The following is a 142,887-nucleotide window of genomic DNA, read 5'->3' as shown; positions in this document are numbered from 1 at the left end:
ATAGGCACACAGACCTCTTACCTGATGTCAACCTAGCCAGCCCTGGGGCTTTTTTCAAATAAGTCTTTCTCCAGATGAGGAACAGGGAGGGACCATTCTCTGAGTTCCTGCTACAGGTAGACGCTGGGTTCGGCATGTAACCCACATACTCACTGATCCCTACAGCTGCTCTGGCAAGCCTGGCACACCCTTTGGCTCCAACGCTACCTCCATGGGATGCCAGGACCTTGGCCTCCTCTGCTGGTTTTTGCTGGGTAGCTGAGCCCAGGCTTTATGGCATCACCAGGCCACCTACAGCAGAGTCCATCTTCCCAGTGATGTCTCCACCTCAAGCCAACCTCTTTCCCTAAGGGGCATGATTTGAGAGAAAGTCTGAATGTTACTCAAGGACAGACACCAAAGGTTGAACTAGTACCTGTATCAGGAACCAGAAGAGTGGGAGAGTGTCAAGGGACCCTGGAGCCCACAGGACCTCACTGCCCTTGTCAGTGGTTTGCTGGAGGAAAGAAAGTCAGCTACAGGGGATATTTCAAATTCATGAACCGCAACCACTTCCCAAACCCACGGAGGGGCAGCAGTTGAGTGGAAATGCTGAGAGGGTGGGTGGGATCAGACACGGCTGGAGCTGTGGGGTACAGACTGGGGTCCTCAGGGATCTTTTCTGTCAGCTCCGGCTCCTCTACAGTGTGAAGGGACAGCGTGAGAAGCGGTCAGGGCCTGAGAAACAATCGGGACAGAGATGGGGGTGGGGGGCGGTGCGGGGCAACAGCAACCAAGCCGAGGAGTTTCCTCTGGGGGTGGGAGACTTGGAGGGTGGGGTTGAGAGTCCAGCCAGGAAGGTGTGGGGTCACCAGGGCCATCTCTGGAAATGTATTAGTCCTGGTATTAATGGGAAGGAGAAGCCAATTCTGGTCTTGACAGGAAAAGGAAGTTTGTTCATCGGAACAGTTTCTAGAGACAATCTTATAAAGGTGTGGAGAAGATTCAGGAAAATGAATGAGGGATGGTAAAGCACCAACTGGCATGTCAACATCCCAGTGACCAGGGGGCTTAAGCAGCAGGAATTGATTTTCTCATCGAGCTGAAGGCTAGCAATCCAAGGTCTAAGGGTCAGCAGGGCTGTTTCTTCCCCTTGGCCTGTAGGTGACTCTGTTCTCCTGTGTCTTTAGGCAGTCTTCCCCCAGTGTGTCTATGTCCCAATCCCTAAAAGGACTCCAGTCCTGTTGGACACAGTTCAGTTCAGGTGCTCAGTCGTGTCCGACTCTGTGCAACCCCATGGACTGCAGCACGCCAGGCCTCCCTGTCCATCACCAACTCCTGGAGCTTACTCAGACTCATGTCCATTGAGTCAGTGATGCCATCCAACCATCTCATCCTCTGTCGTCCCCTTCTCCTCCCACCTTCAATCTTTCCCAGCATCAGGGTCTTTTCAAATGAGTCAGCTCTTCATATCAGGTGGCCAAAGTATTGGAGTTTCAACTTTAGCATCAGTCCTTCCAATGAACACTCAGGACTGATCTCCTTTAGGATGGACTGGTTGGATCTCCTTGCAGTCCAAAGGGCTCTCAGGAGTCTTCTCCAACACCACGGTTCAAAAGCATCAGTTCTTCAGTGCTCAGCTTTCTTTATAGTCCAACTCTCACATCCATACATGACCACTGGAAAAACCACAGCTTTGACTAAGATGAACCTTTGGTGGCAAAGTAATGTCTCTGCTTTTTAATATGCTATCTAGGTTGGTCATAACTTTTCTTCCAAGGAGTAAGCGTCTTTTAATTTCATGGCTGCAGTCACCATCTGCAGTGATTTTGGAGCCCCTCAAAATAAAGTCTGACACTGTTTCCACTGTTTCCCTATTTATTTGCCATGAAGTGATGGGACCAGATGCGTGATCTTAGTTTTCTGAATGTTGACCTTTAAGCCAACTTTTTCACTCTCCTCTTTCACTTTCAGCATGAGGCTCTTTAGTTTTTCTTCACTTTCTGCGATAAGGGTGGTGTCATCTGCACATCTGAGGTTATTGATATTTCTCCTGGCAATCTTGATTCCAGCTTGTGCTTCCTCCAGCCCAGCGTTTCTCATGAGGTACTCTGCATATAAGTTAAATAAGCAGGGTGACAATATACAGCCTTGCCGTACTCCTTTTCCTATATGAAACCAGTCTGTTGTTCCATGTCCAGTTCTAACTGTTGCTTCCTGACCTGCATACAGATTTCTCAAGAGGCAGGTCAGGTGGTCTGATATTCCCATCTCTTTAAGAATTTTCCACAGTTTATTGTGATCCACACAGTCAAAGGCTTTGGCATAGTCAATAAAGCAGAAATAGATGTTTTTCTGGAACTCTTTTGCTTTTTTGATGATCCAGAAGATGTTAGCAGTTTGATCTCTGGTTCCTCTCCCTTTTCTAAAACCAGCTTGAACATCTGGAAGTTCATGGTTCACGCATTGCTGAAGCCTGGCTTGGAGAATTCTGAGCATTACTTTACTAGCGTGTGAGATGAGTGCAATTGTGCGGTAGTTTGAGCATTCTTTGTCATTGCCTTGGGATTGGAATGAAAACTGACTTTTTCCAGTCCTATTGCCACTGCTGAGTTTTCCAAATTTGCTGATATATTGAGTGCAGCACTTTCACAGCATCACAGCTCCTGGCATTAAGATGTTTAATTCTGGCCAAGAAAATGTGGGTAGATGTGACTTGTGCCTTTTCCAGGGCTGGCCCTCAAACTTCTAATGTAACTCTCCACATTCCTGCATTGCACATCAGTGGCCAGATTCAGAATTCAAGAGCCCTAGGGACTCTGGAATCACTGGATACACACAGCCTGATCCCCTAAATGCTTTTGAGAAAGCCACTGAACCAGGCACCTCTGGGTTGGACTTGGTATGAAGCAGAAAGTGACCTTTGCTGGGTTGAGACTGAGTTTTGGAGGTTTTTTATTTTTTTAAAAAAACAATGGCTAGCATATCCAGGTGTCTTGAAGAAAATTAGAGAAACCAAGGGAACATTTCATGCAAAAATGGTCATAATAAAGGACAGAAACAGTATGGACTTAACAGTAGCAGAAGATATTTAGAAGAGGTGGCAAGAATACACAGAATTATACAAAAAAGACCTTCATGACCCAGATAACCACAATGGTGTGATTACTCACCTAGAGCCTGACCTTCCAGAATACAAAGTCTGGTGGGCCTTAGAAAGCATCACTACGAACAAAGCTAGTGGAGGTGATGAAATTCCAGCTGAGCTATTTCAGATCCTAAAAGATGATGCTGTGAAAGTGCTGCACTAATTATGCCAGCAAATTTGGAAAACTCAGCAGTGACCACAGGACTGGAAAAGGTCATTTTTCATTACAGTCTCAAAGAAAGGCAATGAAAAAGAATGCTCAAACTACTGCACAATTGCACTCATCTCACACACTAGCAAAGTAATGCCCAAAATTCTCCAAGCCAGACTTCAACAGTATGTGAACCGTGAACTTCCAGATGTTCAAGATAGATTTGGAAAAGGCAGAGGAACCAGAGATCAAATTGCCAACATCCTATGGATCATTGAAAAAGCAAGAGAGTTCCAGAAAAACATCTATTTCTGCTTTATTGACTATGCCAAAGCCTTTGACTGTGTGGATCACAACAAACTGTGGAAAATTCTTAAAGAGATGGGAATATCAGACCACCTGACCTGCCTCTTGAGAAATCTGTATGCAGGTCAGGAAGCAACAGTTAGAACTGGACATGGAACACAGACTGGTTCCCACAGGAAAAGGAGTACATCAAGGCTGTATATCGTCACCCTGCTTATTTAACTTCTATGCAGAGTACATCATGAGAAACACTGGGCTGGAGGAAGCACAAGCTGAAATCAAGATTGCCAGGAGAAATATCAATAACCTCAGATACACAGATGACACCACCTTTATGCCAGAAAGTGAAGAAGAACTAAAGAGCCTCTTGATGAAAGTGAAAGAGCAGAGTTTAAAAGCTTGCTTAAAACTCAACATTCAAAAATGAAGATCATGGCATCTGGTCCCATCCCTTCATCGCAAATAGATGGGGAAACAATGGAAACAGTGAGAGACTTCATTTTCTTGGGCTCCAGAATCACTGCAGATGGTGACTGCAGCCATGAAATTAAAAGATGCTTGCTCCTTGGAAGAAAAGCTATGCCTAACCTAGACAGCATATTAAAAAGCAGAGACATTACTTTGCCAAGGAAGGTTCACCTCGTCAAAGCTATGATTTTCCCAATAGTCATGTATGGATGTGAGAGTTGGACTATAAAGAAACCTGAGCACCAAAGAATTGATGCTTTTGAACTGTGGTGTTGGAGAAGACTCCTGAGAGTCCCTTGGACTACAAGGAGATCCAACCAGTCCATCCTAAAGAGATCAGTCCTGGTTGTTCATTGGAAGGACTGACGTTGAAGCTGAAACTCCAACACTTTGGCCATCTGATGTGAAGAGCTGACTCACTTGAAAAGACCCTGATGCTCGGAAAGACTGAAGGTGGGAGGAGAAGGGGACGACAGAGGATGATGAGATGGTTAGATGGTATCACCGACTCAGTGGACATGAGTTTGAGTAAGCTCCGGGAGTTGGTGATGGACAGGGAGGCCTGGCGTGCTGCAGTCCGTGGGGTCACAAAGAGTCGGACACGACTGAGCAACTGAACTGAACTGAGCATATAGAGACTATCACAGCCACCAGAGCTACACACAGTCAGGGGGAAGCAATTTTCCAAAAGCAAACCAGGAAGGCATATATGTTTTAAAAAAGAGAGAAATGAGATATTGGTCATGTCTTTTACCTTATAGCAGATAAAATATATTTATTTTGTGTCTTCTGGATTTATTAACATGCTTAGCTACTAATTATCAAAATACTTTTCTATATATTTTCAAGGATTTCGTGTGGTAAGCAGCCTCCAAGACAACCTCTGTGGATCCCTGCTCCTGGCACTCACACCATGGCGTCGCCCCTCCTTCATTGTGCAGAAGTTCACACAATGTAACCAAAAGAATATGAAAAGTGATGGCCTGTCACTTCTGATAGTAGGTTATACATGACTGTACCCTCCATCTTTCTCTCTCAGGTCACTCACTGTGGGGCAAGGCAGCTGCCATATTTTTAGGGCATTCGGATAAACCATGGAGATGCCCCTGGCAAGGAACAAGGTCTCTGGGCAATAACCACTAAGGGATTGAGGCCTGCCAACAACTACCTGAGTGATCTTGGAAGTGGATCCCTCTCCAGTTGAACATTGAGATGACATCTTGACTACAAACTCATGAGGGACCCTGAGCCAGAACCATCCAGCTAAGTTACTCTCAGATTCCTAGCCCACAGAAGCTGAGATAGCAAATGTTTGTCTAAAGCTGCTAAATTTGGGACTAATTTGTTATGTAAATCTAGAGAACAAATCCATTTTGTTGTTTGTTTTGTAAAATGGATAAATCTTGGGTGCATTTGAAACCTATTTTCATTCATAGTATGAGGTGTAGCTCAAGCTGTTTTTTTTTCCAAATAGATAATCAATGGTCTTGACATCATTTATTGAATATTCTATCCTTCCCACTCTGACTTGAAATGCTGCATTTTAATTTATTAACTTACCATATTGTAACGAGGTTCTTGGTGTCTAGAGTCCTTTCACAAGACTGGTACCCCCACCTTCTTGCTGCTGGAGTCCCCGACTGCTAACTGCTCACCCCTGCATTGTTCTTGGGAGGGCTGACCTCGACTGATAGGAGCTGCCTTGCCTAGAGATGCTTGGAAGGTCACACCCCACCCCATGCATGCCACTGACTGATGGATGCAGGGGGTACTAGGTTACTGATGCCTGGGACAACCTCTGTGGTGCCAGTCATGTTCCTGAGTCCCTGAGGGATCAGGCTGAGTCTAGGCTTCTCCTGAGCCCACAGCTTTGCCTCTTCTCACCCATCTGGTCCTGCTTTTTCCTCACTCCCCAAGAGTTCTCCTAAGAGCTGTCCCTCAGCAATTGCTACACAAGGATCCCAGAGTCAGGTTCTGCTACTAGGGACACCCCCCCCCCCCCAAACTCACATGTACCCAGGGCTCTATTTCTGGACTGTTTGCTCTGATCCATTTACCACCTGGTCCCAGTATCACACTGTTTTGATTTGGTTTTGCTTTGGGGTGGTCTGATCCAATAATTATGTTGCCACTCATTATCGTTAATTAACTTTAAAAAACAATTGTCATGGGGACTTCCCTGGTGGTTCAGTGGTTGAGACTTTGTGCTTTCACTGCCGAGGGCGCAGGTTCAATCCCCGCCTGGAGAGTGAAGATCCCGCATGCTATGCAGTGCAGCCAAAAATTAATACAAATTCTTTTAAAAATCATGGTAAAATGCACATAATGTTCATCCTTTTAACCATTTGTAAGTACAATTCAGTGATAGTGAAAACATTCACAATACTGTTTCCATGACCATTATCTATACCAAAAATGTTTCATCCTTCCCCACAAAAATAATACCCATTAAATAATAATATCCACTTCCAGTCATCCTCCAGCCCATGGTACCCTCTACTCTGCTTCCTGCCTCTCTGTGTGCCAATCCAGGTACCTTATATAAATGAAATCATACAATATTTGACTTTCTGTGTCTGGCTTATTTCATTAAGCATAATGCTTTCAAAGTCTACCATGTTGTATATATCAAAATTTCATTCCTTTTAATGGCTGAATAATATTCCACTGCATTTATATATCATATTTAATTTCTCAGTTTACCTGTCGACGGATACTTGGGTTGTTTCTGCTTTTTGGCTGTTGTGAACAGTGCTGCTATGGACACTGGTACACAGATACAGTGGAGTCCCTGGAGGATGTCATATGTAAAAGCAAAGACAATAGTGTAATTATTGCCCACGTACTCATCCACCAGTTAGTAGCTGTAGCTAATCTTGTTTCCTCTTTATTTTCCCCTTGAACACACACACACACATTTCCTCTATCTCCTCCCCAACCTCTGCTGCTGGATTATTTTAAAGTAAATTCTAGACATTATATATCTTTAAGAAAAGGATTCCTTTAACAAAAACACCATACCATTACTTCATCTTTAAAAAAATTATCATTTCTTTGAAACATCTAATATCTAATCAAGGGAAAATTTCCTTGATTATCTCCAAATGTTGGTTTGAGTCACACATTGCATTCTGATGACATGACTTATATTTCCTTTAACCTATTAAAGTTCCTCCTTTTTTTTTTTAAGCTAAGAATTTTTTTTAGATGCTTTCTTCATAACCTAACCTGCTGTGACCATGTCACACGTCCCAGGGTCACTGCTTTTCCCACCCTTCGGTAGACAGTGCTTTGGCTGTCCCCTGGCGTTACACCCGGCTCACACCTCCATGGGGTGGTCAAGTGGCTCCCCATTTCCACCTTTAGTAAGTGTACCATCAGAAAACTTATTTCTTTGAGACCTTTTTGATGGTAAGTGGGGAGTTGGAATTCTCAAGGCCTTTTTGGTTTTCTGCTCTTAAGAAATGACCTTTTTCAAGAAACCTGTTGGATGACTCAACAGGAGGCCCTAGGACTAACAAAGATACCAAGTTGTTTCACAAAATGCGTAATGGAAGAAAGAAACATTTATAGATTGAAACATCACTTTAAACTGTGGTTTAAAATATGAGTAAATTATTAAACTAGATGGACACAGATATAACTATTCCCTTTATATCTCAAAAGTTATATATATATATAGTCTTGATGAACAGAAGTTGGAAAAATAGATATTTTATGAAGATATTTTGAGATATTTTGATGAAGAGTCATCATGCATTGCAATGTATAAGGCGATTTTTCAGTTATAGAAGGACAGACTCATTTCCTAAGAAGTCTCTGCCTCCCCTTGTCTTTATTTTTTTATTTTGCGATGTTTCTCCTTCCACTGCCCTTGATCAGGCGTCGCACTTCCTCCACAGAAGGAACTCTCTGAATATGCTCTGGATTTTGTGCCTGGTTGTTGGCCGTCTTTGGGTACGTACCACCAGCTATGCCCCTAGTCTCTGCCGGGTTCCCGCACACTCATTTCCCCTAGCTGCAGGCACCCTTCATGCTAGCTGGCAGCAATCACTCAGGCACAGGAGAGAAAACAAAAGCAACACAACAGCCTCCCACCACAGGGAGCAAGGAGCTAACTTCTTTTTTGTTTCCTCTTAGGCCAGAAGGGTGGAGAAGGCGATGGCACCCCACTCCAGTGCCCCTGCCTGGAAAATCCCATGGACAGAGGAGCTTGGTGGGCTGCAGTCCATGGGGTCGTGAAGAGTCGGACATGACTGAGCAACTTCACTTTCACGTGTTGGAGAAGGCAATGGCAACCCACTCCAGTGTTCTTGCCTGGAGAATCCCAGGGACGGGGGAGCCTGGTGGGCTGCCGTCTATGGGGTTGCACAGAGTCGGACACGACTGAAGCGACTTAGCAGCAGCAGCAGCAGCAGGCCAGAAAGGATGCTCCAGTGGCTGCTACTTGGCTTTTCCTATTGCAATAGACTTACTCTTCAAGTCAGGGAGCAGTTCCGTGGCAGTCAGGTCACCTGGTCCACCTACACAATCAGAAACTGGGGAAATGACTGTAGATTGCTGCTTCACAGGGCCTGCCGTTGACAGTGGCCGAAGTTTCAGTAATCACCCGAGGCTCTTAACGTCCCGACTGGAGGACCAGGCTGGTGCTCTATATATCAAGAAGCGGTTTTATTGACTCCAGGGTTTATTTTATTTTTTTGAGGTTTTATTGAGCCAGGGTCAGTTGTACCTGAAAGTCTGGGAGGTGGTTCTTTACCTGGCAAAATCACCACAAGTTCTTTGGTGGAAAACTAGAAAAATGGTGCGTAGTATATACTTGTGCTGTTAAAACTGGCTAGTGGTGTCTTAAGTTTGGAAATGGGATTATGAGGGGCTGCAACTCTAGTAAAGCTAGGCCTCTATCCCTAGATCCAGAGAACATTCAGTTATATAGCTCATAAGCAGTTGAATCGTGTTGTTGACCAAAGATTTCCTGCTCTTTGCCTTCGGAACTCCTCGTTGTTTCATTGCCCCCTTGTGGTTGGATGGGGTACTGCATGACTAGTTCCGGCCACTGTTAGCGAATGTATGTCACTTCGGGGCCAGAACAGCTATCTAATTGCTGATTTGTTACCCTCTAGGTCAATACTTTTGCTTTTGAGTTTGGCAGTGTTCATGGCTGTTCATGGCAGTGATCATGACTACTTCATTAGCCTATATCCTGGAGTGAGAAGGTGTGAAGAGGACCCAGCAAGCTGGAGTAGATATATACGGGGTAAACAAGAAATCTTTGTTACTTCATGTCATTCAAATTCTGTCATAACCTAGCATACTTTGATTGGTACAAAAATTGCTGCTGGGAGATGGAGGTTATCTTAACAATCTCACTTTTGTGGCATTGACTTATGGGGCAAGGAAGATGGTTGCGGAAGCTGTTATACACGAGCGTATTTGACAAAACCGTCACCTACAATAAACCGGAAGAAGACGATGAACCTAGTAAGCTTGTAGCTCCAGGAGAGGGAGACTAGAGGACAAAATGTTAATAGCAGGTGTTGGCCAGTGTTGGCTGCAGCCTGACACCCCCACATCCTTGAGGCACAGTGAGAATTTGGATCTTCATAGGAGGGAGTTGCTGAACTGGGCACAGCCTGTGGGTACAGGCCAGGTCTGCCTAGTGACCCCTGCCCAACCACCTGATGCTGGGGCACACCTGGGCATGCTCAGTTACACAGTCACGCCCAATTCCTTGCGACCCTAAGGACTGCAGCCCGCCAGACTCCTCTGTCCATGGAATTCTCCAGGCAAGAACGCTGGAGTGGGTTGCCATTTCACCCTTCAGGGGACCTTCCTGACGCAGGGGTGGAACCCGTGTCTCTTGCGTCTCCTGTATTGGCAGGTGGTTTCTTTATCACTGAGCCACCTGGAAAGCCCTGTGGCACACCTGCCCCCCACCCCAGTTCATGCCGCATGTCTCTTCCTCCTATTGTGAAGCTTGTTCCCATGGAGACACAAGAAGCTGCAGGCCCGCCTGGCATCTCTGCTTGCTTGTTGGCCAGCCCCGGGCAACCTGCAAAGTTGCGGGCTGCAGGAGAGCAGGTGGGGAGTGCCACTGGCTTCTGCTTATTGCCTGGCTTACCCTACAAGCTGTGGCTGTAGACCACCACGGCTGTAGACCACCATGGTCTTGAGACGCAGCTCTCCCAGTGCTTGCTGAGGCCACAGGGGCAGCACGCATAGTGAGGGCTAGCCAGCGCCCGGTAAGGCCACCCAGAAAACAGGCAGCTGGGAGGCGGGGTCCTGCGGATCTATTTTTCTCCCTCCTTCCCCTGAGGCAGACTTCTTGGCATCACAGTGGTCCTACAGCCTCTCTGAAGATGTCTTATGCAGCTGAGCAATTGCTGTGCTTATCACAGAGCTATGGCCGGCTCACTCCTGCCTTCCCTCCTTCTTTGCCTGTCTCACTCCAGCTACCCTGGGATTCACTCCCCCCCCCCCCCCCAAAAGTGTTAACATCTAAACTTTTGCCTCAGACTTTTCCAGGGAATCGAGGCTGAGCCAAAGCTCATTCTTCACACTTCGTTTTACAAAAATCGCCCTGTGACGTCAGTTTTGCTCAACACATAGTCACTTAGCACCTCCTCCTGTTTGCTGGGCACCAGGAGAGACTTTGGAGATGCACCACTGAACACAGCAGGTACAGTCCTTCCCCCAGAGCCTTTGGGGTACAGGCACCAAGGGAGACGTGGGGAACAAATATCCCATTATCTAGAAAGCCAGAAAAGCAAATTCTAGAAGCTTTTATGTCTATGCAGGTCAATTCTAAAACCTGTCAACAAGGAGAAAGGGAACAGTGGCTAGATTTATACGAATTCTGCATGCCAGATAATCTCCTTCCTGAAAGCCGACTAGAGTGGATGGGCAGGGGTGCTGGCGAGGTGAGTACTTGGGTTATCGTAGTCACGCGAGAAAATATTGGCCAAAGACTCTTCTAGCAGCTTATGGGTCAGTCAGCTCTGCAGACTGGAGGACAGGATGCTCTGGTGGACTGAAGAGAAGATGACAAATTTGGAAGGTTAAACCTTCGAGAGGAATGGATTCTCCCTCAGAGAGGGTGGACCAGAAGCTGGGAGTCCACTAACGACCTCTGACCTTCCTTCCCACTCAGGGATCCTGTGCCCCACTGAGCGCCTGTTGTCTTTTGGAGAATTTTATTCCAATTATTTGCTCAGTGTAGCAGGAGTTTTGGGTACTCTGCGCAGGTCCTGTGGCCCCCATTCACCAGGTCTGTGTACTCACCCTCTTCTAAGGGCTGGCATCTGGGTGTCCTTGTTCCTTGGGCTCTGGAGTGAACTGGAAATGCCTATGCCTCTCCAGAGCAGCCTGTAGCCAAGGACTGCTAGTGGAGGAAAGCTAAACTTCCCTTCCTCAAGGTTGGGTCAACTCTCAATGGTAATTTACACACCACACTTTCCCCCAGAATCAGGTGGAGGCCGGGACTTTACCTAAGATGGTCCTTTTGACTGCCTTTCCCCTTTCCTCCTCTGCTCACCTCACTCCCAGGACCAGCTGAGTCCTTTCCACCCAGTGTTCTTGGATCTGAAGTACCAGAAATTTCTAATCAAAAGTGGCAAGAAAAAAAAATGGCAAAGGGGTTGTCTGGGTGGGCCCTCAAGAACTGAATGGTCTGGTTAGGAGCCATCTCTGAGCACAGGAGGGCTGAGACCAGGCCCAAGAGAAGGGTGGAGGGGGAGGCAGAAGGGTGGGGCAAGGAGCTGTTGGGATATCCTGCTGATATGGCTCTCCGTGAGCACCTCCACCCTTCTCAGGGGCACAGGAGGTCTGATGTATGGGGAGGCTTTGTTATTGTGAGGCCAGCTTCCTCCTCAAGGCTTAACTCCTCCCCCACGTCCTGCAAACACCTGTCTTTGTGTGCTCAGCAGGTCTGGACCCAGGATGGAGATTTGCCTATGTCAGGGGGCTCAGGGGTACCAGAAACCTCACACCTCCTGGACGGCAGCCCTTCCGGGGACACTAACCAGAGGCAGGCACAGCAGAACCCGTGATGGAGAGAGATGCAGCTTAGCTTTCTTCAGAGAGTTTGAAAACAATGCTTAGGGATCCCCAAGCCTGCATTCTTTCTCGTGGGGAAACATCATTTTTGTGCAAGAAGTCTAAAGGTCAGAAACTTGAACCCGAGGAAACTAATTCAGGGCTTGGCTACTTGGGGGAGGGGTCTGAAGTTCTGAGTGTGCTTTTTAATTAGACCTAGGATTAGAGGAGGCCCTAGGGAGGGGTGGGGAGAGTGTGGACGTGCTTTAAAAACTTTCAGGCTTTTATGCTCGGGGTTCTGTAAAATCAAGTAATGTTTTTATTTCAAGTCCCCTGATTAAGGTCATTTGTTCTAATTTAGGCTTTTCCAATCCAGAGTAGGATTCTGAGACACTTTTAGATGACTAGGGAAAGGCTGAGGCAGCCTCTGTGAGTGAAAAGAGCAGAGGGGCAGCCTGGCTGGAGGGTCTGAGCTACAGGGGCGTGAGTCTGGGCCTCCTCTGTGTCAAAGGGCAGGGGAGCAGGTACCCCCTTTCCCCACCCCTCCATGCTGGAAGTCAGTCTCGTACTGTTAGCCTGTCTCCACCTCCAGACTCTGTCTAGCCCTCCCCGGAAGGCCCAGCAGCTCCTGTATCTCCAGGGAGGCGTGGTCCCAAGCACAGCTCACCCGCTCAGAGTCCCCTGCTTGGGACGGCACCTCCCATGCTCAGACTCTGTCTTGGGGTAACTGCCACACCCTGGGGTCCTCTCATCTCTGGGTGGCCCAGGCCTCCCCCAGACTCTGCCCTCCCTGTGTCGGTCAGCTCTGCTGGCTGCCAAGCTTGCAGTTTATCCGATGAAAGGGCAAGGCAAGACGTGCAGCCAGGTGTCGGGGCTCAGGGGTTGGGGTGGAGAGTGGGGCCTTGAGGTCAGGAAACTCCTTCCAGACTCTGGCAGGCTCAGGGGACCCAGGCAAACCTGAACAACCGGGCCTGGCACAGATCAAGCCTTCCAGCAGAATGGGTAGCTCTCAGGACTTCCAGGTGGCCCTTGCGGGGGACCCAAGGGAAGCGACCTCTAGTCCCTGGAATCACGGCTGCCACCTCCTGGCCTCATCTTCTACTCCATGTTTCTTCACCCCTATTGTGCCAGGGACCCCTTGAGGGTGCTGTGCAGCCTAAAATGAAGCCCTTTTCCAGAATGTTTTCAACGCATGAAATAAAATACACAGAATTACAAAGGGAACTGATTACAGTGAATCGGTTAATATTAATTAATATTAAATAGTAAATTCACGATGGAGTAATATGTGCGCTGCTTAACAAATCAGAAATAAGACCTAGTGGAGGCTTTAAGCAGGCCCATGGGCTTCCCCGGTGGCTCAGAGGTAAAGAAGCTGCCTGCAATGCAGGAGACATGGGTTTAATTCCAGGGTCCGAAAGATCCGCTGGAGGAGAGCAAGGCAACCCACTCCAGTATGCCTGCCTGGAGAATCCTATGGACAGAGGAGCCTGGTGGGCTACAGTCCATAGGGTTGCACAGAGCCAGACATGACTGAAGTGACTTAGCGTGCACACACAATTCTGAAGTAGTGACGAGCAAAACCATTGTCATAGCAAAGGGGCAGTGATTTCTACCGGTAACAAAGTCACAGGTAAAAAGACATGGGTTTTGTCCACATTTATAATGAATGTAATGCTGACTTTCAGCTAGAGGTTAGTGCAAACAACAGTATCCTTTTTTTTCTCACCCAAGTTCATGGGTGCCTTAAACTCACCCACAAACTCCAGGCTAAGAACCCTGTCTCTTGCCTGGTCCCCTACCTCATAGTATCTGCTTTTCTCACTCCTTGCCCCCAGGCTCCTCTCCTGTGCCCCTCTGGCCCTCAGCAGCAGGTACTGGACCTCCTTCACCACCCCTCTCCCCCACTTTTCAGGGGCTCGAACAGGCTGGTTGAGGTCTGAATCCAGACAGTGCCCTGAGCAAGTCGTGTTGGGCCACACCCCTCAGGAGTCAGCAATAGAGACATCCATGGGTTAATGGGTGGGAGGAGGATCTTACCTGTCTGAAGCTAGGTCCTGGAGGGACACACCATAGTGTGTGGCAGCCGGTGGATAAAACATGGCAGCAGTCTTTGCTCCTGGGGGGTTGGTGGAAGGAGAGATTACCAGTTACAGAAGAACTGACATCCAGTGGGCTCATTAGTTACCAGGGAAACTAATAGGAGGGCACGCCCCTCACCGCCCTCTTGATGAGAACTGTCAACAGCTGGGGCCTGGAGCAAGTACATGGGAAGGTCAATCACATGCCTAAGACCTACGTGAAGTGGGCGCTGGTCCGGCATGGAGTGTACAGAGAGCAAGAGATCCACCATCTTGAGTGGCTTGACCATACAGAGAGTTTGCAAAGCGGTAGCAACAAACGAAGGAGAAGGAGCGAGAGCAGGTGGGAGGGCGGGAGTGTGTCCAGATGTGTGCGTGAGTGGCACCGACGTAAAGGTGGGGGTCGGTGCCTACCACTTTGTGTTCAGCAGCGTTTTTTAAAAATCCCAATGCCTAGGCCACACCCTAGGCCAACTAAAGCCTTCTCTGGGGTTGGGCTCCAGGTGTTTAATTCATTAAACTCCCAAGTGACTTCAGCGTGCCTTGGGGGCTGGGTGTGAAGGCAGAAGACAGAGAACTGGGTGGGGAGAGAGAGAAGAGAGGCCCTGCAGTCTCACAGAGGCACATCTGTGTGCTCAGCCCAGAGCCCGAACCGGACCAAGCAGGGAAGGAAAGACAGGACAGAGGCCGGGGGTACCCTGCAACTTTCTGCTGCGTTTGAGGACCCTAATGTGCAGGGCGCCAGCCAACACCAGCCCCTAACTCTGGCTGCCTGAAACTGCTAGTGTCTCCTGGGATTAGCTGGTTTTGCAAAAGGAGAGAATGAGCACCTTCCCCACCAACACACTCACTGCCTGCAAAGAACTAACCCCCGCGGCTCCCAAAGGTAGGGGAGCTGGGGGCCCTGGGGGCTATGGGGCTGGCGTGCTTGGCTACAAGCTCCTATGCCAGCTCCCATGCCAGCTCCCTTCCCCACTCTGGGAAAAGGGCTGTGGCCCGCATACCTGCCTTTCCTCCTGTTGCTCCTATGCCCGCTCCCGGAGGGTCTGGGTAGGGACTCACTCTGCCACAAAATGGCCTGTGACAAGACCTTCCTGGGCCCCAGAGAAAGAAGGGAAGGCCAGGTAACCAGCCTCAGCCTCAGCAACCAGGTGCAAGACATGGGGGCTGGCACCGCCCAGGCCTGCTGAGCTCCAGGCACTGTGTCAGGTAATTCACTGTGTCACTCTTGTCAATTTAATCATTGGAGCCAATGAGGCTGGCACTGCTGTCTCCATTTTATAGGTAAGAAAGGAGGCTCAGAGGAGAAGAGCTGCCCGAGGTCACAAAGTTCCACACGGCGGTGCAGCTCTAGAGGATCCCCCTGTTCTCCGGTGATGATGCAAATGTTTGTGCTGTCCAAAATTTGCAGCTGCAGGCACGACAGCCCCTGTTAGCCTGGCGCCCTGACTCTGGGGGCAGCTTGCTAGTGTCCTCTATACACTTCCTTATGAATAGAGCAGTTTTAGTGCCTCCCCACACCAGTGTTCTTGCCTGGAGAACCCCAGGGACGGGGGAGCCTGGTGGGCTGCCGTCTATGGGGTCGCACAGAGTCGGACACGACTGAAGCGACTTAGCAGCAGCAGCAGCAGTGCCTCATTCTAGGGCTGAGGAAACTGAGTCTCAGAGATGTTGCTTGTTACTTCCCAGGCCCTTATGGATAGGAGCAGCGCTGGGCAGACGTGAAAGGAAATTCAGTGTTTACAGTTTCAGGATTCTGCTCCCAAAGCTGACCTGTCTACAGTCACATCAAAAGACAAATCCAATGTCAATGCAGGATTTTCATTCAAAAGACCTCCGGTGCCACTCAGGCCATGCTCAGATAAAGGAGGGCTTGTGGGGTGGTCACTGGGAACAGACCCAGACACACCTTATATCCAGAATCACTCTTCAGTAAGAACATCCCTAGATAATTGTAGATTACACCTGTGCGCTCTGAGCAGTCAGAAATCTCTCCGGACTGTCCTAAGTCAAAGTGCGTACCTTCCTCCCTTCCTCTTGCCCTCAGAAAAATGCTCCACTCCACGGGGAACAGCTAAGGATTGTGGTTAAGATCAGCTAAAAAAAAATTTTTTTAATAGTCTTTTTTTCCCTTTTATTTCCTTTTTTATCCCCATTCCCCACTCTCATGACCTTCTTCTCCACAGGAGGCTATTCTAATACATTTAATGTGTATAGCTTTACATGTACGCATTTTTGTAAACATGCACCATTTAGATTTTTCTTAAACAGATACAGAACAAGTTTTTAAAACATCTATTCAGCTGCACTGAGTCTTGGTTGTGACACGCGGGACGTTTGCTGCGGCGTGCATGCTCTTCATTGCGGTGTGCACGCTTTAGTTGTGGCTCACAGGCTTAGTTGCCCTGCGGCGTGTGGGATCTTAATTCCCCAACCAGGGATCGAACCCATGTCCCCTGCATTGGAAGGCAGATTCCTAACCAGTGGACCACCACAGAAGTCCCCAGCTAAAAATTTTGAAGAAGAAAATTGTTTTTCCTGCTGTTCCAGCATATCACCAAAAGATCAGAAAAAGTGTATAGTAATTCCTAGGGTAGATCGAGCCTTTCTGTGTGCCCAATTAGAGTGCTCAACTAGAAAATGTCAAAGGTGCCAAGGAATGAGTTTCATTTTTTTTTTTAATTGAGATACAACAGACATAACATTATTTTCATGACATAACATTATATTATACAACATAATGATTCAATATTTGTATATATTGCAAAATGATCACCACGATCAGTCTAGTTACCATCCATTACCACTGCTGCTGCTGCTGCTGCTAAGTCGCTTCAGTCGTGTCCGACTCTGTGCGACCCCATAGACGGCAGCCCACCAGGCTCCCCCATCCCTGGGATTCTCCAGGCAAGAACACCGGAGCGGGTTGCCATTTCCTTCTCCAATGCATGAAAGTGAAAAGTGAAAGTGAAGTCACTCAGTCATGCCCGACTTTTAGCAACCCCGTGGACTGCAGCCCACCAGGCTCCTCCGTCCATGGGATTTTCCAGGCAAGAGCACTGGAGTGGGTGCCATTGCCTTCTCCGATCCATTACCACACATAGTTACAAATCTTTTTCTTTTTTTTTACGTCATTCCTTTTTATTTTTTTGTTTTTTATTTTTTAAGTTCTTTTTTTAAAATATAAATTTATTTATTTTAATTGGAGGCTAATTACTTTACAATATTGTATTGGTTTTGCCATACATCAACATGTGTCTGCCACAGGTATACACGTGTTCCCCATCCTGAACCCCCCTCCCTCCTCCCTCCCCGTACCATCCCTCTGGGTCATCCCAGTGCACCAGCCCCAAGCATCCTGTATCATGCATCGAACCTGGACTGGTGATTCGTTTCATATATGATATTATACATGTTTCAGTGCCATTCTCCCAAATCATCCCACCCTCTCCCTGTCCCACAGATTTAGAAAGATGGTAATGATAACCCTGTATGAGAGACAGCAAAAAAATCTTTTTCTTGTGATGAGAACTTTTAAGATCTAGTTTCTTAGCAACTTTCAAATATACAATACAGTATTATTAACCATCTGAACCCTACGTTGCAGGTCTTAGCTATTTTACAACTGGAAGTTAGTATTTTTTGACTATGTTCACCCAATTCACTCACTCTAAATTTCGTTAAGTCCAGTAGCAAATTCTTGCTTTTGATGGGCTTCTGTGTGTGCCCAAGCTATGTGAAATACAGGACCACCCACTCGAAGGGTTTTTTTTTTTTTTTTTTTTTTAACACCCACATGGCCTTCTAGAGTATGTAATCAGTTCTCTAGTTAAAGGTTTGTTCTTTCGGCCTTACTTATGTTTTCCCTGGTGGCTCAGACGGTAAAGCGTCTGCCTACAATACGGGAGAACCAGGTTCAATCCCTGGGTCGGGAAGATCCCCTGGAGAAGAAAATGGCAACCCACTCCAGTATTCTTGCCTGGAAAATCCCATGGACGGAGGAGGCTGGTTGGCTACTGTCCATGGGGTCGCAAAGAGTCGGACACGACTGAGTGACTTCACTATTTGCTATGTTTTCCGGGACTTCTTGTTTCCTGAGTCCTCCCTCACACCTATTAACTGGCCCGGACTCCCTCAACAGAAGCCTCCTGCTAAAGCGGGGAAGGGACTGCCTTCTGAGGGTGGCCTTGCCCAGGGCAGCCGCGGTGAGTGGTGCCGGCTCAGGGCTTGGCGCCCCGCTGCAGTTGTTTGATGAAGGCATGGCCCCAGGATGGGGATGAAGCTGAAGACTCCTGGGCCGGACTCACTGAAATGACACGCACGGATCCGCAGAAATGGAATGTGGAGTCAGAGGGGAGAGCCCTGAGCGCCTGGGCCAGCACGACCATGAGGCGTCAGACCCAGGAAGCAGCCACAAAAGACAGCCCCGCAGCGCTGTGTAGACTCTGCCCTGCAGCTCTCCCCCTCCTGCCCTGCCCCGCCCCACTTGGCTAGCACAGGCTGCATAGAAGAGAACTCAGTGGGAGCGGCCAGAAGGGAAATAAGGGTGGAGAGAGCACCAGAGACAGAGGTCGGCCACAGAGACATTATTAGGACCACCAGGTCAACTGATTATCTCCCAGTGGGCAGGTGCAGGCCAGGTTGTGGGGGAATGAATGGCACTCTTAAGCCGAGGGCAGCTAGAAGGGCAGAGCTACACTCCGGCTATATGATGCGAGGCAACATACAAGCAAGGATTTTCTGAGCTTCTGCATTTACAGTCTCTCCCTCAGGCTAAGGGAAGGAAGGAGGGCCCTATCCTATCAGGGTTTGCCTGGAATCCAGCAGGTTCCTGGTGAGGGAGGGTCCAGGTGAGCGGTTGGCCAGGTGCCTGCAGGAACGTGTTCACTAAGACACTTAATATTCCCCTGGAAACAGCTGCAGGGAGTTTCCCAAGAGTCTCTGGGTAACCAGACAGTCCCGGCCAGCATCGGGGTGAGGAAACTGGTCCCCAGGAGTGGACAGGATGGGGATGGCATTACTGTGCTGTGTGCTAGGCCAGGCTGGAGGGCAGGAAGGCCTGCCTCCCTCCCTGGGTGCTGGGTGCTGTGGCCAGAACCACAGAAACGCGGGACCATGAGGCTTTTCCTCCAAGGACTTTTACAGCTTCTCTGCAGAGGACAGGAGTTCTGGAACTCGGGAGACCTGTATCTAAAGTCATCATCAGGGCCCTGTGAGCCGTGTCACGCTGCTGGTTGGCCACCATCCCTCGACAAGCGCAGGTACATGTCTGCTGAGGGCCCACTGTCAGAGACGTTTCTGACTCCTGCGTGATCTAACATCAAACATCATACTCCTGCCTCCCGGGCCCCTGGCTGCGCAGATGCCCAAGCCTTCTTTGTCATCCCAGAGAAGCTCTCAGGCCTCCCCCTTCCTATGTCCCTGGTGCTCCCCCATGAGTGAGGGGCCTGGAAAGCTTTTCCCACCTCCAGCCACACCAGCCAAGTGTGAAGAGCAGAGAGCAAATCAGTGTAGAGCTGTGGGCGAGGGCACACAACACCTTCAGATCTCCCTGGCAGGGCGAGTGGGATGGTGGGGGGAATGGGTGTGATCGTCCATAAACTCCTAGGCCAGGTTAAACAGAAGGGTGGCTTGGGCTGGTCCAGGAGAAACGTGGAGGCTGAATAGGCGGCTGGCACCACAGCCCACTCAGGGCACAGGCCGTGTCTCCGTGAGCAGCCCCTGGGATGGGGGGAGACGTTAAAGACCAACATCTACAGGTGAAGTGAGAGGGGTGATCTCCTGGCCGGTGCTGGGGCTGGAGGGGACAAACACTGTCCACTGGCTACTGTGGCCACTGGGGGTGGTGCGGAGGGATGACTCACGTGGACTCTGTAACCCTTCCCTGCTCTGCTTCGTGGGAGAGAACCTCATCTCTCAGGCCTCCCCTACTTCTGGCTTCCAGGTAGGCTTGGCTGCTGCGAGACACCTGAGAAGGACGGGAGATCAGAGAGGGGAGAGGTGGGCATTTGTACCGTGTTCTCCGTGGCATCTCTGCCGGCAGCCATGTCCCCACGGAGGCTGCAGCTCCCCCGCCCTGCTGTGAGCCCCCTCTCCCTGGGGCACCCTGGGGTCAGCTCCAGCCCCTGGAATCCCTGCCGTCCTCCCAGCCTTGGATGTGGTGCCCCGCTGCTGCTAATCTCTGGATGCCTCGGATAGACTTCCACTACCTGTCACCAGTCCCTATGTCGCTTGCAAAATCTAGGTCAGCATCTTCCCCTTTAATGCGTAAGTAGATCACCTGACTGAGTAGGTCTGGAGCACTTCTAACAGGCTCCAGGTGACCCTGATGTGCTTGGTCCTTGGACCACACTTTGAGGATCGAGGACCAGGGAGGCTTTTGCCTTACTGAAACAGCGTGCCAGCCACTCTGCTGGGCGTTAGGTCACAACAGTGAAACAAATAACCTGTTTGTGGTCTAGAGAGGGAGACAGACACAATCAGATGAAATAAACACCGCTGGTAACGTGCTTCAAGAGATGGACAGGAGGCTGTGAACAACTGGATTCCCAGGATGCCTTCCTTGACACCTTGAAGAGGTGGTTGAGCTGAGACCCAGAGAAGGGGCAGAGGAAGGTTCCAGAGCAGCGCGTGAGCAGGGGCTGGGTGACCGCAGGACCGTGTGTAGTCTGTGGTCTGAGAGGCCAGCCCAGTCCGAGTGCAGGGGCGGTGGGTGGGCCCAGAGGCTCAGGTCACCAGCCACCAAGCTGGCTCCTCCTCACGAGGAGGAGGATCTGCACCTGAACTTGACCGCCTCCCGTGATCAGAACTCCCCGTCCCCCAAGACCTGAGTCTAACTTCCAGGAAAGCCTCCAGGAGCTGGCAGCTGGCACTCTCAGACACTTCCCTGCTCGGCTGGCAGCCACACCCAGACTGCCTGGCGCCTGAGCTTGGCTGCTCTTTCTTGAAGCAAGGTTGTTGTGGAGGTTGCGTTCAAAAGGGACGGTAGCAGGGGAGGCAGGTCTTTGCCTGGGCATACAGTCCCCTGTGAGGACGGCCTGACCTGTGCACACAGACGCTGAGTGGCAGACAGCACACCTCTTCTTGCTGACTCTTGGTGCTTTAGTTTCCCCAATAAAACCCACTTCTTATCCCTATATCCTGGGTGGCGTTTGTAGTATTTTCCTCACCGCCTTGCCACATTCAGTCTTTATCTATGACTTTAGAACAACGGAAGCCATCGAAGGGTTAAGCATAGGATTACCTGGTGGAATCTGTGTTTCCAAACACCTTCAGGGTTGCAGCAGGAAGAATGGGTTGTAAGAAGACGGGCAGGAGAAAGGGGGAGGCCTTGGAGAGAGAGCTGTGTGTGTGTGTCTGTTCTACTGTCAGCTGGGGACCCCGGGGCCACAGAAGCACCAAGAGCCAGTGGGTGTTGCTGAGCCCTGAGTTCAGCCTCAGCACTGGGAGAGGAAGAATGTTAGGTCCGTCTCTGAGGGCGTGTGCACTAACCAGGGTGGGAACTGGTGGGACTGGTCCTTAGAAACCCCACCCTGTTTGACCCTGCCCTGAGCTTCTTCCTCCAGCCACCCCCATCACCATGGTGAACCTGTAGTGAGGGGCCTGGGGGAGGACACGCATCTAAGCCATGAGCTGGCACCTGTTGGTAGGCATCGCCCACCCTGGCTGCCTGAACCTGGGGCTCTTGGAGAGCTGTTCATAAAGACTTGGGGGCAAGGAAGAGGACAGGGCATATCTCTCCACTCCAGGGCTCTTCAAATCTTGGCCCTGTGCCCCAGGACACAGTGACCGCATAGGACGTCCCTGGAGGCAGAGTGCGCAGCCCCCGTCCTCTCCAGCTCCACGGCTCTCACTGTGCTTCAGAGGTGAGTGTGGCCCTCGGCCTCCGACACTCACTCGCTTCAGGCCGGGCCTGCAGGCCTGGGGAAGCTCCCAGGTTTCTACCAGCTTTGTGGGGGTTTGTTTCTTTTTCCTATTTACACTTCAATAAAAAAGTTTATGATCAGAAAGCAACGAACAAAAATTGCCTTATGATCTGATCTCCCCCCAGTTGTGCTATATTCCAGCACATCCTCTTAGCTTCTGCGTCTGTGACCTCGGGTGGCCAGCCTTGGTCCTATGCGGGATGGCTGTGAAGGGGTGATGGGTAATGCGGGCAGATGTGAGAGTAGGGTGCCCAGTGGAAAGGCTGAGTATAAGCTCCACAGACAACCCTGAGCTGGGGGGCCTTAGGGGTGGCAGAAGCTGTACTTGGTGAGCTTGGGGAAAAAGAAATTTGCCCGGAGGGAAGGACGAAGTCCAAGAGTCAGAGTCTGGCGATCTCCTCTGTAATATACACAGACACATACTCACACAGACACACACTCTCAAGCTCCCTGCACACACACACACACACACACTCGCACACATTCACACATGCATACTGTCACCTTCAGGGACCTGTGTCTGAGGGAGCTGAGGCACCGAGTGGATGGGCACGTGCACGCCCAACTCCGCTACTTAAAGGTGGGGACGGACCCTGTGACGGTCAGTCACCATAACTGTGACACTCTCTCCTTTGCGCTTCACTGGACACAGAGCAGCCACCACCCTCAAGAACAGCTTCAGGCTGGGTCCACGCAGGACGCAGGAGCAGACAGCCGGCAGACCAGGAAGGGGTGCTGAGGATGGGGAAAGTTGGAAGGCTGGGCACAGCTAACGTCCTGAGCTCCTGGTGCCCTTGATTTTTCTGTGGGCTTGAGAAAGGACCAGCCCACCTCAGGATGAACCCTCCTTCAGGGCCAAGAGCCCCGCTGGTCCCGATGCAGGAATCCAGCTGCCTGGCCACCCCAGCCTCCTCCAGCAGGTGGGACAGCTCCCGGAGCAGCGCCTCCAGCCTGGGCCACCCTCCGTCCATCAGCCCCACGGTAAGCCTGGGGCAAGTGTGTGCATGTAAAGCCTCCCTCCCCTCCCCTGGTACCCTTCCTAGGGATAACAGGGGCTTTGACCGGGAGATAGAAAGGCCTGAGCTCTGCTCTGGGATGGTGGGCATGTTACTGAACCTCTCTGAACCTGTCCTACGCAAAAAGACCAATAGAGGAGAGTGTGGCAAGTTTTACTTCACCATGGAGAGCATCCGAGGAACAGAAAGGCAGCCTTATGGGACAAAGGGTTGGAATGGCCCATCCATTTCTTTCTGGAGGTGGTAGGATGCCCCCAGAGCCTTCCAGAGAGGAAGGCTTACTCTGGGCCTCAGGATTTGTCCTGGTCCAGAGCGAGGTGTTGGTGCCTTCTCCTGCCTCCATCATCCTAGCCAGGGCCAGGGCCATCCCCTAACATCCCCACCGTTACCTGGGGAGTGATGAGCCTGCCCTCAGGGCTGTGGGATGCTGGCCTGGGTTCTGGACAGGAAGGGAAGACTCCAGTAGCTATGGGAGCCAGGGCAGGACAGAAATGAAGCCACTCCTGTCCCTGGAAAGCAGCTGTTTTTAAGGCCCTTTGTTCTGGCCTACTAGGATGATGACCTCCCTGCAGTGACTTGGGAGGGCTGAATTTTCTTTTTATTTTTTTAACTTTATTTTTAACCACACAGCATGCAAGATCCTAGTTCCTTGACCAAGAATTGAACCTGTGCCCCCTGCAGTGGAAACACAAAGTCCTTAACCATTGGACGGTCAGAGAATTCCCCATAAATTCTCTGTTTTAAAAAACATTATTATTTTTTAAATTCATTCATTAATTTGACTGCGCCTCCACACAGTACAAGGGGACTGGAATACATTTGCTAACTGTCTCAGGCGTTTGAGATGGGGCTCATACAGAGGGGAGGAACCCACCTAGGAGAGGGCTCTGCCTTCTCTAGGAAACATGGAGTCCCTCCAGCCATGTCCCTGCTTGGCAAACATGTGTCTGTCCTGCCAGCCTCCAGCAGGTAATCCGAGCATACTCCGAGAAGACTTTTGCCTCTGGGCCATAGGAGCTTGGGCTCAACTTTAGGGAGACCCATGTTTCCATTCCAGCTGAACTACCTGCAAGCTGTATGAGCAAATGGTTTTGCCGCTCTAAGCCTTCCCCACTGGGGCAGTTTTTATCTGCCCCACTGGGAACCCTAACTCTTCTTCTCAGGACTATTTGGAGGTGATGACATCAAGGGATGCCCTTATTTCTCTGTCTCTTCACAGGCAGTCAGGGCCCAGGCTGCTGCCTGGGTCCCCTTCCCCACGGTTGATGTTCCAGACCACGCCCACTACACCCTGGGCACGGTGATCCTGCTGGTGGGGCTCACGGGGATGCTGGGAAATCTGACGGTCATCTATACCTTCTGCAGGTGCCCGGTTGGCAGGGTGGGAGCCTGGGCACTGAGGGCAGCCAGCCAGGAAGAGATGGGGCAGAACACGGGACTGAAATTCTGGTGCCAACTCTGCCAGGGCACTGTTGAGCCTAGCCTTCAAAGCCAGGAAAGGAGCCCCAAAGTAGTCCAGGGCAACCTGAGTGGCGTATCCGATTGGGCCCCAGGTGCACCCCCTACCCCCTCTGTAGGACACACACCTCTGCCTGTTTGCTCTGACTCGGTTCACCTCCGCCATCACCTGCCCCAGTGGGCATCTTCCCTGGACTCAAAGAGCAGCCCTGGTATAGGGATCCTGAGTCCGCCAGCCCTTCAGCAGCCAGGCCTGCCCACCACCCTTGGCTTCCTTCTCTACCTGCCCCACTCACCAGCTGAATGGGTGAGATGGGCATGTGGAGGCGTGAATACCCCTTAGCTGAATTGACTTTAAGCAGATTACTTATCTCCTTTGAGTCAACTTTTTTTATCTGCAAAATGGAGTTGTCACTTACTTCATAGAGTCAACGTGACGATTAAGTAAGGTTTTATATGTGTGGTGCCCAGCAAATGAGTGAATCCTGCCTGTGCCACTTACTGAGTCTTGTGACCACAAGCTGCTTCACGGGTGGGCGCTTCAGTGTGCTTACCGGAAAATGAAGCAGGGGGATAGACACACAGATGGATGATTATAAGAGACAAGGTTCCTGGAAGTACCTGACCCGTGGACACCATCATCAGCTCCTCTCCCCTTTGCCAGCCCCGAGGGTGAGAACTGCAAAGATGCTGGGAGGGGAGGACGAGAGAGGCATGAGTTGCTGCCTTGCGGGGTCTCACTTCTCTGCCCATGATGCCAGGCTCCAGAGCTGCTTGACTGGTACTTGCTGGGCAGTGGGATGGTCTGTGGCCCAGCAGCTCACGCCTGAGGGCAAGCACATATGTGTGCATGGGTACGCAGGCACGTGCACATGTGTTCGCGGGAAGCTCCTCAGCAGAAGCTCCTCCTGACAGCAGCTGACCCCTCCCAGGAGCAGAGGCCTCCGGACGCCTGCCAACATGTTCATTATCAACCTCGCCGTCAGCGACTTCCTCATGTCCTTCACTCAGGCCCCCGTCTTCTTTGCCAGCAGCCTCTATAAGCAGTGGCTCTTTGGAGAAGCAGGTAGACACTTGGAATTCCCTTCCGCTGGGGGGAGGAGGAGGGTTGGGGCAGGGGATGTCCACAGTGGAGGGTGGCCCAGATAAGACGGTGATATGCTCTTCCTGGGCCATGGGTGGGTACCACCCCCCTCAGACTCATGAGTTGGCAGGAGGCTTCCACAAGCCTCTGTCAGATGCAAGCAGGCAGGGTGAGAGGAACACAGGCCTGTTTTCCTTGCAAGGCCAGTGCTGGAGCTAAGCACACACCATCCACACACCCTCCTTGCCCTCGGGTATCTGATCGGCTCCCCGCCCAGCACTGAGGTCAGGGAGTTTTGCCCACAGGCTGTGAATTCTATGCCTTCTGTGGGGCTCTCTTTGGCATCACCTCCATGATTACCCTGACGGCCATTGCCCTGGACCGCTACCTGGTGATCACGCGCCCACTGGCCACTGTCGGGATGGTGTCCAAGAGGCGGGCGGCGCTCGTCCTGCTGGGCGTCTGGCTCTACGCCCTAGCTTGGAGTCTGCCGCCCTTCTTTGGCTGGAGTAAGTGGGCTCAGGGAATCAGGGGACGGGAAGATAATTTGGGAGGGGCACCCCAAGCTGGCAGGAGGGGCCAGGGGACTGCTGAAGCCTCAGGTAAATGGACATTCAGGGGGGATGACTAGCAGCAGGGGGAACTGAGGCTGCACCATCAGCGATCAGAGGCTAACCTGGGCTCCCTTCCCCAAATACAGAAGGGAAGACCACGTGGTTCCTGACTGGCAGGAAGTGACAGGTGCATCTGATGCTGAGTTTGCGATACATCAGACAGGCAAGGGTTGGGATGTGAGGCTTCAGCAGCTAGAAGGGTTAGCAGCAGGCACCTACCCTTCCAAGGAGGGACCAGAAAGCTGGCTTAAGTCTGAGGGAGTAAGACCCTGGGGCTGTGGTGAGGTCTATCTTCCAAACTGGTAAGATTGGGCAGCAGTGGGCTTCACCAGCTGTCTTCTAATAGCACCAGCTTGGAAAACTCCCAACTGTGCCCAGTTTCTTTGCTCTGCTGCGCAGGGCTGGGGCCAGGGCCGGGGCCGGGGCCAGTGTTTGAGAAGCTCAGACCCCACATCCAAAGCCCCTTCTGGATGAGGAACCTGGGTCAGCACTGCCCTGAAGGCTGAGCACCCTGCCCCTGCGTCCCAGGTGCCTACGTGCCCGAAGGTCTGCTGACCTCGTGCTCCTGGGACTACGTGAGCTTCACGCCGTCGGTCCGCGCCTACACCATGCTGCTCTTCTGCTTCGTCTTCTTCCTCCCCCTGCTTGCCATCGTTTACTGCTACATCTTCATCTTCAAGGCCATCCGAGAGACGGGCCAGTAAGAGCTGCGCACAGGGAGGGGTCCGATGGGAGGAGGACTGTGCCCCTTCACCAGGGCTTCCTGTGGCTCAGTCTGTACCCAGCCCCCCAGGGCACTCCCAGGCTCAGATGGGCAAAGACCAGCTCAGCACAGGTGTTTATGGGGTGGGTTCCTACAGACTGGTGCAAACTCGGTGCTTCAAAAAGTCTCAGGAGATAGGGTCTTCTGAAGAGAGGGCTTCAGACTTGGCCAAGGGGTCTGGGGGAAAGAGAAAACACCGCAGGTAGAAGCACAGGGAGGCGGCTTAGCCTGGATATCATGGGGGACTTTCCGGGTGTCGGGGCCGCCTGCACGGAAAGGACGGCCAGGTCCAGGAAGGCTCCCTGATAGTAGCCGTGGCTCTGGCACTCACTGCAAGCTGAGCGGGGTCAGACCCAGACTCTGCACGCTTCCTAGAGCTCTCCAGACTTTCGGGGCCTGCGAGCGTGGCAGTGAGTGTCCCCGGCAGCGGCAGCGGCTACAGAATGAGTGGAAGATGGCCAAGATCGAGTTGCTGGTCATTCTTCTCTTTGTGCTCTCCTGGGCCCCGTACTCCACCGTCGCCCTGATGGGTTTTGCCGGGTGAGCAGTGGCTGAGGGACTGGGCCGGGGGCTGGAACGGTGGGAGAAGGGCAAAGGGACCCTGGGGCAGCCTCTCCCTCCCCAGTCCAAGCCCAAGCCAGCCATCCTCACACCTTAGGTCCAGCCTCGTAGCCTTATTCTCCCTGCTGCTGTGAGACACCCCACCCGAGCTGGGCCTGCCTCATTCCTGGAGGTGCAAAGAGACATGCTCAGGAGTTCGGGGCCACAGTGGGTTTGGCCTGAGGGCCTACAAGGGCTGTCGGGTCCTTCCAGACCCCTGGGGAACACGCAGCTCTCCCAGAGCTTCTGGTTTCTTGTGGCTAGTGTCTGGAGACTTTGACACCTGCACGGCATAGACACTGGCCAGACGTGGTGAGCGCTGTGAGACAGTGAGAACCATGAACCCTTTCAGGTGTTTGGCTATGAGAGCTTTTCTGTGCAGGAGCGCCCTGGTCCCCTGTCGGGCGGTCCGATGCAATAACTCCCAAAGAGCCAGGGAGCAGCAGGCGTCAGGGTTTAATGGGGTGTGGGGAGGGCTGGTCAGAGGGCGAGTCACTGAGGGTGAGGGGAGGGGGTTACTGGCAGCAGCAGTCTCCAAGGAACTGTGGGACCGGCTGAGACCCCCCCACTCTGGCACATCTTCTCAGCACCCCTCCCTCACCTGCTCCCTGGGTTCCCATTCACCTCAGATCAGAATTCTCCTTGGCATCACAGTGCATCCCCTGGGAATGACTTAGTTGTGCCGCTTTGGACCAGGCCGGGCTGTGCCCTGGCAAGGCTTGGTTGGCCTAAGAAGAAGGTGCCTGAGAGGACGGGTGGGTTGTGGAGTCTCCAGGGAGGGTCAGCTGGCAAGGGGACCTCAGCTTCTCTGTCCTAGGTACGCACATATCCTGACGCCCTACATGAACTCGGTGCCAGCTGTCATTGCCAAGGCCTCTGCCATCTACAACCCCATCATTTACGCCATCACCCACCCCAAGTACAGGTGGGACCCTCCACCAGGACCCAGGCCCAGATCCCCAGGCCCACCCTCAGGGGCATGGAGGGCCTGGGCCTATAAATGGGGGCGGAGGCTAGCCATCTTTCCTGTCCTTTGTATCTGCATTGGGAATACAAACAGCTCATGACCTTGGGTGGGATCTGGAGCTGCTGTGACCCACTCTACTGCCTCAGCTTCCTAGGGGGCTCAGCTTGGGGGACATCAGAGCTCCCTGGGCAGTGTCCAGTACTAACTGGGATTTTCAGAACTGAGACCAAGAGGCGACCAGGATGGCTGATCGGCAGTGCTGCCTACCGCAAAGAGAGGCCCCAGACAGTGACAGCCTGGAGAGATAGCAGCAGGGAGAGCTCTATTCTGCTCTGAGAGCTGTGGTAGCGGCCTGGGACTGGTTCTGACCCGGAGCACTCTCTGCTGATAGAATCCCCACAGGGCTGGCCTCTTCCACGAGGGGGCCTTCAGTGCTTCCTTTTGCCTGGTGGTGTCAGTAACTCAGCGGCCCTGCAGAGGCCAGCTGCAGGCCTTAGTCCATAAGCTCAGAGGCAGCTCAGGGGTGTTCTTGGTCCCCGTTCGCAGAGCTGTGGCTTGGGCCAGCCACTTGAGGGCTAAAACCAAGCCTCTGGCTGAATCTGCCGCCCTAAGGCTCTGCCTCCACATCCATGGACCCAGTGTCTGTCTGTCCATCTTCATAACCCCAATGTCTGAATATCCCCGACTCCCCAGTGGCTCTTGGCCCACTTCCATTTGCCCAGTGTCAGTCTGTCCACCCACCCCATCTCCTCGAATCTGTCTGTCCATCCCCCTAACCTGACATGTTGTCCTTCCAGACTGGCCATCGCCCAGCACCTGCCCTGCCTGGGGGTGCTGCTGGGCGTGTCGGGCCAGCGCACTGGCCTGTACACCAGTTACCGCTCCACCCATCGTTCCACGCTGAGCAGCCAGGCCTCGGACCCTCAGCTGGATCTCTGGACGGAGGCGCCAGGCATCCCTGGGCTCTGAGAGTGAGGTGGTAAGGAGGCGGGCCCTCACTGACTTGGCACCATCTTTCCTCAATTAGTCCAGCCTCAGGCCTCCAGGCAGGCCTGCCTCTGAGAGTCAGGAACCCTCAGGAACCTGGGACGCTGGCAGGAAGAGCCCCTCAGCACCTCCACATGGCCTTCCCACATACAATCCTCCTTGCCAGGCAGGGGCACTAGAGTCAGGGAGGCAACATGTTGGCCCCAGGTCACTCAGCAGCAGGGCCTGGACTGAACATGGGTCTTCCCACTCCAGGCCAGCTCTTTTCCCTACCAGCCCTATCCCAGGGCCTTAGAGTCTCAGATCGAAAAGATGAGCATTTTCTTCCCTAGATGGGCTTCTAGAGAGACAGGTAGGTGTGAGCTCAAGCCCATCATCCTCATTGTTAAGGCAGCTCCTCCTTGAGGAGCTCAGAGGATACAGAGGAAGGAACACTGTCCCCTGGAGCCAGGGTACCTGTGTTCAAGTCTCACTGTGTGAGCTTATGCAGGCCACTCACCCTCTCTGAGGCTCTGTGTCCTCTCCCAAAGGGAAAGCCATCATCTCTGCATACGAGATGGGGTGCCCGTGAATGACCCTCCACGTTGTGGTCAGCCATAGGAGCTACCAGCCTGCCAGCACCTACTCGGGGCCTGGGACTGTGATGCCCCCCGAGGTCCCCAAGAGAGTTCCCTGTGCCGTGGGCTCCTGTCCCAGCTCCTCCATCATTGTGCCTGCCTCACCAAGAGCTTCCGCTGACCTCTTCCCACAGCCCCCATCCCTGGGGGTCTCAGTTGAAGGGGCTGAGGGAGGAGCTGTCAGAATCCCTGAACTGCTGTAGGGCACAGCAAGGAGTGAATCTTATCCGTTCAGAGAGGCCTAGAACCTCATGAAGACACACTCAGCCCATGTGTTAAGAAATCACAAAAACATGTACACACACACACACCGTAGCACATGCACTCACAGTTTGCAAGGGTTTGGTGACCAGCAGCCCTGCAAACAGTGTCACGGTCTTCACCCCAGTGAACGATTATAGGGAGAATGGAGAAAGGCCTGGCCAGGAAGGGGGCAGAAGCGATGCTGCAAACGCCCCCTCACCTCACAGTGACTCTCCCCTTCCCCAGGGCTGGATGGACACAGAAGCAACAGCTGCTTGGGGGGCTGGCCAGCAAGTGAGCGGATGGTCCCCCTGCAGTCAGGGCCTGGACGATGTGGAAGCCAAGGCCCTTCCCAGGCCCCAGGGACGGGACTCAGAGGCTCCCGGGAAGGTAACTGGGTCCCAATCTGTAAAACGGTGGGACAGGAGCAAGTGCCCCAGGGAGTTGTCAGGAAAGGGGGGCAGGCCCAATGACCTCTGGGAATCACCCCCTCCCTGCACCTCCCAGCTTTCCCTTGCCCACCTGGGGGTCTTGGGGAGAATCTGTGACTCCAAGATGTTCTGAGCAAGCCTGAGTGTGACTGCACCCGAGCACATGTGTGTTGCGTGACCTTGTCTGCCTGTACACAGCAGGTGGCAGTGTCTATATTGCGATGAATGTAAATCGCATGTGTGTGAACGTGTGTGACTGTGTGCCCGGCACGTGCTTTCTGTCCTTCTGACGCCACAGGGCTTGGGTTTGAGTGCTGCCCTAATGTGTCTGCTCTAAGCTGAGAATGTGACCAAGTGTGAGCGGCATGTACCTCTCTGCGATTGGAAACGGGATGTACCTGAGTGGGGGCGGGGCTGCAAGCTGTGTATGCGCTCGCTATGAATGCCCTGAGATTAGGATGTTGCCCAGAATACTTGTGGCTATTAAAAGAAGGCCAGCTGTCAGCCCAAGTGCCTATGGAACGGAATGTCGATGGCGATTAGAGAAGGCCGAATTCTGGAACGCTGGAAATGCCGTGTGCACAGGCCCCGCGGCTGCTCTTCCCCCTCAGCTGACAGCTCCCACCCTGCCCCTCCACTCACACCCACACAACACCCCCAGTTCCTGGGCTCGCTAGGGCAGCAAGACTAAGACCAGAGGCACTTTCCTGACTTCCTTCCTCAAGGCTGCTCCCCTGCCTGTCCCAGAGAAGGGGAGCCCTGGGCAGCTCCTACAGCTGGGGGGCTTCTGTCTCTTCCAGCGTTGCCACGCCAGGGAACACCACTCCCCAGTGGCTCCAGCCTCAGAGAGGACTCTCTCCCCAGCCCTGAGGCCGGGCATTGTGCACGACCACAGAGGCTGGGGCAAAGGCCGGCAGCATCCCCCAGGCTGGCCAGGCAAGGATGAAAGGCCCTGCACCTCTCCTGGAGGGAAACCTGGCCTGGGGTGGGGCACGGGGCAGAGAGGGACAGTACATCAGCAGTCACCTAACACGTGTGATAAGCACTGCCATCGAGGTATCAGCACAGAGGGCGCTGAAAGCAGAAGCCGAGGGATCCTGGGAACGGTGAAGGCAAACCGGGACTGCCAGGTGGGATGGGGCCGAGGAGCAGGGATCGGGCGGTCCAGGCTGAGGAAACAGCCGGTACAAACGCAGTGGGGCACAGGGTGTCCTGAACAGACAGACACAGAATGTCTCTCTGTGACCCTAGGAGCCGCCAAGGGACTCTAGGAGCTGGAGGTGAGGATGGAGAAGGGGCAGGAGGTGGTAGGAGCCATGGGGAGGCCCAACCAGGTGCTGGAGTGAGGGGTCTCCAGTCAGGACCCTGGAGGACAGGAAGCCCTTGGAGGACTTACTGGGGCACTGAGGTGGGCTTGGTCAGCTTGGCAGAGTAGACTGGGCCTCTCCACAGTAGCTGCGGAAGGACAGGTTGTGTGGAGTGATCCAGCAGAGAGAAGATGGGAGGAAGTCGGTAGATAGGCAAGAAATGAGGCTTTTAAGACGACAGGGAGAGAGGAGACACCCAAGCCTGGGAAAGTGGAGAATTGGATGGTGGGGGTGAGGAGAGCTCAGTCTGGACCCCAGGAGTCCAGACCCTAGGACAGGCCAGCCTGGGGGACCGCCTGGAGGCAACCTTGGCCATTACCAGCTCCATTTTCTAGCCACATGGCCTGGAGAAGGCCCAACCCCCAGCCGGGACAAAACCTTCCCCCCTGCCCCGGCCCGCAAGCAACCTCCCTTCATCATGAGGTGCCCCTAAACAGAGAGGGTCCCTGAGCCGCCACTTCCAGTGGGACACTCTGGGCTAAACTGATATCTGCTGCTTGCTTTCAGGCCAAGGGGCTGCTCCCCAACCTGGATGCCAGGATGTAGGTTGACCATCATTCCTGCCTTCCTTCTGGGACACGTCCAGCTCCTTCACGTCTCCCTCACACACACAGACCCAGCATCACCTGTGGGCCTGCAGGCTCTGGAAGCGGCCCTGTCACCCCTGCTGGTCTAGATTCACGGCCCCGTACCACGCAGCTCCTGCTCTGCAATGCGGTCTGCACCCACTTCTCAACCCAACAGCCTGCACCTCAGGCTCAGACGGAAGAGTGGACGCCCAGGCCCTCCCGCTGCCTGGAGTCGTCCGCCTCTCCTTGGATGCTGTGTGCTGTGATTGTCCAGGCGATGACAATAGCGATGGCTCTGTCAGACACCCCAGCTATTTATGAGCTGCCTCTGCACCTGGGCTGGGCATTTCACTGGCACAGAAAGGACAGCGCTGAGTCTCCCGCGGCCAGCAGTCAAAGCCGCACACAGACCTTGGCTCGCCGGAAACTGTTACTCACCTCTGGCTCTCCCCACAGAGTGCTATTTCCACCATGACCCACCCTCTGTGCACATGCTCATTTTCCAGCACACGCTCCTGCGTGGACGTATTTGCATGTACACCAAGCACACACGTACACACATCGCGCCTACGTTTGTTTTTAATCAGTAGTCCAAGTTCATCCCAGGGCTGTGTGTGCCTGGAGGGATGTAGAAAAATAAAAACCAGAGAAGGTCTCTGACAAGCACAGTCTCTACCTACTGGGGCCGCCATGGGAGAGAGAGACCCAGGCCCCTGGCCCCTGAAGCCCACAGCAGCCTCTCTCTTCCTGTTCTCCTTCTGTCCTCCACCTTGTGATTTTCACGCCTACAACCCCATGCCAAACTGCAGGGAGGAGCGTGGAGGAGGGGAAAGACCAGGCTTGCCCCCATCCCTACTCCCCAGTGAGCTGCTGTTATTGGAAAGCAGCTCACGCCCAGCTTGTGAGTACCAGCTGCTCTCCGGCTGCTTCAGATCTCCCAGGGGAGGCAGATGGAGGGAGGCTGGCCTTTGCCTTTAAGAGCATCCTTTCCCTTACACCTCCCTTTCCCCAGAGGCGGCATGGCGGGTGCCTGAGTCCAGAGGAAGAGCCTGCAACTCCAGGTACAGCCTAGCTTGGGGCTCCCTCTCTCTGTGCCGGTTCGGCTCCTTCCTCTCCCCACACTGGTCATGCCCTGCCGCTGGGTCCTCTCTGGCCTGACCACACAGATGCACCTCCCCCCACTCAGGAAACGAGATAAAGCTGGAATCAGGGATGGATGGGCTGGGACCTGGGGGAGGGGCAGGGGATGGGCGCGCTGGCCATGAGCTGCTGGACTCCTGGGCCAGGCCTGGGCAGGGAGGACAGCTGGGCAGCATGACACGGAGCAGAAGGGGTGGTGAAATGGGGGAAAGAACACAGGTCCCTCACTGGCTTCTTCCACTTGATATTTCTGTGACCTTGGGCAAGTTACCAAATGCCCCTGTGAAGCGGGGACTCCTTGCCATTCATGTCATATGTGCTAGGCCCAGAGTGTGAGGCTGGCTGCAGGCAGCTGGGAAATTACCCACACCCAGCCCTCTGAGTCCTCAGGGCCCAGCTCAGGCTAGAGCTCTCCAGGAGGGCAGAAAACAGCCAGCCCAGTTGCCTTCCCTGAGCTTTGCTTTCCAGAGCAGGGAACTAGCGGGGGCCTTGATCTACCTCCAGACTATGTCGAGCCTGAGGTCTCTTCTGAGGAAGGGCTTCTAGAGGTATCTTGGCTCAAAGACCACACTGGCAGGAGTCCTGAGGGGTCTAGGCCCCCACCTAGAACACGCTGTCTCTGGGTTACGGGCTGACCACATCACACACATTTTCCCCTTCCTGCCCCTTCTGGCCCCTTGTCCCAGCAGCTGAGCACATGGCCTCTCCTCCTCTCCTCCCTGGCCCCTGCCACTCCGGCTCAAAGGGCACGGGGGCCTGGCGTGCGACACTGGCAGCTGGAGCTTTCCACGCTGCTGTCAACTTTTCCAGGGCACAAATGAGACAGGAGAGCCAAGAATAACTGTTGGCCCCCCAGAGGGCCTGGAGGGTGTGGGGCCTGTCCCAGATCTGCTTCCAGACCCCATGCTAAGGGTACCTTTCAGCAAGCAGGGCCTCCCCAATTCCAGGCTTGAGCATCAAGAGGTACTGTCACTACTGGGCAGAACCTGTTATCTGGCACAAATCCCCATAGGGATGAGCTCAGGCTCCAGTATGGCCTGGGTCTACCTGTGTGACCTTGGGGAAGTTAGTTAACCTCTCTCTCAGCCTTGGTTCCTGCAGGACAAGCGGCAGCCTCTCAGGATCTGAGGGGATAAAGCTGTGGAGGGCCCAGAGCTGAGCTTGGCTGTGCTTAGAGTTGCTGCTATTACTATTACTGTTTTGATGGGGTTGGACAGTTCTGGGCCCTGAAGTTGTCGTTTCTCTTGGGGATAAGAGGATAAGTGGACAACTTCAGGGTTTTCTCCAGGGATCACAGGGCTGCAAACACCCAAGTCACAAAGCCCTGGGCCAAGGGAGCTTAGCCATGGTCTTCTGGGCAAGAGAGTGGGTACAGCAGGTAAAGAGTGTGGCTGGGCAGACCAGGCTCTCCAGAGGGCAGTGGGAGCATGGAGAGGAGAGCAGGGCGGCAGAGCATTATCACTAACCCCCCCCCAGGCCCCTCTCCTGCCCCCTGGGGGGTACTGGGAGCTGGACAACCCTCCCCAGGGGCTATATTAGCCGCGTGAGTCACGGTGGACCCGCTGGGAGGCTGAGGGCGGGCGGGCACAGTATAGGGTTACAGTCCATTTATGGGCGCAGCGGAGGGCAGATATCAGTGTCGATGGCATTCGTTCCCAGCTATTCTTAGGAGCCTCTCAGGAGCTCCACACAGCCCGGCTGGGCAGCAAGGCACGGAGCAGGCAAGGCCGGGGGTCGGGGACTGGGGCTGAGGTCTGGACTGGGGAAGCAGGGGGCACGAGGGTCCTCTCACTCCGCTCTTCTCCCTTCGTCCGCAGGGGCCGCCGGTGTCAGCACCAGCATGTCTTACAGCGTGACCCTGACGGGGCCTGGGCCCTGGGGCTTCCGCCTGCAGGGGGGCAAGGACTTCAACATGCCGCTCACCATCTCCCGGGTGAGTGTGCAGGGCCCGCAGCCTACCGCCCGGGGGGCGGGGCATGTTAGAAGGAGGATGTGTGCGTCCATCCGTCCATCTGTCTGTCCTCCCTGAGGCTCTTGGAAAGCAGAGCAGACTTTCCTGGTCTGGGGGCTGGGACTGGACCTAGCCTGATCCTGCCCACCCCAGGCCCCTGGTCTCTGCCACAGCTGTTACCCACCTGGGTTTGCTAGCCTATTAAGACAATGAAACATAGGTAAGCGGCTGATGTTTTCAGTAGAGCAGGAAATGCTAAGTTTGCAAGCAGACAGGTAAACAGAAAGTACAGGGCCTTCCTAAGCCCTTCTCCAGGTGGGCGGGGGTACACCCAAGCCTGGAGCATCTGCCCGGAAGGAGGCCGCTGCTTTGGGAGAGAGCGCTCCTAGCGTGGAGAGGGCAGGTGACAGACTGCTGACCTTGGCTGTCCTGCGGTCAGAGCTGGGCTGGGCTGATAACTGGGCTCCCACAGCCACTCCCTCCCAGACCTGAGATAACAGCCCTCTTCCCCTGCCTCCCCGGGCCTGCTGGGGGAACAGGCACTGGTTGGCTTCATGGGGCTGGGCCTTGCTCACCCACTGCAGCACCTAGCCATTCACTTGCAGCTGCTCCGCCTGCTTGTCTCACGTCTGGTTCCCCAGGCTCGTCTGGGGAAATGGGCTGTGTGCCCTGTGACCAGGCGACAGCACTGCCTGATGGGGAAGTCAGAGATCTTTGGAGACTGTCTGAGAAATCTTATTGCCCAGCTGGAGACACTGAAGTCCAGAGAAGCAAGAAGCTAGATCTGCTTGAGACAAAGCTGTCTGCAAGACGGGACTTTGTTTTAACCACTGCTGTGTCCCTGGTACCTAGACCAGTACCTAGGTGCTCAGACAACACTTGTCAAGTAAAGGGAAGTCCGGCAGAGCGGGGCTGAAGCAGAGCTAAGCTCGCAGTGAACTGTGAAATGTGCCAGGGCAAAGATAACCCCTGCCTGGTGGGGTAGGGCCAAGGCCGAGCCCCAGCAGTGCTGGTGTGGGCACAAGGGGGCAGGCTGAGGCCCCAGGCTGTCACTGGAGGGTGATGGATGGGCAGGGGTGTCTGGGTCACTGCCCACCTGGAGACAGGGAGACTTCTCCAGGGCAGAGGAAACTTGCCTTGGGCCTGGGGATGGGGTGGGGAGGTTAGGGGGGAAGCACTGAAGTGGGTAGCCAGGAGAGGACTGAAAGGAGCTTGGCAGAGGGGCAGGGAGCCAGTGTCCCCACTGCAGGCACAATCCTGGCAGTAGAACCTATTGTGGACACTTGGAGGGACCCTGCAATGGAAACCCCACTCGGGGGTGCTACGGGAGACTCTCAGGAGCAAAAGAGGCCATACTTCTCTGGGGTGCTGGCCTGGCTCTATTGCAGGGAAAAGGCACTGTCTCCATCCTTCTGCTGGAGGTCTGGCTTATTCTCACCTGAGTCTCCAGGCCCCCTGCCCTGGAGATGGCACGGCCCCATGTACTAAGGAGCACCCAGAGACGCACACACTCTGTCTGATGATATGGTGACACATGGCAGTTGAGCCCCAGTGGACACGCCCCCCTTCTCCCCCAGAAGCCTGCACAGCTCCCCACCCCCTGGTTGCATGTCTCCTCCCTGTACAAGGCAGGACCGTGTCCTCTCATGGGTCTGCCAGCTTCCCACACCTGAGACAGCCCAGCTCTCTCTCAGTGCTACCATGCCCAAGGCCTTCGAGTGCAGGTCCCGACCCCATCCGTGCGAGTGGATGTTAGCTCTCCCAGCTAGATCAGTGGCACCCAGGATAGCCAATGACTTCACCCGGGGTCTATGAGCCACCTGGCCCCAGCCAGCCCAGGGCTTAAATTGCAGCACAGAGGCCTTAAGCTAGACAGCAGGAAGAATGTCCTCACTGTAGGCAGGGGATGTATTGGGATGTACTAGGGCCAATGATTAGGCGGTACTTTTAAAAATAGAACCCGCAGCTCAGGCAGGCCATCAGAGGATGGGCCTCTCAGCTCCCTTCAGGGGCATGCCCCAAATCACCAAGGTCATGAAACATGCAGGGCTGGGTGCTGGGGCCTTCCCAGGGCTTGGAGCCTTTTGATAAACCTTCTGGTGAGCCGCTGATACCCTGGGCTTGGGCATCCCGGTCTCAGTGCAGGCCTTGGAATACAAAGTAAAGCGTCTGCCTGCAATGCAGGAGACCCAGGTTCGATCCCTGGGTTGGGAAGATCCCCTGGAGAAGGAAATGGCAATCCACTCCAGTATTCTTGCCTGGAGAATCCCATGGAGAGAGGAGCCTGGCAGGCTACAGTCCACAGGGTCGCAAAGAGTCGGACACGACTGAGCGACTTCACACACAAACACACACCTTCCCAACAGGGCTCTGGTATTTCCTGATGGGGCACTTAAGGTCCTTCTGCAGCAGAAACTTCTTCCCTGAGGGAACAAGGCCAGAGCTCTCTGGAAGAATCCTCTTCCCATAGAGGGGCAATGGATGTCCTGGCCTGAGTCTTTGCAGAAAACAAGGCATTAGTGGAGTATGGCAGTGGGGGGATATAGGCAAAGGCAGGGCCGGCTCATTCTCAGCAGGGGCACACACACCATACCCCTGAGGCCTGTGGGCCCCCAGACAGGGCCAGGATGGGCATCTCACTTCAGAGCCAGACGAACAGGTTCAAACTTGCCCACCCGCTCCTGTATCCTTGGTAACCCCTAACTCCCACGGCTGCAGCCTCATCCTCTGGCTAGGGACTAGTAATAAAGCCCTGAGTGGGGCTGCATCTCCTCCTGTAAGAAGGCTGGCCACCTGCAGCCTGAGTAGTAGCTCCCGTACCCACCCCATTTTGCCCACCAGTCCCACAGAATCAACCTTGAAGCAGTAACAGCCCCTCAAGTTCTCCCTTCAGAGAGAGTCTCAGCCTGAGGACCCACAGAGAAACGGGCTCAGGAGAGAGGCTCAGAGGGTGGAGGGGAAATGCCTTTATTTATCCTGGACAGGTGCGGCTGGGCCTGCAACATGAGCTGCCCTCTCACCCCCACCCTCCCCCCACCCCAGCCAGTTCTCCGGGAAGTGGGGGAGGGGTGGGAGCAGAGAGGGAGAAATTCCAAAGACCCAGCCCCACTACCTGAGCAGCTAGGCCACGGTTTGGGACTTGCCTCTTGGTGCGTGTTGCAGTCCTTGACTTTATGGCAGAGACGTTAAGATTTTGTTTGGCTCTGCTACTCACAGCTGGGTCACCTTAGAAAAGTCAGTTCACCTGCTCAGCCTCAGTCTTCTCATCTGTAACATGGGGATAATGAATCGGGGAAAGCACACATGTGAGCGTGCTGTCTAATATACACCTATGAAAATACACCTGTTTTTCCTCATGGGCTGCTTATGAGGATGGGGGAGCTGAGCCTGGGCCCAGGGAGGTCCTGTCTCTGCTCCAAGGCTGCCACTCCTTACAGCCTCGCCCACCCACCCAGCAGGCTCACCTGGGGCACCAGCCCGGTGGCCTCTGCCCCTAGCTGAGCTCCGGTATTCGCCAGCCTCTCTTGGCTGTGGTGGGGTGGACAGAGGGTCCCCGGAGACGGGAAGGAGGACAGGCTGAGGCTATTCTGGGGCAGCCACGCCGACGATTCCTGGAATTTTAAGGTCGTGGTGCTGCTTCTTGGGCAGCACCTAGCTGTGCTGACAGCCGTGCTGTTTATAGCTGCGCTGAAGGTCAGGCAAGCCTCCGGAGGGCTGCTGCGGGGCTGGCAGGGGCTTCCCAAAGCAACGAACGGGACTGGGGGCGATAAACGGACAGAGGCCCACCGCAGGGAAACGCATGCTTAGAGGTCGCCAGGCCAGACCCTCTCCCAGCATGCTTCCTCTCCCTGGGGCTCAGAGCTGTTCCTGACCCCGGGAGGGCCCCGGGGAAAGTGGGTATGCGGCTGGCTAGGCCCTGGGGAGTGGGCCTTCTGAGGTCCTGGGCTAGGACCAAGGACAGGGGCAGCTTCCCTGGCAGCCCCCAGGGCTCCTTGGGCTGAAGGCGTGGGAGAGGAGCGAGAGTGAAGAGCAGGGCTTCCTGGGTGAGGTCTGCTGGGTTTGCTGGGCTTGCCTCCTGCCTGAGAGACGTCCCCCCAGCTCCTGAACCTTCCTCTCATCCAGGGGCTAGCCATGATTGCCAAGGCCCCCACCCAGGGCCCTCTTGTTCCCAAATACAGCGTCTCTGTGCCTTTGAAGCCCGGATCCACCTCTTCCCAGGAACCATCCTGAGTGGCATGAAGCAGACTTCACCATGTCCAAGGGCTCTTGGGGACCCACTGCATAACATTCTTGACATAGAACTGTGGGATAAGAGGAGACTCAGAAGGCCAGTAAAGTGTGTGGCCAGCTGGAAAAGGGACCAGTGACCCCTGACTTTGCCACAGGGAGGTCACTGGTATGCGTGGAGTGGCGGGGGCCAAAGTCAGATGGCTGCCGTGAGAGGGATGGGAGATAGCAGAGGCCTGCGGGTCGCTCTTTGGAGAAGCCTGGCAGTGAAGAAAGGGAGGCACACACGGCAGGGACTGACTGAGGCAGCTAAGGCATGAACAGGGAGAGGCTGGTTTTTTTTAAGCCTTAAGTTTTTTAGAGCAGCTTTAAGTTCATAGCAACATTGAGAGGAAGATATGGGGATTTTCCCTATCCCACGCCCTGCCCCCCACACATACATGCACAGCCTCTCTCATTACCAACATCCCCCACCAGATTGTACATATATTATAACCAATGAAGCTACAATGACATGTCATTTTTACAGAGAACAAATAGTTTACATTAGAGTTCATGCTTGGTGTGTACATTTTATGGTTTTGGACCAATGTATTCTGACATGTATCCAGCATTATAGTATCTTAGAAAATATGTTCACTTCCCTAAAAATCCTCTGTGTAAGGAGAGGCTTTTTGAGCATAGATAAGACTCTGGTGCTCGTTTTTTTTTTTTTTTTTTAAATCAGCCAGGGTGGAGTTGGAGAGCAGGACCATGGGAAGACAGAAGTGAGAGAGTGAGGGATGGAGCAAGGCCCCGGGGGAAGCCAGATGGAAAGGGAGCAGAGCGTGGCACGACAGTAATTTCATCACGCAATGAAAAATGCACTTAGGGCTCCATGGAAATCCCCTGGGCGTCAGCCTTAGTGGGGGTGTCAGGAGGAGACGCTGGAAGTTGCACAGCCCACAGCACCCACTGCCTGCCCTGGCCCCCCATTCCTTGCCACACCTACACTGGTAGGTCTAGATGGAAAAGAAGGCACTGCCTATCTGGCTTTTAACACTGGGAGTGACGGCCAGGAACCTCTGTGGAGCCCAGGGGCTCCCTCTGATACCAGGAAGCTGGGGAAATAGGAGCCGGGCTCAGGGTTAGGTCAGAGCCTCAGCCGGCATCTTGCTTCCCTGGGGCCCTGGAGGGGACTCCTCTCTCCTCCAGCTCCTCAGCTCCATGCTCAGGCCCTTCTAAGGATAGAAGGCTGGCTCAGAACTGATCAGGGCTGGGCCCTCACATACCACTTTCTGCCAGCTCCAGATCTTGTTTCCTGTGGAGCCGGAGGCTGCAGCCTCCCAGACTCCCACTCCTGCACACCCCAGGGCAAGGGGCCGGGGGCAGCACCTGCATCTCCTCCTTTAGGAGCTTCCCTGAAACTTCCTCAGCTCTGCACTGTCCTTGTATAATATCCCATTTAGTGATGAAATCCTCACCAGAATTCTGGGAGAACAGAACCGTTGCTGTCTTTACACAAAGGGCATGGAGGTGGGCGCTGCAACCTCAGGTCTGGCTCAGACCAAAGCCCGTGCTCTTTGCCCTGCTGCTTCCCCCAGGCACCCGAAGGTCACGGGCACCACAGTTGCTCCCTGGCACCAGCTGTCCCTGTGCCCACTCTGGGATGCCCTAAACTATGGCCCAGCAAGGAGGAAACACTCCTGTGGGCTAGGTGGCAATCTTGGCCTCTAAACACCTAGCGCCTATCCTAGAGGCTTCTGAGACAGAACCCTCATCCTGGAGCTCTGCCTGTGGCTGGGTTCCCCACTGAGAGCTGGCTGGTGACTGGAGAAGTTGAAAAGTAAAATGAGGATGAAATAATCGTTACAAAGAACTTTTCAAATTCTCCAAAGGGGTTAGAAAAACTTTAAAGAAAAAAAATATATCCTTCAAGGATTTAGCAGCTTTGGGTCTTTTCTGGGACAAGGAAAGTAGAGGGAGGGGGTTACGGAGTCAGACAAGAGATACATGGGTACCTCGTGCCTGGCCTGTACTCTCCATACGCCTTAGGTTCTGTGCGATGATTCAAGGGTGGCCCTGCCCTTCTGCTGGGCAGGATGCTCCCTGGGCAGAGCTGAGGGACAGCTTCCTCAGGGTCCCTGTCTCCATACTGCCTTCTTCTCTAAGGAGACCTGGACAGAACTAGCAGAGCACCTCCCTAAAAGAGGATTACAGTATCCTCCACCCGCCAGCCCAAGGGGGTCTTGAACCGTGCTCAGGGCAGCTGAAGGTCAGGCCAACTGAGCCCTGATGAGCAGACACAGGTGCAGAGAGAGAGGCGCCAGGGGCCGGCCGGAGCCAGCTAGGCGGCTCTCCGCAGGGAGTTTGGCTCTTGACCAGGTCCAGGGGAGGCTGGGCTCTTCCCTGGGAATCACTTCAGTCCATTTCCTGAGGATGGGGGGGAGCCAGGCAAGGGGAAGGTGGGAGCCCTTTGGGAAGGTATTGTGTTAGTGACCCAGGCTTGAGGGAGAAAGATGTCCTCAAGGCATCTTGGAAGGGAGGGCATTCCAGATGGCTGTGGTTTGTTCCAGCTGATCTGGCCCCAGCATCTCTTGGATGTCATTCTGGTGTCCTTGTTCACACTTATCCATGATCTCCTGGACACAGATCTGGTCCTGCCTGGCAGGCATCACTTCTGTAGGCATGCGGCCCTCTCCTCTGGGGTCTGTGCCTACCCTGCCTGGGAGCTCCCTGTTGCAGGACTATGGCCCCCTTCTCTGTAGATTCACAGAAGCATCTTGGGGAGTCCCAGCTTGGGAAGCCTCAGCACAGGGGTGCCCTGCTGTGGGGGAGCTCTGTGGGCAGTCCACTGGGACAGCAGAGGCACTGCAGTCTGCCCTGAACAGGAGCATGCTGGTGGCTGCTACTGTCTCTGAAGTGCGCCAAATATGACATGGACTGATGGATGGTGAGAGGGACGGACACATGACCAGCAGGTTGAGTGAAATGCTACAGTAGAACCGCAGCGGCGGGCATTTGACTTTTCACTGTAGAATTAATTCCGCCTTTCTGTGTTCAAAGTGAAGAAAGTGAAGTTGCTCAGTCGTGTCCGACTCTGAGACACCATGGACAGTAGCCTACCAGGCTCCTCCATCCATTGGATTTTCCAGGCAAGAGTATTGGAGTGGGTTGCCATTTCCTTCTCCAGAGGATCTTCCTGACCCAGGGATCGAACCCAGGTCTCCCACATTGCAGGCAGACGCTTTACTGTCTGAGCCACCAGGGAAGCCCTTCTGTGTTCAAAGGTGTCTATAATAAAATGCCAGGAAGAGCAGAGGTCTGAACGCGAAGCTAAAAGGTATAGGGGAAGGTAACTTTCTTGCAAGATAGGCCTGGCTGGGCAACTCAGCTTGCCCTCAGGAGTCCCCTCTCAGTCTAGAAAGTGTTTTGCTTTTCTTTGTTATCTTTTTTTGCCCTTTGTTCAATCATTTAACAGAGAAGGCAATGGCAACCCATTCCAGTACTCTTGCTTGGAAAATCCCATGGATGGAGAAGCCTGGTAGGCTGCAGTACATGGGGTCGCTAAGAGTTGGACACGACTGAGTGACTTCACTTTCACTTTTCACTTTCATGCATTGGAAAAGGAAATGGCAACCCACTCCAGTGTTCTTGCCTGGAGAATCCCAGGGACGGGGGAGCCTGGTGGGCTGCCGTCTATGGGATCGCACAGAGTCAGACAAGACTGAAGTGACTTAGCAGCAGCAGCCATTTCAATCAAAGGAAATAATAAACTCCTGTCACTAGGAGAGGCTCTGCATGGCCATTAATTTGGGACTAAAGGCAACACATGTTTCGAGACAGTCCAAGTGGTTCAAGACCCCCCTATGGGAGCCTGGAGAGCAGGTGGGACTTGGCAAACTGGATAACGTGGCTTCCTGACAATTAAGGCATTTGTTTTTCTGTTGTCCTTGCCTCCTCTCAGCAGATTCTGGGAGTGGTGGGGAGGTTGCTCTGGGCACAAGGTGGCCAGTGTTTAAGAAGTTACCACAGTTCTTGTGTCTGAAATGGCAAGACAACAGCAATTAGCAAGAACTCGCCTAGAATTGCTATAATCCCTGGGTTAGCACACATGGTTCCTGGCCTACCCTAGCCCATCTAGGGATGGGCTGAGGGCCCCTCACAGGGGCTTAGCAGAAGGTTTCCATCCATGTCTGAAGTCCAGAATCTGGCCAGAGTTCCATGAGGCCTGGTATCCAGGGACAGTCCCCAGGTCCTCTTAGAGCTTCTTCTAGGATGGTCCCCAAGCCTTGGCCAGATAACGGCTTCTGCCAGTGTTAGAAGCCAGCCTTGTCCTTGGGGTATAGCCAGAAAGGTGACTGGAATGTGCCCAGAGAAGCCAGGAGGCCTGGCTGGTGGGCATGTCGGGGAAGAAGAGCCAAGGGACACCCTCCAGGCACAGCTCATTGTGGGGGGTGGTGACTCCCAGGGTCTCCTCTTTCCTATGATGTCACTGGAGGCAAGGCCTGCCTGGCATCCCATGTGATGTCTCAGGGGGCTTCCTGATGATGTCATGGGGGGTCAGGTTACAAAGTCATTCTTTGTGATGTCAGCAGGGGGTGGAGTCAGAGTCTCCATGACATCCCATGAGACACTTTTGGAAGTGAAGCTTCATGACACTGTATATAATGTCACTAGGGGCTGGCCACAAAACTATTTTAGGTGATGTCACCAGGCCCTCCAGAATTTCACATTTCATGTGATGTTACTGTAGGGGAGGCCATTGTGACATTCAGGGTGGTATTACTGGGGGGCTGGACATGCAGAATTTGGCATGATGTGTTTGGGAGTAAAGTCTCAGCCATTTCAGCATCACAAGTCATGTCTCTGGGAGTGCAACCTTCCTGACATTACATGTGATGTTCATGGGATGGTGTACCCATGGCATTCTGCGTGATCACCCTGGAGTGGGGCCCCCAGACTCTAATATTCTGTGATGTCACTAGAGTGCAAGATTTGGGAACTGGCCTCCACATTTGTACCCCTGGGAAATATGAAGCCAACCACAGAGCACCGAGCTCCATGTCCCAGCTGACCTTGCTCCCCGAGGCAGGCTGACACTCTGCCAGCCCTCTCTGCACACCTGTCATGGCAGAGCGCTAGGCACTCACACTAGGGTGCTACTGTGAGGCTGCATCTGGCCTGCCTGCTGGCCTGGCAGCATCTGAGTTCTGCAGCCCGGAAGTATGCCATGGGTTTTCAGGGTGCAGATGCTATAGTAGGCTAATTGGTGTAACAAAAAAACCCCAGATCTCTTGCAAAAGTTTATTTCTCATTCATGCAACATCCAATTCAGTGCTCCTTAGTCATCTTTCCTCCAAGAAGTGACTCCAGGATCCAGGTCCCTTTCAGTCAGCGGCTTGACTGGTCTCCTCCGGGTCCTGTATATCCAGTCAGCTGACAAGCAGGGAGAATGGAGGATGGCAAGATGACTGCTAGGGGCAGGCCTGGAAGTGATGTGCGTTGCTTTAAACTACATTCCACCAGCCAGAGCTAGTCTCATGACCACGCTCAGATACAAAGCACCGAGAAATATGTCAGTTTTGCAGCAAGAAGAGGAAGCAGGCTTGGTGGCTACAGTGAATGAAAGACAAAATGGCCAGCCTCTCCTGGATGATTCCCTGGTGGTTCTTCTCTGAGGACTGTCCCATCCTCAGGTCCCCCTTCGCTTACCCTCCATTTGCTGTCCTCTCAGATCACACCGGGCAGCAAGGCCGCGCAGTCCCAGCTCAGTCAGGGTGACCTTGTGGTGGCCATTGACGGCGTCAACACAGACACCATGACCCACCTGGAGGCCCAGAACAAGATCAAGTCTGCCAGCTACAACCTGAGTCTCACCCTGCAGAAGTAGGTGGGCGCTTTCCAGAGGCGGGGGCAGAGGCTGGGTGTGGGCTCCAGGCATCCCGGGGAGAGGAGCTGTCCAGCATGGGCCAAAGCTTGTGCTACCAGACTGCACCGCAAAGTGAGGACAGCCCCTGGGCCAGAGTGAGGACAGGCCCAAGGCATCAAGCACCTCCACGTCTGTGCCTCACTTTGCAGAGGAGCTCAGACAGGGTACGGCACGGCGCTGCCAGGGTGTGGGCAGCTGGGCCTGGAGGCCAGGGTCTTCCTGCTTTCTCTGCGCACAGGCAGCCTCCCTGGGACCTAGCAGAGGCCCATGGCTGCTAAGTACCCAAGAGACATGACTTCTCCCTGTTGGTCAGGCCCAGGGGATGCCCCGTTTCCCTGGGTTTCAGAGGTTCTCCCCTCGCCAACCCTGCCCAGGTGGGTGTCTGGGCCCCAAGAACAACTGTCTTCACCTGCTCCTATTTCTGGCTTTTCCAGGTCGAAGCGTCCCATTCCCATCTCCACGGCAGCACCCCCGATCCAGTCCCCTCTGCCAGTGATCCCCCACCAGAAGGTAGGTGCTGGCTGTGGGTGGCAGGCTCCACTTTCAGCCATGGTTCCTGGAGTGCAGCCCTGGCCTGCCTACCTGAACTTCTGCTGGTCCCACTCAGGCAGAGTGGTGGAGTCAGTGATGCCAGGGGCAGACCTGGGGCAGGTCCCTGGAGAGATGCGTTCGAGCTTGGACGAAATGCTGATTTCGTGACATGTAGGGGTCTCCACCTGGGTGCTTAGCCAATATCTGGGCCTCACGGTTGGTCTGATGGGAAATCGACTTAGTCCACAGTGTTTTCAGGGAAGAGACAAGTCAAGTCGGGACAAGTGTCCAGAAGGCTCTGACCCTCATGCTCCTGAGGGCACTAGCAGGGGGCTGACTCTGGCATGAACGCCAAGGCCCCAGTTTGAGTCAGTCACTCCGGTGAGGGGGAAAGCGCTCAGCCGTGGGTGTTCTACCGCCCCTCAGGGTTTCTCCTCAGTCACAGGCACTCTCCCTCCAGTCTTCCTTTCTCCTCCCAGTTGCCTGCCCCTTGGCTTCCTTCATAGCTCAGTTGGTAAAGAATCTGCCTGCAGTGCAGGAGACCCCAGTTTGATTCCTGGATCAGGAAGATCCCCAGAAGGGACAGGTTACCCACTCCAGGATTCTTGGGCTTTCCTTGTGGCTCAGCCGGTAAAGAATCCGCCTGCCACACGGGAGATCTGGGTTTGATCCCTGGATTGGAAAGATCCCCTGGAGAAGGGAAAGGCTACCCACTCTAGTACTCTGGCCTGGAGAATTCTACGGACTGTGAAGTCCATGGAGTCGCAAAGAGGCAGAGACGGCGGAACCACTTTCACTGTGAGCTACTTTTGCACTCAGGGGTGCCTGGCAGGCTGCAGCCCACAGGGTTGCAAAGAGCTGGACATGACTGAGCGGCTAAGCGTGCACGGCACTCAAGGGCTTCCCGGGTGGTGCCAGAGGCGAAGAGCCTGCCTGCCTTGTCTCCCGCAGGAGACAAGAGATGTGGGTTTGATCCCTGGGTTGGGAAGATCCCCTGGAGAAGTAGTTGGCAGCCCACTCCAGTATTCTTGCCTGGAGAATCCCACGGACAGAGGAGCCTGCTGGGCTACATTCCATGGGGTCACAGAGTCGGACGTGACTGAAGCTACTTGGCACACACACACGTACTGCACTCAGAAGTGCTGGTGAGGCCCAGAGGCAGGCACAGCAGCAGGCACCCGTCACCCGCCCGCCCCAGGCCCCTTCCTGGCTCCCTCTAAGCAGCTCAGTCCTGAGGGACTGAGAGCACAGGAGGCCCAGCCCACCAGGCCTACGGGACCACACACTCCCACCACTCTCCACCCCCCGCCCTGAATGACCTCATACTGACCCTGTCAGTCCACCAGGGAAGAGTGCGTGATGGGCGGGGTGGGGAGAAGAGGCAACAGAAGAGGATAACGGGGGTCTGGGGTGGGCGACAGATTGAGGAAGTGGGCAGAGCGCTTCTCGGGAGAAGCTGCAGAGGCAGACCGAGGGAACCAGATGTCAGCCCCGCTCCTCCCGCAGTTTCCCCCTGCACGTCTGCCCTGCCTGTTCCCCCCAGCCCGGGAGGCTGGACCCGCTGGCCACGTGCAGCGTTGCAGCAGAGCAGGAGGCAGGGCTGCGCTCACCAGTGTCCTCCTACAGGGGGAGGGGGACAGACGCAGGATAGCGGGGTCTCCCCCCAGTTCCCTGAGACCACACCCCCTTACTTCAAGTCCCACAGGCCGGCTGGCTTGGCCTGGCTTTCTGTGTGGGCTTTGCATTTAGTCTAGTTTGATGACAGCATTAGGGCCAGAAGCCAGATGCCTCACCCCGCTTTTTTTTTGAGAAAACTCTTCTTTTCCAGGTGTCCGGGCCGTCTCCCCACCCCGAACTCAGTGCAGGGCTGCAGGCTCAGGTGGTGGGCTGGGCGCTGGCACTAACCCCTCTATTTCAGGTCCACGTGGAAGTGCTGGGGCGGCCGTGGCCTCTAACTGCTCTTTTCTCTCTCCCCTGCATGGCGCTGCCCTGGGCCAGGACCCTGCTCTGGACACGAACAGCAGCCTGGCAGCACCCAGCCCCCACCCCGAGGCGAGGGCCGGCCCGGGCACCCCAGGCACCCTGGAGCTCGGGCAGACCTTTAGCTCTTCCTTCTCTCAGACCTCCGTCTTCTCCTCACACACGGAGGCCTCTGACCCTGGCCCACCCCGGGGCAGCCCCGGGGCCAAGATCAGCCTGGAGGGGGCCCTGGACTCACTCAGCCCGAAAGCCCCGCTGGGCTCGAGCCAGCCAAGGCAGTATAACAACCCCATTGGCCTGTACTCAGCAGAGACCCTGAGGGAGATGGCTCAGATGTATCAGATGAGCCGGCGAGGGAAGGCCTCAGGTGCTGGACTCCTAGGAGGGTAGGTAACGGGCGCACAGCTCTCCACTGGTGGTCAGAGGCCACCTGGGTCCTCAGTGCTCATAGAGGCCTGATCAGGTTGGAGTGGGGGACTGGTCCCATGGCGGCCAGCTCCAAGCCCCAGGGGCAGCACCTGAAAGTAATCAGCCTATCGACACTTGCCCTCATTACTTGACACAAGCCAGCGTGTGTGTCAGATTTTGCAGAGAGGGAAACTGAGGCTCAGAGAAGGTTAGGGTCCAGCTGTCCAACTACTAAGCAGCTGAGCTAGGCCTGAATGCAAGAGCCTCGGACTCCCCAAACTTTGACATCAGGTCACCCACCACGACAGGACAGATCCTGTCCTAATACCTCCAAGAACTCTGCGGCCAGGGGATGCACTGATCCCACCCTTCTGGGAGCCCTGGGGGTTAGGAGGGCACATTTTCTAGGTCTTGTAGTGGTCTGGGAAGGCTGCCTGGAAGAGGAGCACCTGAGCTGGGTACAGAGAGATTGGGCAGTGGGGTGAGGGGAGTGGTTGGCAGGAACAACTCTGACTAGGGTGGGGAAGCAAGGGAGCAGGACTCTGAGGAGAAAGGAGCCATGCAGGAGAGCAGCATGCCGCCCCCTGGCCCCCAAGGTCTAGCAGATGGGACTCTTGGAGCACAGGAATTAAAAGCCCTAGAGCTGAGTGGGCACTGTGGGGAGGTTGAGGGAAGGGAGCTGCCAAGCAGAGCATGCATCAGCTGCCAAGCCCGCCACATTTGTTATCTCATAATTTCTCCCATGGCCCCATGCAACTGGTGTCATCATCTCTGGGCTGGAGGCAGAGCAGGCTGAGTCGAGGCGTATGGCCCAGTGGTCAGGGGTTCAGGGCTCGTCCATGGGACTGTTCATACACCTAGACTGTGGGGAGGACTGAGGGAGACAATACGTGTGTGGTGGCACGCTCTCTACATGCTGCCTGGCATCACCACCTGGAGTCACGCAGCAGGTGACTGATGAGTCAGCATGGCAATCTGGGTCAGTTTGATCCAAGCCCACACCCTTCCTGTGACCTTGCTGTAGACGGTACCTGTACTCCACCCACTTGCTCCTTCCCTGGGGATCTCCAGCTTCCCCAGAGCCCCGAGCTCTTTCTGGGCTTCCGAGTGAAGCTGGGCGATCAATAGTCTGAGCACTTGGATCCTGGCTTCCCTGGACCAAGGTGGCAAAGCCTTCGAACCCCAGGCCTTTTCTAGTAAGGGGCTGCTGCTAGGAAGCTGAGGGAAAGACGAGTAGAAGTGGTGCCCTTCTCCTGCCTTGAGAAGGCTGGTAGGTCTTCCTGGCCCTCTTTGGAACTAGCCCCCAGCGGGGAGGTCAGGCTCTGGTGGATCTAAGCCTCCACTGCCCACCTGCAGTGATGGTAAGGTCTCCGCTCACTGAACCATCCATGGAGGTTGGGGGCTGATTAACAGTCCACATGCTTTGTCTAACACAGCTCTCTCAGCGACTTCAGAGGTGGGCATCATTCCCTCATTTGATAACTGGGAAGTAGAAGCCCAGAGACGGCAAGTCATCTGCCCAAGGTCACACGGCTATTGAGTGGCAGACAGGACGGGCACTCAGGTCGGTCTGACTTCTCCCCGCGTGGAGACAGAACCTGCCTGTCTGCCCCATTCCTGCTTCTCTTGACCCCCAAGGTGCCCTCACATTGGTGTAAAGGCTTCTCAGAACCTGACAACCATCAAATTATTGCTTGACACTCAGAGCAGCAGGGCACAAGAGTTTCTTTGAAGAAAAAATGGGCTAGAGAGGGAGTGTGGTGCATGCCTCAGTTAAAGCAAAAGCTGATGCTATGGCCCCAGCAGGAAGGTTGGAGCCTCTGACCAGTGGTAGCCAAGGGCCGAGGCCAACACTTGTTGCTGTGTCTAACTGCTCACAGGAGACAGGGTTGGCAAATGCTAAGCCCTATGTCTTTTCACTGCATTCTTAACCCATGCTGAGGGTTTTACATTCAGGATTCTGTTCATTCTGCGGTGGGCACCACCCTCTCAGTCTTATGAATAAGGAGACGGAGGCTAAGACAGGTAAGTTCCTTGTTCAGAGTCACAGCACCGGGAAGAGGAAAGGTCAGGATCTGAATTCTATCCTGTCTGGCTCCACAAGGAAGCTCCTTCTCTTGCTCTCTGGGCAACTTGCAAGGTGATTCCTTGGCAACTTGTATCCCCTTAGGAGGAATGGAGAGGAAGAGAGTGGGTACAAGGACAGCGGGGCCTGCAGCCCCTCCGCCTCCTCATCTCTGGGGCTGGAAATTAAGAACAGTGTCCCTCAGGCTAGCAGATGCAAGGGCCCCCTTCCCCAGGGCGGCCTTATAGCTTTGGCTCATTCTCCCAAGACCTGGGTACTCCTTTCTGAGCTATGTCTGCTGCGGGGATCCCAGCCTTCAGGTTCTCAGGCAAAAGTTAAGCAGGGGAGCTAAACAAGGAACTGGCTACATGGGCCGGGAAGGGCAGAAGCCTCCCCTGAGGCCAACACTGCCCTCTACAGGGGACACTGGGCTGGTCAGGGCACAAGCTGACCCTGCAGCTGTCAGCACTGGCCAAAAATGGAGAAGGAATGGGAGATCTGTGCTGGCCCTTTCCTAATATAGCTCCACTGGCAGCTATTTTGAGCCTGGGAGATCTCAGAGGGAATTTTATCAGCTCTGAGACAGGGTTGAGCCTGGGACTGGGGGATCTCCCTGACTTTGATCTGGATCCCCAGGATCCTGGCCAAGAGAGGACCAGGCCAGGCCAGGCCAACGGAAGCCCAGGCTCTCCCAGCCAGAGTCCAGAGTGGTGGCAGAGTGTGGGGGCAGGGACACCACTGTCTGCATTCTTCTCCCCTCAGATTTCTGACCAGCGTCTCTCACTGCAAGGAGTTTGCATCTAAAGAAACAGAAGGCAGGCAAAGCCTCTTTCAAGGAGAGAAGCTCCAGGAGGCTGGCTCTTAGATAAGAGTGAGGGTGGGGTCCTGCTTGTAGTGTCCAAGCTGGCTGTCTTGGATAGGGGCCTTCCTGCAAAACACCAGGGCCCACACTTCTCCCAGGCTACCCCGCTCCTCCATCCTGCACCATTGCCCATCCACAGGCTTTCATGGGTGGTTACTGGAAACCGCACAGATCCCTTACTACTGTGGCCAGGAGGTGGGTCCAGAGCTGCCTGCCCCTCCTCTGGGAAGGAGAACATGTTCCCAGGGCTGCGAGAAACCCCACTGTACACACCCCAGCACCACGGCAGCTCTTGTTCAGGGGGCAGCACTCCCAGAGCCACCCCTCATTCAACAAGGACCAGTCTAGAGTGGCTGTGCGGGGCTGGCCAGGAGCCACCTGGGACCCTGGCCATTCCTGCAGCAGCCAGAGCTGGTCCTGTCTCCATCTTTGGCTTCCTCTCCAGGGTCTAGAGCCAGGTTGTGCGTGGGAGATTCATACACATGGTAAATGAGCACCCGTGAAGATGGACCAAAGAAACCCTTCTCCTAGGCAAAGCTTTAGGCGCTGTGGACCTACGCTGCCATTGGCATCTCTGACCCAAACTGAAAGGCTATGGTCTAGACTCTGAGCTTTGTCCACTCCTCTCTCTGCGCTCTCTTCACCTAGTGCCTGTCTGAGCTGACTCCGCCTCCACAATGGCCAGTTTGAGGCCCATCCCTACGTCCTTATGCTCAAACCCTCTGGCAGGAACCTCACTCTGATAGTCCTGTCTTCTTTGCTCTTTCTCTCCTCCCCAGGTGGTAGCCAACTCTCCAGCCAAGTTAGTATCAAAGGAAAGCACGTGTGTGCGCTTGCCTGCATATCCCAGCATGCGCCCGCGTGTCTGGGGATCTCAACAGCGTGCGCCTGTGTCGGCATGTGTACATGTATGTGCATGCATGAGTGAGGGTGCATTCGTGTCCCTGAGCGAGGCTGCATGTGTGCGAAGCTGCGAGGATGAAGTGGAGGCGTTGGGGAGGGGTGCTGGGGCTCCGCCGGATGCTTGGGGCCATTGTGTTCCCAATTAGTTGCTGCAGCTGCTTAAGAAGGCAGGTTGGCTCTGGTGGGCTGCTGGGTGGAGTGTGTGCTGATGCTGGTTCCAAGTGAGCCTGAAGACATTTCCAGCCTGGCCGGATCCCTCAGAAGGGCTGTGCTTGACCTTGTCCTTGTCTGCGGAGCGCGCTTAACGTTTTGAAGGGAAAAGTCTTGATGGGTAGAAGCTGGTGGGCTGCCCAGCAAGTTGGCCCTGGGGGCCCTGAGCACTCAAGCCCTGCTCTGAGGAAGAAGCACACGCCCCGAAGAGTCTGAAGGACCAGAGCCCAGGGGGACCCAGGACGAGCCCCTTCGTGGAGGATCCAAGCTCAGAATCCCCCTGGGTGCCCAGTGGGGCTGGTTTTTGCCTTTGGGGTGTTCTGGACTCTGCTTCAGCTGCCGCTGCCTTTGACTCGTGACCCAGCTCTTGTCCCCTAATCCCAATCCCCACCCGCTACCCTCTGCAGTCTGTTTCCCTGGGGGTGTGGTGAGAGATCTTTCCATGCCCCCCCAGCTCAGGCTTAGTGGGGGCCTCCAGTGATCTGGGAAAGTGCAGACGGGCAAGAAACACCTTCTGCAAAGGGCTCTGGGGAGGGTGAGGATCTTCCTGACCAGACCCAGCCAGTGCAAGTGGATCTGAGGAACTTGGCTAGCCTTCCTAGGCTCAGGCTTAGGGAGATCTCTCTCCACATCCTCCACCGCCAGCCTTCACCTTCACCGGGGTAACACCACCTGTCGCCCTTCTCTCCTTGCACCTCTCTCCCTCGCTCCCCCCTCTATACTCCCCCAGCGCCGACTACCAGGAACGCTTCAACCCCAGCGCCCTGAAGGACTCGGCCCTGTCGACCCACAAGCCCATCGAGGTGAAGGGGCTGGGCGGCAAGGCCACCATCATCCACGCGCAGTACAACACGCCCATCAGCATGTATTCCCAGGACGCCATCATGGACGCCATCGCCGGGCAGGCGCAGGCCCAGGGCAGTGACTTCAGCGGGTAAGCGCCCCCCCTCCTCCTCGGGCGCTCGCCGACTCCACCGCTGCATCACCGCGGAGGGCACCCGGCCGCTGGGCGCCATCGGGACCAGTCTTCCTCTGCCGCCTTGAGCTTCCCAGGGCACAGCCCTTGGAAGAGAGCCAGCCTTGACCGGGCCTTTCAGACAGAACGTGGTGTTCTCTCTTCAGAGTCAGTTTCACGGTCAACTTTAGGAGAAGGGTAGAGAAACACAGCACGCGGTGGTTCCTCCAAGTGCTTCACACAGCCTCTGCATTTTCCCAGGCTCCCGGAGGGGGCTGGTTTAGAAGGAGACTTCTGGAATCTTGTTCACCGGGGGTCACATTCTGGATACCCCTGGTTCGCACAGCTAAGCCATTCTTTGAGGGGAAGTCGCCGCTTTCTTCTCAGATACATGACCGGGTTTCTTGTTTGGGAAGGGGCCTCCAGACCAGTCACCCACCGTGCTGCTGGCAGTCAGCCCTGCCACGGAGCCTGGGGAGCACCCAGCACCTGCCTCCTCCTGTTTGCCCCAGGGAAGCCCAGGCTCAGGTTGGTGGGACTTAGGACATCCTTGGTTCCTGAATTTGCTTGTTAGCAGTGGTTGAGGAACTTGAGGGCTGAGTAGGGAAAGAGTTGGCTAAAAATCATCTGTGGATGAAACTGGTAATAGTGCAAAGTTTAATGGGGACCTCACTCCGTCTTCCTGAATCTGTCTCTTTTATCTCAATCTCTTTCTTCTCTGCATTTCTTTCTGTGTTTGCCTCTCTCTGCCTCTCTCTCTGCCTGTCTCTATCTCACTATTTTTCTGCCTCTGTTCTTTCTTTCTTCCTTACACATACACACGCAGAACCCATACTGTATCCTACTTGGGAACACCATTAGTGTTGACGTTCAAAACTGATTATCTCTTTGGGTAACATGTTATCCCTGAGTCAAGATCTGCAACAGCTCAAGGCAAGCAATCTTAAAATGATTGCACTTTTTTTCCAAAGCTAGGAAAACCAGATGTTGTAAGAGGGATAAAGGCATTATGAAGTCCCGGATAACTCCGGTAGTGTTTGGCCTGTGCAGAGCCCAGTCCTCGTGGCCATGACGTGTGTGCAGGTTTAAGGTGCAGCCTCCAGAAGCCAATGGATGGAAAATGGTGTGGTCTTCCTGGCTCTCCTGATGCAAGGGAGCCTGGCTCTCTCAGGCACGCAATACTTCCTCTGGGCCACCAGGGGGCGGAGGTTGCTTTCCCTGGAGCTGCTGCTGCTGCTGCTGCTGCTGCTGCTAAGTCGCTTCAGTCGTGTCCGACTCTGTGCGACTCCATAGACGGCAGCCCACCAGGCTCCTCCGTCCATGGGATTTTCCAGGCACGAGTACTGGAGTGGGTTGCCATTGCCTTCCCTGGAGCAGTGAATCTCAAACCCCACGGGCTCAGGGCTTTAGTTCTTTGTGGAACTCTCTGGGTAGTGCTGACTTATCTAACCCCATCTTTCAAAGCAGAAAATATGATCATGGAAGTTTAAAAATGCAACCATTAGCTCCTGGGTGCCCCGGAAAACAAGTCTGACTGATTAAGCCAAAGAGTGAACAGGGATTTCCTGTTAATATTTGCTTGCCGTGTGCGTCCTCAGTGTGATCTTAATATGGTGATATTCGCCAAAGGGAAGCACAGTGGAAGATGAGCAAGAACTGCTGCTCACTGATTTTATGTTTTCTGCACCTTGGGAAAAGACTGCTCTCATTTGGTTTTACCTCTAGGATGGCCATGATGTAATTTTTTTTTAACATGATGCACCATTGATCTAATCTAGGCTTCTCCTTCCTACCACCTTCCCTCCCATCCTTTTCCTTTCCCTTGCGAACCTGGGAAGCGACATGCTCCCTTTTCCTTCTAACTCAGCCCTGCTGGGTTGATGCTGCCGTGGTGCCCCTGTCTGCCATAAGGTGTTCCGTTTCTGCTGTTAATTTCCATGATTCCTTCCTCACTGACAGTTTTCTTTTTGTCTCTCTCTCTTCCTCCTCTATCCACCCGCTCCCATAACTCATTTCTGACCCTAACCCTGCTCCCTTGTGTATGCGCCGCCCCCCGCCCTCCCATGATGGACACGCACTCACTGCTGGGCTTTCCTCTGCTTGGCAGGGCATCACCACTGGCGTAAGTAGACCCCACAGTATTTGTTCCGTCGTCCGTCTGTCTGGTTGCGGGATGGTGTATGGGTTTGGTGGGATGTGCCTGAGGACCGTGGCTCTGTCCACATTCTTCCTCACACCCACCTCACAGGTAAATGACATGCCCTGCAGCCTCTACAGGCAAGTACTTGTCTTTGGGGGTTTTCCCCAAGTAACATCACTACAGACACAGAAATCAGAGCAATGACACCACCCTGGCTGGGGCTCATGTTCTTCTTGCTGTGCTTTGTGGGGGCTCCCCCCAGGCTTTCTGGTCTGCACTGGGACGGTATAGACCGGAACGTCAGAATCCACAGTGGGCCGTTACTCAGGGAGAGCATGATGAGGGGGCCTCTTGGAGGCCACTCCCCAGAATCCTCATGAAAGATGGATCTGAAGGAGCCAGCCCCTGCCAGGACCACCCATAGGAGGTGAAACCTGAGTCAGACTTGGGGGCAGTGTACAGTGGAGTGAATGCCCACAAGTGACCTTAATGTAGTGACTGTGGAGGGTTTTGGGTGGTAAGAAATCCATGCTGGGAGTGGCTCCAGAGAGTGGCCTCCGACCCGGGGTCCTAGAACTGCAGGGCCTGTTCTGTCCCCTCTCTGCATATATTATGTCTGGGCCCCAGACTCTCAAAAGGCACAGCAGTCCCTTCGTCTGGTTCCCAGTGTCTGTTGCGGCAGCGCCACAAGTCTTGGAAGGGAAGCCGACAGCGGGCCTCCTAAGGGACTCACTTCTGGGGCTCTCATGCTTGAGAGCTATGGAAGGAACAGGGAAATATGTTCCCTCAAGGGAACATTCCAGGGAAATAGCAGCAAAAGCCTTCCAGCTGATTCAGGTCCCCTTGAGACTCCTCCCAGTGCTAGAGATGACCTCCCCAGTGAGATCCCAGCCTCTCCTCTGCTCCCAGTCTCCTCCCTGCCTGGGACCCCCTAGGGATCTGCTGGTTTCCCTATCTGATCCCAAACACAGGCTGCCAGGACCTGTAGCTCTCTGGGCCAGGGCAAAGCCTTCAGGAAAGTAGGGTAGCTCCGCCCCGCCTTGGTCAGTTACCTTCTGTCATCTTTCTCCTCCTCTGCTCATGTAGCCCACTCTGAGCTGACACAGGGGACCAATCCCGGGAGACTAGGCCATTTCTTCTGTCCAGCTCCTTGCAGAGAGGGTAGACGACGGAAGCACTGGGGGAGTCGTCTTTGCAGCTAGCCAGCACTCGGGGGTTGGGGGCAAGGCAGCCATAGCAGCAGGCAGTGTGCGCTTAGACAGGGGGAGTGTCTGGGCTGGGCCATGTCTCCAGGTGGTGAGCACCTGGGGTGTGCAGATCTCCAGCGGGCAGAAGTGGCCTTCCTGAGCCTCTTGCTGCAGAGAGTCTGATGGAAAGGAGGCTGAGCTGGGGGCTGGGAAGCCTTGGTTTTAACTTCACGGGGGTCCCTACGTGACATAACCTGGAACTAGTCAGCGGGCCTCTCTGGACCTAGTTTCAGCATCAGTAAGAGGAGAGAGCTGGGCTACAGGTCCTCAGGCTGGGGAAACAGGCTGTTGTTATTCTGAGCTTCTCCTGAACCCACCCTGACTCCTGAGAGAGTGGACGGGGCAGCCTGGCCCCCAGCCCTCTCTGGTTGGGTGAGTGGTCATCTGCAAAGCTTTTAATATATGTTGCCCTGCAGTCTGATCTGGGCTGATAGACCTTGTACTCAAGGGGCTCTAGAGTTCCTTCTGGTTCTGATCAAGGATTTGTTCATTCAACTAAGTTTTGAGCACCTACCATATGCCAGACCGTAGGGGTCTCAGAGAAGGTCACCAGATCCCCCTCAAAAGGCTGTGCTCCCCTGGGGCAAAGGACTGGTGACCCTCCTCCCAGCTCCCTTGGATGAGAAACCCCACTATCCCTGGGTGATGCTAGGCCTCTGGGGCCCAGTTGTCTTGTTTTTCCAACCACATCCTCGCCGAGCTTGCTTATTTCTGCTGAGCAGGAGCCCACAGTCCTCTTCCAGAGAAGTCACGACAGTGGTGGCTCCCAGTTTGGATCCCAAGCTGTGAGGAGGCCAAGGGACTGACCTTGAGGAAGCCTCCGAGTCCCCAGCTAGCCTGTCCTCACCAGCCCCAAACTCAGGAACTGCTTAGCGAGGTCAAAATTACTTCCAGAAGCCCTCTGCTGCCTCTGCTTTCCTTCAAGGAGATCCAGCTCCTGAGGGGGGCGGGTATCTTCAGACCTGTATCTGGAGATAGACTGGGGGGTGGGATGGGTGTTGACAGGAGGGTCTGAGCCTCCTGGCCCTCCATGAGTGGAATTCGCTGACTCACTGTGACCTCCCTGAGCACTGAGGATCCAGGCCAAGCCCTTGTTGCAGCCTCTCAGATGGCAGTGGGGAAAGGCAACGGTGGGCTCAGACAAGTAGGGGGGGCTGCCAACAGGCTTGGGGGGTGTTGTGGGGGGGCGCCAGGGGAATGTGACGTGGGGAAGGTGCAGGGGCCAGGAGCAGGCTCCAGGCCTGCCCTCGCCCACGGCCTCTCTCTGCATTGCAGGAGCCTGCCTATCAAAGACCTCACCGTGGACAGTGCCTCTCCTGTGTATCAGGCTGTGATTAAGAACCAGAACAAGCCGGAAGATGAGGCTGACGAGTGGGCTCGCCGCTCCTCCAACCTACAGTCTCGCTCCTTCCGCATCCTGGCCCAGATGACCGGAACAGAATACAGTAAGGGAGGGTGGTTGGGGGTGGGGCAGGAAGGGGTGACTTTGAAGGGCCACGAGGGTCCTGGGCCCTACGCCATTGTCCCACAGAAGCCAGGGAGTCAAGGCCCCTGTCCTGGAAGATGAGCTGGCCTTGATAGATAGTGGCCTCTTGCGCCCTTTCTGGGCCCCTGGGGCAGGCACGTTGACATCAGCCTTCTGCTCGGCTCCCTGACTCCAGCAGTGCCTGGATTGGTTTAAGAGGGCCTAGCGGAACTTCCCTGGTGGTCCAGTGGCCGGGACTCCACTATTCCAATGCAGGGGACCCAGGTTTGATCCCTGGTCAGGACACTAGATCTCGCGTGCTGTAACTAAGACCTGCCGCGGCCAAATACGTAAATAAATAAATATTTTTTTAAAAAGAGGACCTTACAGGCCACACCTCTGGCCACTCCCTCCCAGCTGCACCACTTCTTTGAAGGCCCCTTTTCTCCCCCTTGCCCTCTGCCCAGCACGCAGCCTTTTCCTCCCAGAGGTCGCAGGTAAGAGGCGATAACTGTCCCATCGTGGGTGGGTTCTCTGCCCACAAGCTCCAGTAGCTTTTGTTCCTGAAGTTCCATGTGATTCCTCCTGACCTGCAACTTCCTACCCACAGTGCAAGACCCTGATGAAGAAGCTTTGCGAAGGTCAAGGTAAGTGCCTGGACTCAGGCTCTGTGGCCTTGCCCCTCCTAACCCCATCCCTCCCAGGGCAGCCCCCAGGTCACACAACTCACAGAAGGAACACCTCAAGTTAATGCATCTGAAAACTCCCAGCCCCTGAGGGGCTCCGGCAGATGCTGGCTTGGAGTGTGTGTGTCCCAGGTCAGTGAGGCAGGTGCCTGGAGCTGAGTCTCTGGCCCCCTGGCCCAGGCTGCACGAGCAAGGACGCTGGGCTCTCCCGGCTCTCTCCCTGGGCAAGGGGCAGGGCTGCTTTGGCCTTTGCTGGGCTGTTGAGAATGAGGGCATCTCTTTCTATGAGGCACCGGGCTGGCTGCCTGGCCTGCCCACTCATCTCAGGGCCTGTCCCCTGTGAGTCTGAAGGGTAGGCACTGGGAAGCTAGCTGGCACGCCGAGGGCTATGCTGGGCTGGGGCACCTGGCCTTTGGACTCACTTGTCCAGACCCACGTTGAGGTATCAGTCCCACAGACTGCTCACAGCACCACAGCTGCTGCAAGGAAGCAAAGCCCTGGGCATGAGGTGGGCACACTGCCCTGGAACCCACTGGAACCCACTCGGGCCTTCCATGGGCAGGCATGGGGCCCAGTGTGACTGTGCTTACACTTCCAGAAGCAAATGTGTTGTCTGCATGTCCTTCCTGGGAGAGTCTGCCTTGGGCCGGCACGTCCCGTGGTGGCCTCCATGTGAGGGGCTGGGGCTCAGAGGTGCCTTTCCACCCTGAGCCAAGCTTTCTATCTTTGCTAAGCAGCGTGTAGTGGCCACGGGACCACGTGGAGAGTGGGACTCTGCGGTCAGCTCGAGTTGATGTGGATTTTCTTTTTGAACCTCTGTTTCTGCCGATTGAAGTTGCTCCACTCTCTGGCTGGGGCGTCTGAGCCTAAAGTGTGGTCCTCCCCGGCCTGCTAACAATGGCATGCGGTTCCAGTGATGGTTCTTAACCTGTCGGTGCCTGCAGTGTGTCTGTAAAGAGCCTGAAATGAGATGGTGTTTGACTTAGCACAAAAGGTATTATCGAGCTATCTGAGGCGTGACTAAGCTGTCAGCTCTGCTCCTGCGTCATTCCTGTGTTTATCCCACCTCCTCTTCTGAGTGCCACTCAGAGATACTCCAGTGAGCAGTGTGGTCTTTACTGAAGATCTGATGGAGGGGCTTTACAGCACACACCGCAAATTGCTCAAAAATCTCCAGGTTCCTTCCATCAAGAAGCCAGGAGGGGCCTGCCCTGCCTTTCCAGCCCCCCGTCACCCCTCCTCAGTGCTTCTGGTTACTTTATGTTTCTGGGGCCAGTCACTCTCAGCTTGCATCTCAGTAACAGACTCCATTTAGAAGGTGGAGTTCTGCACATTTAGTATGGGTAGAGAACCTTTGTCTCACGTGTTCTCCCTGGAATACTTTTGGGCTCTGCGAAGTCACTGAGTGAGAATACAAAAGGCAGTATTCACGGTGGTCCAGTGGGGGCCTTCCCCTCCCCTCCTTTCAGAAGCATCTCTTGGGGCCTGTTCGGCCTGGTTGTCTTTCCCCACCAGGCCCTTTCCCCACCCTGGGGTCTAACTGCCCACAGACTCCATTCAGATCCCTCGAGAAGGCAGGGTGTCTTAAGAACTCTGCTGCAGGTCTTGGAGTCTCTCCCTCAGCCTTGTATGGAAATCTGGAAGAGAGATTCCTGCTTCCTCCCTCAGTCAAGGACCTTGACCCACCCTAAGAAAGCTGCAGCCACCCCCCCCCCCCACACACACACACAGCTCTGCACTGCTGTCAGCCCCTCCCTCTGAGTCTTGGACCCTGCAGTGCAGGCTCTGAGGCCCCCAGGAAGCCTCTGTCGGGGACTGGAGGAGCCTAAGCCTCCTGTCCTCCCTTTTCCTGCCTTTAATTTCTGGAAGGTTGTCCTTACAGCCACCCCACCAAATGCCCCTTCTCCCCATGGCCAAAGGAGGAAAGTAGGCTTTTTCATTTTGCTGAATGCCAAGCAGCTTCTGGCCCGGGGAGTGAGAGATGGGGGCACAACAGGTGCTGTGGTTCAATTCTGTTTGTGATTAACGCCCGAAGTAGTGACTTTGGCCACTGGTCCCAGCTGGGGCCCCAAGCCCAACCGAGAGGCCCTCTGAGCAGTAGGGAACACACTTACCCCTACCCTGAGTCCAAGCTGGTCAGGGATCTAGCTCCCTTGGGGGACTGAACCCCACTTGCATCCGTCCCTCCTCCCAAGTTGGAATCTGTACCCCCAGACCTTGCTGATGCATTGTGTTGGCTGAGGGTAGACACAGCCTCTATCCTTCCCCTCCCAGTTGAGCCTGACTCACAGTGGGGGATCTGAGAGTCTCTCACAAAGGCTGCACTCCCCAGGAAGGCTTCATTGCACCTTGCTTCCAGGGAGCTCATTCCAGCATGGCCTGAGTTTGCTAAATCTGGGGCCCAGCAACCTGGGCACCGTGGCAGCCTATTTAGGCTTGTATGTCTGCTGGGATGCTTTTTCCTTTCTGTTGCTGTGTGCTGGGAAAGCTGGCAGGGACGCCAGTTGTTCTGGACCAGGCAGGGCACTGGGTGGCCTCCTGGACAGGTGTAATCTGCATGTCGGAGGACCTGCACACTTGCCCCTCACCTGTCCCTTCTCCACCTTTGGGACAGCCCCCACCAAGTCCCAGGGCAGCTCAGAGCCCCACCCTACCCCGGCCTCCCCTCCTCTCCTCTTTGGCCCTGGCTCCTGGCACTGAGGCAATGTCTTTGGTATCTTGTAGCAAGTGGGGCTTCCCTGGTGGCTCAGACAGTAGAGAATCTGCCTGTAATGTGGGAGACCTGGACTCAGTCTCTGGGTTGGGAATATCCCCTGGAGGAAGAAATGGAAACCCACACTCAGTCATGTCTGACTCTTTGCGACCGCATGGACTGTAGCCCGCCAGGTTCCACTGTCCATGGAATTCTCCAGGCAAGAAACTGGAGTGGGTAGCCATTCCCTTCCCCAGGGGATCTTCCTGACCCAGGGAATCAAACCCGGGTCTTCCCTTGCCTGGGGCGAATGCCATGGAGAGAGGAGCCTGGTGGACTACAGTCTAAGGGATCGCAAAAAGTCAGACACGACTGACTAACACTTTGAACTTGAACTTGAGCTTTCCTCCAAGGCTCCAGGGCCTAATCTCCAGGGACTCTGTCTTTACAGGGGAAGTAGGGCGAGCCACAGAGCAGTCTGAGTGTCACCTGTGGACATGGTTCCTCTCCCAGGAAAGACCCATCGCCTTAGCAAAGTGTCAAGTGGGCTTAAATAGCAGCCTCCTGCCAGTTTCCACGTGGGTACAGGTAGTATTGTGGCCCCCAGGCTTCATCTGAAGTAGCAGAGCCTATAATCCCAGAAAGGTCACCACACCTTCCATCTGACCTCAGGAACGCATTCCAGCGCCTAGATGGCTCAGCAGGTTGATGGGGGTGGGAGTGCAGGCAAGTGTGGTTTCATCCTAGGCAGGGCTTGAATCCGCCAGGCATCTGGATCCCACCGCATGGACACAACCACCCTGCAGAGCCGCAGTTAGAGCTCAGATCCCACCCCCTGAGCCAGCCCCTGGGTCTGTGCAGCTGTCTCCAAGTTCAGTCTCTGTGCTCACCTAATGCTCACCTCAGTAGAGAACTCTGCGTCTCTTCATGGTCTTCCTGTGTTAAGGAGAAAGTTGATTTTAGTGAAGAGTTCCCCTGGGTGTCACCTGAGCAGCCCTCACGGGTTTCCCGGGACCGCTTTCCTTTTTGCCCTCACCCACTCTGCAGTCTCTTCCCCTTTCTTCTCCTCCATCTTCTTGCTCCTCTCTTGGCTGGCTGTGAATTTCCCAACAGCTCCAAGCAGAGCAGACTCACAAGCCTTGCCAACTCTCTAGGACCATCCCTGACCATGTCACTGAACGCTGATGATAAAGGCTCGGGCCTGGCTGGACAAACTGGCTGCAGCTGTGTCCCGGGGAGGGCTCTGGGTGCTGGTCGATAGTTGCCGCCCCTGGCGCTATCAGCAGGCAGGGCTGTGCCGGCCCCATCACAGGGCCTGGGCTTGTACCATCTTCACCCCCTTCTCCCCGCCCTCGGAGAGGCAATAGCAAGGGATGCCTGGCACTTAGGTCATGGTCCTGCCTCTGAGTTTCCGTGTGACTATAGGCTATTCGTGTGATGTATCTGCACCTTGGCTTCTTTGTGGTATTAGGCAAGTCTGGACCAGGGATTTTCAAATATGTGAGCAGGGGACCCCTCTTGTCAAACAGGATCTTTACACAGGGACCCATTTGCAGGCCTTAAGGTGTCTAGGGGGAGTCTGCCAGGTAGTACAGGTGTGGGGAGGTATGGGGACACAGGATTGTTATCATGCAGAAATGTAAGTCCAGCATCACCCCATCCTTTGACTTTTAAAGACTTAAAGCCAATCTTTCTGATTTTTATATGCTGACAATTCATTTGTTAAACTATTTATTTTGATACAATTGCAGATTGGCATGTGGTTATAAGAAATGATACCGAGAGAGCCTACGTAGCCTTTACCCACAGTGGCAGCATCTTGCAAATCTAGTACCCCACCAGGGTGTTGACACCTATACCCTCCAATGCAGAATACTTCCCTCGTCCTCAGATGCCCCTGTCTTGTTTTTTCAGACCACTCTCAACCTCCCTGTTGTGCACACCCTGTCCTTAACCTGTGGCAACGACTAATCTGTTCTTTTCTCTGTTTGTATAATTTTGTCATTTCAAGGACGTTATGTAAATGGAATCATACAGCTCGAGGCCTTATGGAATGGGCTTTTTCAGTCCTCCTAGTTCTCTGGGAACTCATCCAAGTTGTGGAGTATACCAGTGGTTCATTCATATCTTTTTATTGCTGAGTAGCATTCTATGATCTGGATATAGCAGTTCATTTTTTAAATGAATTTTCAACACTGTCCAGGTTGAACACGCTGTGTTTGTGTCTAGATGAGGCCCCTGGGCCACCAACTTGCACCTCTATTCTGGAAGATGTTAGTGGTCCCTCTGGTCTGGAAGTCTAGGATTTTGGCCTTTCCCAGGCACAGTCTCCCCTCCATATCTATGTTTCTGGCTCTTCCTTGCCTGCTTTGTCCTATGTCCTCAGCTAAGAGGGCTGTGGGCTGAGCAGAGGCCTTGCTGGCAGGAAGTGGCAGGAAGTCTCGGCCCCCAGTATATGTGTGCCAGCAGCCTTGTGAGTATACATGTGCACGCGTGTGCCTGGCTGTTCTCAGGCCTAGGTGGGAGGGGTAGTCAGTGGTGTTTGGAGGCTTCTCTCTGGGGACAGAGAACGGTTGGCAGAGACTGGGGCAGCACAGGGAGGTGGCAGGTCTGCTCATCCAGCCTCGTTGTGGGGATAGGCGTTCTTCCTTCTTGATGCCCAGCTAGGGGACAGAGGCCATGCAACGCTTGCCTGCCTATGGTGCTCAGTCCCGAGAGCCCACAGCCAAAGCAGCCCTGCCCAGCCCTAACCGCACAGGCCAGGGAGAGCCTGGAGACCCCCACCCACCCCGGCGCCCCGCCTGCCTTCAGGTCCGCTAGCCAGGCCCCTTCTCCATGGCTCACTCAAGTCAGGGACAGTAGTCCATCCATCCTGGTCCTCATAACTCTGGTCTTGCCCCAAACCAGGCCTAACCACCTGGAAATTACCCCATGGGTGGCAAAGCCTCTCCACGCTGAACCCTCCCTCCCATGCCCTCTGCCCCAGCTGTCAGCCAGGGTGATGGCGGATACATCCCCTAACCCCTTCTTTCTTGCTTTCTCTCTCTCTGTCTCTGTCTCTCTGTTTCTCTCTGTGCCACAGGGAAAGGTTTGAAACGGAACGTAACAGCCCACGTTTTGCCAAATTACGCAACTGGCACCATGGCCTTTCGGCCCAAATTCTTAATGTTAAAAGCTAAGAGGCTGTCTGGAACCCCCCATTCCCTGCAGGCCTGGCTCCTCCCTCCTTCCCCCCCACACAGATCTGGCATGTGAGCCCCATGGTGATGCTTGAGAATGTATAGCTGTGCTGGGGGGCACCTTCGCTAATCACCCGCAGCAGCTGTGCTCTCTGCCCAGCCCAGCGCTGACGGCCCAGGCCCAGCCCCACGCAGCACTGCACCCACTCTACCCCTGCCCTTCACTGCAACCCTCACCACCCCCCAAAGAGCCCAAGCCTCTGCTCCCCTGTGCAGGGCCTTCCTGTAGATCAGAGAGGACGCGATGGGGTTTGCTGATAGGACATCCCCAAACCAAGGGAAACAGACTGCCACTGGTCCATTCCCCCACCAGCCCCAGCTCCCGGGAGAAGCAGCCCGGCCTAGTGCCATCCTGGAACGAGCAGCCCATAGATCAGGGTCCTGAGAAGAAGCCAGCTCCCCAGCCCCACTTACTCCCTCGTGCCCTCTGCAGCCAGGCAGCCCAGGACAGGGCTCCCTGCAGAGGAAGAGGAGGCCCCAGGGTAGACGAGGGAGAGGCCCCTCCTGGCCGTGGCGAGACTGGAGCGCGTGTTCCCCTCTCTGTGCTGTGTGCGCTGGCTCCCTAGTTCTCTCTCCTGTACATACAAGCATGCTTATTCCGAAATAAAGAGGATTTGAAATGAACCAAACCTGCCCCAGTCCTGCTGTGCCTGTGTGCGTATCACCCCAGGGGGCAGGTCTGAGATGGGGAGAGGACAGGTGCCTGTAGGAGAGGGGCAGGGGCAGTGCCCACTAGGGCTGGGGTTTGTTGTTCAGTCACTCAATGGTGTCCGACTCTTTGCAACCCCGTGGATTGCAGCATGCCAGGGTTCCCTGTCCTTCACCATCTCCCAGAGTTAGCTCAAACTCATGTCCATTGAGTCGGTGATGCCATCCAACCAGCTCGTCCTCTGTCGTCCCCTTCTCCTCCTGCCTTCAATCTTTCCCAACATCAGGGTCTTTTCTAATGAGTCAGCTCTTCACATCAAGTGGCCAAAGTATTGGAGTTGCTTCAGCATCAGTCCTTCCAATGCAAACCACTGTTTCCCTGTCCCTATGGCCCTGCCCAGGGCTCCAGAGAGCAGAGAGGACAGAGCTGTTCTGTGGGCTAGAGGGCAGCCTCCGCCTCCTTCGGGTAGTGTGTGTGAATGCTCCCTGCCTCCCCTCCCACACCAGCCACAGCCGGCAGGCCGAGCCAGCCCTCCTTCCCCATCGGAAAGCGCACCATAAACCCTGGTTCCAGGAAGGCGCTGCACATGCTCAGCCCTGGCCAGGAGGGAGAGAAGTGGCTGAGGCGGACACAGCTGGACTGAGGAGTGGCTCACAGGGAGACTGCAGGGCTCCCTCATAAGCAGGCCATGGCTCAGGAGGGAGGAGCTGGAAGGTGTGCCTGGTGGAGGCTTGCTCACGTGGCAAGATGGCAAGGAAGGTTCTCATTCCTGGCTTCCACACACCTATGGCCTGTCCTAGTCCTGAGCATGTAGGAAGGGCCAGTCTGGCAGGCCCATGTCCTCCCTACGCACCTGCCTACTCATTAGCCTCATCCCTGACCGAGGGAACCCCAAGCTGACAACCTGAGGTCATCAACACTTGACAGATAATGACAGGTGTTGAGGCCCATCCTTCAGGACTCCCCGCCACCCCCAGGACTAGACTGGGCCGGACCCTTGCTCCCACTCCCACTGCCTGGGCACAGGCTTGCTTTCTGCCTCCAGGGACCCTGGCAGTCCCATCTAGAAGGGCTGGTCAGGGAGCATGTTCTATCCTGCCTACCACCCTGAGATGTTCCCCAAAGTGTCCTCCCCACACACACACACCCTCTTGTTCCAACTTGACCTCCCATCTCATGCTGCCTCTAGCAGTCTGACCCCAGGGTCAAGGCAGGGACCAGGCAAGGCAGGCTGGCCAGGGGATCAACAGGGGAAGTGGGGAGAGGTGCACTTTTGCCTGCATTTAGGCATCCTCGGGCATGCTCATATTCAGCTGACCTTTTATTGAGGACTTCCAAGACCAGGGGTAGGCTGGGGGTTGAGGGCTGCCAGGCAGAGCGAGGCCGCGGTAGTGGGTGTCCTAAGACCAGCAGAGGATCTGAGCTAATCCATCAGAGCTGGTGGCCTCCCAGTCCCCTGTCCCTAGCACCCCAGCCTATCAGATGGAACCCTCTTGGATCCACCTAATTGAAGTCCTGGAAGGCTATTTGCTTTCCAGCCCACCTGGTGTCTCCCCAGTGACCCCAGGCCACTGCAGGCAGCACTTTGCGTGGCCCCAGGCCAGGGGTCTGTGTGAAGCACTCTGAGGCAAACAGGAGCGTGTCCTTACTCAGCATTCCATGTCCATGGGCATCAGTCGAGGCACTGGGTTCCTGGCCACTGTGGGTGCCCAAGGAATCAGAAATGGCTGATGTGGTTGTGACTCACCGTGATGAAAGGCTGATTGTGTGAGGTCCAGAGACAGGGACTGCTTTTCCATCTGGAGTATCCAGGAAGGCTTCCTGGAAGAAGGGGTCTGTGTGTTTGATCTTTGGGAACAGACAGGAGTGGGGCATGTACAGTCACGGAAGGCTGCATATGTTATTCTAAGCAGAGAAAACAGAGATGCTGATGAGAAGGAATGTCCCAGAACCCTGAGTTAATTATTTTGACTGGAATGGAAGACAGGCAGAGGATGTTATGGTTAGCAGTGGTCCGGAGCTGGAATGCCAGGCTCTGGATTTTGACTCTGTTCCAAAAGCAGTGTGGAACTAGGGAAGGTTGCAGGGCCTGTGGGGGTTGCTGTGTGCTGAGCAGCTCCGGAGGGCTGTCACTGCATGGACCACAGGTCACAGGGCTCCTGGAGTCACGCAGTGTGGCAACACTGCTGCAGAGTGATGTGATCAGGGCCGCCCTGAGCAACTGCCATCAGGCTGCAAGGTGGAATGCTGACTGGGCGGGTGGCAGCATGAATAGCTTCAAGACCAACCACGTGACTGGCATTCTATCATCACTGAAGCAACAGAGATGTTCATATTCCATTCTTTTAGCTAATACAAATAGCATCATCACCCCAGTAAAGGTAAACACCGCTCAGCACCATCAGTCACGGCATGCCCACAGCATGCAGTGCCAATAGTTCCAGCCTGAGCCTGGTGACCACAGAGCCCTCCTGGCCCAGCACCGCCACTGTCACCAATAGGAGCAACAACCAAAGGCCACTTCAACAGAGCAGGGCACAGGGTTGGCATCCTGCACCCTGATGCCAGCTGGGTGAAAGGAAGAGATGGACTGAAAGGCGGACTGCAGCCAGGGTGTGTTTCTCCTCTGGCTGCACCCTTCCCAGGCAGCCCCCGGCCAGTTGATATAGTTGGGTTGGCTTGGTTTTTGCTTAGATGTTTAAGGTGAATTATGAACCAGGCTAGAGTCCTTGACCAGGCTGGGGTGATCTGCCAGGCACTGTTTTCAGGACTGAAGCCAGGGTCTAGTAAGCTCTTTGCAGTGCTTGATTTCTGAGACCCCCTCCTCAGGGACTTTCAGGCATGAACTGACCTGGACAAGAACCCAAGATCCTTCTGGATGCTCGTCAGTGGTGCTCCTACCTTCCCTAGGCCTGGCTGCTTGGCGTCTGTAGCCAGTAACCCAAGATAGGCGGCTACCCAGTCACAACCCTGAGCAGCAGGCTCATAGTGTGCCCTTTGTCCTGCCCTGTGGTAGATGAGATTTCCCAGGGCCATATCCACTCAAACTTCACCCCCCAAGAAGCCAGGATTCATGTGGAGCTATGCCTGGGGAGAGCAACAGGTAAGCTGGTCTGACAGGGGATTGGAATACAGGAGACAGGTAAAGCCAGTTTCCTACTTGTCCTGCAGAGAAGGGTATTTTTATTACTGCTGTCTGCAGTTCCCAGAAGTCCCCTGGAACCATGTGGCAGGGTTAGGGAGAAACAGCTAAAGGAAATGGGGCATCCTTTGTCAGACAGGCCTTCCCAAACGTGTCCACGCCATGGGGGTCTGAGCAGCCAGCTCAGTGGGGATGTCAGGGCCTGCAGCTGCTTCTCTGAGGCAGCCACTTCATAGGCATGGCTTCCAGAAGCCAAGTTCTTTCTTGAGGGGGGCGTTGAGTGGCCTCACGGTGGGCCAGGACTGGGCACCACCATGAGCCTGGGAGCTGGGGTGCCCATGGCTGCCTCTCTGAACCACTAAGCTGGGAAATGGCCGAGCAGGGCATGGCCAGGGCCCTTGTCCCCTCCAGATGCTTCCTGGGTGGTGATGGAGAAAAACAGTGCTCCCGCCCGTGTGACAGCCAACTCGCAGCCTTGCCTCTTCTCCAGCCGCTTCTTCCTGACCCTCTCCTGCTGTTTCATGCCCTTCTCTACCATACGCCTCCCTGGATGGAGGAGAGCAAGTTGTGATGCCTTGGGCAGCAGCCCGTGGCCCCCTGGCACTGCTGTCTGGGACGGACCTGTGTAGCACCTTGTTACTCGTAGTGTGGTCCACAGGCCAGCGGCATCAGCATCACCCGGGAGCTTGTTAGAAATTGGACTCTCAGCCCCGCCACCCACTTTCTGAGCCAGAAACTGCGTTTTTAACAAGATTTCCAGGCCAATTTGCCCACATATTCAAGCCTGAGAAATGATATAGTAGTTAGGGATCACATCCGTCTCTGGCACTTGGTGACAAAGTGATGTTTTAGTGGAGAGTCAGTCTTTCTGGACCTCAAGTTCCCCATCTGTGAAATGAGGATCTTGATACCAATTGCCCAGCCAGGTTGAAAGGATCAAGTGGAGTAATGGGGTACTGCTTATATAGCTGTTTAGTGCAAGGCCTGGCATGTGATAGGCACTTATGAGGGAAGGGGATTATTCTAATTATTTCAAACAAGAATAGTGCCTTTTGCTTGGGAAAGATTCTACTTGACTGCAGGAAGAAGGTTCTTTCTTCGTGGTTGAGGGGCCACTTGAAGTACTGGGTAAGGCTTCAAATCTATCACCTACCAAGTTCTAGGAGCTCCAGCAATGGAATTCTCTGCCTCCATTTTCTTCTCCTATTAAAAAGAATCTGTAACACCCATATCAGAGGGCTTTTGTGAGGATTTAAGACAGGCCTGGCACATAGTGGGAGGTCAATAATTGAATGTCATCGCGTCAGGAAAATCATTCCCACCTATAGGATTTGCAATATCCTGGGTGACAGAGGATGAAATGGTTGAATGGCGTCACTGATTCAATGGACATGAACTTGGACAGACTCAAGGAGATGGTGAGGGACAAGGAAGCCTGGCGTGCTGCAGTCCATGGGGTCATAAAGAGTGCGACATGACTTAAGCACAAGTTGCCATTATAGAAAGTACAGCTCTTAGTCCAATAACCCAAGTGAGCAAAGAGTGTACATTTCTTTGCTTTCCTATAATTCAATTTTTATTCTCTGCCTCATTTCACAGGGGGCAGAAATCTAATCTCATTGACCCAGGCTCTGATCCTCCTCTTTCGTCCGGGGTGGTTTTGGGGAAGAGGCGCTTGCAGAATGCCAAGGCTGGTGGGGTGGGAAGCCTGGGCACCTGGTCCTTGATCGTGATCTACCCGTGCTGGCATCTGCTGGGACACCCCCTCCCATCTGGTCACAGTGGTCTGTACTGGCAGAGCGGTCAGCTCTCATGGTCCCGATAACAGGGCCTTCCACATGTGCAGGCACTCAGCGCCACGTCCACATTGCTCTCAGGGGTATAGGAAGCCGTCCATAGCCCCCAGGCCACAAGATGGTCCGCAGATCTTTGGGCTGCCTCAGGCCTGCCCGCCCCTTCACCAGGGGCCTGAGCACAGGGGAACCTGTGGTCCTGCTGCTTCCGCAGAATTTGCCCAGAAAACAGGCACAGCTCCCTCTATTGTTGAGTCCCTCACTCCACGTTGCCCCCTTTCTTGTTCAGATGACCTTGGTCTGCCTGGCATGGTAGCTTTTACCCATCTTCCAAATGTACCATCAGTGCTTCGAGTCCTTCACAGCCTAAAGCCTGTGTTCTCACAACTTCAGAACTTAAGCCCTTGACAACAAAATATTTTGCCTCTGTTTTCTTCCTGTATAATCCCTTCTCAAAGGCAATGCTTATCTCTGACTAAACAGGGAACAGCGAAAGAAAGAGGAAAACGGGATGGGGGAGAAAACTTGGTTGATGATTTAGATTCCTTTTGGACCGCACTGGTTTTATAATGCATGTTGAGAAAGGGGAATCATGTAGGGGAATCTCAGTTGGCTTGAGAATATTTTTGATGTTCCTGTGATCCGCCCTGTGGTCTGAGCCCTTCCTTCTGGGAGCCCTGGGTTGTGGGGGTGCTCTTTCCCTCAGCCTGGGAACAGGCCTCCTGGAAGATCCAGCTCTGGTCACAGTAAGGCTGGTAACTTCTGCCCAGCCTGCCTCTGCTGCGGCCACTGCTCCCCCCTGCAGGGTGGCGCCCTTGACCTGTTGTCTTTCTTGGTCGCCTCATCAGCACCCCTATTGAGCATGCTCCAGTGTGCACCAGCCAGGCCGCCACCCCGCTGCTGCCCGCTTCTGCCCCTCCCAGCACAGCCTCGCCACCCCCGGCCGCAGCCGCTGCCCACGCTGCCACCGCCTCTGCCACAGCCCCTGCCTCAAGCCCTGCGGATAGTCCAAGGTAACTGGCCCACGGGTGCCGGCTCTGCCCGTGGGGAAGAGAGGCAGGAAAGGCCTCCCCCCGGGTCCGTCTGTCGGCAGCTGTGTTGGGCCCTCGGAAAGGCCCATCCAAAGTGGTTAGGACCCTTGGACCCTGGGCTGAAGGGGATACTGGAGGTGCATTTCAGGGAGATTCACTGTGTGTGTGGCTGAGGACAGAGCCTGGACGTGTCCCCCTGCCCCAGGGGCACATGCTCTAGGGAAAGAGGTAAAAGTCTCACTCTCTCTCTCTCACACACACACACACGCACACACACGCACACGCACACGCACACGCACATGCACACGCACACGTAAGGTTAAATAACAGAGAGAGACTGTGTGGAAAATCCACGTTCCTGGAACTGGGATTACAGAGAAAGAAAGGAAATCAAGGATGCCCCCGTGGAGGAGGGAGCGTTGACCTGAGCACTGAAGGTGGGTCAGACTATTTACAAACTACCTCGCCCTTGTCCCTTACCCTCTGTTCTCTTGACGGAGAAGCACGCTAGCTCCAGAGACACCTGGTGCAGTGGGACTCACATCTCTGCTCTACCACTGACTGTCTGTAACTTCTGAAAGTGACTCAACTCTGCAGAACCTCAGCTTCCTCATCTCCTAAGGCATTAATGCACATGCATTAATGCATAATGCCAATAATTTTGTAGGGTCAGGATAGAAAAAGTGTGCATAAAACACCCAGCACCCAAAATGCCCTCAAGTATTGCAAGCTACTGCATTCCCGTCTGCCCTCATGGCTACTCAGCAAAGGCAGCGGAGGGGAGGTGTTGAAAAGGATGAGGGGAGGTGTTGAAAAGGATGAGGGGAGGTGTGGGGAGGCAGAGGGGGAGGCTGGACAGGTCATTCTGGAGCGGCCAGGCAATGTAACAGGCCGGGCAGGCCCAGCTCTTTCTGGGCTGTGTAGAGCTGCCAAGTTGGTGTTTGGAGTCAGAGCCAGCTTTCCCAGTCTCCACACTCCCCTCCCAGGGTTTTGCTGAAAAGGACACCTTTTCAGCAGGTCAGGGTGCATGGTTCCCTGCTGCAGCCTGAAGCCAGGATGAAGGATGGGCAGAGTGGCCTGTGTGCCCTGCTTCTACCCCCTGGCTTCACAGTGACCCAGGTAATGCTGAGCCCAGCCTTTCCCCAGCCCAACTCAAGTATCAAGGGTGAGCCTGGACCAGGCTTCCAGGGTCCTCATTTCCCAGCTTCCTGGGGGCACTTAGCAAGCTGCTTCCCTTCTGCACACCAGAGTCTCTTTAAGTAAGGCCTTGCTCCCCACACAAAGAAGAAACTTTGAGGGGGATAAGACATGTCCCTACTGTCTAGTGAGAAGATGCCACCCCAGTTTGAGGGGAAGGTTTTAGATCCCTGGGTCCCATGGACAGTCTAGCCTCAGCCCTGCTGAAAGGCAGGCTCCAGCACCACGTTCCAGGCCTGCTTGTCTGGGGGGACCTCGGGACCCCCTCAACAGAGCAAACCCTCCCTCCACTTTGCCTTACAAAGAGATGTGAAGCCTGGGTGGAGAGTGGAGAAAGCCATGGAGGGCTGCCAGCATCAGTCTGGAGCAGAGGGGGCCAAGGGACCTCACTCCGGGCCCAGCTCTCTGCCCTCCTTGTTGCATGGGCTGGAGTGGTGCCAGTGGGAGACAAATGGACACTCCACATGGCCTCAGAATTCCTGCTGGATATCCTAAGCCTCTGCTTGCTCCCCCAGCACCAATCTCTGACAGATTACCTGTGGCTCCTGGAGCGCTGGGAAAGCATCCTCCACTGGTGGGACCAGCTGACCCTTTGTCTTCTACTACCACAGTGGAAGCTAGGCACCGTTTGGACATGGCCTTTTCCTCTTCCACTGAGGCTCCTACTCCATGGGTCTTAGCAGGGATATATCAGAGAAGGGCAGGCCCGGAGAGGGGAGACAGTGGTCTCACTCAACCAGAAACACGACCACTTGGCAGGACAGGCCCCCAGGTCTGGCACAGTGGCTCTCTGAGACGCGTTCTAACTAATTGTCTGGGGCAGCACCCAGCCCCTTCTGGACCCATTTAGGAGCTTGGTGGTGGATTCTAAGCTCAGAGCAAGCCTCTCCCAGAGCCCCAGAGAGGATGGTACTCCCTTATCCTATGACTCTGCCCAGCAGAGATGGGCAGGCCCTGGGCCCGTGAGAGGGAAGCAGGACAGGAAGCAGGAGGCAGTATAATTCCAGGGGCTCATTTCTCCACTCCCCGGTCAGTGTCCCATTTTCCCTGGGTGTGGGTCATGTCATCCCCATTAGTGCATGAAAGATGCAGAGAGCAACCAGGGACATGTTCTGTAAGGTATTTGTTAGTTTTAAAATGAAGAAAAGATGAGGGATTTCACAGGTAAATGAAATTGGGAAACACTGAATCAGACATTGAACAGGCTGCTTAGCTGCAGGAGCTCTTGGAGTCTTTAGTTCTCCAAGAGCAGAGGCCAAGCACAGCATCTCCTGAGGGCAATGAACTGGTACATTATTTTTTTCCATCTCTTTGGTCCCAGGGTCCCTGGGTCATAAGTGGGAAAAGGCCTGTTTTGGGCCTCTTGGCAGCTAACGCAGTGGGAGGAGGGCAACAGAAATTCTATACAGAAGAAGAGCCTCTGTGTATGTTGGGGGCTGGGGGGGGGGGGGTGCTCTCCTGACAGTCCCTCCCTGGAGCCTGAGACTTTGCTGCTCCTTCCACAACAATAGAAAGGGGGAGGGGGAGGAAGCCAGGTGGTCTGAGGCTGTGAGGGGCCCCAAAGGTTGGGAAGTAGGTTTGCCTGTCTCCATCTTTCCTCTTTCCTGCCTCGACCTCCTTGCCCGCCCCAGCTTCCCACCCCCATCCCTCCGTGTCTCCACAAGGGGTGGAGGGTTTCCCATCACCCTCTGGTCTGACTGGTCCTCTCCTCCCTCTGCTAAGGTGGTAGCAACGGGCTGTAGTGTTCACAGAGTCTCTGCTGCTTTCACCAGACTCGCTAAGACTTAGCACCCAAAGAGCAGCTTCGTCTCCCTAAGACCTCCTGGTCTTTTCTTCGCAGCCTCTGGCAGCTCTAGGCACATCTTTGTCAGGTTTCCTCCTTACAGAGCCTCTTTAAAGATCTGGGAGCCAGCCTGCCGTAGCTTCAGGCTCTAGGGCCTGGCTAGGGTGTCCTTCTGGCTGCTAACTCTTCCCTGCTTGGTTCCAGGCCCCGGGCCTCCACCTACAGTCCCGCTGTGGCCACCTCTCCAGCACCTGCTGCCCAAACACACAGCGAGGCCCCAGCTGCCCCTGCACCCAAGCCCCGGGTTGTCACCACTGCCAGCATCCGGCCTTCTGTCTACCAGCCAGGTGAGAGGCAGGGTGGGGGGAGGCTGTCTAGCCTGGGCATGGGCTCCAGGGGTCAGCTCTAAAGCCACAGCCCCCAGAAGGATGGGGGTTAATGACGTTCATCCTCCCTTCTTCCAATTATGGACCAGAATCCTATGGAAGCTGTCTTTGGCACTGCAGAGACAGATGGGCAGTGCCAGGCAGTAACAGAGCCTCCTAGATCTCAAGACATTTCCTGCCTGGGGAGTTGCAGGCTCCAAGTGAGCAAGAGAGTGTTTAGGGGGGAGGGTCTTGTTCCTCCAGGAGTCTGGGTCTGATTCAAGCCAGTGGATGCGGAGCTATAACAAAAGTGCCATGGGCTTTGGACAGACCTACGGTATAATGTAATGCTGGGCAAGCTGCTCACCTGTCCGGTCTTTGGTTTCTTCAGCTGGGACAGGCTAACTAGAGGCATGGAAAGCACATGTGACGGGCGGGAGAGGGACCCACACAGGGTCGGCCAGTGGCTGGCTTCCGTGGCTCTGTTCTAGACTTTCTCATCACTGCAGAGCCAAGGGCTCAGCCTATGTCCTCCCTTTTCCTAGGCAAAGTTGGGCCTTCCCCAGAGCTCCAGGGCAGTTCTCAGGCTGGCTTAGGTATCTCCCCTGGAATGCCCCCGGTCAGTGAACGTAAGGGAAGATGAGACAGGGATTGAGACGAGAGGAGCCTTGTTTGGGGTGTTGATGTGTAGGGCAGAGGAGCCATGACCAGCCATCTGTTTCATAAAACACACTCTGACAGCAGGGTCGAGTGTGGGTGGAAGTGGCTTTAGCGTCAGGCTCCATCGCCAGGCCCTGCGCTGCTATCCACAGTAAAGTACTCCATCTCCTCGGCCTGTATTTCCTCGTTTAAAAAACAGGCATGTTGTCTACACCTGATGCTCTGGAGATGAGAATGAAGCACGCAGGACAGTTCTTGGTACACGAGAGGTGCCCTGCTCTGTCTCTTCAGAAGCGAGAACACAAGAGTTTTGAGATTAAAAGTCCGTAGTATTAGGGAGCAATTTACAGCCGGCTGCGAGGATGGAGCTGGAGGAAGCAGTTGCTCTGCAGCGATGGGGAGCACAGGAGGGAGGGTGATAAGGAGTTTGGGGGAGCAGCTGCGAAAGGAGGTGAGGCTCTATCGGGGCGCAAGGTGGCCATTTCCGCCCTGGCCCGGGCTCCCCTCCCAGGTGGGTCCTTAGCGCATCTTCCGGGCGGCCCTGGCTTCGGCGCCCGCGCCCGGGCCGCCGGCTCTCTTCTGCAGGCCCGCCAGGGGGCGGCACGGCACCAGTGGCGCGCGCCGCCTGGCCCGCGGGCGCGCCCCCTCCTCCTTCCGGGCCTGGAGCCCGGGCGGCCGAGACGTGCCGGAGCCCCGGGGCTGCGCGCCTCTGCCGCCTTCCCAGGCCGGCAGACGTTAACTCATTCCTGCCCGGGGGGGAGGAAGCAGCCGGGCGGGCTCGCGCCGGAGCCGGCCTGCCTCCGCCCCCTCTCCCGAGGGCGGAGTCCCCGGGAGGCTGGCCGGCGGCCCGGCGAGGTACGGGGAACAGGGGCCCGGGGCCTCTCCCCATCTCGCCTCCGCCGAGCCCGGCCCCGGGGAGGGCGGGGAGCCTGTGTGCAGCCCAAGCCGCAGCTCCTCACGAAGGCTCCTCCGGGCCGACCGTGGCGTTCGCAAGCCGGGTCCTACCGCTGGCGCCGAGACCGGGCGGCCGCTCCCTGGAGCACCTGGGGCCCGGGAGGGGACCATGGGCGGAGGGGCCCCCACACGGGCCGAGGGAAGCCACGTCGGCCCGCGGGCCGGGTGGGGGCCAGGCGCTCGCGGGAGCCGGGCCCGACCTGGAGTGAGTCAGAAATCACCTTGGTTAATTACACGTTCCCGAGCCGCCGAGTGCGATAGGGGCCTTTTGAACTTGCCAATTAGAGATGAAATATCACCTTCTAATTTGGACGGGCTTCATTCCATCAAGCAGAAATAGCAACAGCCTCGGGCTCGGAGATGGGATATCAAGTCTCTCTCCTGGCACGTCGGGGAAGAGAACTGCGAAGCAGCCGCTCCCTGCGCCCCGGGCCTCACCGGGTACCTGATGGTGGAGGGAAGCTGCAGGCCTGCGCCGGGAAGAAGGGAAGGGCCTTAGCTCGTAGTGGGGTGGGGGTTGCCGGGGGACTCTTGGGCAAGGAATCAGTCCACCGTGCCCAGATGCCAGTGTGCCTCTGACCTGCTGAGACCTTCGTGTCTTGGGGGTTTAGAAAAAGGGAGTGAATCATGGAGACTGGAAGGCCTTCCAGATGAGGGAAGAGAAAGACTGCCTGGCAGAGGCAATAGGGTTAGTATTGCTAGAGAGACGTTGGAAAAGTGGGCTAGGGCCAGATTTGGAAGGGGCGTGCTGAAACCTGTTTTTCTGCCTGGGGAGTGGTTAAGCAGGGATCTGGGGTTGAGTCCTGTATCCCGAGCGCCAGTTTCAGCTCGGTGTTGCATAAGCTCTCCAAGCCTCAATTCCTCTTCTGTAAAACGGACTAGAGACTATTACCTGCCTCATTGGATTGCGGCAAGTATTGCATGAAATAATGCACATAAGGCCCTGGCATGTGAAGGCAGGCAGTCCTTGGTAAACTGTTGTCCCGATTAGCATGGCAATATCTGGTAACAATACATTTTCCAGTAGCTACATTTTTAAAAAGTATATATTCAATTAAAAATAAATTTACAAAAAGTATATGGAAGCGGGTGAAATTAATTTTAATATATTTTCTTTAACTCAGTATATTCAAAGTATCACTTTAATCAATATAATCAATCAATACTAAATTATTAGTGAGATATTCTACCTTCTTGTACTAAGTCTTTAAAAATTGGTGTGTATTTTATATTTATAGTATGTCTCAGTTTGGACTAGCTGCATTATCAAGTGCCTAATGGCCACATTAGGACCATGTCCTAGATAACACAGTATTAGGATTAGGTCACATCTCCCATCCTCTAAATCCGACAGTCTCCCTGGGCTGGGGTCCTTCAGGTGACGCCACAATCAAGCTGTGAGATGAGCTTTCAGTTCATCTGGACCATGAGACCCAGGGGTCACTCACCTCACCATTCTCACTAGCATTTAGTGACATACACAGTGCCAGGTACTAGGCTAAGCCTTTATAGTTCTTATTTCCCTTTATCCTCCTAATATGGTACTAAGAATTATTATTGCCATTTTTAGACGAGGAAATTCAGGCCTAGAGATGTTAAGGAACTTGCCCAAGGACACAGAGCCAGGACGTAGTAGAGCGAGGACCTGAACCCAGGGCTCTTGGTGACTGTGCTACATTGGCAGACCGTGGGGTCTCCTCCAAGTTGACAGGTATTCCTATCAACATGGTACACTCAAATCTTCTGGAAATCAGACTCGTGTTTTTTCACAGAGGCAGCTTGGGGTGATAGAAAGAATGGTTTTGGAGACTCACTCTACCGCTTACTAGCTCTGCTTGAGCCTCAGTGACCTCAACTGTAAAGAGGACCACCCAGTTGACTTGTTATGTGCCTAGCCTATCCTCTTAGTAAGTGGGAAGAGGATTCCTTATGGAGAAACTTTTACCTTTGGAAGCCAGCCTCACTCCCAGGATGGCTCTAGGGCAGGGCTGTGGAGGGTTTTATCCCTTCTGCTTTCAATCACAGGCCTGGTCCCTACCCATTCCCAGCAATAGGGTTTCCATGTCACCCAGCTCTGAAGGGCCAATTGTCTGGGAGCAGGAGGTACAGGCTTGGAGCAGCTGGTTAATCCAGGGGAACCAGGTGGGGAGAGACCAGAGGCCAGGCCAGGAACTTCAGCCCTGAGAATGACCTTCCTCTCCAGGCTGGAGCCTGCTGAGGGCTGCCTTCACACCTATCAGCCTAGTCCATTCACCAGGCCAGACACAGGGACGGGGAGGGAGGCTGCCCTGACACACTTCCTGGGGTAGAAGGGATAAAGCCTCTCTGCAGAGGAGCAAACTGTGAGCTGAGGTGAGGCATCCGGAACCTCCCTCCCTAGGAGCGAAGGCTGGCTGAACCAGGTGTGCCGGGCGCAGCTGCGTCTGGCCCTGCTAGTTTCACAAGAGGCAGCAGAACTTGGAAACCTGGGTTTTGAGGCCCAGACCTCGGAGGGCTTTGGGTGAGCAGCTGCTCTGCTCCTTTGTGTTGCTGCCCTAAAAGGGTGTTCAGCCCTCAGTGAGCTGGAGGAGGGGGGTCCAGAAGCAGGGCAGGGAATTTTCCTTTTGCACTGGCAGGTAACCTCTAACAGACACTCGGACACACTCTCAGTTTCCATCAAAGCGAGGCGGGGGAGCTTGGGTCCCCCAGAGGCAACCACAGGCTGAGGAAGCAGCTAGACCTGGGTCGTGTCACCTCAGCATCTCTGTCTAGCCTGCCTCTGAATGATGTCTTCAAGACCCACCACCCCAATTCGAGCCAAAATGGACTTTCCCCCATTACACATCAAGCCAAGCTGATAGAAAAAACAAACAGACAAGGCACGGTTGCAACTAACCCTAAAATCTAAACTTGAAAACCTAACTGTCCAGTCATCCGCTTTGTCTCAAGGGCTGGACTAGGTCCAGGCTCAGCAAATGTACACGACTGAGGCATATCAGATGCCAAATCACTGGTCAGAGTGCAAACAAAAGCATCTCCCAGTCAAGGCCAGAATCTCTCACCCTCTCCAGCCCAGGGCATCCAGATACAAGCCTTGCCCGCACCCCCCGCCCCCACTCGCTGTCTCCAGCAGGCTCCTGGCAGCCAAGGCCTGGCGGAGCCCCACCCCGCACAGCTGCAGATATTTATAGTTCTATCCCTTCCCAGCCCTGTCCGAGCTCCCCAGGCTCTGCTCCATGGTTCTCTATCTCCCTTGGCTCCTTGCTGCAAATTCAAATCAAGGCCATGAAGAAGCCCGGGACGCATCTGTCTGTAAACACTGGAATTATGCCGCTCTAATATGAAAGTTGTCTTTTATAGTTCTCTGGCTGGGGGTGGGGGAAGCTGGGGGAGATGAATTCCTGACACATTTTTCGTTGGATATTTTTGGCTTGCAGTGCCTGCATCTACCTATAGCCCATCCCCAGGGGCCAATTACAGTCCAACCCCCTACACGCCCTCCCCTGCCCCTGCCTACACCCCATCCCCTACCCCTGCGTACACCCCTTCCCCTGCTCCCACTTATTCCCCCTCCCCAGCACCAGCCTATACCCCCTCGCCAGCCCCAAGCTATAATCCTACGCCCTATAGTGGGGGCCCTGTGGAGTCTGCCAGCCGTCCCCCATGGGTGACAGATGACAGCTTCTCTCAGAAGTTTGCTCCTGGCAAGAGCACCACCACTGTCAGCAAGCAGAGTCTGCCCCGAGGCGCCCCTGCCTACACCCCGCCACCACCGGCTCCCCAGGTGTCCCCCCTTGCCAGGGGTACGGTGCAGAGGGCCGAGCGCTTCCCAGCCAGCAGCCGGACTCCGCTCTGTGGCCACTGCAACAGCATCATCCGGTAAGGTCAGACCCCACTGTGCTCCTGTGCTGGGGTGCTGGCAGGACAAGGGGGATGGGAGGGAGGGAGGTGCAGGGAGAAGGCCGCATGCAGGGCAGCCTCAGGCCCCTCTTGCTAGCTGTCTCTGGTCTAACCCTCTCTGAGCTTTAGCTTCTATGCCTGTGTGACACCCACTTCCCCAGGGAGTTGTGAGGATTCCATGAGGTAAGTGGGTGAAGCTCCAGGATGGTGCTGTGCCAGCACCGCCCCCTTGGGCTAAGGCTGGGTTCTGAGAATTGCAAGTCTGGTTGGTAGGTTTATTAGCCCTGTTGCAAGCTGGCTGACAGTGCTGGTTTTGACCCAGCTTTCCTTTGGGGCTGCTTCTGGGTCTATTCAGTCAGGCCTATGCTGCTCAGGGTTTTGGTGGCCATCTGCCACACTGAAAGGAAAACAAGTCATTTCATACTTAGAAGCCAAGGATCATGGGTGATACTTTTTGAATATAACATGTTTATAGTATGTGCATATGTGTGTGGGGGGGAGGATGAACTTATGTATATGAAAAATATACTTTTATTTAAAGATTAAGTATCTTAGAAAAAATATGGGGCTTCCCAGGTGGCTCAGTGGTAAAGAACCCATTTGCTAATGCACAGGGTAAAGAACTCTCCTGCCAATGCAGGAGATGTGGGTTCAATCCCTGGATCAGGAAGATCCCCTGGAGAAGGAAATGGCAACCCACTGCAGTATTCTTGCTTGGGAAATCCCATGGACAGAGGAGCCTGGCAGGCAACATTCCATGGGGTCACAAAAGAGTTGGACACAACTTAGTTGACCAAACAACAACAGAAAGAGTATACTCATTAGAGAATAATTAGAAAATTCAGAAAAATGAAAGTGAAAATATAAAGCATTTCTTTAGTCTTACTGTTCTGATTACTGGTCTAGATCCAGGTTTGTGTCCTGGGTCTAGCTTAATAGCCCTATAGCCTTGAACAACTTACTTAACATCTGTACCTCAATTTTCGTATCTAAAAATGGGTATCATGATAGTACCTGCTTCACAGAGTTGTTGTGAGAGTTAAACACACGAATCAATGCAAATTTCTTCTTGAACGGTGCCTGGCAGAGAGTAAGCACCTAACAAATGTTAGCCATTGGCACCGTCATATCCTGGCTCTTCTCACCACAAGTATTCACCTGAATGGATATCCCATAATACACTTCCTGGGTCCCCTAGTAGTGGATGTGTGAGTCGCCTCCCCATTACTCTTTTTTTAAGTGATGCAACCTCATCTTTTTTCATGGAGCTTTATCTGAACTTCCTGTTATTTCATTAGAACAGTCACAAAAGTCAGGGTTATCAGAGTCAAAGTGTGAATATTGTTGGGAGTTTTTGAAATACCTGGTCTTAAGCATTTGGGGCTGCTTAGGAGATACTGTTCTCTGCTTTCCCAGGGGCCCCTTTCTGGTAGCCATGGGCCGTTCCTGGCATCCAGAAGAGTTCAACTGTGCCTACTGCAAGACCTCCCTGGCAGATGTGTGCTTTGTGGAGGAGCAGAACAACGTTTACTGTGAGCGGTGTTATGAGCAGTTCTTTGCCCCAGTCTGTGCCAAGTGTAACACCAAAATCATGGGGGTAAGTGGGCAGCATTCTTCTCCTCGGACCCTTGTCTGTTTTCCAACCAGTCTCTCCTCCTCCCCAGTGTTGTGGGGTCCCGTTTGGAAGCCAGGCAGTTGCTGTGCTAACAGAACAAGAACAACTCCATTTCTATCCTAGAAGGGCATTGGTTTGGCACCAGTGAACTAGGGAACAAATGAACTTGAAATGAGAGATCACTGTATCCCTGGGCCACATAGCTTGAAGTGGCTTGCAGAGCTTTTGAAAAGCAAGTCACCTCACCATGCACCTCTATGTGGCTTTGACACTCGATGCCCCTTTGGTAAAATGACAGTAACAAGCAGCCTCCCTCCCAGGTTTAATGGGAGGGGAAGCATCGCAGCTTTTATGAGCACACACAGAACCTGGCACCCAGCATGCACTGCGCGAGTAGGAGCTCCTCGTCGGCCACCTCTGACCTTCCTCGCTGTCTCTGAGGCCCACTTCCTGGGCTGCCGGTCCCGCTCCCTGATGGGGCATTCTTGCACTGACCGAGGCCTGGTGTGGACGTCAAGCCTGCCTCCTTCTCCCCGCTGACCTGAGGCTCTTTTCCCCAGGAAGTGATGCGCGCCTTGAGGCAGACGTGGCACACCACCTGCTTCGTCTGTGCAGCCTGCAAGAAGCCCTTCGGGAACAGCCTCTTCCACATGGAAGATGGGGAACCCTACTGTGAGAAAGGTAGGGCCTCTGTGCTATGGGGAGGCCCCACAGTCTGGAAGAAGGGGGTTAGGGGTTGCCTTTCACAGACATTCAATCTCTGCTAGCTTCCCTGCACCAAATATGTGGACCCAAGTCGGCATCTTGTGACCATTTAGGGAACCTTTCCGGTGATTTTGATCTGGAGACCACGAGGCCTCGTCTGAAAAGGCTTTGGCTCTGGCCTTTGTTCCAGGTTCCACCTCAGGCTGGTTTTGTAACCCTGAATGAGTTACTAAAATTCTCTGAGCCTCACTTTCCCCACCTGCAGAAGGGGAAGATCAACACCTGTGTCACAGAGTTGTGGTGAGGATTAAACTCAGAGAAAGTATGAAATGTGTTAAGTGCCACGTATGTGCAAGTCGCCTCCCAGCTCCTATGATGTTTACCACACTTGGATGTTCCTTCGGGGTCCTGCCATGTGCTGTCTGAATTTGGAGTTTCTCTAATCCCCCCAAATACTATATCTTATCTTAAAACTTGGAGTCAGTTATGGTAAATTCTAAAGACAAAGCATTCTGTTAGAGTTGGGCATCCTGGTTAACTAGCTATTTACTCACTCACTGACACTTACACGCTCATTTATTCATAGCCTGTCTGTCTCAGGTAAGGATTTGAGGCAGGTTCCAACAAAGGTAACATAAACATGAAAGTTAAGACAATAGAACTTTAGCAGATCAGCACCAACTCGATGAGGGAAAAAGAAACATGCTGATTATGACGAATAACAGAGCTGCAGTGACTGGGCAGCAAATTTGAAGGCAGTAAAAGAAACACAGTGAGTTAGTTTACTTTAAAACCAGAAAGGAGAAAACATTTCAGTTCCTCAAGGGGAAAAGCAAAACAAAATAAAACATTTTTCCTCCCCTTGACAATAAATCATAAAAGAAACTTCTTGGTTTCCGAGGCCCTGGTGAATTCCCTTTCCAGCTCTAGGCTTCACGGGATGACCTTAAACGTCACTCGGTCATTCTGGCCTCAATTTCTGTATCAGTGAAAGGAGGAAGGGAGCACCTGTCTTTTCCCTTCTTACATGGAAATGATGATGGTTGGTAATTAGTAAAAGTGCTGTGACACCAGAACTTCCCTGGTGGTCCAGTGGTTAAGACTCTGTGCTGCCATTGCAGGGGGCACGGGTTCAATCCCTGGTCTGGGAACTAAGGTCCCACGTGCCGTGGGGTTGTCCAAAAAAATGCTGTGGTACCAGTACAAATTGCTATTATTAGTCAACTAAAACCATTATAGCTTTCATAATGTGTGATAAGCCACAATTTATGTCTGAGGCTTGGGAAAGAATAACAGATCTATACTCTTCCCACTGCTCTTCTCCCTAGCAATCCCCCCCAAAAAAGGTTTTCAAAGATGATATTTGGAGTAAAAAGGGTCTTAAGGTGTTAAGACAAGGCTGCAAGGAAGCAGATTTCGTTTCAACCCCAGGCCACCCTGAGAGACCCTGACTAAAGTCCCTAAGGGGTCACTTCCAGGCAGTGTGATGATGGATCAGATGCTTTACCCTTTCTGAGTCTCTTCCTTCCTCACCTAACTCTCAGAGGCGGTTGTGAGGATTAGCTGAGATAGTGGGCACAGAGTTCTTGACAGAGCACGTGCTCATGGTGAATGGGCAACAGGCATCGTCCCTCTAATGGTTTCGGGAGACCCACAGCTCTCCGAGGAGCACAGTTTGAAACCAGGCCCTTAAGAAGTGGGAGTCACTGAGATGTTTTAAAGTAAAGAAGTAACATAATCTGATTTTTATTCTAGCAAGAGCATTAGAAATTTAGGATGCTTGTTAAATGTGATAAAGAGTGACACTCTTACGAACAAGTAAAGAAAGGAGAGCTAGATGACCCAATGGTGCAGTAAAATCAAGCCTGATTGGTTAACCTATCCTTGAGATAAAATTTCAGAGTCAGCCTTGAGGAAGGTCCCCAATATAATACCACGGGATATTGTGTTTGGTTCTGACCTTGTCATTTTTTTACTATTATAGGGAAATATGAGGGACCTTCCCTGGCGTCCAGTGGGTAAGACTCTGCACTTCTTATGCAGAGGGCACAGGTTCCATCCCTAGTTGGGGAACTAAGATCCCACATGCCACATTGGCTGTGAGGCCAATAAATAAATAACTAGTTAACAATGTATTAGAGTCAGACCTGTGATATCAAATTCCAAAACAAAGTGGCAGTTCTCCAGATAGTACAAAGACAAGTTTAAAACAAAAAAAGCAAAATTAATCAGTAGACAGGACTAGACATCCCAGAAATAAATTCAAGCCCTTGCAAGAGCTTGTGCGATGCTGTGCTTAGTTGCTCAGTCGTGTCCACCTCTTTGTAGCCCCATCGACTGTAGCGCAACAGGCTCCTCTGTCCATGGGGATTCTCCAGGCGAGAATACTGGAATGGGTTGCCATTTCCTTCTCCAGGGGATTTTCCAACCCAGGTTGGAAATCAGATCCAACCAGGAATCAAACCCGGGTCTCCTGCATTGCAGGCAGATTCTTTACCATCTGAGCAACCAGCGAAGCAAGAGCTTAATCTGGGGGGTGGGGGTGGGGGGGTGGGGAACAGGCTGCACAACAGCAAAAGGAATCAAATTTAACAAGGCTGTTTGAAACATATCTTTGTCCATCCATCATTTCACCATCAAATGTGTGCCAGTCGCTGTGAAGGGCGCTAAGCGTAGAGAAGAGGGTCGCTGCCCTGAGAAACCTCAAGCAGACCCATCAACGTCTGATATGCTGGCACGCAAATGGACAGTGAAGAGACAATGAGTAGGCGGGTGGGTGATAGATGAATGGGGAGGGAGAGAAGTCCAGGAGAAGCCCTCAGAAAGGCTGTCTCATCTCCCTTGAGTGGGAGAGGAATGAGGTCTTTCTAGAAGGAAGGCTGCCTGAAGGATTGCAGAGATTCAGGTAGACAAAGTGGGGAGGGATTTCTGAGTGCAGGACCCGGTTCATAAAGAGGCACAAAGATGGAGGAAAGAATCCAGGGCATCTGGAGACCAGCTGGGCAGAATGAAAGAGAACTCACAAGTGGGGTGCAGGGCTTTCTCTCAAGTGGAAGTAGGTTGGCCTATAGTCCTGCTTCTCATCACACACTAGGAAGTTCCTGCAGAGCACAGAGTGAACCATAAACTTGCTATAACTCTCTTAAGGAAGCAGAATGATGTTTTCCTACCTGGTGAGGCAATCGACTTTTGCCTACTAAAGAAACTAAGTATTCTATCAGAAACAAGATCGATGGCTTGCGATGTATGTAAGAGTATTTGCATGACAAAGTATAATTAAACCCCCAAAAGGAAACCATACATTGGAAAAAATATGCAAGAGATACAACTTATCAAAGCTTCATGGCAAATAGATAACTGGAAATAGCGTGAAGTCACGGAGATGGGATGACCTTTGGAGTCCACCAGGCTCCTGACCACTTGCGTGATGGAACTGCTACAGCCAGGTTCATCGTCTTTAAAATGAAAATAATAGTTCATTGCAGAGCTACTGTGAAGATTAAACAGGAAACATAAAAAAGCACTCGTACTAGCACATAGTAGGTACTCAAATCATGTTCCCTTCCCTCCTTTCATCATCTTAAAGGCATTCAAAATGAAAGCCAACATTTTTGGTGCCCAGTATTTCACATACTTTATTATATTTAATCTGTAGTTATTCACATTATATAGATGAAAAAGTGGAGGCACTGAGAAGTTAGGTGACTTGCCCCAGATTTGAACAATTCCTGTATACAGGTGGGGTTTGAGCCCAGATCTTTCTTTCTTTGGAATCCAAGTTCATGGCCCCCAGTACATGCTGACTCTTGGCAGTGGCCTAAGACAGTGATCAGGCACACTTTCCACAAGGGGATCAGAGCAGAAAATCGCTATAAGAAAAAGCCAACTGTGGCAGAGCTGGAAGGACAAGTCCACTTACAGGGGGATAAAGGCTTTGTAAAAGGCATCAAGATTTTCTAGAAGGATCTGGAAGAGTTCTACTGTGAGTGCATTGGGAGTGCTGCTCGTGACCCAGCCAGGACAGTTTGTGGCTGAGAAGCTCGGGACCTGGCCTGCTGTCTCACTCTGGCTACAGCCTCTGGCTACAGCCTTTACCTCTTGGAGCCTCAGTTTCCTCACCCAAAAAAAAAACCAAAACAAAATTAATCTTGCAAAGATGAAATTCATTCATTGATTTATCTTTTTTTTCTCCAAATCATTGATTTATTGAGTCATCCATTCACTCAGTCATTTGACATACATGTGTTGAGTACCAACTTGTGTGCCAGGCACTGTGCTGGGAGTACAAAGAAAACTAATACATAGACCTTGACATTGAGATACTAGCAAATAAGACTATCTATATGAGGATTCCTGGTAAACTGTAAAGCATTACATAAATAATATTTGGTATTATTATCCTCTTGGCTGGGGGAGGGGAATTACTTCTGACACAGTAACTCAAATACTGTTTCTTGTAGTGAAAATATATTATCAACACAGATACCTCATGACAGAAAAATAACCAAGCAAAGAACATTCCATAACTCTAAAAAAATGTTAAAGGCTCTCATTGCTCCAAAATAAGCATAGTTGCTGGGAAATAAGATTGCTTTTTCTTTTGGGGGATTGGTCTCTTTGGGCCAAAAGAGGTGACAGAGGCAGAGAAAATCACCCTGCAGAAAATTAATGACAGTTCCAGAAAGTGTTTGCAAATCAAACCAGCACACGGTGGTGACTAGCCTGAATCTGCACAACCCCAGTGCAAATTATTGGAAAAGGAAAAAACCAATCATGTAACTGAGAATTTTGTGTGCCAGACGACAAGTAACCAATTAGGTTTCATCACTGCCTCAAGCTCAGTGATCTGGGGGGTTGTTCTGGTATTGGGTTGGAGTGGCTGGGAGGGGCATCCCTCCCAGCCTGGTGCTTCCTCTGCCTTTCGTTTCAGACTACGTCAATCTGTTCAGCACCAAGTGTCACGGCTGTGATTTCCCCGTGGAGGCTGGTGACAAGTTTATCGAAGCCCTGGGGCATACCTGGCATGACACCTGCTTCATTTGCGCAGTATGTTTTTAGCCTGTGTTCTGACTTTCTGAGAAGGGATTGGAGTGACCAACTGGGGCCAGATGAGAAACTCTCCACATACTTTTCAACTGTTATTCTAATATTCTATCTTCTTTAAAAGCTGGAAAATACCATGATGCCTTGATAGGTCACAGTTGAGCCAAGCTTTATCACTAATAATGATTTATAAACCAACATGGCTTTGTTACTCTCCAGTTCATTAAGGACGGAGGAGTGTCTCGGCATGTGGCAAACCAGTAGCTTGCTTCACTAGCAGCGCTCTCAATAAGTGCGAGGATCGAATGATGTTTGGATTTAATAGAGGCAGATGACTTCTCATGGTTATAAGTTGTTTAAGATATGATGACGTGATTCAAGGGTTTTCCCCCAAATGTTCACCATAAACACTGGATCAGAGCTTATTGATTAATCCTATGAAAAGCTGAGGTAAGATTTCTTTTGATTGAACCTTTAGAAGGCAGGACTAAATATAATTTCATTTTCCTACATGGTCCTGCTCTTGATATGCAGTTGCCAGGAGATAAGTCCTGGATTAAGTATTAACCAGGTGCAGTTTATTTCTGCTGAACAGCCAGGTCATTTTTACCGTGAGACTGACATTTTCTTTACAAGGGCTTTGGTTTAGGGAAGGGATATGACAATAAGCATGCCAACACTTAGACTCCACATTAGAGTTAGAAAATAGTTGTCCCTGATAAAACTCCATAATATGAGTTTGTAATTGACTAAACTTTATTTGGGAAAGTTAATGTGCTACTAGGGCTATTTTTTTTTTTTTTAACCAGAGCTGCTCAAGATAAATTTTAGGAATATGTGAAAGATCTATATAGCTTAAACTTGAATACTTTTTATAGACTTATGACATAGAGCAACCCTAGTCATAAAGTTCACTGCAATTCACTTCAGCTTTTATCCCTTCCCATTTGTGGGGTGCATTGTGTTCACTCTGTATATTAGTTTGCTAAGGAGATCCAACCAGTCCATTCTGAAGGAGATCAACCCTGGGATTTCTTTGGAAGGAATGATGCTAAAGCTGAAGCTCCAGTACTTTGGCCACCTCATGCGAAGAGTTGACTCATAGGAAAAGACTCTGATGCTGGGAGGGATTGGGGGCAGGAGAAGAAGGGGACGACCGAGGATGAGATGGCTGGATGGCATCACGGACTCGATGGACGTGAGTCTGAGTGAACTCCAGCAGATGGTGATGGACAGGGAGGCCTGGCGTGCTGCGATTCATGGGGTCGCAAAGAGTCGGACACGACTGAGCGACTGAACTGAACTGAACTGAACTGAACTGAAGGCTACACAATATGAACAGCTTAAGCAACAGAAACTCTTATCCTCTCCCAGTTCTGAGGGCTGGAAGCCCAAATCCAAGGTGTCAGCAGGGCCCTGCTTTCTCACGCTCCTGGTGGTTACCAGCAGTGCTTGGCGTTTCTTGAGCTGTGGTTGTGTCGCTCCAGTCCCGACCTCCACCGCCACATGGTCGCCTTCCCTCTGTGTCTGTCTTTCCGTGACATTCCCCTCAGTACAGGTGTCTGTCTCTATGTCCTCATCTGCTCTTCCTATAAGGAACTGGCCATATCGGATCAAGGGCCCAACTTACTCCATATGACATCATCTTAACCTCCATCTTAATTAAATCTGTAAAGATCCTATTTCCCTATAAAGTCATTGCTTTCCCTGTTCTGGGTAGGCTGGAGGTACTCAGGATTGGGACTTGAACATGTGAACTTAGTGGTGGGGGGACAATTCAGTCCATAGCACTCTGATTTTCCAACCCTGTGAACACCTCTCATCACCTTTTAGGGTCTTTTAATTACATCAGGACCTCCCCTCCAAAAAGGGACAAAGCCATATAAATATACTGGCTTTGGGGTTGTCCCCTGCAGAGCCACAGCTCCGCAAGCACAGTACAGGGCTCTCTTACCTTACCTTCAAGCCATAGCTTGTCTAATCCTAAGATGCTGCCTGTAAATCTGGTTACCCAACTTCTAGAAAGATCTGAGAGACTTGGAGGAGGTTCAGGGAAGACAGTGGCACAGAAGGCTTGTTCTCTAAGGGCAGGCTGATGAGCAGTCTGTGTCACGTGCAGAGGAAATCACACAAAGGTGAGCGTGGATCTGCTCCCTCGAGCCTTCTGTGTTTGTCTGAGAATCATGATATGGTGCAAATCCCAGAGAGAGACCAGTAGAAGCAGTAAAGCTTGGAGTTGCTCAGTCTGAGATTACAAATAAGTTCTGGTATGAAAGACCCACAGCACTGCCCACAGGATCTACTCAAAGAAACCATGCAACTCCCGTCCTCTGGAGAATTATCACAGAGAACCATTATGCCTTCCCCCAAACTAGCCCAGGGTAGCACTCAGTGCCCCATGAAGCTGTCTGTATCTAAGTGGAACATGGTTTTAATTTTTGGAAAGCAATATTTTGATTGGAAAACTTTCAGGGATTTTTTGGTCCTCTTTCCATCACTTTATATTTCCAAATCACTTTTAATGAGCTTATATTTTCCTGTAACTTGAAAAAGAATTAGTAAGAAAGGAAGATCAGGACTAGCTCTCCTAGCTGACATGGGCTTAGTGAGCTACCCTGATACAAGTCTGTAAGCCCAGAACAATTCCAAGTAAACATAGTCCCTCTCTGCTGTGAGGTATGGGGAAAATGAGTGGAGTCTTGCAGACCTGACTATGGATTCCTAGGTTCTACAACTTGACTAGGTCTGTGACTTGAGCAAGATACTTGGCCTTTCTGAGCCTTAAATTCCAATTGTGAAATAGAGAAGAGTCATACCTATCCCATTAAGTTTTGTGAAAATTAAATGAGATCGTGTATACAGTGTCTGGTATCATATTTGTCCACGTTGACAAATACTACTGATCTCCTCCCTTTCTGCTTTGTTTCCATCTTTAAGCTCCACTCACATGTTGTCGTCAAGGGAGTATATAATTTTGCCTCTTTTTTTCATGTAATATTTTCCTGCATATACTTTGCCATATTTGATTTACATTTCACGGTGGCATTTCATTGGGAAAATGCACCATACAAATTAACCTAATCATCATCCCCTTGAGAGAAATGTTAATGGCTACCTGGTTTGTAGTTGAGCACGTGTTGCTCTCTTGTTCTGTGCTATAGTTGCTGCAGGATGGAATTATCCAGAGTGGTGTTACTGGGGTGCAGGGCAGGCACCACATCCCTTGCCAAAGGCTGGGCTGATTCACATTCCCTAAACAGTGACAAGTAGGCCTGATCTCTTTTGATATTGCTGACTTTCGACTGATCACTTTTTTCTCTTTCTGGCTTTAGTCACATGGGCTAAAGGTGACGAGCTTTTGAGGCTTTTTGTTTTGTTTATTTTGCTAGGTTAACAGGTATCTCATAGAGGTTTTAATTTATTTTTCCTTTAATTATTAGTGAGGATCATTTTCCTGACATGTTATATTTCTTTAAATGTTAATCACCTCTGTGGATATCAGCAATTGATCATCTTAATTGTTGTTGTCCAGTCGCTAAGTTGTGTCCAACTCTTTGCAAGCCCATGGACGGCAGCACGCCAGGCTTCCCTGTCCTTCACTATCTCCCAGAGTTTGCTCAGACTCAAGTCCATTGAGTTGGTGATGCCATCCAACCATCTCATCCTCTGTTGCCCCCTTCTTCTGCTGCCCTGAATCTTTCCCAGCATCAGGGTCTTTTCCAGTGAGTCAGCACTTCGCATCAGATGATCAAAGTATTGGAGCTTCAGCTTCAGTATCAGTCCTTCCAATGGATATTCAGGATTGATTTCCTTTAGGATCGACTGGGTTTGATCTCCTTTGGTCGCTTCAGATGGTAAAGAATCTCCCTGCAATGCAGGAGACCTGGGTTCAATCCCTGGGTTGGAAAGATCCCCTGGAGAAGGGAATGGCTACCCACTCCAGTATTCTTGCCTAGAGAATCCCATGGACAGAGGAGTCTGGTGGGCTGCAGTCCATGGGGTCACAGAGAGTGGGACACAACTGAGTGACTAAGCAAACACACACAACATTGATCACCTTTATTGTGTATGCATTCTGTATTCCATTAATTTAATTTAATTTAACTTGAGTTTATTCCGTGTTCCTCTTTGGAAGTCTTTACTTTAATAATAGTTCAATCCATCTATACTGCTTTGGGGTTCCCTGATATCTCAGTTGGTAAAGAATCTGCCTGCATAGCAGGAGACCCCAGTTCAATTCCTGGGTTGGGAAGATTCGCTGGAGAAGGGATAGGCCACCCACTCCACTGTTCTTGGGCTTCCCTTCCCGCTGATAAACAATCCGCCTGCAATGCAGGAGACCTGGGTTCCATCCCGGGGTTGGGAAGATCACCTGGAGAAGGGGAAGGCTACCCACTCCAGTATTCCGGCCTGGAGAATTCCATGGACTGTATAGTCAATGGGGTCACGAAGAGTTGGACACAACTGAGTGTAAATGCTGCGCATATACTGCTTTGGTTGTAAAGCATTTGTCGTGAGGAGAAGCTGGCTGTTGCCTTTTCTCCCGTCTCTCTGTGACAGTGCTTTGTCTTAAAGGGATGGCTGAAATCTTTCTGCTCATGCCCCCCTCTCTCCTGGACTGTTTCATGCCTGTCTGTTTTCTGTCTCAGATCTGCCACGTGAACCTGGAGGGGCAGCCATTCTACTCCAAGAAGGACAAACCTCTGTGCAAGAAGCATGCACACGCCATCAATGTGTAGGGAGCCCAGGGCATCTGATACGGATGGGCAGGGAGCTGCTCCTGCTGCTGGCAACAAAGGATTGAAGGAGACTGATGTTTCTTTTTGGGGGGGAAAGGGAGAAGACAGGAAGCGCCTGAGCCCTTTTGAAGTATAATTTTAGTTGTTTCTTCTGCACACAGATCGTGTATTTGCATAGTTCAGACTAGAAGCCAAATGAAGATTCCTGAACCAAGCTAGTAATTAATCCAAGACTGGAATTGTACTTCAAACGTTGAGGACAGAGTTCCAAGAACTCAAAAGTGAAAAAGAAAAAGTCACTTTCCCAAAGTGATACACTTCCCTGGGGTCACCAGAGCAGGGACAGAGCTCAGAGCGGTTGTGGAGAATCTGAAGTTTTCTGTGGAGTTCTTTAGAGCTCCTCTAACAAACAAAACAAAGTGCCAAACAGTTCTCACTGCAGGGTATTTTTAGAGCCATAGCTGAGAGCTTGTTAGCTAAGACCGATTGGGCCTTCCTCACCAAAAAAGGAAGTGTTATTCCATTCCTCGCGTCATGGAACTACCTCGGCGCATCAGACTTCAGACCTTGCACGGGCTTGAACATTCTCATGGGAGCCCAGACATTGGAGGGATGTCTTCTGGGAGCCTCTGGGCAATCGACAGGGCTTCGGGAAAGGATCGGGCTCATGCTGCAGACAGCTGAGGGAAAGAAGGGCTCTTCTGCCACCCTCTTTTAGCCTGAAACAGCCAATGTCCCCAGAAAGCTTAGCTGCTTTTTGACTTGTGGTGGGCAAGTGGAATTGGGTTTTCTTCCAGTTTTGCTTTGCTGCGTGTGAAAGGAGATTGCACAATAACTCTGGGCTGTGTTTGGCCCGTTTAGCTTTATGAGGTTCGTTGGCATGAATGTGTAGCCTTGTGCATGCGTTTCACTCCCGGTCCTATGAGTCTCACGGCTGAGGTCCTCTTCAACATCCCTTTCCTCAACAGGCTTAATGACCTGCAGAAAAGAAGAGAGAGACAGTGTTTGAAACAGGATGGCAGAATAGGCTGAGGACATGCCCAAACTCCCGGTGGGAAAGAGAAACCTTCGTTTCTGCCAGCCTCAGTAAGAACACACAAGCTGGCAGGACCTCCCACCTCAGAGCTGCTCCATCCTTCTCGTATCTTCCTTTAAATGCAACACACTGATTATAAACAATTGTGTTGCCTGCTGGAAGGGAAAGATGGCCTGATATAGACGCATCTGCCATTTTGGCTAGTATTTTGAAAAAAGTATGAGCTGAGCTGACCTAGCAATTGTTTAAGCATTTATTGAAATAGACTTGGATCTTCAAACTTCTTTTAAGTATTAGTGATAGTTTGAGTTAAGTAAGCGTCTTAAAGCTGTTTGGTGATAAAGAGAGAAGCTTAGTTTTTGAGGTTGGAAATGGTTATCGTCTCTTTCCCTTTTAGGAAGCGCTGTTATGCTCACTGAGCCTGGCATCAAAGGAGGCGGTTTGAGTGGCTGTTTCTCACTTGAGCACAATATCTAGGCCATCTTCCAATCACCGCTACCCTCTCCTCACTCCTGCTTTGGATTTTCTCTTTGCACGCTTGAAATGTTTTATGAGACTGCTTTTTCTTCTGAGAACTGGGGCTGCCAGGGGACTGCCTTTCTACCTGAGGGAGAAAGAAGCCGCTAGATTTGTCTCTAACAGAAGGCCCATTTTTTTGTTTTTTGTTTTCCAAGTGTGAAGCCACTAACGTCCCCCAGGGAACACCAGGAGGGACATGAATGTGCTCCTACCACAGGGCCCTTCTTTAGCTTTGGTGCAGGGAGAAAGTGAAAATAAAGCACCAGGCAGAGTAACATCTGCAGGGAGTGCCTGGAGATTTTTCAGGAGTTGCAAGCAAGCATTCTGTTATTTTTGGAAAGTTCAAATACACAGGGACAAGGAGGTTGCTGACTGTACAGAAAGGCTCTAGGCAGATTTTCTTAAACAACAACAACAACAAAAAAAAACTATTAATTATCAAGGACTGGTCTCAAGGAAAGGGAATAAAGTTCCCTAGAGTTTTTTTCCCCAAAAATATCATTTAAAAGATTTTACACAGACACAGACACAAGTGTGGCCATTAAAAAGCATATGATCATTAACAAGAAAAGTGAAATCTCAAAGGTGAGCTTCATAATAGTCATTTATTGAAGCCGTTTTTCTACATTTCACAGCTAGTGTGTATTCTGAGGGACTGTTAGTTACCAAAACCCAAAATCAACAACAAAAACATTTTAAAGGTAGCAGGAAAAGGAGGTGATTTTTAATACGGTTCCCTCAGTGTTTTTAATTTTGGCATAGTGTTGGGTTAAGGTTGTAGCTACTTGAAGTTAACATCGTGGATGTCCTACAACACCAAACACAAGCTTTAATAGTTCACGGTGAGGAGTACACTTTGGATCTACAGTTCTTGTCTCCTCATTGTTGACATTTATTTAACATTTATAAACATTAACTTTTTGCAACTGAGTGACTTATGTCTGCAGTGTTTGTGTTAGGAATCTAGCTTTTATAATGTTAACTTTTCAACCTAAGTACTCTTGCTTTGGGATTTTTAATTTTAACATTTCAGAAATGGAATATAGTGTGGTAAAAGTGTGCACAAAAATGTTTTGCATGGTTTTTTGTTTTTGGCCTGTGTGAATTCTTTTTAGCAAAATAAAACCCCAAACGGATGTGCAAATACAGATTTTTCTGTGTAAAGTTTTTTCATGTGATAACCAAAAGTAGGTTACTTCTCTATGGCTGCAAATATAAGTTTGAGAGAAAACAAAATGCCCTAAGGAGAAAAAACAAATAACTCACTTGCTCTTTTGATTGTGTGGTCCAACAGCAGTTTAAACAAAGAAGGATACATGAATAATACAGATGTTATGCATACAAAGTGAATTTACCAGTAAAGAATAACCTAAAGACCAGGTTTGGCCTTTTCCTTTTGGAAAGATTTATTTATTTAGCTATTTCATATTTATTTCTTTTTATTCTGTTCTAAATAACTTAATTTCTAGAAAAGTATATTTTCTTCCATGCCTTTTGTCTTAAAATAAGCTCAGAGTAAAATCCCCTCATGGCATCTTTTTAAGAATAATGAAGGCCCCTCTGAGGGGCCTTCAGCATGACCAATTCATTCTTTTTTGAGATGTTCTGTTTCTAGGCATTACTTTAAAAGAAAAAGATATTTTTTTAACTTATTTGACTTTTAATGCCTGAATCAGATTTTCAAATAGCCGTACAGTTACAAGTAGAAATAAAATCTTATTTTAGTACTTTTTAAAGCTTTAGCAATTTTTCAAATAGATGATGGAGGAAAAAAGATTCATAGGCACAGAATTTAAAGTTGGAAAGAATCCAAGAGATCACCTGGGTATTTTCTAGATGTAAGAACTGAGTCTCGGAAAGGGGAAGTTGCTTCCCAGCATATATACAACCAGCTAGGGAGGCAGCCAGGTGCCATGAAATAAACATGGACTTTGACATTGTAACACCAGTGTTTAGATCAAGGCTGATCTAATACCACCAGTGTGGTAACAGAAGACTCTCTCTAAGTCTGCCTATCTACCTGAAAATGAAGCTATATAACACCTGCATTTTATTTTGAGAGCCAAATACAGTAACTTTGGGAGAAAATTTCAATGCAAATGTTAGTTGTTATTATCAGCAGTAGAGTGGGGTCAGAACTCCTCACTTCTGTGTCATTTTTTAAACTCCTTCAACTTGTTCATCCAGAAAAAATACATTGGGAAAGCCAGCAGCAAGAATAAATATTACACAAATGTCCCAGAAGTATGACCCATGTGAATTAGAATTTGGTAGTATTACCTGATACCAAAATTCCTTCCCTCTTCATTGAGGAATTGTGGACCAAATAAAAATTGCTTGTTCAACACTTGACAAAACCAGCATTACCCTGATACCAAAACTAGACAAGGACACCACAGAAAAGCAAAATTGTAGGCCAATATTTTTGATGAACACAGATGCAAAAATCCTTAAAAAAAGTCAGCAAACCAAATCCAGTAACATAAAAGGATCATACGCCGCAATCAGGTGGGATTTATTCAAGGGATACAGAGATGGTTCAACATCCACAAATCAATCGGCATGATACATCCTTGATAAAACAACGGCTAAAAACCATATGATCATCTGAACAGATGCAGAGAAAGCATTTTCCAAAATTCAGCACCCATATGTAAGAAAAATTCTCAACGAGGCGGTTATACAGGGAACATTCCTCAGCATAATAAAGGCCGTATCTGTTAAACTGTATGTCTCATAAGGGATTAATATCCAGAATGCATACAGAACTCATACGACTCAACAACAGGAAGCCAGACAACCTGATTAAAGAATGGGCAGAGGATCTGAATAACTAGTTTTCCAAAGAAGACATATAGATGGCCAACAGACACATGAAAAGATATTCATCACTAATTATTAGGAAAATACACCTCAAAGCCACAGTGAGATATCATCTCATACCTGTGAGAAGGGCTAGTATGGAAAAGACAAGAAATAATAAATGCTGGTGAGGATGTGGAGAAAAGGAAACAAATATACACTGCTGGTGGGACTATAAATTGATACAGCCACTGTGGAGAACAGTATTCCTCCAAAAATTAAAAATAAAACCACCATACGAGCCAGCTATCCTGAGTATGTATCCAAAGAACACAGAAACCCTAATTTGAAAGATACATGCACTCCTATGTGCAGAGCAGCATTGTTTTTTGTTTTCATTACTGAAGCTTATGGCACCCTACTCCAGTACTCTTGCCTGGAAAATCCCAAGGACGGAGGAGACTGCTAGGCTGCAGTCCTTGGGGTTGCGAAGAGTCGGACACGACTGAGTGGCTTCACTTTCACTTTCCACTTTCATGCATTGGAGAAGGAAATGGCAACCCACTCCAGTGTTCTTGCCTGCAGAATCCCAGGGATGGGGGAGCCTGGTGGGCTGCCGTCTATGGGGTCGCACAGAATCGGACACGACTGAAGCGACTTAGCAGCAGCAGCAGCAGCAGCATAGTTGACTTACAATGTTGTGTTAGTTTCTGATGTACAGCAACGTGACTCAGTGATCACTTACACACTTAAAACTATCGACAACTTGGGTCAGTATATCTTTTTAAATAGTCTTTATTTTTAGAGCAGTTTTAAGTGAAAGTGAAAGTTGCTCAGTCGTGTCTGACTCTTTGCAATCCCATGGAATTCTCTAGGCCGGAATACCAGAATTGGAAGCCTTTCCCTTCTCCAGGGGATCTTCCTAACCCAAGTCTTACACATTGCAGGCAATTCTTTACCAGCTAAGCCGCAAGGGAAGCCCAAGAATACTGGAGTGGGTAGCCTATCCCTTCTCCAGTGGATCTTCCCAATCCAGGAACCAAAGCAGAGTCTCCTGCATTGCAGGTGGATTCTTTACCAGCTGAGCTATCAGGGAAGCCCCTGAGCAGTTTTAGGTTCATAGCAAAATTGAGCAGAAGGTATACAGATTTCCCAAATGCTCCCTGCCCCCACCCAGGCATAGTAGTAGTGAAGTGTAGTGAAGTTGTTCAGTTGTGTTCGACTCTTTGAGACCCCATGGACTGTAGCCCACCAGGCTCCTTGGTCCATAGGACTTTCCAGGCATGAATACTGGAGTGGGTTGCCATTTCCTTCTCCAAGGGTTCTTCCCAATCCAGGGATCGAACCCAGGTCTCCCACGTTGTAGGCAGGCGCTTTACCAGGGAAGCCCTCCCCCATTTTCAGCATCCCCTACCAGAAGCTACATTTGTCATAATCAGTGAAGCTACATGGACACCTCCATATCACCCAGAGTCAGTAGTTTATATTAGGGTTCACGCTTGGTATTGCACATTATATGGTTTGACCAAATGTATTATGACATGTATCCACCATTATAATATCATATATAGTTGCCTAAGAATTCACTGTGCTCCACTCACTCATCCCTCCATCCCCCTTAACCCTTGACAACCACCCGTCTTTTTATTGTCTCTATAGTTTTTCCCTTTCCAAAATGTCATATGGTAGGAATCATATAGTATGTAGCCTTTTCATACTGGCTTCTTTGCCTTAGCAATATACATTTCATTTGCCTCCATATTTTTCCATGGCTTGATATCTCATTTCTTTTTAACATTGAATAATATTTCAGAAGTATTGCTTTTCACTCCACGAACACTCACTGAACTGCTAGGCTCTATTGTAGGGATGGAAGATGACAGTACAGACAAGATTCCTGCTTTCATAAAACTTACCCACTAAAGGGAAGAGACCAACAGTAAACAAGTAGAATACGGTCAGTACAATTTCAAATAGTGAGTGCTACAGTACAGGAAAATAAAGCAATATATTGGGGGCTGGCAGAAGCTACTTTTGATCAAGTGTCAGTGAAGACCTGGCTGCGAAGTGATACTTGGGCTGAAGTCTGAATGATGAGAAGAAACCAACCACACCAAAATTTGAGTTTGAGGGGGAAAGAAACATGGAGGCTCCCAGCGTACAGTTCCGGCACAAGGGAGGGACAGGGTTTGAGAGCAGAGCTAAGGAAAGAGCAGCAGGAGAGGTGGCAAAGAGCACAGAGGGCCTTGTAAGCGACGGTAAGTCAGGGTAGACAATGTTTTCATATACCTGCCAGTTGCAAAGAGTTAATATTTGACTCTCTTAGTGAAGGAGGTCACCGTTTGTTAGAATAAATTTTATTTTCCTTATAAAGCTTTTGAAAACAAGTGTCAAAGCTGTTCATCAAGTAGTTCTGGGTGAGTATGGCCAGAGGCTGTATGCAAGCACCTCTCTGGTGACCCAGTGTGAGGACTCTACTTCTGCTGCTGGGCCCTGGGTTTGATCCCTGGTCAGGGAACTAGGATACCTCAAGCCCCACAGTGCAGTGAGATTTAAAAAAAAAGGGTTGTATGCAGTTGTCTGAAGTCTGGGAAACATTAGTTCTGTGTGGATACAGCACAGTGTTGTTTTCTGAAATCTGGGAAACACAGACCTATCCTTGTATATATACTCACACAAACTATACAGACCCACATTGTGTTTTACTTAATTGGAATCATACTATGCATACCGTTCTGAGATTTGCTTTCTTTTTAAAACAATGTATTTTTTAAAACTATGAACTTCACCAATGCGATCCTACTTAATCTCTATAAAATACATTTTAAAGGTTATCCGACTAATAATGAGAAACCTGTATGCAGGTCAGGAGGCAACAGTTAGAACCGGACATGGAACAACAGACTGGTTCCAAAGGAAAAGGAGTACGTCAAGGCTGTATATTGTCACCCTGCTTATTTAACTTATATGCAGAGTACATCATGAGAAACGCTGGGCTGGAGGAAGCATAAGCTGGAATCAAGATTGCCCAGAGAAATATCAATAACCTCAGATATGCAGATGACACCACCCTTATGGCAGAAAATGAAGAACTAAAGAGCCTCTTGATGAAAGTGAAAGAGGAGAGTGAAAAAGTTGGCTTAAAGCTCCACATTCAGAAAACTAAGATGATCATGGCATCTGGTCCCATCATTTCATGGCAAATAGATGGGGAAACAGTGGAAACAGTGTCAGACTTTATTTTTCTGGGCTCCAAAAATCACTGTAGATGGTGATTGCAACCATGCAATTAAAAGACGTTTACTCCTTGGAAGGAAAGTTATGACCAACCTAAACAGCATATTAAAAAGGGGAAACATTACTTTGTCAACAAAGGTCTGTCTATTAAAGGCTATGGTTTTTCCAGTAGTCATGTATGGATGTGAGAGTTGGATCATAAAGAAAGCTGAGCACTGAAGAGTTGTTGCTTTTGAACTGTGGTGTTAGAGAAGATTCTTGAGAGTCCCTTGGACTGCAAGGAGATCCAACCAGTCCATCCTACAGGAGATCAGTCCTGGGTGTTCATTGGAAGGACTGATGTTGAAGCTGAAACTCCAATACTTTGGCCACCTGATGCAAAGAGCTGACTCATTTGAAAAGACCCTGGTGCTGGGAAAGATTGAGGGCAGGAGGAGAAGGGAACAACAGAGGATGAGATGGTTGGATGGCATCACCGACTCAATGGACATGAGTTTGGGTGAACTCCTGGAGTTGGTAATGGACAGGGAGGCCTGGCGTGCTGCGGTTCATGGGGTCGCAAAGAGTCAGACACAACTGAGCAACTGAACTGAACTGACTAACAATGATCATGAGAACTCCATCTACAGTTAGGCATTAGAGTGGAGACATTAGGAACAGAAATACAAAAGGATGCCATCATTGTTATCATTTACTTGGGATCCATGTTCCTTTTTTCACGAACTAATTCTATTTTTTTTTTAAAAACCCAAAACATCTTATTAAAATTCTTAAAGGACATGCCTTATAGTACAGGGAACTATATTCAATATCTTGTAATAACCTATAATGGAAAATAATCTGAAAAAATATATATACATAAAACTGGATCACTTTGTTGTATACCTGAAACACTGAAATTCAACTATACTTCAGTTAAAAATTTTTTAATGTTTAAAAAAAAAAAGGAAAAATTCTTAACAGACTACCTTTCCATATGCAAGTCAGTTATTCCCTGACCCCTCCCTAATACGAAGTCTATCAATGCATAAAAATAGGTATAAAAAGACCATTTCAAAATCCTTTTTAGATCAAGGGAGAAGTCAGCTAATAGAGGTTTTATCTTTTTATTTCTATCAAAGCACTTGGGAATGCTAGAGGGTCCTAGCATTTGTGGAAGGAAGTTGGTACAAGGTGTTCGACAGGTTCCTGAGAGAGAAGACAGACTGCAGGTACTGAGGGTGAGTCCACCTCTCATGGAGTCGTCGTGACACAGGCCCCTAAAACTCTTCTCCTGTGCTTGTGACTTTCTGGTGAGCTGTAGGGTAGGGAGGCAATAGTGAAAAGTAGCTTCGGGTTTTTGGAGTCATCCTTAGAAAAAATATAAAATTTCAAACACAAAATAAACTACAGAGTATTCATTTAGAATGAGAAGAAAGAATCAAATGCCTGGAATCAAGGCTCTCTAGGTCTCTTTCTTCTGAAATCTCTTAGGCAACTGATCAGAAAAGCTTACATAAGAATGCTCCCTGATAACACCCTGACTTCCCTTCTCAACCTAGAACATTTTAAGCAACTCTCAGCATAAACAGGGGCCTTTGATGGTGAGGGACCCTGAAGCTTAAGCTTTACTAGGTTCTGAGTAAAGTTACTCCGGACCCAGACCAATAGAATGAAAGACATAGCCATTTGTGGATCCCGACTCCCTGGCTCATTCTCTAAGTTAGGAATTGGCAACTTTGCCCAGGACCCAGTTCTGTCTGCAGAACCAGGATCAAGACATGCCTCAGAGTTGGAAAAGCAAATCAGATTACTTAGTGAGGCAAGGCTTGAAATGGGCCCTGACTCTGTAGCTTACTCTCCTAATAGGTGGTTACCTTTCTCCACCTTCTAGTTGAATTATCTCTATCTTTTAAGTCCAGGTTTAATGTGACAGTCACCGAGACAGTAAGGAAACTGCCGGATGATGTGGAAGTTCAGGAAGAAGGACCAGGGTGCTGTAGAAGAAGCCCCAGGCAGTGGCTCAGGTCCCTTTTGAGTTGCTTGGAATGATTGAAATAACCAAAATCATCTCTTTGTTTATAGATTAATGATTAGAATTAATTATTAGTCACTTTAGAGAAAACTAAAGAAGCTTTTTTTGCATGCACCTTCCATGTGCCAAGCTCAGTTTACTTTGTGAATCTTTTCTCATTAAGCCTTAACCACCCTACCAGGTTGAGAAGCCAAAAGTCTGATAGGTTAAATACTTTCCCCAAAAGTATAGCTAGAATTGTGTTTTCTCTAACAGGCACTCAATGTGAAGTCCTGTCAGTTAAACAATTTCAAAGTTGCTCTCTTTGATGGAAAAACTATAGTTTCCCCAAAGTACTGGGAGAAGACAGAGAGTTGATTTCAGATCCACAAGCATTCCTGGAGCCTCTACCTTGAGATGGGCCTCATGCTATGTAGGTAAATTTTGTGATTCAGGGGCAAATGAGGTACAATGCCTGCCCTAACAGAGCTCATGGTCTGCTGGAAGGAACAGATAAGTTGCTGCGTAATTTCACTGCCATGTGGCAATACATGATTCTCCAACTTCTCTGCAAAGAAGATCTAAAAGCAAAGAGCGATGAGCACATGTCTTCTAGGAACCTTCTGCGATTGCGAAATTTCTTATATAATCTAATATCGTATCTTAACAGTATATACATCCCCTTTGTTTTACTCATTATTAGATAAAACTGATGCCCTGGAGAAGATGCCTTGTAACATCCTGTACTCCATGCTCAGTGCTGGGTACCCTGTTTTGAGAAGCAGGATGCAACGTAAACGATTAGGATAGAAACAAGCTTGGAGTGTCATGGGACTTCTTGGGAAAGCCACTTACTCAGCTTGGGATTGGGTAGCAAAGGCTTTCTAGAGGAGGAAATTCCTGAGCTAAGGCTGGAGCAAAGAACTGGAACCCAGCCCAAGCTGAAGCAGAACTCATAGACTAATTACTGAACTGTACTGGGCAGTATTTGAAGTAAGGCTCATTAAGAGTTTTACAGTTTGTTTTCCTTCCCCTTCAATAGAAACACCAATGGACCAATCACCTTCTAGAAGGAAAAGGAAAGGTAAGTAAATATAATTGAGTGTTGATTTTATGCCAACAGTTTTCCAAATGCTCTTGGTTAATTCTCATATCTGCCTCATTAAATCGATATTATTTATCCTCATTTTATAGGCGAAGAAACTGGGATTCAGGGTTGACAAACTCTGCCCAAGGTCAAAAATTAGGAAGTTCAGCCAGAATTCTGACTCCAAAGTTGGTGTTCTTATCTTGTTGCTTAGCTTGTTTCTGAAATGTCTCTCTACTGGGCGGGTGCAGTAGTAGTCAGGAAAACAGTGAATTGGCTTCAAGTTTCAAGGACAAAAGGAAAGAAAAAGCGGAGGCTTTCCATGCACTCCTTTGGTCATGGAAAGCTATGGAAAGGGACTTTTAGAATACTACTCTGGCTGGCATTACAGCACCCTGCCTCAGATCTGGCTTGCCAGATCTGCTGAATATGGACTTGGAGAAGTAAGTGTTCATGGGACATCCTTTGGGAGTGTCCACTGAGGTCTGCTTATGCAGTTTATAATTTGCTGTAAACAGCTGGCTGTTCCTAATTAAACCTGTATGATCATGCCTGAACTTTTAGGAAACAAGGAATTCTTTTTTTATGGTTCTCTTTTCAATGGTAAAACCGGAGCCCTCTTCAGCTCCATAGGCCTCCGTAACCTGTTGGGCCTTGATTCTGAGACTCTGAAGTATAGTCTAGAAATATGTATAACCTGGCAAAATGCCCAACAAATGCCTGGGTGAGAGGATTGCTAGTGATCATGAGCCATCTCTTCCTGAGGGATGTTTTGTAATTCTATTTATCAGGGCTCTAGGGCATCCTAAACGCAAGTTCTCTGATGCTTTTCATGCTAGAAGAGAAGGGAATACAGATCTCTTAACTAAAAACTGCTGGCTGAGTTTAATTTTTAAAGAAACAGTTGTTCAAAATGACTACTTCCTCTCTTAAGGCAGGGGTTGGATAAAACTACTTTGAAACTGGTGATAAATGAATGGGTTTAAGGATCTTAAATGTGATTTTTACTAATTAAGAAAGGAATAAAACCCCCCAAACACATATAAATAGGAAGAAGGAAAAAGTAATCATAGTCCCTCTACCTGGAGATACCACAGACACTGTTTGCATTTTCGTCAATTTTCTACCATTAAGAAATATACATGGGGACTTCCCTGGTGGTCCAGCAGCTAATACTTCATGCTGCCAGTGCAGGGGGCCTGGGTTCAATCCCTGGCCAATGAACTAGATCCCACATGACACCACTAAGACCCAGTCCAGTCAAATAAAATAAATAAATAATTTAAAAAAGAAATATATATATATATTTTAAATTGTGGTGAGAACACTTATTGTGTGTGTGTGTGTGTGTGTGTTAGTTGCTCAGTAGTTTCTGACTCTTTGCAGCCCCATAGACTGTAGGCTGTCAGGCTCCTTTGTCCATGGAATTTTCCAGGCAAGAATACTGGAGTGGGTAGTTATTTGCTTCTCCAGGGGATCTTCCCAGACCTTATGTAACTTTATACCAGGTGAACAGCAGCCCCCCATTTCTGGTGCTCCACATGCTCAGAGAAACTTCTCGAGTAACAGACTACAGAAATGATCCTGAAAGTAGCCTTTGTACCATTTGTTTTCAATGGTGAGCACAGAAACATCGATTCCGGGTTCAGATACTACTCACGAGGCCTGAGAGGACCAGGCCACAGTTTACAGCGACACTGTCCAATAGAACTTTGTGTGAAAATGGCTATCTTCTATGTCTTCCCTCTTCCAATATAGCAACCACTAACCTCATGTGGCTACTGAGCACTTATTGAGCCTTTTAACTAATTTAAAATTTACACAGTCACACTTAGCAAATGGCTGTTGTATACTGGACTGTTCAGGTTTATCCAGAGGATTTGTAATGAGTCACTTGCTGATCTCAAAGTGAATGGTGGGCAGGGATTGAAAATTGGTACTAAACATTGCTGCCTCTGTCATTTCAAATAATAACAGAACTCAGAATATTTCTCAACAATGAGAAATGCCACTCTAAGAAAAAGTACAGAGATGAGCTCACAATTAGTCGCAGAAAAGGAAGTCAGTCATTAGCTACCGTCTGACATCCCAGCAATTAACCAGTCTTGGGAGAAGAGCAGGTATCTCCAGAGAGGTGCCAAATAAATAGGAGATAAGAGACTATAAAAATGAGAAGCCACTTGGTCTTTCATCACAGGATAATCCAATGCATGTGAATTAATGGCGAAAGGCTCAATAACAGCTTTTGTGAGGAAATAGGAGCAGTGTACAGGATATCCTTTTTCCGCACTAAAGCACCCAATTCTTTCAATTTTATATACAGCGGAAGCAATTAATTGTACTAAAAAGAAACCCACAGCTGGCTTTTCCTGATGGCCCCACAAGCAACAAGGACTATTGTTCAGCTTCCGGGATAAATGTAAAGTCATTCTACTGCACGGTTGAGATTTTTCTAATTGTTTAGTTTGACTTTTCCAAGGATAAAAATACGTCCATTCTCCTTGTCATCACACATTTTCAGAATAAGCAGCTGTCCAAAACTTAATTTTTTATTTGTAATGTAATCCAAATACTACATTACATTGACTGGATGCTAGTATTTCTTTTAAACTTTATGTGACTGAATCATAAGTTATTCATGTTTGTTTTATATGTTTATATGCAGTTGAACTGTACTGTCTCTGCTTTTGTGGTTAACTTTCACAGTGTGATTATTCGAGGATCGTGCATAACAAACAAATAAGTTATATGTCAAAAACCCAGAAACTTAATATTTCAAACTACTGGACCATATGGTGGTCATTAAAACACACTGTGTTTCATCAATGCTTAGATGCACACTTTTTGACATTTTATCACTTCTAAAATTAGGATGTCTTACAGTTAATGATATGTCATAATTGGCAGTGTTTTTTTTCCTAGTTGTACATAAAATAATGTTGCTTATAATCATTATCTTATTTTGATGAAATATGGTACATATGTAAATTTTGATTGGCATGATGTATTATTCCATGTATAACAACAGAATAATTTTTGTGTTGAGCATTTGCACTGATGAAAATGAAATCAAAATGAAAATTTTAATTAATTACACATCCTATATGGGATTCTAATTGATTTAATTCTGACAAATACACGTCTTGCCACTTTCATTTCCCCCAAATGCCCTGAAAGGTATATAATGTTATATAGTAAAATATAATGTATCTATGAGATATATACGGAGAAGGCAATGGCAACCCACTCCAGTACTCTTGCCTGGAAAATTCCATGGAGGGAGGAGCCTGGTAGGCTGCGGTCCACGGGGTCGCTAAGAGTCGGACAGGACTGAGCGGCTTCACTTTCACTTTTCACTTTCATGCATTGGAGAAGGAAGTGGCAACCCACTCCAGTATTCTTGCCTGGAGAATCCCAGGGACGGGGGAACCTGGTGGGCTGCTGTCTATGGGGTCGCACAGAGTCGGACACGACTGAAGTGACGCAGCAGCAGCAGCAGCAGCAGCAGCATGAGATATATAATGTTGTGTAGAGGTATATATAATGTTAATAGTAAAAAACAGTTGGTTCTTTAAGCAAGCCAGGGGCTTGGCTCCCGGCATGCAATTTGAATGGCTCTTTCATGGTGTTCCGTGGGGCCCGGTGCCGGTTGTGTACTGCGCCACTCTCGGGAGCATCTTTCACAAAAAGCAGGATGGCATCTCTTGGAATCCTGCAATGTAGCAGCCCGAGGCGCTCCGTGCAGTGACTACAGCAATTGTGCTAGCAACAGGGGCAGGAGAGGGTAGAAGGGAAGAAGGGACAGGAGTACTGTCTTTGACCCTGAGGGATAGAGCAGCACAGCAGGCGCATTGAGAAGTGTGTGACACCGCCCCCTCCCCGCCCCGCAATTGCCTCTTGGAAACAGGGGCAAGAATCTTAACTATTACAATGGGATCCGCCTGCCAAGCAGGAGACACAGGTTCTGTCCCTGGGTCGGGAAGATCCCCTGGAGAAGGGAAATGGCACCCCACTCCAGTATCCTTGCCTGGGAAATCCCATGGACAGAGGAGCCTGGTGGGCCACAGTCCATGGAGCTGCAAAGAGTCGGACACGACTGAGCGATGGAACAGCAGCAGCATTGGTAGGTTCCAGCCTGAGACTGCTATTTTGATACCTTGTGTATTTCCATATCTTCTATGTTGTCCTCCCCCAGCCTGGGAGGCTAGAAAACCCCTATTCGTATGTCAGTGAATAAAACTATGAAATAATATTTTGGAGAAAGACACAGGAATAGCTAAAGTGTCCAAAAAAAGTCAGTGATGTAGACCACAGAGAGAAAAGCCTAAGGGGTTTAGGGTGGAGCCTTCAAAGATGAGTTCCTACAGGAGGTGGTATGTGGGCACGGGAGGCAGGAGAATGGCAGGAAAAGGAGAAATGAGTGTGGCTCATTCTGTGGGGCGTGGAGACACCACTCTAGCAGAATAGTTTCATACAGTAGTGCTGCTCAGATTGTGATGCGTGTGGCGTCTCATTAAGCGAAACCTGGAAAAACTGAGCAAGATCAGCTGAAAGAGGGAATGACCAACTGGTGTAGCTGGTATAATTCAGGCACACAATGAGGAAGACAGACTTTAAAGTGGGTAACAAACCAAATGTAAAACCTACATTTTAAAAGAAACAGTGACAGCTATTGATTACTGATTCGATAATTGATTTTATTTCCCCATGAGAGAATGGAGGAAGTTCTTTTTTTAAAGAGCATTGCTGCTGCTACTAAGTCACGTCAGTCGTGTCCGACTCTGTGTGACTCCATAGATGGCAGCCCACCAGGCTCCCCCATCCCTGGGGTTCTCCAGGCAAGAACACCGGAGTGGGTTGCCATTTCTTTCTCCAAGGCCTGAAAGTGAAAAGTCAAAGTGAAGTCGCTCAGTCGTGTCCGACTCTTAGCAACCCCATGGACTGCAGCCCACCAGGCTCCTCTGTCCATGGGATTTTCCAGGCAGGAGTACTGGAGTGGGGTGCCATTGCCTTCTCCGTTTAAAGAGCACACAGAACTCCAAAACTTAAGCATTATTTGTTGAAGAGATGTTAAATTTAAAGCCAGTGATAGGGAGTTCCCTGCTAGTCTAGTGGTTAGGATTCTGGGCTTTTACTACCACAGTCCCAAGTTTGATCCCTGGTTGGAGATTTTGGAAGCCATGCAGCATGGCCAAAAAAAAAAAAAGTTATAGTCGGTGATACTTCTGTGCTGTCATTACAGGATTTCTTAGACTCTCATTCTATCAAGGTAAGTGCTTTAAAATTAAGCCTCAAAAATACTAAAAACAAAACCCAAAAAGTCAACCCTGCTTTTGTTAACAAAAATATAAGAAATGAGTGAGGGCTATCTATCAGTAGAGAACAAAATGAGTTAGCAACTGTCTTAAGGACAATAAATCTTGACTCGGAAAGAAACATCAAGTAAAGAATTATGTGCACAACTTACTTTTATGAGATTTTAAGCTTTTAGGGGAAGGAATGTGCTGGGCATTATAGTACATTTATTTATTCAGTAAATATTGAACACATACTCGTATGCCTGGCAGCAGGCTAGATCCTAAGGATATGATGGAGTAAGAAAAAGACAGTTCTAGTCCTCTAGAACTTTCTGTTTAGCACAGGGTTAGGTACCCCAAAATGTGTGGTAGATAAACTAGTGTGTCTATGCACACTGGAGGCACCACACTACACCTATATATTTAGATAACCATGTCGAGCACGTACAGTTAATATAGTGTGGCTGTTAATAACACAGCATTCCTGATCCAAAATTATTATCTCCCCAGTTATCTCAGCTTGAATCTTTATCATGACACCTTGTCTTTCTTTGAATGGTCATTCACAAGTTAACCATACTCAGCTCCAGATGCTAGGATTTCTGGACTACTAGTGCCAACAAAATTCTTGAGTAGAATCAGTGTTTAGGAGTGGTAAGTAGAACTGGATATGGTTTATACATGTACATATTAACAATATATATAAATATATATAGGTATGCAGATACAAGTATATACATATATATATGTATGCAAGCACCTCGTACATTTTATTTTTAACCAGGCAAAAAGAAAAGCAACTATATACATATATATATACTAATATATATTCCGGAAGTTGGTGATGGACAGGGAGGCCTGGCGTGAGTTGGACACGACTGAGCGACTGAACTGAACTGAACTTATGTATATCTGGTCAAAAAATAAAATGTAATTGGTTATAAACCCACTGCTCTCAGGACAGAGAAAGGCAGCAAGGTGAATCGCTACAGGATAGGGAAGGACAGATTGACGGTGGGCTGAGTGGAGCTGGGGTGGGGAGGCCCCAGGTCTAGGTGTTGGGTGGGAGGACCTCAGGCCCTCTAGGTAGTACCTGCTAGCTGGAGAACCGTGAGCAAACAACAGGGGGTAGTCCAGGAGAACAGCAGGCTACTGTTCAACTTGAGGCAATGGGGGGAAGGAGGCCTGACAGATGGATAGAACATGGACAGGGAAATTCTAGAAAATAAAGCTGAAGGCAAACAAGTGTTACCACTAGGGGTATCAATCGGTACACAACAGAGTCTGTGTTGTAGGGCTGGGGCAGGCTCCAGAGAGCAGAGTCCAGACCACAGGCAGAGAAAATCGAGTTCCACACAGGTTAAAAGGCCCGGGCTTCAGGAGCAAGAAAAGGGCTGTGAGTCAGTGCTTAGACGGGGGCCAAGGTTGGACATCTTGGTGTAAGTAGCAGAAGCAGCAGGTGGCTGAGTCCTGGGCTTGGGACTGGAGCTTTGAGAAGAGTCTTCCTGCCAGGAGAGGATTGTGGTCTACGGTAAAGGGTGTGCTGACAGTAGGGAGAGGTCAGTTGAGACCGTGGACTAGGCAGGACCGAGTGGTGACTACTTTGTAGCAAGAGCTTCACTGAACCATCTTTTAATCATAGGAAACAAGTCCTTTGAAAAAAAGAGAAATGAAAATAGAAGTGGGAAAAATCAAGTTATATACAAGTAAAAATAAAATGGGAAGTAAAATATTATACCAATACAAAGGAAAACACAAATTCAGATTTTTAAACTTTATTTTGTGCACTCAATTATATATATATAACTATCTTTTTTCTTAAACACAGTTTCTGTTTTGGCTTGGTCCTTCTTAACCATGACGTTAACCAGGGTATTATTAACCAATAAAATGATGTAGTAGGGTCTATGCCGAATAATGTAGCTGTTTCCTCTACTCTTCATAGCACTCTTATCCATTTAATATTGGGTTTGAAAACAACAAAAGCATCACTCTGCCAAGGACATCCCTTCACTAGTCCCTCCTTACTGAATTCTAATTTATCTCCATATCCATGATGACTTAGGGCTGCCTTTGCCTCATAAAGTCTTTATAGCAGGGAATTTGGATGGATTAATTGGATTAGTCTATCGCTCAGTCATGTCTGACTCTTTGCGACCCCATGAACTGTAGCCTACCAGGCTCCTCCATCCATGGGATTTTCCAGGCAAGAATACTGGAGTGGGTTGCCATTTCCTTCTCCAAGAGATCTTTCCGATCCAGGGATTGAACCCAGGTCTCCCGCATTGTAGGCAGACGCTGTCTTGTCTGAGCCACCAGGGAAGACCTAATTCAAGCAGACATGTCCATTTCACTGAATATGGTATAACCCATAGCTTCCCTGACTCGCCCTCACCTTTTCAACATAGTCTAAGCCACCCTCTAAAACTGGATACCAGGATTCCCTGGCAGCCCACTGGTTAGGGCTCCACACTGCAAGGGGCCTAGATTCCATCTGTGGTCAGGGAACTAGGATCCTGCAAACTGTACAGTGCAGCTAAAAAAAGGAGAAGATTAAATAAATAAACAAACTGGATTTTGATGACAAGGTTCAGAAATGCTTAAAGGAAATTCTGTCTTATCTCATTCATTTAACAAATATTGAGCACTAGTTATGCACTAGGCTCTGCAGAAACAGTTGAGAACAAGATGGACAAGGTTTTTGCTCTCATGGAGTTTATATTCTAGTAGGTCAGAGAGACTCAGACCATAAACAAATAACTAAATGAAGTAATTTCATACAGTAAAAAGTGGTATAAAGAAAACGAAATTGGCTGTCTCGGGGTGTTAAGATAGGTGATCAGACCTATCTTGAGGACCTGAGAACTGTAGAAGAGGGGTGATTTTGCATTCCAAACTAATGCTGTGTGATTTGGGCATGCAACTACCACTCTTGAGGCTTACACCTCAAACAGACCATGCAGAGGAAAAAGATCCATTTCCAAAGCATTCTGTTAACCTACTTAGAGGAAAACTATCACAGTAGAGAATGTTGAATTTGCACCTCGAGGTGTTGCCTTTGAGTTTGGGGGCCAGACCATACGTGTTCAGATGTCTCTTTGGGCTTCCTGGCTGCTCTTGTTCATTTAAGTGGGCAGGAAAACCGGAGAAACAGGCTGGCATGCATACACATGCCAGGAACCAAAGAAAACACCATGCTCTGCTCAGTTGTCAGTACCTAGGTTGCCTGCTGTGATAAAGCTAAGGATTTCAGCCTGGGCACTCAGGTGGGCTCTGTCCAGGGAAAGCAAAAGGATATTAAGTAAAATTCTTGAAAATTTGAAAAGGAGATCCTTTTCTCTAGAAGCAAAGCTATGATGACCTAAAATTTGATGCTTCAGTTTTGCTGTAATTTCTACAGTGGCATATAACAGAACCTAGGCAACATGGATTTGTTCATTTTGAAATACTAAATTTCTAACCTGAGGTTGTCTATTTTATAGACTGATTCATATAACTGAAAATTGAACTAGTCTCTAGAGAGTACACACTCATCCTAGTTTTTATCTGCCATGACACATTGCTCAGCTTACATCTATGAGTTCTTTAGCTAATCAGTCTGAATCTCCTCAAGCAAAAGGTCCACCCTATCCCTTGACATCAAAGCGGTGTCCTACGTAGTAAACTTGAAAAAGTGACAAATTTTAGGTGATCCAGGGAAACTCATGTGTCAAACATTTATCCTGCATAGCAAGATCCATGACTCGCAAACCTGAGACAGGTATAGAGTTCAGGAGAACGAACTACAGAATAAGTAGAATTGAAAAAATAATTTGGAATTACAGAAGGTATCTGAGGCATTAAGGGCAGAGGTGGATAAAAGCGACCGGCGGGGAACACAATGAAAGATGGACCAAAAAAAAAAAAAAAAAACCAAAAAAACAACTTTCAACAAGAATGGAAGGGATTTTAGCCATTTAAACAAGAATACAAGGGAATACTCTGGAATCTAAACATCTCATAAGGGGGAATGTGTGTGAAAACAAATATCAGGGCTTGGCACATTCTTTTCCTTGTCTCTTTTTTGTTTATAAAGGTAACTTAAAAAAAAAAAAGGTATCTTTTGTAAAGAGATAATTTAATGCCATGCATTCGTTGAAAGACTTACCAAAGAGATCAAGGTCACATTTGGTTTTTAAAGAGACCAAGACTCTTCACATACAGGACACTGAATACTTGAAATGGCATTTTCCAAAGAATGGGGAGAAAAAAGGAGTGGCAACTATTTATGTTCTCCAAATGGAGGGAATCAGACTCGGAGGGTATCTGAGGTCACTAGAGTGAGCGACAGCAGAGACGGGAACAATATTTATAGTCCGCTGACTTCAGTTCTTTTGGGTTAACACCGCTGCTCAACTTATGCCTTTGGAATTCACGGGCTCCATCATAGGGCTCCCAGGCGGGCCAGGCCTCACAGCTCCTGGATCGACGCGAAAATGCTTCTTTCCCTTCAACTCCCCCCTACCTGCGCCTCTGTACGCTGGCAAAGAGCCCAGAAAGAGAGGCCGGGGGGCTATGGTAAATAATAGTTGGACTGTGGCTTTGTACGTTTCTTTGTCGCAACGACTACCACCACGGTCGGGCAGTTCTCCGCCATGGCGTGTGAATTGTCAGCGATCAGGCTTACTCCGCAAGCGCTGACCTGCCCTCACGTGTCACGACTTTTTGTTAGAGCTTTGGAGTTCGTCCGGGGAGGGGGCCACACAAGGAACCCCGGAGCACTGGCAGTGCGGGGGGCCGGCTCCGCGCGCAGCCCGCAGCGGCGGGACCTGCGCCGCTGCCCCGCACCCAGTACTGTGCGGCGCGCGCACGGCGTCTCCTCCACCCGGCTTCCGGAGACTGGCCGGCCCCGCCGAGGCGGCGAGGCGGCGTCTCGGCGAGGAGGGGCCGGCAGGGCCGCGCGGAGGAGAAGCCCCCCTCCCGACGGCAGCCCGGCGCCCCCTTGCCGGCGGCCAGCCCTCCTCCCCGGCAGCAGGGCGCCTAGCCCCAGAGACCCTTCGGGCCCTTCCGCCGCGCGCTCGGCTCTTTTCGCGTCCCCGCCGGGCGGAGCGGGCGCCCTCCCAGCGCGCGAGCGTTGCGCCGAGTCTCGCGGAGGCCCGCCCCGCCCCCACACCCCGCGCCCGCGCCGCCCCCCGCCCCTCCCTCCCGCGCGAGTGTCCGCAGCGGCGGCGGCGGCGGCGGCGGCGGCTGCCGAGATTGGAATCCGCCTGCTGGCGCTCGGCGAAGGAGGAGCGAGGAGCGAGGAGCGAGGAGGGCGGGGAGGGCGGGCAGGAGGGCTCGGACTCCGGCGTGTCCGTCCGCGCGAGACGAGGATCGTACGGCCGCGCGAGGGGCGACCGGGCTGGGGCCGCTGCACGCCCCGGGCGGAGGCCGAGCCGGGCCCCCTGCCTCGCCCCCGCGCCCCGCCGCGCCCACCCCGCTCCGCGCCGAGAGCTGGAGGATGAGTTCCCCAGGGTTCGGGTGAGTTGGCTTGCCCGGAGAGTGCGTGTGCGCGTCGGCGGAGGCCGGCTGCGCCCGGGAGGCCGGCGCGGGCCGCAGGCGAAGTTTCGGGGGGAGCCAGGCGCGCGCGGGAGGCCCGGCGGCCCCGTGGGGGTCGCGGCCGCCCAGGCTGTGACAGGCCGCGGCAGACTGGGCCCTGCCGCCCCGGGCCCAGCCCTGCGGGAGACCCGGGCCCCCGGCAGCCCCCTGCGACGTCCCCGCCTCCGGGCCCCTCTTTGTTCCCCACCCCCGAGTTTCGGGCCGAGTTTGGGGAGGCGGTGTGGGCGAAAGCCGCCACCAAGGACGATTCTTGAATCCTTAAATGGGAAAGGCGCTCACCTCCCTCGCCCGGGAGCGGCGAGGGTGATAGTCACGATTTGTCTGTGACGTTTCTAAAAGGAAAAAAGGAAAACGAATGTCTGTTTCATGGGGCGGTCGAGCCTGGAGGAACTGCCAACCCTCCTGCAAAACTTGCCCGCGGGAAGGTGCCAGGGTTCTCGGAGGTTCACCTGTTGTCCTGCGCTGCTTCCGCTGCCATGTCTGTTGTGATTCTGCACTTCAGCTTCTGAAAACTTTATGCTGGATTGACTGTAACCCTTTTTTTTCTCTTTCCAGACTCCTAGTGGAAAGGTTGGCAAGAAAAAAATAACTTGCGTCAGGGAAGAAAAATAATGTGCTGTGTGTTAGGGTCTGACGTTTTGTGAGTTGTGCTTTTTCAGGCTTTTTTAAATTTGGTCAAAGTGCTGCTAGTTTTCTCTTTCAAACGGTTAGCAAACCGTTCTGAGGACATAGTACGAACTTGGCACGTTCACCTGTGTTACGTCATTTAATCCTTAGGATAATCCTGGTTATTGTATTCCTCGTTTTTTAGAAGAGGAAATCGAGACGCAGAGAGGTTGAATAACTTGATTAAGTGAGCTGAGATTTGCACCCAAGATTTTCTCTGTTACTCGGAATCTCTTAGAGTGAGGCACGCGAAGAGTTAAACAGCAACAATTACAAAAAGCCTTCCTCTGCAAACACTCTTAAGTTTAGGAGCGCTTTTCAGTTCACTCATACTTGAAATGATCGCTATTTTGTTGCTTGAGTTGAAAACAACTCCTTTATTGTATTTATTTCGAAAGAGCAGTTCAAGTCGGAATTAAAGTAGAATGTATTAATGCCTATCAATTTTCAGTTGTTGAAATAGTTTGTGAACTAGAATTTAAATATTTAAAATTAAAGCTAAACTAGGGCAGTTCTGAACTAGAAATGGGATGAAGTTTTACAAAAGGCCAATTGAAATTTAGAATGCCCTTTTAATAGAACCTGTATGGCGCTTCTGTTTTGGGTCTTCCCCCCGCCCCCCTGCGCATTCTCTGTAGAACTCATTTGAAACTTTTTCTACTCGCTTCACTTCACATCCTTTCTTGAGAACATTGAGGTTTCCAGTGGGAGCTCCTTCCAGAATTTACTGGATTCCTTTTATCATCATCATCTTTTCCTTCCATCTTAGTGGAAGAATATGTTTTGTCCTTCTTCCTAGTTAATACCTTATTTTAGTTTTTTCTTTTCTTTCCTACTTAATGGAGTTTGTTACTCTCTTAAAGTACTTGTTTACCCTTTAATTCACTGCTCCCTCCACCTGTCTTGTGGCTGCTTTACCTTTTCAAATCATGTTGACAACAACAACAAAAATTGTCCCTATAGAAGTAATACATGTTCGTTAAAAATAGAGCAAAACTGAAGTGAAATTAAAATTCATTCCATAAAATTAACTCGGGACATTACCAAGAGTAATTTACTTTTCCTGCCTTTACTTCCCGACCATCCATTCATTTCTTAACCCTTGTTATCTGAATTTCACCTTGCAAAGGTCACCTATAATCTAATAAACACTTTTGGGCCTCCTTTCTAAGTCAACTTGAACTTTTTGTAGCTTTTAGCGTCAACCCATCATTCTTGGAATGCCTTTCCTTGTCTATCCTTCATCTGCCCATTTTATTCAACAAATACTATATTTTAACATAACACGGGAGACAGCAGAAGACAAAGACAAGACAGGGTGCCTTTCCCTCATGGAGCTTAGAGTCTACTGAAGCAGACATGAATTCTGTAATTATATATAATTGTATAATTAAAGTGCAGAGTATTTATAAGAGCTTAAAATGAGGACCTGACCTAGTGATGGTTTATGTTGGAAGAATCTTAGAAGGCCTTCTTGAAATTGTTGCTTTGGAACCCTGTGAACAATTCTGAAGGACGAATATGAATTTCCCAGATGAGACTAGGGCTTCTCTGACGTTATAGTGACTTTGTTATTCTTTGCCCCCTTTCCACTTTCTGGTCTTCCTTCTTCTGATTAATCTAAGTGTTCTCCAAGTTCCGCTTTTCAGATCATTTTTCATATTTCTCTGGTCTTTTGACATTATTGTTCCAGAGCCTTCTGTCTGAATAATTCTCAAGTCTCTATTCTTTATTTCTTTTCTGCCCTCGAATCCTGGTTTTTCCAGTTGTTTTACGAATATCTCTACCTGATTATTCAGGCAGTGTTCTTAGCAAACTTGTTTCCTGGTGTTCCTTATTTCTGTCGATGTTAACCCAAATGCAGACCTTTCCCCATCCCATCCCGTGTTGTCTGTAGTCAGCATCTGTTGGTTCTCCTTCCATGGTGTTGTCGCTTTTCTCTCTGTTCATGCCAGCTCTGGTTCAGTTCTTAATACACGTTGGTATCAAGGCGATAATAGATTTATAAAATGAGTTGGACCACTTTTGTCCTTTTTCTCTTTTCAGAAACAGTTTAGACTGAGATTGTCTTTTATTTGAGAGTTTGGCAGAACTCACCTATAAGAGCATTCAAGCTTAGATTTTTTTTTTTTTTTTTTTCTGGAGAGGAATTTGAGTACCATTTCAACTTATCACATAGCAGCTGATCTTTGTAGGTTTTCTATTTCTTGTGTGAATTTTAGTGTTTAATATTTTTCCAGAAATGTATTTATTAAGTTTTCAAATACAGTGTTGTTTGGTTTTCACAAAGTTCATTTTTCTTTAAATTGTTTAATTTGCTATACTCATATACAATATTATGTCCTATGTATATCTTTGTATATTTCATGATTTTCCCTCTTCAGTCTTTTTTTTTTTTTTTTTCAGTTCCAATGTTTCATATTTATTACTGAGTCTCAGACTGATAGTTAGGAAATAAGAAACATCAGGAGCCAAGCATTACAGTAGTGATGTTCTCACTGTGATTTGGCTGCTTAAAAAAGTGGTCTACATGTTAAGACCACTTCTTATAGACCCAGCTTGCTTCTTATAGACCCAGCTTGGTTCTTCTCCAATGTCTTCTCTTGGAGTTGTACCTGATTTTATTGCCAGTTTTCATTCGAATCCATTGAGGAATGGGACGATTCTGCTTTTGTTTCTTGGCCAGGAATTGCTTGATCCTGAAAGTCTTGTGAGAAGACATGGTGAGGAGAGAACTCAACCGCACATAGGATGGCGGAGAAGAGAAAAGAGCCCTCTTCAGTCTTTTTTTCCCTGCTAACTGAAGCAGATTCTCATCCCACCTGGACTAATGTTATGACTTTATTGCCTTTTCTTCCTTATCCGGGTTATCTTAGGCATCACTGCCTAAATTAATCTTGAGTCCTTTTCATTTCCCCCACTCAGAAGTTTCCAGTGTCTTCTGTTAAATGAAATTGTTTTCTTGGGGTTTGCCTCAGATTTGCCAGATTGTTATAAGGGAATGGCAACCTACTCCAGTACTCTTGCCTGGAAAATTCCATGGACTGAGGAGCCTGGTAGGCTATAGTCCACGGGGCTGCAAAGAGTCTGATGCAACTGAGCAACTTCACGTCACGTATCTTCCACTATTTTCGCTTCCTGCCCGTATTCTTTCCCTACTGCTTCTGCTGTTGCTTATAACTGTTTCATCTGCTTGTCATATGTACAAGTCCTGCCCATTTTTCAAGCCCCATTTCAGATTCCAACTCTTTGAAACATTCTCCATTTTCTTCTTCTGGATGGAACTCTTTGTGAAGGAACGGGTTTTCTAAAGGTATGAAGTCTTTTAATCTAATATTTTCTTCTTGCATTTACTCACTTGTCTCTTTTTTTCTTGTAGTTTTATTGAGATACAATTGACATACAGCGCACTCTAAGTTTAGGGTGTACAGCATAACAATTTGACTTCCATACATCATGAAACGATTATCATTGTAAGTTTGGTGAACATCCATTGTCTCATATAGATTCAAAATTAAAGAATGGAAAAAAGTTTTATTCCTGTGATGAAAACTCTTCAGATTTACTCTTGTCAGCTTTCATATATAACATACAGCAGTGTTGATTATATTTATCAGGTTGTTGTACATTACATCCCTAGTACTTAGTTGTCTTATAACTGAAAGGTTGTGGCTTTTGCCACTCATTTGTCTTTTTAAATAAGCAACCTTATTGAAATATAATTTGTGTATAGTTATATATGTACCCATGTTAAGTTTATAATTTTGTGAGTCATTTGATCTTCTACAGCAATTTTTATACAGATACTAGCTCTGCTCCTAAGACTGTGGAATGGGTCTGTAACTGGCTTTGCAAAAGGCCCCTATCTGGCCCAGCAGCAGTGGGACATCAATTATAGTGTTATTGATTGGACTTTTGGATCTTAGGAGCAGGGAGCCATGGAAAGAAAGGGAAATGAATTTCCTCTCAGGCTCAATTTTGATCTAGAAAGTGTTTCCTTCTTCCCTCTTCTACTTTTTATTAGTGTTTATGCTTTTAGAATGCTGTTTTAAAACCTCAAGGTCATTATTGACCAGGTCAGTCCAGCTCTTTAACACAAGATTAAATGCTGAATTGTGTTGAATTGTGTCAACTATAAGATACACCCTCATTTTATAGACCACTTATAAAGAAAATATGCTTCTAATTGATTTTAAGAAGCCATTGATTGCACCTTCATTTCAGAAATGCTAAGATATGGAAAATATATGTGCTTTAGAATTAATGAGTAGAGTTTCTCTCACATCAAAACTCCTATTCCTTTAGCGAATATGTTGGGAAGAAGAATTTAAACCACATTTATGTGGGAATGGTTTATAGCCCTACTGTTACTGTGAATAGAGAGGGTGCTTGCTAAACCTCTTTAGCAAGTAAAATGTTTCATGCAGTATAGAGAAATATTTATATGTTTGGATGGGATCTCTTCACAACTGGGTACGCCAGCCTGATCGCAAGGTACTTTGACTGCCCGCAGATTTTCGTCTTCATCTCTTTTGCTCATTTTCTGAACTCACAGGTTTCTAAAGCGCTGATAATTTTCACAAAATGGCACAGATTATATAAGGGGAAATTGTGGTAGAGTTTTGATAGCCAGTTTTGTGGATTGTTTTAAAGACAATATTCAGTATTTATATATCATTAACAATCATCATATACTTAGTTTTCTAAAAAGTAAATATAAAAATAATTGTAAATATTTGGACAATTTGCTAAATAATAGTTATGTTTGTCAGTTTTATAGCCAACATTAAAAAATTTTTATTGATGTATAGTTGCTTTACAATGTGTTAATTTCTGCTCTACAGCAGAGTGTAGATTTGGTTATACATATATGTATTCTTTCCCATGATGGTTTATCACAGGATACTAAATATAGGTCCCTGTGTTATACAGTAAGATCTATCCTATATATAATTGTTTGCATCTGCTAATCCCAAACTCCCAATCCTTCCCTCCCTCACACTCCTACTCCTTGGCAACAGCAAGGCTATTCTCTGTGTCTGTGAATCTGTTTCTGTTTTATAGGTAAATTCATTTGTGTCACACTGTAGATTCCACAAGTAAGTGGTGTCATATGATGTCTGTCTCTATCTGGTTTCCTTTGCTTGGTATGATGCCCTCCAGGTCCGTCCGTGTCGCTGCAGGCGGCGTTGTCTCGCTCCCTCTCAGGGCTGAGCAGTGTCCCGCTGCGTATGGGCACCGCATCTGTCCTGTCATCTGTGCATGGATCTTCAGTTGTTGCCACGTCTTCACTGCTGGGAACAGTGCTGTGCAGCCAATACTTTAAAAGGCTGTGAGTTCTAAAAATTGAAAAGAAAGAAACAGAAGGATGTTTTCAGAGACCTCCAGTAATGTGTTTTGAAGAAAGCACTGGAGTATCGTCTTAAGGAGATCGTATGATTAATGGAATCCATCTTTTGGTGGACTCAGTGAGTCCCTAAACCAGGTTCATAAGGGCAGTTAAATATGGAACTAATGAATTACTGAATAGATAAGGAAAGACACTAAATAGATGAAGAAAGATATTCTTATGTATTTTTTATTGAAAACGGGTGGACACTTATATTACCATATGTAAAATAGATAGCCAGTGGGAATTTGCTGTATGACACGAGGAACTCAGGACACCAGGGCTCTGTAAGAACCTAGAGGGGTGGGATGTGGAGGGAGGTGGGAGGGAGGTTAAGGAGGGAGGGGCCATATGTATACTTGTGGCCGATTTATGTTGATGTTTGGCAGAAACCAACATAGTTCTGAAAAGCAGTTATCTTTCAGTTAAACAAATTTAAAATTAAAAAAATAACTGGTGGGTTGGAGCTATCCTGCCTGATATTATGCATGTTGTTACTCTTCTGTTATATTTGTGATGAACTTTGTTTTCTTACTGTAAACACTTTTCACACCACTAATAACATCTGAAGCTATAGGGCTTGGCTGTTGCTCTGCCTGTATATAATTGGCGGTTCCTTGAAGGGCTTTCTTGGTGGCTCAGATGGTAAAGCAAGGCAGGAGATCCGGGTTCAGTCCCTGGGTTGATCCCCTGGAGAAGGGAATGGCTTCCCACTCCATTATTCTTGTCTGGAGAATTCTTTGGACAGAGGAGCCTGGCAAGCTATAGCCCATGGGGTTGGACATGACTGAGCCCCTAACACATTCGCTTCACTTACAAAGAGTAGGGGTATGTCAAGTGTGGGGATAAAATAGCCAAATTTACAGTTTGGGAGATAAGTGACATAGTGGATAATCAGTTTGGAGAAAAGAAGACCAAAGACACTGAAACTTGTAGGGAAGCTGTTCCGTCCTTGCTCACACTTAGGATGGTGGCAGGTAATTAGGGTGTAGAATGGATAGGACTTGATAATTAGCTGTGGAGGAGAGGAGTGGGGTTGTCAAGAATAACTTCCAGGTTTCTAGATTGGAAACCTGGCAAGGTAGATGTGTGTTGTTAACTGAGATGAAAAAAGTAAGCGGAGAGCTGGTTTCTGGAGGAAAATAATTTAGTTTTGATCCTCTGAAACACCAGGTAGAATCTTACTTGCAAGTTGCATTTATAGGTCTGGAGTTTGACAGAGGTTTGAGCTGGAGGTAGGTAGACATTTGGAATTGAATACCGTATAAACTGTATATTCCAGCAATGGGAACTAGGTGGCTCTCTAAAGTGACTTGTTTGCAAGTGGCAAAACTTAACTCAGATTAGCCTAAAGGGGGGAAAGCTACCCCCAACCACCTCCCAAACCCATTTTTGGGAAAAGACTAGAAATAAATATGACTGGATCTAAGTGTTCAGATGATGTAATTGGGAATCTGTCTTTTCTGCTTACCACTTTTTTTGCCTCGTTTTCAGCAGGTACTTTGATCTGGCAGGGAGGACCACTGGTAGCTCCAGGGTTGTATGGTCCTTATTGCTGTAGGTTCAAGAGAGGGAAAAAAACGCTTCTTGCCCAGGTGCATGTATTTGTCTCATGGAGAGATTGCTGTTGAGTCTACATGGGATGTGGGGTACCATCACTGCCAGAGTTGGCTTATATGCCCACTGAAGCAGTCAGGGACTGATCGCCTTTTTGAAGCCGTGTGAAATGGGCAAGTGGTTGTTTCCTCAAAGAAAGGTGGCTCTGAGTAGGTTGTTGTTGAGTCACTAAGTTGTGTCTGACTCTGCGACCCACTGGACTGCAGCGCGCCAGGCTTCCCTGACCTTCACTATCTCTGGGAGTTTGCTCAGACTCATGTCCGTTGACTTGGTGATGCTATCTGGGTCGGTAAACAAAGGTATTGGAGCTTCATGGCAATAGAAGGAGAAAAAAGTGGAAGTAGTGACAGACTTTATTGTCTTGGGAGCCAAAATTACTGCAGATGGTGACTGGAGTCTTGAAATTAAACAACGCTTGCTCCTTGGAAGGAAGGCTGCTACAAAGCTGGACGGCATATTGAAAAGCAGAGACATCACTTTGGTGAAAAGATCTCTATAGTCAAACCTATGGTTTTTTCAGTAGTTGTGTACAGATGGGAGAGTTGGATCATGAAGAAGGCTGAGCACCCAAGAACTGATGCTTTCAAATTGTGGTGCTGGAGAAGACTCTTGAGAGTCCCTTGGACTGCGTGGAGATCAAACCAGTCAATCCTGAAGGAAATCAACCCTGAATATTCATTGGAAGGGCTGATGCTGAAGCTGAAGCTCCAGTACCTTTGGCCACCTGATGGGAAGAGCCACTGGAAAAGACTGTGTTGCTGGGAAAGGTTAAAGACAAAAGGAGAAGAGGGTGGCAGAGGATGAGATGGTTAGATAGCATTACTAACTCAATGGACATGAATTTGAGCAAACTCCGGGAGATGGTGGAGGACAGAGCAGCCTGGCCTGCTGCAGTCCGTGGTGTCTTGAAGAGTCAGACATGACTTAGCAACTGAGTCAACAACAGTATATGATTGTTGTTATATACAACAGCAACAACAATATATAATAATTTCATGGTTATTTTACAGACCTCATTTCAGGAACTCCCGGTATATAACAGCAGAGAGCCTAGAACGGCCCTGAGAAATAGCAATTTAAGACCTAGATAGAGAAGATAGACATTACATAACTTCACAGATGATTATCTAATTATAGTTACATTAAGATCTACAAAACAGAAGTACAGGTGGCTTACAAGAGTGGTAAGGGAGGTTGGTCTTTTCAGGGTGCAGGTGCTTTGGAAGGCTTTCCTGAGACAGTGTCCTGTACAGTGAGACCTTGGACTGGAAAGGAGAGGAGAGTGTTCCTAGAAGTATCACGATTTAGTAGTTTTTAAAGCAAACAGTTTTTGCTTTTTTAAAAATTATGAAAGTAGTATACCTGTTGTGAATAATTTGGGAAATTTGAAAAATTTTAAAGAAGCTGCAAAACACTCGAGCTTTGGCTTTTAATTTTTGTAAACTGACATCTATATAGTACTGGTATTACCACTAAGCTAACTGTGCAGTCTTGGATGCTGTATTAACTCTATATGGATCTTTGTTACCTTGTCTTAAAAAGTGAAAGGAGTTGATAAGCTTTAATGTTGCTTTCTGCTTAAAAGAATAAAGTTACATGACTTCAATGCGGAGTGGTTAGTTACTGAAATTGCGTTGGGTCCTGATGACATCCCTGGATTTCTGATTCTTAGCTGAGAAGTCACTTGTCTGCCCTGGCGGTCATTTCAGGTAGTGAAGGAAGTGGCATGTGACCAGTGGCACTCTTCCATGCCTGCTTTCCTGTCTCTTCTGAGCTTTTTTTTTTTTCCTTTAGACAGATTATTTGCCTAAACTGTCTGAAATGTTACAGGCTCCCAATATTGAAGTTAGATCTGGGGGAGACTTGTGTGGCTGTCATGCTGTTTTGTGTGTATTGAAATTTGTAGGTAGCTTTCTTACTTGAAATTAAAATTTTATAATATATTTCAGGAATATAAAATCTTGAATGTCTTAAATTTGTATTTAAGAATATTTAGATTTCTAGCCGAAAGGCGGTCCTGTTGGGAAATACTAAAGTTAAGGCTATTAACTTTTGGTGAGATTCTTGAACTTATTTATTTTTCAAAAAATCATTTAAAAATGTCATGGAATAGAAATATTTGAACAGTATTCAAAAGTGTCTATATATCAGGTCAACAAAATACTATCACTTGATGACAGATAACTTTTATTGTATCAATTTCAGTAATCTTTCATGCAATAAAAAATGTTGAGAAAAAGGCTTGCTTGCTGTATTTATATGTGTGTATCTTGAGTAAAGAAGAAAGTTAATCTTTCTGAGATAGTGCTTTAGTGATCATCTTTACTTGCTAAATATTTTTTTCTGGTTTCTTATTTGCTTACAATATAAAATTCACAGTGTCCCATACTGGCCTTCTTCTCTGGCCCCTTCTGCCTTTTCTGCCTAATTCACTTCCCACTGCTCTTTTATTAGCCTCTGTCACCTTTATCCAATTCTGGTTGTGAGTTCGGAATCGTTAGATCTGTAGTGTCCTCTGTGGTACCACGTGTGGTTGTTGACTGTTCAAAATGCGGCTAGTCTGGAGTGTGCACCAGGTTTTGAAGATGGTGCGATAAAAAGAAGGTAAAATATCTTGTATTTTACAAGACATTTTGATTGCATGTAAATTTTGATTATATATTGTTAATACTGTTTGAATATATTGGGTTAAATAAATATATTATTTTTGATTCTTTCTGCTTTTTTAATGTGGCTGTTAAAACTTATTAAGTATGCATTATATTGTAGGGTGCTGCCTTTTCTCCCCCCATTCTTTGCTTATCATAGTTCTTCAAAGTCTAGCGAGAATCCTGTCTCTTCTGTGAAGCTGTCCTCAGTGGTCCAAGTCTAAAAGTTGGCTCTTCTGTGCTTGTTTGGAGGCAGTTGGTGTTTCTGGTGCATCATTAACTGTCAAATTTCTTCACTGTAAGCCTTCTCAGTTTTTAATCAGGGGAAGCTCAGTGTCGTTTCCCTGCCTGGCACCACAGACCTCCGCTTTTGTTTCTTCTGTTTAAAAAAGTTATACATATTTGTGTTGACACGTCAAGCAGTAACAGCCCAGAAGTAGAAAGTCAATGTCTTCTGCAATCTTGCCCTGTCCTCCAGAGATTACTGCTATTTAAAGTAATATAAAGATAATTTTTCTTTCCCAGTCTTCATTTCTTCCTCTTAACCCCTTTCCCTGTTTCCAAAAAATGAGGTCATACTATGCATCATTTTCTTTAACTTTGTTTTCACTGAATATGTGGCAGTCTTATGTCAGTAAATATAAATTTGGTCATTCTTTTTAGTAGCCGAGTAGTATTCGCTTTTACAAATATACCTTAATTTAAGGCACTAATCAGCTGCTGATGAATATTTAATTGCTTCCAATTTTTTGGCATTACAAACAATGCTGTGGTGCTTGTACATATCCTATGAGAGTATTTTTATTTTATAGGATGAATTCTTAGAAGTGCATTTACTGTAAGAGAAGCCATACAGATTTGATACAGTGCCAGAGTGCTCTGCGAAATCTTCGTAACAACTCACTCTCCAACCAAGTGTTTGCATATGTTCTCCCCTCCCCACTTCAACACAGTAACATCAGTCAGTTTTTATTTTTGCCAGTCTGCCAGCTGTACAAACAGCATTATAGGTTTAATCTATGCTTCTTTGATTATGAATAAGATTGAGCAGTTTTACATGTTTTTTTGGTACTTTGCATTTCTCTTTCATTCATTTTTCTAATCTAGTTTTTTCTTACTCATTTGTAGAAACTCTGGTATGGCATCAGCTCTTTCTTTGGCACATTGCATTTGCTTTTTTATTTGTTTTTTTTTTTTTTTTTTTTTTTACTTTTGTTTGTGATGTATAAAAACTCACTTGCTTTTTTAAAAATTTTTATTTTTACTTTATTTTGCTTTACCATACTGTATTGGTAACTCATTTGCTTTTGTAAAAGTATTAAAAAACAAGAGAATAAAAAGTTTCAGTTGTCTTATGCTCTGTATATTTTATAAGCTCCTTGATTGAATTTTGTCCTAAAAAGTTTTGTTTCGCCAACAGCACTAGTTCAGTGCTTTGTACAGAGTAAGCGTCCAGGTATTTGTATGTGTTGATGGTGAAGCGGGTCCAGACTATGCCACTGTAGCATAACAATTATTTTGAGCTGAAGGCATTTGATAATAGGCTTTTTTTTTGTTTTTGTTTTTCCCTGAAGCAGAGGCTCTCAGAAGTCAGTTGGTATTAATTTCTTTCCTCGAGTTTCGAAACCAGGGAAGATTGACTCTTTTAATTAGGAAAAGAAGAAAAGCGGATATCACACCTGAACTGCCATTGTCACAAAAAGATCACTTCTTCCATGTATTCTCCTAAAGGTGAAACTTGAATCTTTTCAGTCATTTGTTTTCTTATAAATACCCTTCTTCTCCCCCCCACCTTTTTTTTTTTTTTTTGCTGGAGTACCAGCAAAAGTAGAGCAGAACATCTCATTACCTAGATGAGTAGTCATTAAGCACCTGATTGGTTTATCCATGCCTGTTTGAAAAAGGGGTAAGGAAAACTGGAGAGAAAGCTCATTGTGGACAGAGTTGGTGACAGTGTCTGTTTTGAATTTCTCTGAGTTCAAGTGGTGCTGCAGAAATGTAACCAGGCTTCAGTCATTTTGACAGGGCTTGGGCTGCTGGAGAGGAGAGAGTCGAAGCAGATCTTTAGCTTGGAAAATGTGCAGTGGCTAAGAGCTTCTCACCCCTTGGTTATCAGAAAGTTCCAGCTTGTCCCCAGAAGAAAAGTTGCCATTTGACTACCTGTGATACAGACAGTATAGTTCCTATTAGCCCGGAAAGTGGCAGCGACCACAGAAGACTACTGAGAGCGCAGACACTGAGCTGTTTGTTCTGTTCTCTCCCGAGGCCCCATCCCACAAATAGACCAGACCACACCCCTTCCTCTGTTAACTTCCTCTGGACCATAGGTGAAGCCTGAATTTGGAGATGAAGGAGGTGATTGAAAGACTGAGGATTAAAGACTTAAATATCAGTAAATGGGACTGGACTTTTCAATAACTGAAAGCCACTGAAAAACAGAAGCAATTGTTCCAGATGCCATCAAGGACTAGGAAAAGGAAACTGGGCAAATCATAGTTTGGACTAGAAACTGGAGAAAAATAAAACCTTTTCTCATGTTTTTACCAATTTCAAACCCTTTATTAAAGTTACACACGTATCAGGTTAAGTTCCTACTAAAGCCCCTCGTGACACCAGGACTCATTTTTCTCTCTCCATAAAAGCTGTTAGGGTACACACACAATTGTTTGATTTTCCTAACATTTCTGTTTTCAAGTATATTCCAGTTCTGCTCAGTATAATGCAGTATTAAGGATGCTTTATGCAACTTTCAGATTTATAAACAATGTGGTAATCTTTTAAGTTGGAACATTAATTGAACTGTCTTATTCCTTAGTTGTTATGGAGTTGGAGTCCATTGAACCTTGGACATGTTGTTGTTCAGTTGCTCAGTTGTGTCCAACTCTTTGTGACCCCGTGGACAGCAGGACACCAGACTTCCCTCTTTCACTATCACTCAGACTCACGTCCATTGAGTCGATGATGCCATTAAAATAAAAATGACTTGATAAAAAGCATCAGCTTAATATGTTTTACTTAGTATATGATATTTTCAGTTTATAAAGTTTTAAATTAATTTTTACTCATTTTTCAACATGTACAAGGTAAATGGGTTTCAGTTTCAGTAATGTAGAACAATAGAATAAATACAAGATCAAGATGGATTAAATAATACCTAATAGTGTGTACTTGGCCCTATTTCAAGTACTTTGTACATGTTAAGCCATTTATCCTTATAAGTATTATATGATACAGATATTGTTATCTATTCCTTTTTACGCATGAGAAAAATGAGGCACAGAATTTAAATAACTTGTCGAGGTTTGAACAGCTAAATAAGTGGCAGAGCCGGGATTCAAACCCAAGTCGTCTGACTTAGAATCCGTGTTCCTGACCACAGAGTTATATTTGTTCTCAAATGGAGTAGGATAATTTTAATATGAAGACCTGAACCACACATAGTCAAGTACATGTTTTACTTTATTTTTGCCTATTTGTATTCTGTGTTCTGCACAAGGAGAAGATCAGTTTGCCTGAGTTTGCTGTAGTGTTGCTTGAGGTACCTGTTAAAACATGTTCTCCACTCAAGGCCTAAATGTATTTATATTTGATGGGTTAAATTTGATTGACTGTTAACAATTAATCCCGCTTCTGTTTTTAATATTTAAGATTTATTTGAAACTTCTCGTGGGTAACTTTTTGATTGGCATTCTTTGCTGGGCCTAATGTTTCCTTCGCATTGTAGAGAAAAGGATAGGAAAAGGTCAGTGGATTACAGCTATTTTCTAAACATCCAGAACCCTTTTCATAAACATTTTTTAAAATTAGCGCTCTATTGTATATCTCATTTCTAAGACATAGGTCTGTTGATGAGGATCAAACAGACAAGCTTTTTTCACAGCTTTATCACGGCTTTTACTCTAAAGTAGTTGAAATTGGGTAGATATTTGTAAACCATAATTGTTATTTGTATTGTTTCTTAGAATACACATAAAATCTGTCTTGTGAGAGAACAGGAAGAAAAAAGGTTTAAAAATACTGCCACATCAGTTGAAAATGAAAGTGAAGAGGCTCATCTAGGGGGAAGATTTTGGAGTCAAATAGGTTGAGAAATGAAACCTGATTTTTAGCTATTGGTGTTGCTGAGACTGTCCTCTGGAATATTATTAAATTGTTTATGCTGCTCCATAAAAATTTTTTGTGTAAGTGGTTATATGTAGACATTTTTGAATCTTCTTCCTTGCAGGTTTTTCTTTAAAACAAACAGAAGGCTTTTTTGCCTCCTAGTTACAGAAGTAGTGCTTACTGAACAAATGTAAAACACAGAGAAGCCTCGAGAAAAAAGTAAAAATCTGTTGTATTCGTACTACTCAAAGGTGACATGTGCAAACATTTTGGTATACATAGTGTAAGTTTTTTTTAAAAGATCTTACTGCTTAATGTTTCTGCCATAACTTAAGAATTTGGTGAAATTAGGTGAGTAGAGGTGAAATGCTGTTCATACATTAAGCTTGTATGTCTGAACCTGAAGTACAAGAAACTTAGAATTTAGGGGATAGAGAGGGAAGTTACCGAAATAGAAATACAAAGTTTTGGAAATTTGGCTGTCTCACTCTAGTTATCTGCTCATCTTTTTTGTTGTCTATTCTCCTCTTTTCAGCTGTGCAAGTTTTAAAACACTAAGACATTTCAAATTTGAAGTGTTTTTCTATAGTAATCGACTAAAATAGAGTAAGATGTGGGGAGGTAGAACCTAAGCTGAGGGAGGTCAAAAACCATATGGAAATAGAAAATCCAAAACCTCTTGCAGAATGAAGCTAGGAAGAATGGAATCTAAACACTGAAATTATACATCTGCGAGGCAGCTGTGCGTTCTTTGTTCATAGGTTCTGCTGCAGAAATAGCAAAAGAAACTTTGAAAGGGAAATGTATCCTAAATAGACTAAGCTAACTATGATATGGACATTTTTAATGTTACAACGTGTATTAAGTCATCTTTAAATGAATTGTTCCCTTAAGTAGTAATAAAAATACTTTTCCAAAAATAGCAGATCACTTTGGGGGGTTAAATTTGAGTTTCCTATTTATATCGTCAGCACTGAATCAGCATTTTATTAAATTACAGATCAAGGGATTTTCAGTGGCACTAAAAGAGTGTGATACTGTTGTGAATTTGTTGGTTGCTTTCGTTTTTGTTAGTATTCAGGGATGTGTGGTAGTTTAATGTTCTGCCCTTCAAAAATCAACTCTTATGAACTTGTTTAGACAAAACATTTAATTTTTAAAATCATCGGGCAATTAAAAACAGTTGAAATTTGAAAAGGGAAGACGTAAAAAAGCTTTTATTTAGTTTTGAAATGTTTATAATTACTAACATCTGAATGGCTTTATAGTTTACAAAGCACTTTTTAGTGTCCAGTTAATCTCTGATGAATTTGACTTGCTGACATTTTTATCTCTTGAAAATTAAGACAGAGCACTCAAGTTGGTGGTTATAGAATGCTCTTTAGTATTTACTTTCTATAAGAGTGATGTGTAGTCAAGGATTTAGAAATCACGGAAGAGTAGAACAAGAAGGAATCAATCTCCAACGTCTCATAATAGCCATTGTTGACATTTGGTATAATTCTCAGTCTTGTTTTTCTGTTCATATTTTTTGCATAGTTTGCCCTGATACTGGAGGATGTAATACTTGTATCCTTTAAACATTTATTTGTATGTTAATTATTTCTAATAAAAACATAGTTCTTAACCATTTGAGGGGGGGTTATTGTTTCAATGGAATTTTTTTCTACTTGAGGGAAAACATTTTATCCTAGGATCATGTGTTATATAGTATTAAGAGCATGGACTCTGCTTGGGTTCAAATCCCAGCTCTGCTTCTTCTTAGCTGGGCTATCAGCAATTTTGGTAAACTAACATCTCTGTGTCTGTTTCCTCATCTGTAAAGTGGGAATAATGGCTCCTGCTTCCTGGAGTGGTTGTAAATTTATATATATATATGTATATAGTTTTGCTTTCATGGAGCGCATATATATATATGTATGTATTTTATATTTTAGAACTAGTATCTGACCCACTATAAGCACTGTATAAGTTAACTAAAATTTTAGATTAAGGACCATAACCACACTGACTGCTGATCAAACTAGTAAACAAAAAATTAGCAAAGATACAGAAAGTCAGATATTGCAACAAAATACATAACCTAATTAATAGAGAACATCACACCCAATAAGGATAGAGTGTGACCCACTGTGTCATTAAAGCAAGCCTCAAAAAATATCAAAGGATTGAAATCATTCACAGTGTCCTCTGATGATAGTGGAATTAAATTAGAAACCAATAACAAAAAATAAGGAGAAAATCTTTGAAATTAGACTATTTTTAAATAACCACACATGGGTCAAATAAAAAATTACAAAAGAATTCAAAATTATTTTGGATTCAAAAATAATTAAAATACATGTCATTTCAAATTTGGGGATACAGTTAATTCTGTACTTGGAGGAAATGTTATAGCTTTAGAAATATATATTATGAAAGTAGAAAGGCTGCAAATAAACAACTTAAGGGTCCGTCTCAAGAAATTAAAATGAGATTTCCTGTCTCAGATTTTATTGGGTGGGGTTGTGGGGAGGAATTTTAGTTTACGTTTTTATCCCTTTATAGGAGGAAAGGTATGATTGACCACAGTAGTTGTACTTTTTAAACTAGTACATTTCAATTCTCCCTGCTCAGACAGTAAAGTGTCTGCCTACAATGCCAGAGACCTGGGTTCGATCTCTGGGTCATGAAGATCCCCTGGAGAAGGAAATGGCAACCCACTCCAGTACTCATGCCTGGAAAATTCCATGGACAGAGGAGCCTTGTAGGCTACGGTCCATGGGGTCGCAAAGAGACACGACTGAGCGACTTCACTTCCCTTCCCTCCCAAAGCTTGAGTCCTAATTTACTTGATTTCTAGGAGGCTTCAGGTGAGGTGAAGTCGCTCAGTCGTGTCTGACTTTTTGCGACCCCATGGACTTTTCCATCCATGGGATTCTCCAGGCAAGAATACTGGAGTGGATTGCCATTTCCTTCTCCAGAGGAGGCTTCAGTACCCTTTATGAAAACCTCTCATTTTCTTGGCCCTTCCATAGAGCCTTTAACTTTTCTAAGGAGAAAGAAAGTCTCTTTGAGGAAGCATAGACAATTCTGAGATGATCAACTTAGTATTGGTAATTATTTCTAAGTCTTTAAGACTTGTAAAGTATAAATCAACCTGAAAAGTACCTAATGTGCGACTGGCACAGACTAAAGACTCTCCAGACTTGGTTACACAGTAGTGAATGAAGATAGCCCTGAGTTCTGCTTTCATGGACCTTAATTATGCTTTAATGGGGGAGACTAGCATTAAAAAAAAAATGCAAACCCACCCAGTTTTGCCATGACAGTGTGGTATTGGTGCTAGGAAAGGAAAGTTTAGAGTCCTAGTAGAATGGCTAGTAGAGGACCTAAGCTTATGTAGGTTGAGAATGTGGTAAGATATGTAAAAATTAGAATAAAAAATTAGAATAAAGTAGGGAAATAGAATGGAAAATCATAGGAAGTATATTTTTTAATGGGGAAATAAATTTTAAAATGTGTTATCTTAACCGACTAATCCAGAGGCTTGAGTGGTTATCCTTAGTTTGGTATATAGCATTGGGTAGAAGGCAATGGCACCCCACTCCAGTGTTCTTGCCTGGGAAATCCCATGGCCGGAGGAGCCTGGTAGGCTGCAGTCCATGGGTCTCGAAAAATCGGACATGACTGAGTGACTTCACTTTCACTTTTCACTTTCATGCATTGGAGAAGGAAATGGCAACCCACTCCAGCGTTGTTGCCTGGAGAGTCCCAGGGATAGGGGAGCCTGGTGGGCTACCGTCTATGGGGTTGCACAGTGTCGGACACGACTGAAGCGACTTAGCAGCAGCAGCAGCCTCATTCAAGACATGCTTTTTAGTTCTCTGTTCTCTAGAATAGAAGTGGTCAGGACTAGACCAGGTAATTGCTAAGTTTCTAGTACTTAAGTGCTCATTCTGTTGAAACTGTTATTAGCGCTTTAAAGAGTATTTTTCTCTAATTGTGGAAACAATATATGCCATGTTTAGAAAAAATTTGGAGACTCTAGAGAAGAAAGACTCTCTTCTTCAAATTTCATTTGTACTAGAGATGTCAATTTTATTATAAATAGAGTATATATCAGAGAACTTGACCTCCCTGCAGCTATGGGAGGTAGTGATCAAGAGGACACTATTAATCAGAATAGGCTAAATTATGCCTCAGTAATGAAAAAAATTTCTCCGATTTTAGTGGCTTGACAGTGAAGTTTGTTTCTCATCCCACAGTCAAGTTAGGTCAAGTATAAGCAGTTGAGAGAAACCTGTCAGAGGCTCTACCGTCTGTGGCTGTTTCTCTGTGAGCAAGTGGCTTTCTTGGTTGCTATGGAAGGGAAGAGAACATTGGAGGGTCTTGTAACCGGCAATTATGTAGCTTCAGTAGCAGGAGCTAGTCATTTGGCGTTACCTAACTGCAAGGGAGTAAAGAAGTACAGTTCTTCCATGTCCCTGGAGTAGAGGAGACCTGGCTGTGGGTGAGCTTTAAAAATCTTAAAAACGATCTTGGTTTTCCTGGCCATAGTTGAGTAATTGAGGATGGACCTCTAATTCAAGTGGGGCTGGTTGGATTGTTTTGCCTAGGAATTTGCTTTTGGGCCACTGGCGACTGGAATGCTTAGGCCAATAGACACAGAAGCTTTGCTCCCAGTCAGGGTGGTGGGATTCAAATGATTAAGTATTAAGAAATTTATCCATAGAAGAATGAATCAGATGCGTTGAAGAAATAAAGTGTAGTTTTGGAGAGGAAAAAATAGCTGTTGGTATTCAGTGGCTTTCCATTTCTCAGTCTGCTTCTTGAGAGTATATATGCTTTCCCAATACATGGAATAGTCCCTCAAAGTGGACTTGTTTTGTGCCACAAAGAAAATCAGTAGATTTTCAGAAAGCAAAGAGCAAACAGGTTGTGTTTTCTGATCACAGTGCCATAGAACGACTGGCAGTAGGCTGCCTGACCTCCCTCCAGAATAAAAGCAGAGCAAACAGAGACATGAACCGGAAACAAAAACGCCTGCGTTTGTGTGTGTGTGTGTTTGGGAGGAAGAGACATAGCTTTTAAATAGCTTAAAGAGACAGTCATAGCTGAACTCACACAATTCAGAAGTAAATTATAGTGAGAGCACCATGTAATATCAGTAAAGGCAATGTGAAATTTTATGGGAAATTCATAAAAATTAAAAATCAGTAAATAAGAAAGATTAAAACTGAGTGAACAAAGTATTCAGTTCACCTGATTTAAAACAACAAAATAAAGTCAAGTGAAATAGAATGAAGGAATAATAAATATAAAGTTATAAGTTAATGGAAACCAAAACAACTGGCATAAAATAAAAAATTAGCAGACTCTGGGCAAGTCTGATTAAGAAAACGAACTAGAAGCAAACGTTAAAACAAAGCTATAAACTACTCTATAAATACCAAGATAAAAGTCTTGTGATAGAATAGTATGTGCAACTTTATGCCACATTTCCTAGAAATTGGATGAAATGGATTATTTCCTAGGAAAATAGAAATTACTGAAATGGTCAGAAGAAATGGAAAAGCTTGATAATCCAGTAGCTGATGGAGAAATAGAAAAAGTTGTCAAAAAGATACATCCTTAAAAGGGCCAGATGTTTTATAAAACTTTAAAGTAACTGATAATTCCTGTTATACATCATTTCCAGAGGAAAGAAAAAATGCAGGAAGATACTCTTTGAAACTAGCATTAACTCTCACAGCAAAAAGGATAGCACAAGAAAAGAAAGCAATAGGCCCTTCTCATCACCTAATTGTTAAGATCCCAAATAAAATACTAGCAAATCAAACCCAAAAGTATATTAAAGGGGTAGGATCAAACTGTCCCAGAGATTCAAGGGTGACTTCACCTTAGGAAATCTATTAGTATCATTGTTATTGTTCAGTTGCCACATTGTATCATTAACACTACATTAATAACCAGAGGAGGAAAACAGTATAATCATCTTAATTGATGACGAAAAAACTATTAGATAAAGTTCAGTAAGCAGTTCTGATAGACTAGGTTTAGGAACAGAAAGAAACTTCCTTAACCTGATAAGAGATGAAATTAACTGAAGGGTACAGCAAATACAACTGGCAAGATATTTTCCATGAGAAAAAGAACAATACTAAGAGCTCATTTTTTTAAAATTTATTTTTTGCATTGAAGGATAATTGCTTTACAGAATTTTGTTGTTTTTTCTGTGAAACCTCAACATGAATCAGCTATGTTGCTGCTGCTGCTGCGTCCCCTCAGTCGTGTCCGACTCTGCGACCCCATAGACGGCAGCCCACCAGGCTCCTCCGTCCCTGGGATTCTCCAGGCAAGAACACTGGAGTGGATTGCCATTTCCTTCTCCAATGCGTGAAAGTGAAGTTGGCTCAGTCGTGTCTGACTCTTTGTAACCCCATGGACTGCAGCCTACCAGGTTCCTCTGTCCATGGGATTTTCCAGGCAAGAGTACTGGAGTGGGGTTGAATCAGCCATAGGTATACATATATCCCCTCCCTTTTGAACCACCCTCCCATCTCCTGCCCCATCCCACCTGTCTAGATTGATACAGAGCCTCTCTTTGAGTTTCCTGAGCCATACAGCGAATTCCCATTGGCTATCTATTTTACATATGGTAATGTAAATTTCCATGTTACTCTAAGAGCTCATTTTTAATGCTGCTGCTGCTGCTGATGCTACTGTTAAACATTTAACCGGAGATCTCTGCCTGAGGAGTTTTGTGTAAAAGTATAGAAGCATACCTTGGAGATGTTGTGGGTTTGGTTTCAGACCCCCTCAGTAAAGCATGTATCATAATCTTGTTGCTGTTCAGTCATATATCTTAATAAAAGAAGTCAAACGAATTTTTGTTTTCTCAGTGCAGGTAAAAGTTATACTACACTGTAGTCTACTAATGGGAAATAGCATTGTCTAAAAAAACCAACATAGGTACCTTAAAGATACTTTCTTGCTAAAAATTGTTGACTGACATCTGCAACTTCAGTTGAGTCAGTCTTTTTGCCAGTGGAGGGCCTCACCTTAATGTTGATGGCTGCTAACTAATCGGGGTGGTGATTGCTGAAGGTTGGGGTGTCTGTGGCGATTTCTTAAGACAGCAGTGGTGTTTGTTGCCTTGTTTGACTTTTCCTTTCATGAGCAGTTTCTGTGTAGCATGCAATACTGTTTGATAGCTATTTACCCACAGTAGAACTTCTTTCCAAGTTTGAGCCTATCTTCCTACACCTTACTGCTGCTTTATCAAATAAGCGTATGTAATATTCTAAATCTTTTGTTATTTCAACAGTTTTCACCACATCTTTACTAGGAGTATATTCCATCTCAAGAAACCACTTTCTTTGTTCATCCTCATTCTTTTTTATCGTGAGATTGCAGCAATTCAGTCCCATCTTCAGGCTCCACTTCTGATTCCAGTTCTCTTGCTGTTTCCACCACATCTGCGGTTACTTCCTCCGTTGAAGTCTTCTGCCCTTCAAAGTCGTTCATAAGGGTTGGAATCAGCTTCTTCCAAACTCCTGTTAATGTTGATATTTTGACCTCCTCTCATAAATCATGAATGCTCTTAATGGCATCTAAGTGGTGTATATTTTCCAGAAGGTTTTCAGTTTACCCAGATTCATTGGTGGAATCACTGTGTATGGCAACTATAGCCTTACAAAATGTGTTGCTGGTTTTTAAAAAAAATTTATTTTTACCTTTGCTGGGTCTTCGTTGCTGCGAGGGTTTTTCCGTAGGTGTGGAGAGTGGGGCCCACACTAGTTGTTGTGAAGCTTCTCACTGCAGGGGCCTGTCATTGAGGAGTACGGGTTCTGGAGTACAGGCTCCGTAGTTGTGACACTTGGGCTTAACTGCTCTGAGGTGTGTGGGCTCTTCCTGGACCAGGGGTTGAACTGGAGCCTCCCACATCAGCAGGTGGATTTTTCACCACTGAGCCACCAGAGAAGCCTCTGAAATGTATTTCTTAAGTAATAAGACTTGAAAGGTGAAATTACTCCTTGATCCATAGGCTGAGTAATGGATGTTTTGTTAGCAGGCGTGGAAACAGCATTAAACTCAGTGTACATTTCCAGCAGAGCTCTTGGGTAACCAGGTGCATTGTCAGTGAGCAATAGCATTTTTTTTTTTTTTTACATTTTAATTTTTTAAATTGAAGCATGGTTGCTTTAGAGTGTTGTGCCTCCTCCTGCTGTACAGCAGAGTGACTCAGGTACACACATAGACACTGTTTGTTAAATAGTCTTCCATTATGTTTTATCACAGGATATTGAATACAGTTCCCTGCGCTATACAGTAGCCCTTGTTGTTTACCCATCCGGTATATAACAGTTTACATCTGCTAATCCCAGACTCCCAGTCCTTCCCCCCGCCCCCCATCCTCTTCCCCCTTGGAAGCCACAGGTCTGTTTTCTCCGTCTTTTGAGTCTGTTTTGTAGGTAGGTTCGTTTATGCCATATTTTAGATTTCATGTATGAGTGAGAATCATCTAGTATTTGTCCTTCTCTTTCTAACTTACTTCACTTAGTATGATAATCTCTAGTTGCATCCCTATTGCTGCAGATGGCATGATGCTGTTCTTTCTTCCTGGCTGAGTAATTCATTGTGTATGAATTACTGTTACATTGTGAAGTGACGTGAAGTCGCTCAGTCGTGTCCGACTCTTTGCGACCCTGTGGACTGTAGCCCACCAGGCTCCTCTGTCCGTGGGATTCTCCAGGCAAGAATCCTGGAGTGAGTTGCCATTTCCTTCTCCAGGGGATCTTCCCGGCCGAGGGATCGAACCCAGGTCTCCTGCATTGCATGCAGACGCTTTAACCTCTGAGCCACCAGGGAAGCACACTCAACATCACTAGTTATTAGAGAAATGCAGTTCAAAGCTACAATGAGGTACCACCTCACACCGGTCAGAATGGCCATCATCAAAAAAGTCTACAAATAATAAATGCTGTAGAGGGTATGGAGAAAAGGGGATCTTTCTGCACTGTTGGTGGGAATGTAAGTTGGTGCAGCCACTGTATTAGGTAATTACATAACTACATCGTACTGTGTGATTATTCTTACATTGTATATAAGTATCACATCTTTTCTATCCGTCCGTCTATTGATGGACATTTAGGTTGCTTCCATGTTCTGGCTATTGTGAATAGTGCTGCCCTGAACATAGGGTTGCGTGTCATCTTTTTGGATTATAGTTTTGTCAAGGTATATACCCAGGAGTGGGATTGCTGGATCATATGGTGATTCTGTCTTCCGTTTTCTGAGGAACCTCCATTCTGTTTTCCATAGTGACTGCACCAACTTACACTCCCACCAACAGTGTAGAAGGATCTCCCTTTTCTCCATACCCTCTACAGCGTTTATTATTTGTAGGCTTTTTTGATGATGGCCATTGTGACCGGTGTGAGGTGGTACCTCATCGTAGTTTTGAGTTGCATGTCTCTAATAACTAGTGATGCTGAGTGTCATTTCACGTGCCTACTGGCCATCTATATGTCTTCTTTGGAAAATTGTCTGTTGAAGTCTTCTGCCCATTTTTCGACAGGGTTTCTTGTTTTTTTTTGTTGTTGTTGTTGAGTTGTGTGAACTGTTTGTATGTTTCGGAGATTAAGCCCCTGTCTGTCACATCGGTGAGCAGTAATATTTTGAAGGAATCTTTTCCTGAGCTGTTGGCCTCAGTGGCCTTGAAACGTCCAGAAGACCATGTTGTAGACGGATGTACCGTCACCCAGGCTTTGCTGTTTCATGCAGGGAGCATGGTGGAGTAGATGGAGCGCAATTCTTACAGGCCCGAGGATTTTCGGGATGGTGAATGAGCACTGGCTTCAGTTTAAAGTCATCAGCTGCATTAGCCTCTAACAAGAGTCAGCCTGAGCTTTGAAGTCAGGCATGGACTTCTCTCTCTAGTTATGAAAGTCCTAGATGGCATCTTCTTCCAACAGAAGGCAGTTTTGGTACTTTCCTGGTGGTCCAGTGGTTAAGACTCTGCACTTGCAATGCAGGCTTCTTGCCTTAAACTTCATGAACCTGCTTTTGTTTTCAAACTGTTTTTTCTGTAACATCCTCATCTCTCAGCCTTAAGAGATATGAAGAGCGTTAGGACCTTGCACTGGATTAGGCTTTGGCTTAAGGGAGTGTTGTGACTGGTTTCATCTTCTATTCAGACCACTAAAACTTTCTCCATGTTAACAATAAGGCTGTTTTTCTTTCTTAACATGTGTGTGTTCATTGGAGCAGCACTTTTAATTTCCTTCAAGGACTTTTCCTTTGCATTTCACGACTTGATTCTTGGTTTTGGTGCAAGAGGCCTAGTACTTTGGGCTTTTGACATGCCTCCCTCACTAAGCTTAATCGTTTCTAGCTTTTGATTTAAAGGGAGAGATGTGTGACTTTTCTTTCACTTGAACACTTAGAGCCCACTGTATGGCATTTAATTGTCTGATTTCAGTGCTGTCGTGTCTCAGGGAATAGGGAGGCCCAAGGAGACAGAGAGATGGGGGAGTGGCTGGAAGTTTGCTGTCTGTGTGGGCATGGTTCATGGTGCCCCAAAACTCTTAAAATAGTAACCACAGAGATCACAGATCACCGTAACAGATACAATAATAATGAAAAACTTTGTAATTTTGTGACACAGAGTCAAGTCACAAAATGAGCAAAATATTGTTGGAAAAATGGCACCAATAAACTTTCTTGACACAGGGTTGTCGCAGATCTTTAATTTGTAGAAAACACAGTATCTGCAAAATGCAATAAAACGAAGATATGCCTGCAAGTATTTGAAAGGGGGAAGGTCAGAACTTGTACTGTTTGCGTGTGCCCTTTGCAAAGCATATAATCTGCCTAGAAAAATCAAGAGAATCGATTGATGAAGTTGGAAAACTAGTAAATGAGTTCAATAAGGTGGCTGTATACATTTTGAATGAAAAAAATCAGCTTCACTATATGCCAGCAATAGCAGTCAACTTGAAAGTGCTATCAGTGTTTGCTTTCTTTGATAAGAAGTGCCTGTTAGTCCTAGCCTGCTTGGCAGTTACCTGTTCCAGACATGCTTTGAATCACGAAGAGAGAGCTGCAGGAGATGAAGCTTTCAATTTCGTGCTTGGTTCAGTCCAAAAGGCAAATGTTTGAAGGGATAACATAGGCTGATTGTTTCATGACAGCCCCACATAGCTAAAACTATTCCCTGTGATGTCCGGCTCACCCTGCTTTAAAAAAAATGTTTCTGGACAACATTCCTTCCAGGAATGTATCACTGAGTTCCCTGGAGGCCTAGCTGGTGTCCTACAAGAATACCAAAGAAACTATAAAGAAAATAGAAAAGCAATTCCTCTAAAAACAAATAAGTTTCTTTTTCTTTTTTTAATATAATACATATGTGTAGTAAACAATTCAAACTATATAGAAAAGTGAAATTTCTTCTTCTCTCTTGCTACTTTATATATCTTAAAATTTTCTCTGCATTTACAAAAATACATTTCCATTTCCGTCAATATATGATACCACCTATGTTTCATACAGGTGGTATCATGCATTTTGTATTGCAGCTTGCCTTTTTCACAAAACATTTTCTGAATCTTTCTCGTTTTTAACCTCCTGTTGACCTTTATTCTTTGTAAGACTCAGTGTAATCTCTTTGACAGAGCCTTTACTCTGCTTTTCAATCTCTGAAGCCTTTTCGGGGTGCCTCTTTTTCTGACCTTTCTGTTCACTTTCTGGCTCTCAAGACAGTCTGTGTCCCTCTGTTTTTAAATGTGTAAAATAACATTTTAAATGTGTAAAATAAAATATACCAGATTACAGAGGAAACCCAGTTATATTGAAATACTGTTAAAGTAATTAAAAAATTTTAAGATATAGTAATATATATTTTCTTTTATTAACTCATTAAATGATGAGTTTTAATAACTGCCCTAATTTTAAAATAATAATGAACATAAATAATACTCTGAGTTATCTGCAAAAGTATAATTTGATGAGCATATCTGATTCTTTTGGTTACAAAGTTGCAGGTACTGCTGCTACTGTTGTGCGCTTTGCCTACTCATAATTATAAATAATTATGTTTAAACTTCAGTTAGGGGTTAGTAAAACTAAAGATGTAATTTTTTTCTCAACTAAGTTCATGGACCTCCTGAATTTTGTGAGTTATGGGCCTCTGATTAAGAACTCTTGCAAATGAAACTTGGTTCACACCAGATGATACTGATTCTCCTGCAGACCACCTCTCCTTTGGTCCTGGAGATGAGTTATCCTCCTTGCCCCTCTTGGCTACTTCTGCACCATTCTCCCTCTTGCCTTATTTGGGAGCAAACAAAAGAGATGGTTTTAAGTTGTCTCATCAGGTAACACCACCTACTACTACTGCTCCTGGCCATTTTCCATTGAACCATGGCTTCAGTTCATTTCAGTCGCTCAGTCACTTCCAATTCTTTGCGACCACATGGACTACAGCATGCCGGGCCTCCCTGTCTGTCACCAACTCCCGGCGTTTACTCAGACTCATGTCCATTGAGTTGGTGATGCCATCCAGCCATTTCATCCTCTGCCGTCCCCTTCTCCTCACACCTTCAATCTTTCTGAGCATCAGGGTCTTTTCAGATGAGTCAGTTCTTTGCATCAGGTGGCCAAAGTATTGGAGTTTCAACTTCAACATCAGTCCTTCCAATGAATATTCAGGACTGATCTCCTTTAGGATGGACTGGTTGGATCTCCTTGCAGTCCAAGGGACTCTCAAGAGTCCTCTCCAACACCACAGGTCAAAAGCATCAATTCTTTGGTGCTCAGCCTTTTTTTTTTTATAGTCCAACTCTCACATCCATACGTGACGACTGGAAACGCATAGCCTTGACTAGACGGGCTTTTGTTGGCATTACTCCCCCTTTACTCTGGGAAGATTTTATCTTGTTTCGCTGCCTCCAATACTACTTTATTCTGTTCTTGCTGATCTCAACATCTAGATGGGTGATTCTGTGACTCCCTTCCTGGCCTCTTAGTTTATTGACCTCTTCCCGTGTCTTCCACTCCAGCCACCTGTGGTCATAACTCAGATCTGTTATTCAGTAATAATGTGCTTTTAATTATAGTAGCTGAAACCCTCCTCTGTAAGTTCAAGTACTGTACTCTCTGATGACCACTTCTCTCACCTTTCCAGTTCATGTCTTTTGGTATAAGCTATCCTTTTACCTTACTGGGGCCTACACCCCATTGACCTTTTCGGGTTTTTTTTTTTTATCATTTCTCACCACAGTCTCCTTATGTGCCATTCCATCTCCTTATTCATTTTAAATTCTGTGGTCAGTCATAATTGTTCAGTTGCAAATACTCAGCACCTTTGCCCTTGCTACATTTCTTAGTTGAGAAACTCTACTGCTAGATACTTCCCTGGTGGTTCAGACGGTAAAGTGTCTGCCTACACTGCGGGAGACCCAGGTTCGATCCCTGGGTGGGGAAGATCCTCTGGAGAAGGAAATAGCAACCCACCCCAGTACTCTTGCCTGGAAAATCCCATGGACAGAGGAGCCTGGTAGGTTACATACAGTCTATGGGGTCACAAAGAGTCAGACACGACTGAGCGACTTCACTTCACTGTTAGATAAATCCAATTGTGCCCACTCTTAACTGTTTGTTATTGTTGTTAAAAAAATATATATATATATTCAGTGTACAGTACAGTATTGTTAATTATATGTACGTTGTTATACTAGAACTTTTTCATCTTGCTTGGCTAAAACTCTGCCCATTGAACAACAGTGTCCTATTTGCTCCTCACCCCAGCCCTGGCAACCACCATTCTACCTTCTTCTATGAACTTGACTAGTTTAGATTCCATATGTCACTAAAATCACATAGTATTTGTCTTTTTGTGATTAACTTATTTAACTTAGCATAACTGTGGTATTGGAGAAGACTCTTGAGAGTCCTTT

The 142,887-nt window shown here is 49.0% G+C and overlaps 2 protein-coding genes across 3 annotated transcripts; both read left to right on the top strand.

Moving 5' to 3' along the window:
* Positions 1-22,929: 22,929 nt before the first annotated feature.
* On the top strand, positions 22,930-33,195 carry OPN4 (opsin 4). Its single transcript, XM_052640893.1, is given in 11 exon segments — positions 22,930-23,073; positions 24,328-24,473; positions 25,499-25,632; positions 25,956-26,159; positions 26,793-26,964; positions 27,403-27,567; positions 28,445-28,552; positions 29,392-29,515; positions 29,517-29,573; positions 30,688-30,831; positions 32,747-33,195. Coding segments are annotated over 11 exon segments (1,437 nt in total). The 3' UTR covers positions 32,786-33,195.
* A 2,327-nt stretch (positions 33,196-35,522) lies between these two features.
* On the top strand, positions 35,523-95,678 carry LDB3 (LIM domain binding 3). Of its 2 annotated transcripts, XM_052641105.1 has the most exons (15): positions 35,523-35,658; positions 35,766-35,881; positions 45,843-45,994; positions 46,472-46,547; positions 52,663-52,685; positions 53,727-53,930; positions 58,614-58,783; positions 59,414-59,450; positions 71,853-72,017; positions 75,220-75,362; positions 80,411-80,852; positions 82,290-82,470; positions 83,049-83,169; positions 88,124-88,239; positions 92,886-95,678. In XM_052641105.1, the coding sequence occupies exons 1-15, from the start codon at positions 35,559-35,561 to the stop codon at positions 92,973-92,975; spliced, it is 2,136 nt and encodes a 711-aa protein (XP_052497065.1). In that variant the 5' UTR covers positions 35,523-35,558; the 3' UTR covers positions 92,976-95,678. The 2 variants fall into 2 exon arrangements, with proteins under 2 accessions (XP_052497065.1, XP_052497066.1); XM_052641106.1 differs by lacking the exon at positions 71,853-72,017.
* The last annotated feature ends 47,209 nt before the right edge of the window (positions 95,679-142,887 follow it).

The sequence above is a fragment of the Budorcas taxicolor genome, chromosome 5, assembly GCF_023091745.1.
Source record: "Budorcas taxicolor isolate Tak-1 chromosome 5, Takin1.1, whole genome shotgun sequence".
In the NCBI taxonomy this organism is placed as follows: Eukaryota; Metazoa; Chordata; class Mammalia; order Artiodactyla; family Bovidae; genus Budorcas; species Budorcas taxicolor.
The sequence above is the reverse complement of the archived record's forward strand: the minus strand, read 5'-3'. Positions and strand labels throughout refer to the sequence as shown.

Excerpts from the sequence above, each read along its gene's own strand:
- LDB3 (XM_052641105.1), top strand. The coding sequence starts at position 35,559 with ATGGGCGCAGCGGAGGGCAGATATCAGTGTCGATGGCATTCGTTCCCA. Across the intron at positions 58,784-59,413 it reads GATGACCGGAACAGAATACA|TGCAAGACCCTGATGAAGAA; the intron begins GTAAGGGAGGGT and ends TCCTACCCACAG. Across the intron at positions 82,471-83,048 it reads GTAACACCAAAATCATGGGG|GAAGTGATGCGCGCCTTGAG; the intron begins GTAAGTGGGCAG and ends TCTTTTCCCCAG.